Source organism: Chenopodium quinoa, unplaced genomic scaffold (assembly GCF_001683475.1).
Source record: "Chenopodium quinoa cultivar QQ74 unplaced genomic scaffold, ASM168347v1, whole genome shotgun sequence".
In the NCBI taxonomy this organism is placed as follows: domain Eukaryota; kingdom Viridiplantae; phylum Streptophyta; class Magnoliopsida; order Caryophyllales; family Amaranthaceae; genus Chenopodium; species Chenopodium quinoa.
The window spans coordinates 570294-714472 of NW_018744151.1; the positions used below are offsets into that span (position 1 = coordinate 570294).

The following is a 144179-nucleotide window of genomic DNA, read 5'->3' on the forward strand; positions in this document are numbered from 1 at the left end:
GTGGCATGGTACAAACTACATATCTAGTAGGTCAAAACAGACTTAACTAGCTAACCCAAATTACGCGAGCTTAGCACAAGGCACAATAGAGTGCCAACTTAATGTATGACGAATGATCTCTTACTACAAGGTAATATTTAATATCTTAGCTAGGGGTGTGCTAAAAATAGCCCTGACCTGAACCAGATTGGACCTAATAGGACCTGACCGGTGAATTTAGGTCCGGTCTCCGATGAAATAAGGAACTTAGCACGAGTGCAATAATCTTTACAGACCTCCAGATCCACATATATTGAAGCTAATTCTAAGATAACCCATTTGAGCCCAACTGGGCCTAGGCCTAACTTGGACCAGTTGATCCAATATGACTATGAGCATATGAATAAAATACTCAATAAATATTAACGAGTAATATGTGATGGGTAAAAAGTCTATAACTAATTATTAATGTAATCTTCTCTTTACATTCATAAATAAACAACACATTAATACAAATTTTTGACAATCTAATTAACCATCTTTCTAAGTATTCTTACAAGTGCTGGGTGACAAGTCTCACGCAAACTAATTGTAATACATCAAAAAATTTTAAGCAAAGAGAGTAATAATGTTACCTTAATTGTCTCACAAAAAGTTTTGAGAGATTGTCTCAAACAAAGCATTCATAACAACCTCTTGGATTTTGGTGACTACTATAAAATCAATGTGAGATAGTCAAAATTTACCAAAAAGAAAAGATAAAGTCTCAATCTTACAATAAATTATTGTGAGACCGTCTCATACAAGACTTTATCACCTTTCTACTTTGGTAAAGTATGTCATAAACGGATCTATGCTATCTTTCTTGCGTGCTCCAAGTTCAACATAATGTTCTCTCAACATTTAAACTACAATTTTTAACATTCATGTCTTCTGTATAGAGTATACCACTGTAAACTAACCATTACCTAGGGTCCATCTCTGTTGTGCTGGATGTTGCTGTAAACGCTGAGGCAGAGAGATCTATCCCAGAGTAGTCATCAATCTCCGAATAAGCACCTGCTGCGAAGAAATGAGGCGCTGTAGGTCGTGGTAGAATGACAGAATCACCATTAAACGCAGCTACTATTGTAGCCATTCTTGGTCTTCTAGAGGCATCTTCTTGGATGCACAATAACCCAATGTGGATGCATTTTTCTGCTTCTTCCAATGATATATCATCTCCCATTCTCGAGTCTACCAATTTCATTGCAGACCCCTCATCCCAAAGCTTCCATGCCTGTAGTTACAATAATAGTAGCACGTTCAATACATAATACTCCATCCGTCCCAACATAATTCATCGCTTTCAAAATATAGTAAGTTAAAAAACTAGCCAATACTATACTTATTGACGTATTCATAATACAAGCAACATTGGTAAGTTTGAGATAAACTTTAATGATAATGGACAATTATGATTTAGAAACGGAAGGAGTTGTTGTGAAAAGAAGTACTTACACGATCAAGTAGAGACTCTTCATTTCCGTTAAGTCTGAAGAAATTGTTCAACTGACCACTGACTATCTCCAAAACTAAGATCCCGAAACTGTATACATCAGATTTTGCTGAATAATGACCAGCAATTACATATTCTGGTGCCATATATCCGCTGCATCAGATTGTTAACTCTGTCAGATTTTAAGCTAATTGATTGCTTCTTGTGTTAAGAGCTACTGAAATATCAAGGATAATATATGGAAACAAAGTTCCAGAAATTATATGGAAAAAGAGAACAAGCTACTTACAAAGTTCCTGCTATTCTACTAGTGTTTCTCTGGGTTTCATCTGCCTTGAAAAGTCTTGCCATACCAAAGTCTGAAATTTTTGGATTCATATCTTCATCTAATAGTACATTACTAGCTTTAAGGTCCCGGTGTATGATCTTGAGCCGGGAATCTTCATGAAGATAGAGTAACCCTCTTGCAATGCCTGATATAATCTTAAACCTTGTTTTCCAATCCAAAGATGCAGACTTTTTTGGGTCTGACAAGCAATATGTATTAGCAGAATGTAGATGGTGGTAAGAGAGAAAAAGCATATGACATTAACTTTGATAAAATCAGATCATTGGTGAAAATTATACCAGTTAAGAATCGGTCAAGACTTGAATTTGGCAAGTACTCGTACACAAGTAATGTCTCCTCTGTAGCAAGGCTATATCCAAGGAGTTTCACAAGATTTCGGTGTTGGAGCTCTGCAACTAGAAGCAGTTCTGTCTTAAACTCCGAAATGCCTTGTCTGGAGAACTTTGACAGCCGCTTTACTGCCACTTCTTCTCCGTTGTCAAGCATACCCTGGCAGAACATGGATATAAATAAAATTTTTCACATGTAATATGAACTACTGAAAATATCCAGACAGCCTATGATTCCATGAAACCTATAAACTTATGCTAAGAACAAGGGAGCATAATACAAGAACAATATAGGACAAAATTGGCTTATGAACATGCATAACAATCATTACCCTGAACACTTCACCAAATCCACCTTCTCCAAGTTTTCTATCATCTGAAAAACTATTGGTTGCAGTTCTTATTGTGCTCAAGTCGAATTTCAAGGATTCCACTTCAATATCATTGAACCCTGCAAAAAAATTAAAATTACATCAGTTGAATTTTCTATTAATGTTTGCTTCTCAGCAAAGGCATGCCACAATATCTACAACGCAAAATCACAAACATGCTCATAATTCGATAACAATGAGTCTAGGACTCTATGAGATGTTGAATCTGACTTCATGCCAACCAAGCAACCAAAACATAAGCATTCAACTGACTTTAGTAACCAATATGTTAAACCCAAGCTACATATAGTATTAGATGCTTTACATTTCCATATCTCTAACTAGGGTGATTCCTTTATCAGCACCCTTTAGCTCTGCCTACGATGATCAATATAATATATCAACATGACACTTACTTCTAGCAATATATTCAGGCATAGTATCGTATCAACAATAATATGAAGGAATTTGATTAAAGTTTTTTCACTCAGTAATTCTAGCCCGAATAAGGATTTAGGTTGTCTCACCTGCAAGTTCCTTCTTGGACTTCCTCCTGCATACGTAAAACAGAACTCCAAAGAAAATTATCAATGCTAAAACTGCTGCTGTGATAGTGCTTATCAGTATTGCCTTCTGCTTTCTTGTAGCTTTTTGAGGTTTTTCTGTTTCAAACCATATACAGATTGAGTTGATTAATCTAAAGAACAATACACAACAGCAAAACAACAAAAACACATCATTTAACAAATTTTTTGTATAAAAGGTAACATTCAACTGATTGTCTGAGTAATGACAAATATACAGTTACAGCAATCTTTCAAAGCAGTCCAATTCTGCCGTAGAAAAAGGGCAAGTAAAGGTTCAAAAAGGGCGAGAGATTACAAAATCCCCAATAGGTGATGCTCCCCCCCCCCCCCTCTCCTCCTCTACCCAAAACCCTCAAATGCCCCAAAAAAGGCTGACAAGTTAAATTTACTTTACAATCAAGTCTAACCCCTGGGCTCATAGTAACAAAAGTGAACACGATTAAAACATATTTATGGCACTCATTTAATTCAGGTCGAAACAAATAAGCACAAGAAGAAGATTTGGATCTAGGGAGACTAAAACTTTAAATACTTCAATACCAAAATGGAAAGTTGACTTCAAAAAATTGTATCTCAAACCAGCTTAGCCTAAAAACAAGCTGTTGACTCACCAATCATCACATACTTTTCTGTTCATAGAGGTTCAGAGACCAAACCCAACAGAATATATAAGATAAGGTCATAAGGGATTCATATTCAGCACCTATTATACTCAGAACCACTATGATAATACACAATGTTTTTCATCCATATAATAAATAAACAACTTTATTCAAAGTTTCTTACCTTTGATGAGAGCAAATAAAGGCGCTTTAGAATTTGCATCATCTCCATAAAAAGGGTAAATGTCATATCTCATATTACAATTCGGACACATCAAAGTGCAACCAGCCTTAACATTGCAGAGCTCTGAAGTATTCCCAATAACCATTTGAAGACAACGTCGACAATCTTTCAGAGATATATCAGGTGTGCATTCAACAAGTGTGTAAAGAGTGTTCAAATTTGACAGGTTACCAACAAATCTAGCTTCTTTTGTTGCAAACTTTCTGTCTATTCGACCATCTGTTGCATTGATCGTAGCTTTCCACATAGTATCAAGCAAAACTTTCGTAAAAGCATCCATATTATTCGTAACATTCCAAATATCATGAGAATTCTGTCTGTTCCACATAGGTATCATAGGAGCATCACGCATAGTACCAAGAAAAGACTTATCAGAGTAATGAACAACACATTGATCATAATACCATACTGTTGACTCTTTCTTTCCAGGACAACGAACGCCTATTGCATCCCTAGCCAAAGACACACACTTCTTGCAGGCGGCATCCTTAACATCCAGACGACAGAAAAACAGGCCATAGACCTTATCACGTCCACTACCAACACTCGTGTTGTAAAACCGGTTGGCACGGCTAGTGTTTGAAGCAAGATAAGAAAGAACCCTATTAGTGTTGTTATGATATCTGCTATAAGAACCAACTGCGGTCATGTCAGGACAAAGAGCATAAACATATGCTTGGGTTGCATCAGAAGCAGCAGCCGAGCAGCAACATATAACCCACCCATAAAACAAAGTCACAATAATAAACAAGGATGACCAACATAATCTAATGATATGTTTCATGTCTAAGAGATGAAAGATATGCAATACTAATACTATGATCTGAAACTATGAACAACATAGGGTGTGTGAATACAGATGAGATAAGGGGAGTTAAGCATTAAGAAACTCACTTACATACGCCAAAGTGAGCAGATATAGTAGTCCCTTGTGGGGCAAAGCCACATGTGACACTTAAATTGAGACACTTAGCTCCCTCCAACTTTGATTATTTCATCTACTTTAATTTTTAAGAGTAAGTGAAAACTGTATTTTTTTCAATCAACTTGTTTTGCTCACCAAGAACCTTGTATACTTTCTTAGTTTCTTTTCCAACAATAACCTAAGAAGTATTGTTATTGTTAGCTACTTTGTATTATATTAATATTGGCCGGTGTTTAAAACTAACAAGTAATATCGCTTTCATTCATTAAAACAAAAAGTAATAGTACCATATTTTTTCTACTTACAAGTCACTAGCTGACAAATAATATGAATTAAGAAAAGTTAGTGTAGCTTATAGATAGTACTACCTTCATTTCTAAAAAGTTATTAACACATTATGTTTTGTTTTGTTTCACAAAAGTTATTACTTGTACAAATTTACAATTCTCTATCCTATTTCTGGCAAACTCATTAGTCATTACTTACTCCTCTTACCATAATACCTCATAATATTTACACATTTTCATGGTTTCACCCCATTATCCCTCTTTTCAATTGCCTTAATTTGTATGCTCACAGTTAAAGTTAAAAACTTTCAGAAACGAAGGCAATATATTCATAATGAAGAAATTATAAAAATAAAAAATTTGCAAGTATAAACGCCGGAATATTTATTAAAAAAATTAAAAATTATTATATATTAAGAAAATTAATATGGCCAACAAAAGGACACCATGTGGTATGCATCCTGATCCACAAGTAAATTGGATATGCAACAACATAAAGTCAGACTCAATAAATCCTCTCTAGCAGCTTTTAAGGCCTAAAAGGCAGAGAAAAACGAATCTATAAATTTAGAGAGTGGGTGCATTAAATCCTCATATAGTTGGGCATATACCATATAGTAATATTTTTGATACATAACTAACACAAGTTCAATCGGTGGGATAATGTATTAGTTTCAGCGCCTAAATGTGAAGGGTGAATTCTACTGTTATGTGGCAACTTTTTCAATCTACTAATAAAACTATAAAAGACAACTCTTTCTTTCTTTCTTGTGCAGTTGTTTTCAGAATTACTTGTAGTGTACCTTAGGTTTTTTTTTTCATCTAAGACAAAAAACAAGCGAGTGCCGAAAGTCCATACCAACTAAAAGCAAAATCATACCCTATCCATATTTCAAAAGTTAAAATTTGTAAACTTTGACTAATAACAATGTATCAAAAAAGTACATTGATCAAAGCTAGTGATTTCTTACCACGTTTTTTGACTGTTTAACTTAGTTTTAGGGTTATCTAAAACAAGATTGTTTCGATCAATCTTGCGTATGAAGTTTTCTAAGTTTATCAATAATGAAAATGATTTCGACCCATAGATAACATAGATTTTGATATTCCAACAAAAATTAATTATGTCACAAACAAAAGAGGAAATATAGAAATTATTGACATTTGAACCGTCTTATTCATACATCTTATAGACTCACTGGAAACACGGAGTATAAGCTGGCCACATTATAAATTCTACAGGACACGGATTACAATAAAGTAAACGCGTAAGCAATAAAGGTTGAAGAAAATCATACCAGATTCAACTTTCATTAAGACTTGATGAGCATCTCCATCGGCCAGCTTAAAGCTTTAATCATATAGGTTGTATGATTAAGCAATTTAGTTGATTTTTGGAAGCACTTAGCCACTTCCTCTACTCGAAAGCGACATCTAAAAGTTAAATCAGGCAGCCAACTTATTAGGCTTATTCAGGCCTGGCTCCACCATACAACAACATCAAGGGTGGTCACAGCTCATGAATATCAGCATTATATCATACTTTTAACCAACTCCCTTGCCATCCTCTTAATGAGGCTCATCTATTTTGATGAGTACAATGCCACTACAAGATGTTTTCGATCCTATCTTTCCAACTTAGATACTCTTTGACTCTTTTCCCAAGGAAGCCCCATAAAATCTTTTTTAGATGGTAACAATACTTGGGATTTCAACCTTACTAATCTGATCTTGTCCATCTCTTAAAGTACCAACAACTCACTTCATTGGTCTCGAGTTCAAACTTCATACCTTGCCAGTGCAAGTATGCAGCTACATTCTCATCAACAAACACGTAGCTTGATCCAAATTAGTCAGAGTCTAACAGCACAATCGCCAGAAATATACAACTCAAACCCAGATTAATCGGAGTTCATACTTAAGTAGGTACCCTAATAGCAAGAAGCACATATATCAACAAATGACAAAAACCCTTTTTAGATTTCTGCTAAATAACATTGTTCTCCAAGTGGGTATAGCATCATGTATCCCATACGTATGGATTGCTTAGGTTTTGGTTCAGGCATTTCATCGAACACCTGGTGGGCACAGTTGAAGATGGTTATATTTGTCAACACTGAGCAGTATGGATTGTTGTTGATGTTTCGGCAACCTGAAAACAACGTGGGAATTGATCTTTCTCTTTCAAAGAATGAAATCCAACTTTCGGATTGGTGAAAGTTTTGACTTTTATATGGTTTGTACATAATAGACCGTGCACCAAAAGTCAAAATTGACATAGCCTTTGATGTTCACAGTCGACTTGTCGGGGATGTAATCCATTTGGTACATTTGCAATGATAAAAAAAAATAATCATCCATATTACGGAGTACTACACTAACTCATGCGTATTTATCATTAAAAGGGGACTGGAACCTAATCACCCAGAACTGATCTTCGAATCCGGATTAGCCTAAAGGATGAACCGAATGTAACACCAAAAAAAAAAAACAAATTACACTAAGTTAGGACGGAGAGAGTATAATTATTAAGAGTGTATTTATAGCTTATATATAGCCCTTAGCAGTACCCTTAAATTATTCACAAATTTTGGATACTTGTATTATAAACAAGGAAATCTTGGTTAGTTCCAGCCCAATCAATTAGAGTACATTTGCTTCATCTTACCTTAAAAAATAAAATTTTGAGTATTATTAGTAAAATTCAAAATATTACGAAGTAACTACTATTTAAGAGTTGTAAATAATACTTCGTATCAAATGGGAGGTAGTAATTTATACAGGTTATAAAGAATTTTCACAAAGTTTCATATGATGTGGCCAGCCACTATTTAAGGCCCATTTCCGGTTTGGGCTGCCCATTCCGTATAACGAAGTTAAAATATAACGGACTTTGTTATATCTAAAAAAAATAAAACAAATTCAAATATTTTTTTTCCTTTTCTTATTTTTAATTTAACCGCCATTTCGTCTTCCTGTAACTTCTACGCTCTCCACTTTCTCTGCAAACTGTCTATCTTCTTTCATTTCTTTTTCTTCGTTCTCGTTTTTTCTTGAATTTCTCTCTCTTAATTTGTTTTTCTTGCAATTCTTTGTCATAATTCTGCAATGACGCATCTTTCTCTGCAAAGGCGAATCATCCAAAAATGGCGACGATTCAGGTTAATTTTGTTTTTCCAGTTTTTATTCCTTTTTTTTTTTGTTTTTTTTGTATTTCTAGGTTTCTGTATTTTCTATAAACTCCCTCGAAAGAAAGGGTGAACCTACCTCGGAAGAAAGGCAAGCCTACCACCACGCTAGTGGTTTTCTCCGGCCACTATGGCTGACGATCTTGCTGATAAATACTCGAATTTGAATTTAGAAGAGGATGAGAGCGAAATTGTGGACATTGGTGCTGTGCATTCTGAGGAATCGGAGGCTAGGGTTTCACTGATGTTAGTTGGGAAGCTTTTGACAAACAGAGGAGTTAACACGGAGGCGTTTCGGCGAACCATAACCCAATCTTGGGGGATGGTGGGGAAGGTAATAATTCGATCAATTGGAGCGAACACCTTTGTTTTTCAGTTCTTCCATTGGCGAGATAAGGAGAGGGTAATGTACGGCAGACCTTGGTGCTTTGAACAAAGTCTTTTGATTCTTAACGGAATTAATGGAGATGAACAACCCAATGATGTGACTCTTACTCATTCCCCTTTCTGGATTAGACTGGAGGACCTCCTATTCAATTGCCGATCTGATGACCATGTTAGGGTTATTGCTTCGAAAATTGGTGATGTAATTGAAATTGAGAATGATTTGTTGGGGATTGGTAAGAATCGAAGGGTGAAAGTGATGCTGGATGTTAATAAGCCCTTAAGAAGATTTCAGAATGTCAAGAACAGGGATGGTGCGATTGTTAGGATTAAATTGAAATATGAACGACTCCCTTTCTTTTGCTTAATGTGTGGAGTCATGGGACATAGTGAAAAAGACTGTGTGAATGTACCTGAGGAAATTCAAAGCCATGGCTTCGGTTGGGGGACATGGCTTAAAGTCTCTCCTAGGAGAGGGAGGAAGATAGAAGTTGAAGAAGTGAAAGACTGGAATGCCTCAAAGAGGTTAGTGTTTGTTACAAAGTCAGAGGATGCACCTTTGCTGAAACCTCATGAAAACGAGGATATGCAGAACTCGTGATGAAGGGGGCACAGGAGGGGGTGAGTCTGATAAGGCACTCTAATGACCATACTGTACAAGAGGACTCGTCTGGGATGGACTGTGATGAGAACATTCCTGACTATAGCTTCAGCACTACACCTTGGTGTATCACAAAAGAGCTTAGTGCATGACAGGAAAATGAGAAAAAAGTTGAAGCATTCCCCTGCAACTTTGAAAGTTGGGGGAGACAACACTGAAGTTTCTGAAACTTGCGGGCAGAAGAGAAAGAGCAAGTGGGATGGTGAAGGGGACTGTGATGATGAACCTGGAATAGGAGAAGCCTGTAAACGGAGTAAGATTAATCTACAGGTTTCGGAGAATTATAACTTAGCGACGGAGGTTGGCAAGGACCAACCCCGTCAGTCATCATGAGTATTTTATGTTGGAACTGTCGGGGACTGGGCAATCCCGAGACAGTTCGTCGCCTTCGTAAATGGAGTGCATCTATTGCCCCTGACTTAGTTTTTATCTCGGAAACTATGATCAGTAAGGAAGCGGTGGAGAATTTAAAGGATAGAGTTGGTTTCTCTAATGCTTTTGGGGTGGCTAGTTGAGGTAAATCGGGGGGTCTGTGTGTGTTTTGGAATGAGGAGGTCACTAGCTTTTCGTTAGCCTCTTACTCTGGGCATCATATTTGTGGTGATGTTAGGAAAGGGGAGGAGAGTTGGAGATTCGTAGGGATTTATGGTTGGCCGGAGTCAGAGAACAAACACCATACTTGGAGACTTATGGAGCACCTTTGTGAGGAAGCTACTGGGCCGATTATTTTTGGAGGAGACTTCAATGAACTGCTTTCGTATGAAGAGAAAGAAGGGGGGTCAAATAGGGAGAGAGGGGAGATAGCAAAATTCAGATAATCAGTTGACACTTGTGAGTTGAGGGACCTTGGTTTTGAAGGAAAATGGTGGACTTGGGAGCGTGGCAAAAATATTGATACACGGGTCAGGGAGCGGTTAGATCGATTCCTTGCTTCACAGTCCTGGTTGTCTTTGTACCCTCACGTCTATGTGGAGCACCTGATGAGGTTCAGATCGGACCACACTCCTATAGTGGTTAGATCCAGGGAAGAGGAGAGGAAAAAGCACAAACCGAAGAAGAAGTTTAAGTTTGAGACGGCCTGGCTTTTAGATGGTGCGTGTGAAGACATTGTGCGTGAGTCATGGACAAAATCAGCTCACCATGATATTATGGGGAAGTTGAGTATGCTTGGGGGAACTCTAATGAAGTGGAGTAAGACCAAATTTGACGACCTAGGGGAGAAAATTGAGAAGGCAGAGAAGGCGTTGAAGGAGGTGCAGCAACTACCTCTAAACAATGTGAACTGTGAAAGAAGTGTAGAGCTTGAAAAAACTCTTGATGACTTGCATTCGAAACATGAGGCATACTGGTACTTAAGGTCTCGAGTGATTGAGGTGCGTGATGGTGACAAGAATGCCTCGTATTTTCACCACAAAGCGTCTCAAAGGAAGAAGAAGAATAGAATAAAGGGCCTTTTCGATGTGGATGGAAACTGGCAGCAAGATGAGAATAAGCTGGAAGGGGTGGTATGCGAGTATTACTCGACTTTGTTCACATATAATGAGCCGAGTGAAACTTGTATGCATGAGGTTCTTAGGCATGTGAGTCCGAAAATTTCAGAGGTGAATAATGCAGAGCTACTTCGTCCATATACGAAGCAAGAGATTTACACAGCACTTCAACAAATGCACCCCTGCAAAGCCCCGGGGCCGGATGGTATGCATGCTATCTTTTACCAAAAATTTTGGCATATTATTGGAGATGATGTATTCAAATTTGTTAGTACTGTTCTCCATGGTTCTTCTTCCCCGGGTCCTGTAAATTGTACTAACATTGCCCTGATCCCAAAAGTTAATTCCCCGACTTGCATGACTGAATTTCGTCCTATTAGCCTTTGTAATGTGCTATATAAAATCATATCGAAGGCGATAGTCATGAGATTGAAAAATATTCTCCCTGGAGTGGTGACGGAAAATCAGAGTGCTTTTGTTCCAGGGAGACTTATTACAAACAATGCTTTAATAGCCCTGGAACTTTTCCACACTATGAAAAAGCGGAGTCGGAGTAGAAGAGGAACTATTGCTTTAAAGTTAGATATGAGTAAAGCCTATGATCGTGTTGAATGGGGCTTTTTGAGAAAATTGCTTCTTACTATGGGGTTCGATGGCCGATGGGTAAACTTAATAATGGATTGTGTAATGTCTGTCTCATACTCTTTCATTATTAATGGACGAGTTTGTGGCTCGGTGTCCCCAACTAGGGGGCTCCGCCAGGGGGACCCTCTTTCCCCGTACTTATTTATTCTGGTAGCAGATGCTTTTTCTCATATGTTGCAGAATAAAGTTAGAGAAAAGGAGATTCATGGTGCGAAAGCGAGTAGATGTGGCCTTATTATTTCTCACCTTTTGTTTGCAGATGACAGCTTACTTTTTGCGAGAGCTAACCGACGAGAATGCGAAGTTATAGTTGATATTCTCAACCAATATGAAGTAGCATTAGGGCAAAAAATTAATTATGAGAAATATGAAGTTTCTTTCAGCAAAGGTGTGAGCATTAAGCGAAGGGATGAGTTAATGGGCGTTCTGAATATGAGACAAGTTGACAGGCATGAGAAGTACTTGGGAATTCCCACTGTTGTTGGGAGGTCAAGGAAGGTCATATTTGAAGCTCTTACTGATAGGATATGGAAGAAATTGCAGGGTTGGAAAGAGAAGCTCCTTTCAAGAGCCGGTAAAGAAATACTCCTCAAATCTGTAATTCAGGCAATTTCGACGTATTTAATGGGAGTATATAAATTTTCGTGCTCAGTTATTCAGAGTATAAGGTCTGTAATGGCTCGGTTCTTTTGGGGACAAAAGGGAGCTAGAAGGAAGGTGCATTGGAAGTCTTGGGATGCAATGTGCGAACCAAAATGTATGGGAGGAATGGGGTTTAAAGACCTCGAAATTTATAATGATGCATTGCTCGGAAAACAGGCTTGGAGGATGGTGTACAAGGAGGAATCTCTCTTGGGTCGAGTTATGAAAGCCAAATATTATCCGAATACCTCGTTCTTAGATGCTTATTTGGGGTTTGGGGGGAGCTATTCATGGCGAAGTATATGGAGTAGTAAGGCCTTGTTGAAAGAAGGGGTTATATGGAGAGTCGGGAATGGTGGGAGTATCAATATTTGGAGTGACCCGTGGCTTGCAGACTCCGAAGGCAGGTTTGTGACTAGTCCGAATGTAGTAGGGGTCACTTATGTAAGTGATTTAATTGATTCAAAGAACAAGGATTGGAATTTAGATGTTGTCTCCTCGATTTTTAATGAACGAGATCAGAAATGCATCCTATCAATCCCAATTAGTGCAAGAGAGCCCAGGACATTCTTACTTGGGCGTTCTCGAATGATGGATTATATTCAACAAAAACTGCATATATGTTGGGGAAAGGGTGCAACTTTGATGATTTCCACCAAGCTTGGGTGGTAATTTGGGGCATGGAAGTATCGCCGAAGGTGATACATTTTTTGTGGAGACTTTGCACAAACACATTGCCGACTAAAGCTCTTCTTCTTAGTCGACATATGTTGGTAAATCTTGCGTGTCCATGGTGTGTAGGGGAGGCAGAAACCTCCTGTCATGCCTTATTTGACTATGTGAGAGTCTAGGTGTTGTGGGAAGATAGTGGATGCCAAGCCTTTTTGCGGGATAGGGATGGTACCTGGTGCAATATGCTGATAAGATGGAAGGAAATGGATAAGAGGAGAATGTAAAGAGCAGCCTACCTGATGTGGATTATTTGGTCCGAGCGTAACAAAAAGGTTTTTGAGGGCCCTTACACGCCAAACTCGGTTTTGCTTGCACGAATGAGGAGATTGGTCGATGAGTATGGAGTGTACAGCAAAAAGAATTATGGTTCTAAAAATTCAGCTAGCTCGAAAAGCCCATCCCAACGGATTGCTCCTCTGAGGGATGTGGTTAAAATCAATGCAGATGTTAATTTGGCCGAGGATAGGTGGGTTGGGCTGGGGGTTGTTGCGCGTAATTACAAAGGGGAGGTGCTGATGGCTGCAACACGAAGAGTGAGAGCATGGTGGCCCGTGGAGATAGCTGAAGCGAAGGCAATCAGCATGGCAATCAAGCTTGCAAGAAGATTTGGATACGTTGATGCTATAGTTGAGTCGGACTGTCAAGTACTAGTGAATCGCCTTTCGAAGGGTGTTGTCTTCTATGCTGATTTGGATGGAGTGCTAGAGGATATCCTATCTTTAAGTTGTGATTTTAACTCTTTTGTATGGTCTCATGTCAAACGCGAAGGTAACAATGTAGCCCATTATCTTGCTTGAGTTGTACCCTTTGGAGTTGAGCAAGTGTGGGTAAACCATTGCCCTTCGGAGGTTACTCCCTATGTACTCTCGGACGCTCTGTCCCTTGATTAATATATTCGCTCAGTACGTTTTCCCTCAAAAAAAAAAAAGGTTTCTGTATTTTCTTTGTGTTTTTTTTTATATTCAATTTTTATTTAAATTTTTGGTTTTGAAACCCTAGGTTTTGTGTGTTTTTTAAATTTTATATGTTTGTAGGTTTTGCTTTCGTTATTTTAGGGTTTTTTTTTTGTTTACTTTCATGTGTTTTTCGGTTTTTGTTTTGAATTTTAGGTTTTCCAGTTTGATTTTTCTAAATATTGTTGTCTTTGTTGATCATTTTGTTTTATTTTTGGTTTTTGCATGTTATATGATTTCATGAGTTATTTTATTTTTGTTTCATATCTGTTTTTATTTTGTTATTTAGTTTACTTGATTTGTGTTGTATTTTAGATTTGTTGATTTGTTGTACTAAACATACAGGTTACTATGTTTCACTTGTTTTGTTGTGTTGGTTGATTTACTTGTTTTGTTCTGTTCTTCTAATTGTGTTGGTTGATTTACTTGTTTTGTTATTTTCTTCTAATAACCTTAATTGCATATGTTATTTGTATAGTGTTAGTAAGTTTGTCAGGGGTTACATGGTTAGGGGTTACTAGGTCAAAGTTGTTACTAGATTGGTTAGGGGTTACTATGTTAAGGGGTTAATAAGTCTATTATAGGGGTTACTAGGTCAGAGTTGTTACTATGTTGGTTAGAGGTTATTTAGTTAGGGGTTACTTGGTTAGGAATTACTATTTGCATATGTTATTTGTATAGTGTTAGTAAGTTTGTCAGGGGTTACATGGTTAGGGGTTACCAGGTCAAAGTTGTTACTAGATTGGTTAGGGGTTACTATGTTAAGGGGTTAATAAGTCTATTATAGGGGTTACTAGGTCAGATTTGTTACTATGTTGGTTAGAGGTTATTTAGTTAGGGGTTACTTGGTTAGGAATTTCTATTTCTCAGGGGTTACTAAGTTATATAGTGGTTACTATGTCATAAGAGTTAGGGGTTACTTGGTTAGGAATTACTATTTCTCAGGGGTTACTAGGTTATATAGTGGTTACTATGTCATAGGAGTTACCAAGTCAGTATTAATAGGTCTGTTAGGGGTTACTAGTTTGTATGTTATAATATAGTAATCATGGGTTACTTTGTTAGGTGTAATTAGAATTGATAAGGGAACTAGGTTGGATAGTGGTCACTAGATTGGATAGGGGTTACTAGGTTGGATAAGGGTTAGTAAGTTATAGGAGTTATCAGGTTACACACTCTGACAGTGCTCAAAAGTGTTTATAGGTTGGTTAGATTTTTCTAGGTTTTAGGGGTTACTAGATTGTGAAGTATGAGTGTTATTGGTTATTTGTATAGGTGTTACTATGTCAAAGGGGTTACTAGGTTGGATAATGGTTACTTTGTCATGGGGGTTATCAGGTTAGAGGTGTTACTAGGTTGGTCAGGGGTTACTTTATTATTAGTAGGTTTGTTAGGGTTTACTTGGTTAGGGGTTACCAGCTTTAATAGGTGTTACTATATATGTTGTATAGGGGTTACTAGGTCATAGATGTTATTAGGTGTTGGTTATAATCTTTGATAGAGGTTACTATGTTGTATAGGGGTTACTAGGTCATACATGTGTATTATTCAAGGGTTACTAGTTACTGTTATTATTTGTTATGTATGTTTTAAATGTAAATTTTAGTTTTTAACAGGATTTTATGTTTTGAACAGATGATAAAGGTGTACATACAGAAGAAGTTGGTTTTGGTCCTGTTGAATCTGCTTCTGCTGTTGATGAATGTAGAAGTATGATTGTTCATCCTTCCAAGGAGGTTAATCAGGATGAGAATACGAAGGATTTGAAGGAATCCAATCCTACTAAAGAGGGTAATATATCTGAAGAGTCTGATATGGGTGAAGACTTTAAGCTTGTGCGTTTGGTACCTGTTTCAAAGAAAAACTCTTTATTGACTAAAGATGCTTTGGAGTCACAGCCTACTCCTAAGAAGCGGCGTAGGGATGTTGTTGAGGAGGATGATGATGTTAAACCAGAGATTAGAGAGCCAAGAACAAATAAACGTTTGGCATCTCAAAGTATTGAAGAAAGTGATGTGAAGCCTGATGTGAAGCCTGCTGTGAGAAGAGTAAGAGGAAGTAAAGTTAAAGAAGTTGTTGAAGTTTTGAATATTGAAGAAGAGTAAGTTACATATGTGCATATGAAGTTATTTTTCTTTATTCTATGTTAATATATAAGAAAATTTATTATATGGAATATTTAGTTAAATTGTAAAATTAAGTGGTTATTTGAGTGGTAATTGGAGAGGTAACTTAAAAAAGATCAATTTAATTGGTTATTTTATTAGATGTGTTTACATAAGGGATGTTTAGATGGGTTACCATTGTGGTTATATGGGTTACCATTGTGGTTATAAGAGGTTACATAAGGGGTTTCTATAGGGGTTATGAGGGATTGGTGAATGTTTTACATGTGGGATTACTAGAGGGATTATATAAGGGGTTACTAGAAATGTTATTTGATTAGTTAGTTTATGGGTTACAGAGAGGTTACTCAAGTGTTTCCATATGGGTAAGGTGTTAGTAAAGTGGTTACATATGAGGTTAGGAGAGGGGTTACCACAAAGGATACTAGGTGGGTTACACAGGGGTTACTTAAGTAATTATTTTATTTTATTTTGAATCAACTTAAGTGATTATTTTGGGTGTTATTAAAATGATTACTAGTTAGTTAATGGTGTTAATTTTATATATATTATTTGTTTACTTTGTTAGATGTGTAGGGGTTACTTTTTATATATATTATTTGTTTACTTTGTTAGATGTGTAGGGGTTACTTATGGGGTTTTATATTATTAGATGGGTTACTTTTATTTAGTTAATGGTGTTACTTTTATACATATTATTTGTTTTATACGGTTATTAGATGGTTTACTTTTATTTAGTTAATGGTGTTACTTTTATACATATTATTTGTTTTATACGGCTATTAGATGGGTTACTTTTATTTAGTTAATGGTGTTACTTTTATACATATTATTTGTTTAAGAGATTAGTTTGTTAGATGTGTAGGGGTTACTTATGGGGTTTTATATGGTTATTAGATGTGTTACTTTATATGTAGGGGTTACTAGAGGGGTTACTTACGGTTATTATAGGGGTTACTTTTATATTTATGGGTTACTTGTAGTTATTACATGGGATACTTTTATATTTTGAGGTTACTTTGGATTATTAGAGGGCTTACTTATAGGGTCACTTGGATTATTACAGGGGTTACTTATGGGGTCACTTTAGATTATTACAGGGGTTACTATTTTATTTAGAGGTTACTAGGAGTTACTGTTTATTATTTTTAATTGTTTATTTTTATTATTTTTATTTTTATTATTTTTAATATTATTTTTAATTGTTTATTTTTATTATTTTTATTTTTATTATTTTTAAAAGTATGGTTACTTATTTATTTTGTTGTTTTTTTGTTGTAGGGGTGATGATATGACCGTTCGATGTAGACCTACTGGTGTGTTTGATTTGATGAAAGTGTTAACTAAAGAACAGTTGAAAGCTGTTTATGCTGTAGGATTTCAAAGCTTGCGTCATATAAAGTTGAATGAATTTCCAAGGGGGATGTTGCGATGGTTGTGTAAGTGTTTTGATCATTCTTCTAGAATGTTTGTAATGCCAAGTGGGGATCAATTTCAGTTAATTGCAGCTGATGTACATGATGTTTTTGGTATCCCAATGGGCAATTTACCTGTTCCAGAGGCTGTTGTATATTCAGATTTGAAAAAGTCTTGGAATGTCAAATATGGTGGGGCAAGTTAAAAAGTTACTGTGAAGCAATTGTCTGAGTTGTTGATATCTGACCCAGAAATGAAATTAGGAAATGATGATTTCAAAAAATGTTTTGTAATGTATTCAATGTTTACATTACTTACGCCAACTTCCAATAGATTGGCTGATATGAAGCTTGTAGAAGCTTTAGAAGATGTGGATAAAATTAGTCAATACAATTGGTGTCAGTATGTTCTTGATGACTTAGCTGACAAAATGAAGAAATATAATCCCAAGCAGAAGTATGTTGTTGGGTGTATTTTGTTGCTGCAATTGTGCTATTTCTATAGTTAAAATTGAGAGACAGTACTGTTTCTTGTGCCATTTCTCTGCCATTGATTAAGCACTGGACTGTAGAAGACTTCAGAAATAGATTGCTTGCTGAAAATGGTAATCATGGTGATGGTATACTGGATAATTTAACATATCCAATTACTGAAATTGGTTCTGTTCCAGAGCTGGAACCTTTTGTTGATGAGAAAGAAGAGGGAGAAGAGGAAAAAGAAAAGGAGGAAAAGAAGATTGAGAATGTTGAAGGAGTTATTATGGAGGTTGAAGGAGTAAGAGGGGAGGATGGAAAGGAGAAAAAGAAGGTTGAGAAGAATCAACCAAAGAAGAAAGTTGAGAAGAAAGGAGTTGTATTTGAAAACAAAAAAATTGCTGATAGTAGAAAAAAAAAAGGAGTACAAGAAGCTTCTGTTGTTTCTGATGTTTCTGCTAAGAAGAAAGCAGAGAAAAAGTCTAAAAAGAAAAAAGAAAAAGGAAATATTCCTGATGTTTCCGAACAATTTGAATCAAAAGTTCATGAAGTGGCAGCATTGCCTGGTTCTAGAAGGTTTATCACTTTTGAACTACCTGAAGAAATTCAATCAAATGAAGAAATCAATCAACTTGCAAAGAATGTAAGTAGAAATCTGTTTTGTTCTTGATTTATTGTTTTTTGAGGTTACTAGTTCTTTTTTTTTGGGGTTACTTGTTTATTTTTTTGGGGTTACTTTTATTTTGGGGTTACTTGTTTCTTTTTTGGGATTACTTTTAACAGTTTTTAGTTATTTTTATTGTTTTTTGGGGTTACTTTTATTTTGGGGTTACTTCTTTCATTTTTTGGGGTTACTTTTAACAGTTTTCAGTTATTTTTATTGTATATCTTTGAGGTTAGTAGTATTTTAATTTGGGTTACTTGTTTCTTTTTTGGCTTTCAGTTATTTTTATTGTATATCTTTGAGGTTAGTAGTATTTTAATTTGGGTTACTTGTTTCTTTTTTGAGGTTACTTTTAACAGTTTTTAGTTATTTTTATTGTTTTTTTAGGGTTTTATTGTTTTTTTGGGGTTACTTTTATTTTGGGGTTACTTCTTTCTTTTTTGGGGTTACTTTTAACAGTTTTCAGTTATTTTTATTGTATATCTTTGAGGTTAGTAGTATTTTAATTTGGTTTACTTTTTATTGTATATCTTTGAGGTTAATAGTTTTTGTTCAAATAACTTGAGGGATTAATAAGTAGTTACTGATTGGGATTACTGATTGGTTAACAAGGGGGTTACCTAAGGGTTACTTTTTTTTAATACTGTCTGACTGATTAACAAGGGGGTTACCTAAGGGTTACTTTATTAGGGGTTACTTTTTATTATATATTTTTTTTAATGAGTGGGATATATTACTTTTTTTTTTAATGAGTGGTATTTTTGTTTATTTATAGTTTTTTTAATTTATTTATATATTGACTGTTTATTTGTCCTTGTTTATATATTTTTTATATAGGATGTTGAGGAAAACATATATTGATTGTTTATTTGTCTATGTTTTTATATTGTTTTACATAGGATGTTGAGGAAAATTATATGTTGCTCAAGAGAGATATGAGACTACTATGTTATCAATTTGAGCAACGTATTGATTCGATTAAGATCCAGTCGGTAGCTGTGGCAGAAGATTCTAATCTTCCAGAAAAGGAAAGATCACCTGAGCTTTCTTAGTTGGATCCACTATTCAATGATCCATCTTTTTGGGCACAGATTGATATGATTGTTAGTCAAACTGTTGCAATCAAGAAATTTGAGGAGGAGTTGCCTTCATTTCAACTTTTATCAAATAAAACACCTGAGGTTTTAATTGACACTGCTCAAAATGTAAACAAAGACCTTTTTGCTGAAGTGTCTCAGAAAATTCCCCCTCAAATTGATTCTCCAATTTTGGAAGATTTTGATACTGGTTTTGTTGATGATGCTTTAAGGTTGAGTAATGTAGAACAACCTTCTGAAGTAAATGCATCTGCTGGAGCTGTTGTTGAGGGAGATCACTTTCCTCGACCTGTTCTTGAAGGAGAATAACAACCACTTGCTGAAGTTGAAGGAGGGAATATTTCTGAAGGTATTGTTGAGGGAGACCATCCTTCAGAAGCTGGGTTTCATTCTTCAGAAGCTGGGATTGAGGGAGATTAGTTTTCTCGATCTGTTCTTGAAGGAGAACAACCACTTGCTGAAGTTCAAGGAGGGAATATTTCTGAAGGTATTGTTGAGGGAGACCATCCTTCAGAACCTGGGATTCATTCTTCAGAAGCTGGGATTGAGGGAGAACAACCTTCTGTAACTGGTATTGAGTATATTCACTTTAACAATGCTCAAGATTGTGAAATGGAAGAGGGTGTTGTTGTTGAAAAGCAATTGCCTAATACGGTTGAAAAAGGTTTTCCTTCATTTGAGCTTTTTTCATATTCAAATCCTAATCTTTCAACTCCAATTTTAACTCCTTTAAATCAAAATATTAATGTTTCTTCTCAAACTTTAGATGAAATTGCACCACAAATTGATTCACAAAATTTGGAAGATTTTTCGTGTGTTGTTATCAGCGATGTTGTCAAGGATATAAATGAAGAGCACTGCTCTAAAGATATGGATGATGAAACCAATGTTTCTGAAGTTGGAATTGAGAATATTCAGAATGTGAATGCTAATGATTTAATAATGGAAGAAGTTAATACAGAAGGACGGGAACAATTATCAGAGGCATGCATTGGTACTGAAAGTTTGAAAAATTCTCAAATTCAGCTTTCTCAAATTGAGACTGAAAAATATGAAATGAAAGGAGTTTCTGAATTGTGAATATTGAAGATTCACAAAATGAAAATAATAATTCTCAGTTGGTATCAATTCCTGAGGTTTTGAAATCTTTTCAGTCTGAGAAAGAAGTACAAGTAATTGAGAATATTGTTGATTCTCAAATGGTAGAGGGTGAGATGGCAAAAGATAAGATGGGTGATACTCAAACTGAGAATGCAGATGATAGTCAAGTACATGAAGTTTTAAATTTAGATCCTCCTTTGGTTGTTGTTCCTGTTGCTGCATCTCTTCCTGCTGTTGTATATCTTCCTCCTGTTATTCTTGATACTTCTACCTCTGAATCTGTTGAGCGTACTGCTACAACAAGAAAATCAAAGGGTTCATCTGCTCGTGTTGCTATTGGTGCTTCTGCCCCTGTGTCTGCTCAGGGTGTTTCTGCAAAAAAAAATTCAAAGGGTCCATCTGGCAGTGATTCTGATCAGGGTGCTGCTGCAACAAGTAAATCGAAGTGGAAAGTTTCGAAATCTCAAGAGTCTAAACAAAATAAATCCACTTCAGGCAGTTCCAAAAACCGAGAAAGGAAATTATGCACTGTAGTGTTCCTGGTCATACAGAAGAAGAGGCTCTTGAATTTCTAAGAGAAAAGATGAAAGAATTTCCAGATGGTGAGGATGCTCTTCAACCTTGTGATAATAGTGCTGAAAATTCTTATAGTAGTGGGTCTAGCTCAAGTACAAATGGTCTTTTAAGCTGTAATATTGATTGTGGTGAACCTAGTGGTTATATATTACAGTTGACATTAGAATCTTTAAGGGTTAGAAACTACAAGAAGAAAATATATGGAATGAATGAGTTGAGGCTTAAGGTTGCTGATTATTGCTTCGTGGAGAATTATTCTGGAGTTAAAGCAACGTAAGTGTTTTACTTAGTAATATTTTTTTTACTATTGTTATGGGGATTACTTTTTGGTTAATGGAGTTACTATTGTTATTAAGAGGTTATAAAGGGGTTACTAGAGGGGTTACTTCTTAGGTGTTATTAGGGGAGAAGTTACTTATTGGGGGATACTAGAGGAGGGTTACTAGATGAGAGGTTACTTAGTGGGGGTTACTAGAGGAGGGGTTACTTAGTGGGGGTTACTAGAGGAGGGGTTACTTAGTGGGGGTTACTAGAGTAGGGGTTACTAGAGAAGGGGTTACTTAATGAGGAACTGCTACAGGGTTACTTTTATATCAATAGGTTACTTTTGTGGTTTTCTTGTTGGGGTTACTAGAGTAGGGGTTACTAGAGAAGGGGTTACTTAATGAGGAACTGCTACAGGGTTACTTTTATATCAATAGGTTACTTTTGTGGTTATATTTATATCTAGGGATTATTAAAAGGGTTACTTGACTTTATTTTTGTTTGAATTACTTCCCTTTTTTTACATTGTGATTTTTTTTTATGGGGTTACATAGTGGGTTACTTTGTCATACGAGTTAATTATGTGGTTTTTAATGGAAGGGGGTTACATAGAGGGTTACTTTGTCACTTATATTTTTACACTTGATAATTATTTGGTGGGTTACTTAGGTGGTTACTTTGTCCATATACTCTCATAACTTATTATTTATTTTGACAAACATTTAATAGTTTATACAAATACAAATATTATCTAATAAGTAACCTCAATAAGTGTTCTACTTTGTAATATTTTTTACTATTGTTATGCAATGTTTAGTGGGGATTACTTTTTTGGTAAATGGAGTTACTATTGTTATTAAGGGGTTACAAGGGGGTTACTAGAGGGGTTACTTCTGAGGTGTTGGGGTTACTAGAGGGGTTACTTCTGAGGTGTTATTAGAGGAGAGGTTACTTATTGGGGGTTACTTATTGGGGGTTACTAGAGGAGGGGTTACTTAGTGAGGGTTACTAGAGGAGGGGTTTCTTGTTGGGGTTACTAGAGTAGGGGTTACTAGAGGAGGGGTTTCTTGTTGGGGTTACTAGACTAGGGGTTACTAGAGAAGGGGTTACTTAATGAGGAACTACTACAGGATTACTTTTATATCTATAGGTTACTTTTGTGGTTATATTTATATCTAGGTATTATTAAAAGGGTTACTTGACTTTATTTTTGTTTGGATTACTTCCCCTTTTATACATTGTGGTTATTTTTTTTTTTTTTGGGTTACATAGTGGGTTAATTTGTTATACGAGTTAATTATGTGCTTTTTAATGGAAGGGTGTTACATAGAGGGTTACTTTGTCACATATATTTTTACACATGATAATTATTTGGGGGGTTACCTTGGGGGTTACTATGTCCATATACTCTCATAACTTATTATTTATTTTGATAAAGATTTAATACTTTATACAATTATTATTATTATTTAGATAAAAACACATATTTATTACAAATATTATCTTGATATTTATTTAGATAAAACACATATTTATTACAAATATTATCTTGATATTTATTTAGATAAAACACATATTTATTACAAATATTATCTTGATATAAAAACTTATACATTAATATTAGTTTCTGCTTCATTAGGAAGCCTTTCAACACCATCACTATTAAAAACTCTAATATAAAAGTTTGTATCTTTGTCAAAATAAATATCCAGTCTTTCTCCATGAACAATGTTGTTGGAAGTTACAAAGCTTGCCCGTTGTTCATCAATTAAACATCCACCACAACTTCCTGTATCTTGTGGTACACTTACCACTCTTACTTCCCAATATCTGCTATTATTCCCACGGTGAACTTTAGCTGGATAATTAAATTTCAAAAGAAAGTGTCTCCATTCTGCAGGAAGTGGCTGAAATATATAAAAAAAAAAAAAGAAATCATTAAATTTTTATTAAACCACATCAAAAATTTATAAATGTAAAACTTAATGTAAAATGTATTTACCAGACTATTGCGATAAATATATCTGTAACTAACAGTACATTTTTCCATATTTGCATAGAAATCAGCCATTGTCTTCAATATTGATAGAAGAGAAAAATATAAGATGAAGATATAACACTCAACCTTATATAGAAAAAATAAAGGTTGTTAATACAAGTCTTTTAATAGAAAAAACTTGATTTAATCCAGCCTTTAAATAGAATACAGTTGTGTATGAACAACCTTTAAATAGAATTCTGATTTGTATGACTTTTTGATGAAGAATTCAATAGTGTATGAACAGGCTTTAAATAGAAATCTGATTTGTATGAATTTTTTATGATGAATTCAATAGTGTATGAACAACCTTTAAATAGAAATCTGATTTGTATGACTTTTTGATGATGAATTCAGTAGTGTATGAACAGGCTTTAAATAGAAATCTGATTTGTATGACTTTTTGAATGACTTTTTTATGATGAATTCAGTAGTGTATGAACAGGCTTTAAATAGAAATCTGATTTGTATGACTTTTTGATGATGAATTCAGTACTATATGAACAGGCTTTAAATATAATTTTGAATTGTATGACTTTTTGGGGATACATTAATTTTTGGGGGTTTTGATGACTTTTTATGGTGTAATGAGTTACTATTTAGTTTTGAACAGACTTTAAATAAAATTTTGATTTGCATGACTTTTTGGTGTTGCATTAATTTTTCATATTTGTATGACTTTTTTATGATGGATTGATTGTGTTTTTACTTTGATGGGGATACTAGTATGGTTATAATAAAGTAACTACAGGGGTTAGTACTGGGACTATTTTAATCCTGGTTACTACAGGGGTTACTAGCAGGGGGATTATTTAGGGGGGTACTAATGTTGTTATTTAGGGGGTTACTTAGTGTGTTACTAAGGGTTAGTTAGGGTTTTCTTTCTTTGTTATTCAGGTGTTAAAAAATCATAATTAATTTACATGGCATAGGGGTTACTTATTGGGATTAGTACAGGGTTAACTAGAGGGATTATTTGAATGTATTAATATATGTTAGGGGTTACTTATTAGGGTTACTAGAGGAGGGGTTACTAGAGGACTGGTTACTTATTGGTGTCACTAGAGGAGGGGTTACTAGAGGACTGGTTACTTATTGGTGTTACTAGAGGAGGGTTACTAGAGGAGGGGTTACTAGAGAAGGTGTTACTAGAGGAGGGTTACTAGAGGAGGGGTTACTAGAGAAGGGGTTACTGAGGACTGGATACTTATTGGTGTTACTAGAGGAGGGTTACTAGAGGAGGGGTTACTAGAGAAGGGGTTACTAGAGGAGGGGTTATTTATTGGGATTATTTAGAGGACTTAGTTATTGGAAGGTTATTTTAATCCTGGTTACTACAGGGGTTACTAGCAGGGTTACTAGGAGGTTATTGTAATAGGGTTACTACAAGGGTAACGAGTGGGTTTAATTTTATGGGGTTACTAGACAGGTATATTATTACGGTTACAGTGAGGTTACATTAATGGAAGTTACTAGGCAGGGTTACTAGTCTTACTTAATTCTCTATAAATGATGTTTTGTTAGTGTCTTTAATGAATGATTTTTTTTTCTTTGTATTTAATTACAGGGAGATTTTATTCTATTATTCTGAGATATATCAATTGCCCCGGGAAGATTTTCATACATTGATACCAGGACAGTTAATATCTAGTCGTGTGATGGAGTGTTTCTATATTCTTTTGAATTTTGAGGAGATTTTGGCAGGTTTTACTTATAATAGAGTTTACTTTGGAAATGAGCATATGGTAAGTATGAAGTACTTTTTTTTTTTATTTCTAGTATTTTACAAGATAATATATTATGTTAATCAGTGATTTTTTTTTTGTTGTATGTAGTGGCCTGTTTTGCAGTGTCTTGTTGCTGGTGAAGGATGTATTTATGAGAAAGATGTATTTGGTGCATGGGATGAATGGTTTTATAATGTTAGATGTACTAAGTTTTTGACTGCCATGCTGGTAATGTATTGTTTTATAGTCAACATTTTTTCCATTTATAATTAATGAATATAATATAAAAATTCTGTGTAAATTTTTTATATTTTTTATATTTTTGTTGCAGGTTTTTATTCCTATTTGGTATGACAACCACTATTCTGTTGTTGTGGTGAACTTTTTTGACAAAACGATTGATTATCTTGACAACAGAAAATACACAATGTATAATCTAGTGTTAAAGAAAAATACAACAAAATTTGATGGATTGCATTCTGTGTATTACAGTATTACATTTCGTTTGGTAAGGCTTTTAAATTTACTTTTTTATATTATATTGTTTAAAATTGAGTTATGCTGCTATTATTGGAGTTACTTATGGGATTACTTAGTGACATATTGCCATTGTTTTATTTTGATGTGTTTATATTTTATAGTTATATTCTTTGAGGTTATTTAAGGAGTCATTTTTTCTTTTGTTTTTTCATTTCTTTTTTTTTAATAGAGATATCTGATGGCAAGATACATGATCATTAAAGGCCGTGAAGAAGGAATAGATGTCATGGATTTCCCAATTAGAATGGTTAAATTTGATGGTAAAAAAGCTGGTGAAAATGTAGATTGTGGAGTCTTTTGTCTTTATCATTGTGCCTCATATTTTGGCAAACCTTTTAGAAGCTATCGTTTGAATCAGGTATTTATCAAATGCTTTTATTGTTTAAGAATATTTTTTTTGTTGCTCTAATTTTTTATTTTTTATGTTTTTGTAGTTAATTGAACGTCGCCGTTATCGAGCTGAGATTTGTGCTTCATTAATTTTGTCTGATTTGAATAAGGTTAGAGGGAATGTGTTGTCTTCTGTTGAAGATTATTGCAGAAACAACACACAAATTATGGCTGAAGTTTTAATGAATGAGAAGCTTGTTAGAGAGGCTGAAGTTGAAGCTCTTAAGGCAGAGGCACGTGATGATCTTGAAAAGAAAAGACAAGCTAAAGCTGCCAAAGAAGAAGCTGCTCTAGTGAAAGCTACAATAGCAGCAAAAGAGGCTGCTGCAAAAAGAAAATAATCAAGAAATGAAGCAGATGCTTCTACAACAGCAGTTCAAGAAGAAGAAGTTGCTTTGGTGGCTGCTACAATAGCAGCAGAAGAGGAAGCTTTAAGAAAAAATCTATGCGTAATGTATCAGCAGCAAGACCAGTACTTACAGCAGCATCCAAATCCAAACCAGTGCCATTTAGACAGAAGAATTAGAAACCGGTATTCAAAGGAAAGTAAGAAATATATTGTTTTTAAGATTTAAGATTTAAGATTTAAGATTTAAGATTTGGTTTTATTTTAATTGAACTTTATTCATATAGTTTTTGAATTTTAGACGAACTTAATTCATAGAGTTTGTTAAGGTTTTATTTTTATATTTCTTTGTTAAACTTCATATTGATATATAGCTTGTTAATATATGGGTTACTTTTATGAAGGGTTACTTTTTAATTTGGTTGTTGTATTGATGAGGTTACTTGAGTTGTTATTAAGTGTTACTTTTTTATTTTATTATTTGATTGTGTGTTACTTTTATGGTATTAGTAGAGGGGTTAGTGATGTAATTACTTGAGGGGTTACTGAAGGTTACTATAGATTATTCTTGTGAATATTTGAATGGGGGTTACTAATGTGGTATATGAGGGGTTACTGAGGGGGTTAGGTTACTATAGATTATTTTTGTGAATATTTGAATGGGGGTTAATAATGTGGTTTATGAGGGGTTACTGAGGGGGTTACTAAAGAGGTTATTAAAGCAGTAAATAAAGGTATCACTAAAGGGATGGGGGTTACTAATGGGGTTATTGAGGTGTTAATGAGGGGGTTACTACATGGGTTATTAAAGTAGTAAATAAAGGGATGGGGGTTACTAATGGGGTTATTAAGGTGGTAATGAGGGGGTTACTACATGGGTTATTAAAGTAGTAAATAAAGGGATGGGGGTTACTAATGGGGTTATTGAGGTGGTAATGAGGGGGTTACTACATGTGTTATTAAAGTAGTAAATAAAGGTATTGTTAAAGGGGTTACTTTAATTGGGGTTACTAGAGGGATTGTTGGAGAGGTTACTAAAATTTATTTATATATGCATGGCCTTACTTGCTTCTTATATAGGGGTACGTTTCATTTTTTTTTTCCTTGGTTTTATTATTGTTAATTTTAGATGCTTCGAGTGGTTAGTGATGGAGTTATTTAAGCTGTTCACATTGAACAATTTGTATAATGCATGTCATTACTTGCATCTTGTTTAAAGTAGTTACTTATCATGTTGTTTTCCCTTGTTTTATTATGGGTTATTATGGGATTAGTAATGGATTCATTGAAGGTTGTTATAGGTTATTTTGGGTATTATTTTGATAAGGGTAATTGATAGGTTAATACAGGGGTTACTAAAATAGTTACACTGAAGGTTGGTTATTTTGGGTATTATTTTGATAAGGGTAATTGAGAGGTTAATACAGGGGTTACTGTGAGGTTAATACAGGGGTTACTAAAACAGTAACCCCTGTATTAACCTCTAAGTTACCCTAAAACAGTTACACTGAAGGTTGTTATAGGTTATTTTGGGTATTATTTTAATAAGGGTAACTTAGAGGTTAATACAAGGGTTACTAAAATAGTTACTAAATGGATTATCTAAGGAGTTACCTTAGTTGGCGTTACTACAGGGTTAGACTAGAGGGGTTACTTTAGGTGTCTAGAGGTTAATACATGGGTTACTAAAACAGTTTATCTAAGGAGTTACCTTAGTTGGCGTTACTACAGGGTTAGACTAGAGGGGTTACTTTAGGTGTCTAAAATTATAAATGTCAATATAAATAAAAATAAATATTAGTTTTACATTATTTTGAAATCTAAACTGTTTTTAAGATATAATAGTAACATTGAAAAATTGAATCTAAAAGAGCTTCTGATTTACAACAGGTGTGATTGTCCCGAATTCTCTTGTGTCACCTTTGACTTGCATTGCTTTTGTTTTTTTTGCTTTTGGTTGTTTTCCTTTTTCAAAGTGTCCCTTGATTCTTTTGCTTCTTCCTTTTGTGTTTGCTCGATCTGGATCATTCACTATTGGTATTTCATCTTCAATATGTTGTTGTTGTTCTGTGGATTCATCCCCTTCTTGTTCTTGTGCTTGTTGCAATTCCAACTTTCTTTTTATTTGATTTACTTCTATGTCAATTTTTCTTAGTTGTGACTCTATGAAGCTCCTTGTCTCTTTGTGATGCTGATATTTTAGTACAAGATTGTATGACTTTCTTGCCATTGTGTGCCGCCAAGGGATGTATTTCTCTTTGTCTGTTGAATTTTCTGCTTCATGATCATTTTTTTTTCCATATATGTGATTTTGCTATCTTTTTCATCTTACTAAGATATAATGTTCAAGAATTTTTGTAACTGAGTGCTGGTGTAAGATTCGTAAACAATGATAGCAAAGCCATCCTATTTATTCATAATTTTTGCATGAGCATGCAATCCTGTTTTGTGAGCTGGAAAATGTGACCTTTTGTCTGGATGATATTTCATTTTCAATTTGCACCTCATAAAAGTAGTGATCTCCAATTTGATTATGCAGAAATGTTATGCACCCCATTGAATAGCTGAACTCTGCCTCAAAGTATTTGAAAATTGTATGTGTATATATTTCTGAAGCATGTTTTAGGAGTCCATACATAGGTAGATGTGAAGTTGGTTCAGAGTTTGAACACTTGAAATCTGCATCAGCTTCATTTTTTCTCCATCTCTTCACAGTTTGCTTGAATATTCTGAAAAATTCTGTTAAACTTGTGTTCTTATTTGCTTTGAATCCAACTGCATTATTTGTACTCTCACTCCTCTGTGATGATAAAATACCAGCAGAAAAAAAGTCTTTACTCAGAGCTGTGCACCACTTCTCCCTAAGGTTATATAACCTTTTGAACTAGGTATTTTTTTCAAGTTTGTATGTTGATATCATGTTTTCCCAGCAAATTTGAAATTCTTCTGGTGTCACACAACCGCTTAGACATTTATTAAATGCATCTTTGAATGTTGTGTTTCTTTTTAATGCTCCAAATCTTGAAACAACATTTTTTATTAAATGTCAGATACACAACCTATGCCTTGAGCGAGGAAATACCTGTAAGTTTACAAGTAAAACAAACTTTTAAGGATACTGATATAAATGATATAAAATTTTTAAAAACAGAAGTACTTGGGATTATAAAATTGTTAAAAACAGAAGTACTTGGGATTAGTTAGGTGGTTATTCTTATAGTGGTTACTTTTGTGTTACAGGTTACTAGAGGGGTTATTTAGTGGTGTTACTAGAGGAGGGGCTACTAGAGAAGGGGTTACTATAGGAGGGGTTATTTAGTGGGGTTACTAGAGGAGGGGTTACTAGAGAAGGGGTTACTATAGGAGGGGTTACTTATAGGGGTTATTAGAGAAGGGGTTACTAGAGATGTGGTTACTTACTGGGGTTATTAGATAAGTGGTTACTAGAGAGGGGTTTCTATAGGAGGGGTTACTTATTGGTGTTATTAGAGAAGGGGTTACTAGAGGAGGGGTTACTTTTAGTGTTAAAGGGGTTAGTACTGTGACTATTTTAATCCTGGTTTCTAGCAGGGGGATTATTTAAGGGGGTACTGTTGTTATTTATGGGGTTACTTATTGTATTACTGAGGGTTAGTTAGGGTTTTCTTTCTTGGTTTTTCAGGGGTTAAAAAATCATAATTAATTTTCTTGGTTTTTCAGGAGTTAAAAAATCATAATTAATTTACATGGCATAGGGGTTACTTATTGGGAATACTATAGGGTTAACTAGAGGGGTTACTTGAATTTATTAATATATGTTAGGGGTTACTTGTTAGGGTTACTAGAGAAGGGGTTACTAAAGGAGGAGTTACTAGAAAAGGGGTTACTAGAGAAGGGGTTCCTAGTGGAGGGTTTACTAGAGAAGGGGTTACTACAGGAGGGGTTACTTATTGGGGTTACTAGAGGGGTTATTTATAGGGGTTACTAGAGAAGGGGTTACTAATGGTGGGGTTACTAGAGGACTATTTTAATCCTGGTTACTACAGAGGTTACTAGCAAGGGGAATATTTAGGGGGGTACTAATGTTGATATTTAGGGGGTTACTTAATTACTGGGTTACTATAGATGTTGGGTTATTATAGATGTTAGTAGAGAAGGGGTTACTAGATAAGGGATTACTTAGAAGAGTAAGTTACTGGGTTACTTAGAAGGGGTTACTTTTTTGTTATTAAATTGGTAGTAAATTGGTAGTAATACAGTGTTTTGTTATTAAATTGGTAGTAAATTGGTAGTAATACAGTGTTTACCTTCTCAATGGCTTTAGACATTGCAAAGTCTTGATCTCTGAATATTGTTGCAGGCTCTCTTCTTCCCATAGACTTCTTAAAAGTTGATAAAACCCAGTCAAATGTGTCTATCTTCTCATCAGCTATAAATGCACATCCAAACATCACAGTTTGCCAATGATTATTGACTCCTACAATAGGGGAACAAATGAGATTGTATTTGTTTGTTTTGTATGTTGTGTCAAAAATGGTTACATCACCATAGATGTGGTAATCCTCCTTCATTTCTGAGTCTCTCCAGAAGATGCCTGTTAACTTGTTGGTGTTTTCATCACCTCCAAGTTTGAATCTGAAGAAAAAGTCTTCTTCTTTTGCTTGAGTTTGATATAGGCTGTATATTACAGTTTGAGCATCCCCTCCTTCAATTTCTTTGATTTTTCTTCTTGAAATGTAGTTTAAATTGTCCCTTAAAGTATGCCCTAGTAATTCTTCACCTCCAGCTTCTTTGGTCATCAGATTGTATGCTTCTATTGGTTTTAATCCAATCTCTGCCATAAGATCAATCACTTTTGCTTTGTCTTCAGTGATCTTTCTTTCTGACCTATGTAAATGTTGCCACACTTTTCTAGTTAACTCATGATTGTGATTAATGATATGTTCTTCAATTTCAAACTTCCCTTCTTTGTTCTTTTTTGCTCTGATTAATGCTTTGCATCCTGTTCTGGTTATAGGAACTTGTTTTGTTTTCTTCTTATTTTCATTTGCAAGAGGAGGAGTTTTCATAATCTTTGGTTTGCATCTAAAGCCTTCTTGATTACAAACAAAATCTTTTCCCCTTATTTGTTTGTTGTCTCCTTGAGTCCATCTGGTGGGTGATTGTCTTACTCCAAATCCCATAGCAAATGCATGCTTTTTATATATTTCATGTATTTCATCCAAAGTTTCTGCAGTGTATCCTATTAGGCTTCCTGTAAAATCAAAATCTTCTTGTTGACTTTTACTCTGCTGTGTTTGGATGTTGTCATTTCTGCTTTTCCCTGTTAATGTGCTTGAAGTATTCTCTGGTGAGTTGTTACTTGTTTCTGGTGCTGTGTTGTCACCTGTTTCTGCTGTAAAAATATAGGTACATTTATGAGTGGGGTTAGTAAAGGGGTTACTTAAGGAGGTTACTAAAGGGGTTACTAGAGGGGTGTTAGTAAAGGGGTTACTTAAGGAGTTTAGTAAAGATTATTTAAGTGGGTTACTAAGGGTGTTAGTAAAAGTATTACTGGAAGGTATTGAGGGGTTAGTAAAGGGGTTACTTAAGGAGGTTACTAAAGGGGTTACTAGAGGGGTGTTAGTAAAGGGGTTACTTAAGGAGGTTAGTAAAAATTATTTAAGTGGGTTACTAAGGGTGTTAGTAAAAGGATTACTAGAAGGTATTGAGGGGTTACTAAGGGTTTACTAGATAGGTATGTGGAATTGTTTATCACTGGGGTTAGTAAATGTGTTACTAGAAGTGTATACTAATGAATTTTTGAGTGAGGTTACTTAGGGCGTTACTAAGAAGGTTAGGGAAGGGGTTACTAAAAGGGATTAGTAATGGGGTTACTAGAAGGGATTATTTGAGGAGTGTTTGAAGGAGGTTTCTAAGTGGGGTTACTAACGGGGTTTATAAAGGAGTTTTTTGTGGGGTTACTTTAATGGGGTTACTAAATAGGTTACTAGAGGTGTTAATCGATGGGTTACTTTAATGTGTTATTTAGGGTTACTAATTAAAAGTGTATTATAGGAGTTACTTTAATGGGGTTGCTAATTAAAAGTGTATTATAAGAGTTACTTTAATGGGGTTACTAAATAGGTTAGTAAAGGGGTTACTACTACAATTATTTGATGGGGGTTACTAGAGTTGTTGATAATGGAATGATTTTGATGATGGTTGATTTTGATGATGGTTACTATAAGGTTACTGATTTTTGTACTGGGGTTAGTGAGGGGTTTACTTTTATGGGGTTACTAAAAAGGTTAGTAAAGGGTTTACTACTGCTATTATTTAATGGGGGTTACTAGAGTTGTTGATAATGGAATGATTTTGATGATGGATGCTATAAGGTTACTGAATTTTCTACTGGGGTTACTGAGGGGTTTACTTTTATGGGGTTACTAAAAAGGTTAGTAAAGGGGTTACTACTGCTATTATTTAATGGGGGTTACTAGAGTTGTTGATAATGGAATGATTTTGATGATGGATACTATAAGGTTACTGAATTTTCTACTGGGGTTACTGAGGGGTTTACTTTTATGGGGTTACTAAAAAGGTTAGTAAAGGGGTTACTACTGCTATTATTTAATGGGGGTTACTAGAGTTGTTGATAATGGAATGATTTTGATGATGGATACTATAAGGTTACTGAATTTTCTACTGGGGTTACTGAGGGGTTTACTTTTATGGGGTTACTAAAAAGATTAGTAAAGGGGTTACTACTGCTATTATTTAATGGGGGTTACTACAATGGTATTTGAGGGGGTTACTAGAGGGAATTATAAGCAAATGCTGAAAGGGTTACTGAGGGAGTAATATAAGGGGTTACTAAATTTCACTTATTAGGTTACTTATCATAATTTTTAAAATTTACAGGCATTCAGTATGTAATTTCTTGGTCTTTAATACCTCAAATAAAATAAATTTACATACCTTGGTGTTCAATATTTTCTAATAGAAGTTGCTTGATTTCTGTAATTTTGTTTTCGATCTCCAAATTCATGAATGAATCTTCAATCTCTTCGATTTCCATTGATTCTTGTGAATCCAGGAAATTGTATTCTTTGTCTGCCATGGAATTTTGTAAAAATGATGAAAATTGAGGTGAAAAATCAGTGTGTTAAAAGCGGCGGTGTTAAAAGTGAAAGAGTTTTTTTTTAAAAAAAAAAAACTGGAGTAAATGGCAAATGAGTGGCGGCGTGTTTTTTAGGTTTTGGGAAGCGTGCGTGAGACGCTTTTTGGTTGGTTTTTCCAGAAATTTCCAAAACGCGCGTTTTTGGAAAGATTTTTCATTCTCCGTTATTTTGGTGAATCCCGTTATGCCGTACGGTGTGGCCGGGGGTACCAAAAACGCGCTGAAGAATTTTATAACATTAGGCTAGAGTTTTCCATACTCCCTGCAATTTTAAATAAAACTAATATAGTTGTAGGATTGTACAGCGTTGAATTTTACATTTATTTTTGACAACCTCATATTATCTTTTTTTTGAATAACCATAATCTTCTCTCTTGTACTTGTATAATAATCAAATTGTTTTCATGTAATTATTAAACTATTTAAATTTTGTAAAAAAAAAAATGTACATTTATACTTATTGGTGCATGTGGACTTTGTGTTGGACCAATCATCCATGGTTTAAAGTCCAACACATTCAATAGCACAGCCCACATAACTATATCCATAAACTCGATCATTCTTGGATCCAAATTTATACAAAGTACTTTGTATAATCTTTTTAGATTAATATTAGTATTTCATAATATCTATTAAAATGATGTCTAGAACAAACATAATACATGTGACTTCTTTGCCTACAAGCTAGATAAATAATTAAACAAGTATATGTGGCGAATTCACCATAATTTTGGAATATTTTGGCAAAATCACCATAATTTTATAACATTTATAAGTAGAAAAATTTGTACACGGCAAATTAAAAGAAATCACATGCTAAAGGCTGAATTACATTAGAGAAATAGAGATGCTAATGTGTTCCAACGTCAGAGAAATAGGTCATTCAAGATATCAAAATGAATTGGTTATTATATGTAATATAGCATGTGATACATTAAATTCAGCTATAAAGTTAGGGACCGCAATTATTGCTATTTAGATTATGGCCATCCATTTGTATTTATAATGGTGATCATACGTTTATTCATTTAATTCTAGAAGAATTGAACTTAACTAGTTAGGTTTATTTACTTAATACGACATCCCTCAAAATGCTAACTTGTTACACCGTATGCTATTCAATAGAATTATTTTACATTTGCTCTTTGCTCGATTCAGTAAAATACCCCTTTATTGCATTTAAAAAGTAATGAAGATAGTAAACAGGTTAAATGGGCCAGAGATGTCAAGATCGTGGATTATACATATACTTAAAGCTCGACAAAACAAGACTCTTTTTTTTTCCTCTAGTTCTATCCACTGCTAGTTTGACTTTATGTGGCATTGACTGGGGTGGGTCCTACTCTGCCATATCAGTTAGAGGCTAGAGCCTTTAGAGGTAATAATGTAACTGTTACAACAATGAGGGGATGATAAGTTACCCGGCCCAATAAATATAGGTGGTCCGGCCCAAACAGCATTTTTTTTAGCTAGCTCTTTCCAATTTTATTCAATCATTTGAATCATTTCTTCCTCCATCTTACGACTTTATATCATTTCATACGAAAGCCTATGTTCATCAAGTTAACAATTGTAATAATAAAATTATACTATTTTCAAACATGTTCTTGTTAGGAATAACACTATTACATTTGGTCATAAAAATAAATCAGAGAATAGTAAGTACATATTCCTACAAGAATAACATATACCTATCAAAAATATGTTAGTCCATGAAAAATTGGTCACATAATTGCTAAACATGCACTAAAAGTTACCGAGGATCCACAATAGTGATGTTTCTTGAACCAGAAAATGTCGGGCCAGATTGATCTACCCCATAGTCTTCCAATCCGTAAGAACCGGCAGTGAAAAAATGAGGTGGTGTAGGTATAGGCAAAACTATAGCATCACCACTAAGCGCGGCAACCACTGATGCCATTCTTGGCCTTCTCGCGGCTTCTTCTTGGATGCACAACAACGCAATGTGGATGCACTTTGCTGCCTCTTCGGATAAGAAAGCATTTCCAATGGCTTTATCAACCAACTCCATTGCAATCTCTTCATTCCATAGCCTCCAGGCCTGTAACACACATAATATAATACTATTTTAGGATGTCCGTAAATGAACCAGACCAACCAGTATTTTAAAGCATCAGCTTTTTGGTTACAGTGACATTATGTTGTGACGACTAATTCTGGACAAAGGTATCGTGTAGCATATTGAAGATAGGCCAAAGGTACAAAACTTACGCGATGAATTAGTGATTCTTCATGTTCACTATCTAGTCTGCTGAACTTGTTCCTTTGACCACTAATGATCTCCAACACTATAATACCGAAACTGTACACATCTGATTTGACAGAGTAGTGGCCAGTTAATACATACTCCGGAGCCATATATCCACTGCATCATAATGTTAACTACATGAGCTTTTCAACTTACTGAAGCTTAATTTTGGAAAAGCAGAAACTAACTACTCACAATGTTCCAGCAATTTTATTAGTATTTCCCTGAGTTTCATCTGCTCCAAAAAGTCTTGCCATGCCAAAGTCAGAGATTTTTGGATTCATGTCCTTGTCTAACAGCACATTACTTGGCTTAAGATCCCGGTGTATGATCTTAAGCCGAGAATCTTCATGAAGATAGAGTAGTCCTCTTGCAATTCCACATATGATCTTGAATCTCGTCTCCCAATCCAATGCTGCACACTTAGTATGATCTGCAGCAGTAAAAAGTAATAGAATGTTTGTAACAAAAAAAATTTTGTTTCAGAGTTCATATGAAAACAGGTCATTTCTGATGTTCTTACCATGCAGAAACTGGTCAAGACTTAAATTTGGCAAGTACTCATAAACAAGTAACTTCTCCTTTTTTGAGATGCAAAATCCTAAGAGTTTCACCAGATTCCTGTGCTGAAGCCTTGCAACTAAAAGAACTTCAGTCTTAAACTCAGTAACACCTTGTCTCGAGTTCCTTGATAGCCTCTTTACAGCTATCTCTTGTCCACATTCAAGCTTTCCCTGTCAGAATATGCCCAAACAATTCATGAACTCCAACAACACAAACGACGGTTTAATTTATATGCTGAGGAATGTACATGACATGAAATCTTTACCTTGAAAACTTCACCAAATCCACCTTCTCCCAGCTTTTTCTCTTCTGAGAAATTACTAGTCGCGTATTTTATTTTTTTGAAGTTATATTTTAAAGACTCTGTGGTCTCATCAATGTCACTTGAATCTGCAGGAGCAATTTACATCAGTTAACTTAAACCCTTACATTTTGCATAAAATCTCTTATTGTTGGTAGAGTTGGTTCAGGGGACCTAATGCTAAACTTGAGTAGATCATAATCCTCATTATATGCAGTTAAAAGATAGCTGTGATGATAAAATGGAAGCATACTTTTCGGTATCACTCAAAACTTTACTTAGCAGCAAATAAAATTTAGTCTATTGTCAACTGTCAAGTCAGTAATTAGTATGAAGGGGTTAAACAAGAATAGAAAAACTCAGAGCAAAACAGATAATCCTGTATTCTCACCCTCATATTTATGTGCTTTCTTGGACTTTCTCCTGAATACAATTAATATAACCGCGAAAACAAGAGTCACTACCAAAGCTGCACCAGCAACGGCACCTATAAGTATTGCGTCTTTCTTCCTAATAGATTGTGAATGAGTTCCTGCTACAAAGAATACAATACAGATCATTTAATGTACAAATCTTATCCAAGATATTTCTTCAAAGCGCGACTTTAATGTTTATTATAAAAATAGAGAAAGTAGCATGCCACTATGCCAACATGGTAATGATCAACAAGAAGCTAAGTTGACAAAACTAAACAACATGTTAAAATATAGGAAAACATAGCTTATAGTCATTTAGTCAATGGCGGAACTAGCAGGTAACTCTATGGTTCAAGCATATTTGCTTATTCTTTTAGCTTCGTCACTACTCATTATTGTAACTCTTGTAAGATCAATCTTTCAAGCTCATTGAATTCTTCTGTGACAAAGCGCGAGGAAATTAAAGGCTCAAATATATAAATTCTGTCAATTGTTAGAATCCTTTTAATGTCATTAGTCAAATAATGCAGCAGGTTTGGCACATTCTTAAGGCTTGTTATTAAAATAATCTAAATAATCATGATTATACGCTTTAATGTAAGAAAACTAGAGATGCTTGATCTTGAAACAGCCTAATACAAACAAACAAGAGGTTATAATAAACTTAGAAATCCTAAGTTTGAAAATTAATGATTCGATGAAATCATGAAAAGTTGACTTTTAGAAATCCAATCTGGCAGAAAATGAACTTGGCCTAAAACACAAGATGTTGACTCCACAAATTAAAATAGAACTTTAACCAAGCTTGTTACCTGATCGATTCGAAGAATTATCCGTTGCATCTCCATAGAAAGGATAAGTGTCATACCGTATATTACAGTTTGGACACATAAGAGTACAACCAGCCTTAACATTACACAGTTCTGTGATGTTATTAATCGTAACACGAAGACAGCTTTTGCAGTCCTTCAAGGTTATATCAGGTGTACATTCTGCAAGCGTGTAGATGGTGTTTAAGCTCGTCAAGTTATCAGCAAAAGTTATTTCTTGTGTCGCGAATTTCTTGTCAGGAGATCCACCTGAGGCATTATCTGCTGCATCATTCAGACTTTCTATCAGAACATCCATAAAACCTGTCATGTTGCTAGTAACATTCCAAATGTCTAGCGAGTTCTGCCTGTTCCACATCGGTATCATAGGAACATCATGCATAGTGCCAAGAAACGGCTTCTCTGAATACCGAGTCACACACTGATCAAAGTACCAAACAATGGATTCTTTCTTCCCAGGACAACGCGTTTTCAGTGCAGAAATAGCCAAGGAAACGCACTTCTGACAGGCAGCATTAGTAACATCAAGACGACAGAAGAAGAGACCGTATATCTTACTGTCTCCGCTCCCTACAGTCGTGTTGTAGAATCGAGTTTTGCCTGTAGAATTCGATGACAGGTATGACAAAGTAGTGTCTATATTGATCTGGTAAGCACTCGTAGGAGCAACCGTCTTCATATCAGGACAAAGAGCATACACATAACCTTTAGAGTCTTCTGAATCATCAGCTGCAGCATATGAATTATAAGTAATAACAGTAATTAGCAGAACTAGAAACAGAAACAAATTTAGTTGTGAAAGAACAAAGAAAGCCATGTTTTAGAAACAAATACTACTGTAAGATTGTCTAAAATGATAGTGTTTTATTTAGACCAAGTTTATAAGCCTGAAAAAAGGGGTGATAAATGTCAAACTAATATGTAATTAGTCCATTCTAATCTATATTAGTATAATATAATAATGAAGTGGAACAAACTGTAACAATGGTTGGCCTGAACTAATAAAAATAATTAGAATAATTGTTTTTGGTATTTCGTTATGCTAGTATAAAATGACTAAGTCAACCAATCAATCAACTTCTTGCAAAGTGGAGTAGCAAAGTGAATGCTATGTATCATATATCATTATCATATGGTGTAATACTTCAAGGTCAATGTTTATAGCAATAGTGTTATCAGATATTCAACCATAACAAAAAGGGTAATGAGCAAAAATATGGGTTCGATCCTTACCAGTTGCGTATTTTTTGGATAGTAATTATCTTATTTATCAGCCTTCACGGCTTCAACTCCTGGACTCCCTCCCCTCCTGGCTTGGTTTACCTATATCATATGTTAATATAATGTTATGTATGTAGTTTAATTATTTTTCTTAAATTCTACGAAGTATAAATTAATTTAGTCATGAAAGATAACAAATTGAGGTAATTACTCGTTTTGCAATCTCATGTCCATTTACTCTTTTCCCACCCTGTTAGTACTTGGTAAGTTTTTTAGAGTAAGCTTCTTTACTCCCCTTTAGAAAATTAGATCCATTTGGGAAAAAGAGGAAAAAAAAAAAATATTTGTTGCAAATAAAATTACATGCAAATCACTCCTATTATTTTAATTTGTAGTGCAGTTCTTAGCTTGACAATAATCATCTGAAATAATATAATTTCCCAACAAAAACAGATAACTTGCTTCCTTAGTCAACTTTGGTGGCAAAAGTTATACAGTCCCAAATCCCAATTTCTTCTAGAAACTGTCACTTTATGTGACATTTGTCTCCTTTCTTTTAACTTCCGTTTCATTTTGATTGCCATATTTTGATTGCCATATACAAGTACGAAGTATCATTGTTCCACCTTAATTTACGACAATACAAAACGAAAAATGTCTTAATTAATTTGAAGCAATTGAGTAACAAAATTATTCCTCCATATTACAATATTTGTGCTATTTCAATGTAAATTATTTTAATTTGCTACCATTTTTTATTAGATTAACAAACATCCAACTATCTTATTATCTAACTATATATATATACTCCTTCCCTTTATTAAATTGTACGAAGTCACCCAAAAAAAAAATCGTATGAAGAGTGATACTTACAAGTCATCGTGCTGGCCTTATAGAATTATATTTCCTCGTATCATAATCTGGTCTAACTTTAGAGTATAATATGTGATTTATTTGTTGAATGTCAATGCCTTGTCTTGGTAACTCGTAGTTGTAGGTTTATAATATAAATATCAATATATCATATGATTAGTGGGCTTAAATTTTCCAAAATATTGGCATTACAACTTATGAGACTAAGCTAACTAATATTGTAACAAATACAATAGTCAACTTACCTCAAAAAGACTTGCTTTATTCTTCAATACTCCCTTCGTCTCTAAAAATTCATACTATTATCGTGAGAAAGTGTTTCCGAAACAAGTCTTCTAATATTGACAACAAAACTTAGTGGGCTGGTGGCGGAGTAGCATATTGTTGAGTATGGACATGGACCACATGGTCTAAGAGCAACTAATTGGGTGGGATAGTCTTAGCATAATCTTCAACATGGACAAATTTTAAAGATAAGGCTTGGGTAGTGTGCATAGTTCATAGGTGCAACCGGGGACGAATCAGAAAATTACAATTATCCTGCTCAAAACTGATTTGTACAAGACTCGTATATACTTTCTCCGTTTTTTTTTTAGCAAGTGATAGGTACTTCTAGGAGGGCGTCCCCCAGTTGCTCTTCTTGAGAAACAAGAAGTGTTTCTCTAGTTGCAGTTGTGTAATATTTGTGCTTTGGGAATTGTAAAACAAATATTATTATCTGCTGACTGTAATAAACACTGAAGTTGCTGATGTGGGCCTTGGGAAGACGGAGTTAACTCGTAGCAAAAACTTCTGTCAGTTTTGTTTTTCCAACAACACCACGATCGGCAGCCTAACAATACAATTACGCTATTCTTCTTCTTCCTCCTTTTCTCAAATCAAGCTCCTTTAATGGAGCTCGAACTTTCATCTTCACCCATCCCCCACCCACCGCCATTTTCGGCGGCTTTGCCGCCAAATTAAACGAAAACCCTAATAAAAAGGGGAGAAAAAAAGGGCAAGATCAACCCCTAAGGGTAAGGGTGTCATCTTCCTCCATTGAAGTAGCCTTTGAGCTTTTGAAACTCCATTGAAGAGAAGGATGAAAGTTGAGAGAAGGGGTAACTACGGGAACAGTGACATAACGTTTTCAAGAATTTGGGTTTCTTCCGTCAAATTATGGAGTTAACGCCTGTATATTCTAGAGTTTGCAAATAGTCGGTCATACCCTTACCTGCTCATGGGAAATTCCCAATTCACCCTCATGAGAAACACTTCTAGGAGGGTTAGGACTATCCGCAACAAAGAGGACATCCTGCCTATGTGAAGTATGTATCATTAAACTTTTTGGAGAAAATTGTGATTAGTGAAGAAAGTTTGAGATGTTACAGCCTTTTTTTTTTTTTAATGTGTTGTGGTCTTAATTATCATAATTTTGAGTGTTGGTTCTACAAAATCAACAGTTACAGGATTTTTTTAGCTCAGTATATGGCCTAAATGCTCTGATCTGAGATAACAAATTAACAATATACACTTGATTAATCCAGGAAACTCAAACAATAATATATATACCTGATGCATGAGTACATGATTTGAGCTAGCATTGATTCCATAATCTGCACAACTAATCAAGAGATGAGGAGGGGTGGATAGAGGCGGAGTAATTAACTCACCATTAAGCACGGGAACCAATTGATGTCATTCGCGGTCTCTAGCAGCAACTTCTTGGATTCATAAAAGACCAATGTGGATGCACATTGTTGATTTCTCAACAGGAAAATCACTGCAAATAATTAGGAAACCTTCATAAGACAGAGAAGGTGATTCAATTCAACAGCATGAAATCAGTTTGCATAATTCAGCACATTTGAGTTCTTCCACTTATCAATGTAGGATAAGCTGCACAATTACAACATACGCGAGAGAGGGGATCAATTTGAAACCTAAAGACACGAGAAATTACAAGTTCACAACTTCTCAAACATGGTATGTATTACATTCATGCCTCCAAGGAATTGATAATATTTCACCCACAATGTTAAGTACAGTTTCAAGGGCATCCTCGTCATTCTACACAAACCAAGTACATCAGTGAAATTCCTTCCTGACTTGTCTGGTCAAAAAGCTCCATTAAGATGCAAACCATAACACGAGCATATAATACATTCATTTGTAGAAATCACACGTGAACTTAATTAAAACCAATCAAACAATCATATCCTATCACACACATAATCAATATCAATTCAAATGATGATGTTACAGAATTACAGATATAAAAAAAACAATTAGATTCTGCTGCCATGTAAACAATCACTATGAAACAAGCAGCAAAATAACCATACTCAAAACTGGCATAACGCTGCTTAACAAACTAGGGTAAATAGGAATCATGGAAAGCTGGGCAGTGATCAATCACCTCAGAGTTCTTCAGAGCAGCAATCAAATAAAGTTGATAATTTACCTAGCCTCCTTTTACACACTTATGTGGGTTGCTGAGCTCCAATTATGTAGAATATGATCTTACAGCCTTGGGGATGACTTGTTTCATCGTACAAGATTTGTAGTTACAAAGTCTTTTTAATTCAGTCTCCACTTCTAAAACAACTATACAGTAGTTAAATGATTTGGAATTTGTGCCTAAATCAACATTATCGAGGATGCAAGTCGGTGAAGATATCTTTCACTCCCAATGCAGGAGTACATTTGTCTGAGCCACCGTCTTTGATTCCATAATCTACAGAGTCATTCAAGAAACGAGGCGGGGTTGGTAAAGGCAGAGAAATTGACTCTCCATTAAGCGCAGCAACAATTGATGCCATTCGCGGTCTCTTAGCTGCATCTTCTTGGACACATAACAAACCAATGTGGATGCACTTAGCCATTTCTTCAACAGGAAAATCATTGCCAAAAGTTGGATCAGTCAACTTCATAGGAACCCCTTCATTCCACAGCCTCCAAGCCTGCACTATATTTTGGTTAATAGGTTGTATGAATCAAGATAACTTTTTAAATAAAACAGTTCAAAAATTAAAAAAATTACCCTATATAGAAGTGACTCGTCAATTTGCTGTTTATGTGAAAACCTGTTCTTTAGACCACTAACAAGCTCCAAGATTATGATACCAAAACCATACACATCTGATTTAACAGAAAAGTGTCCTGTAATCAAATATTCTGGAGCCATGTACCCGCTGCAAAATCAGGTATACAAGCTCTAAGTTATTGGGCATTTTTCAGCAACATTAACGTAAATTTTCATAAAACAAAGACACATAACTAAGGACATGAAGAAAGTGTAACATATTCACAAAGTACTCACAATGTTCCAACAATTCGGTCAGTGTTATCTTGAGTTTGATCTATCCCAAAAAGCTTTGCCATGCCAAAATCAGCTATCTTAGGATTCATATCTTCATCCAACAGTATATTACTAGGTTTGAGGTCCCGATGCACAATCTTGAGTCGAGAATCTTCATGAAGGTAAAGAAGCCCTTTTGCAATTCCTTCAATGATTGTTAATCTTGTTTTCCAGTTTAAAGATTCCCGTTTTGTTGGATCTGGTTACAAGATGTATAATTAACCAACCTATGCATTAAAATTGAGCAAAAAGATATTTAAGCATCAAACTACAGCAGTAAACTACCTGATAAAAAACGGTCAAGACTCATATTAGGCAAAAACTCATAGACAAGTATCTTTTCCTTTCCTGACAGGCAAAAGCCCAAGAGTTTGACCAAATTCCGGTGTTGAAGCTTTGCAACTAGAACGACTTCAGTCTTAAACTCACCAATGCCTTGTTTAGAGCTACTTGACAACCTCTTTATAGCTATATATCGTCCATCTTCAAGTTGTCCCTGCAAACAATGAAGCATGTCTGATTACGATAACTCATACAACAGAAAGCAGTGTGACCTTGCTTAGGAGTTACTTCCAGCAACTTTACCTTGTAAACCTCACCAAATCCACCCTCTCCTAGCTTTTTATCTGCTGAGAAATTATTGGTTGCCTTCCTTATTGTGGAGAAGTCGAACTTCAAGGACTCTACAGTATAAATTTCATCCATTTCTTCTACAAGCAATGATCCAAAATATTCCACTGTTAATTTTTTTGAATTGATTTAAGGTTGTAGTGCAATCAACTATAATATCCACCACTCCACTATTTAACATGGGAATGAATCTATTCTAATCTAAAAAGTTTCAAAGAATCCTTATGAGTACACTCTAAGATTACAAATTTACATTTTACAATACTAATCTAAGCTGGTTGTTGACAAAGAGCAAGAGACTATTATAAAGGGTTGGAACCAAAGAAAGGGGGTGAAAAGGTCCTGTTGTGCTCTTACCTCCAACTGGTTTCTTGGATTTTCTTTTGAACATCAAAACCCAAGCCCCAAGTAGGATCATCAGTGCCAAAATAGCTGAAATGCTGACACCAACAATAAGTAACATCTTTTTCCGCCTTGACATGGATGAAGTATTTTTAGAGGTATCTGTTTGACATAAATAAACAGCATTATTCACTTTTACTAGATGACATTGAATATGGACATCAGATATAGCCATGGGATGAAAATGGTTCTAGGTCCATGGTGAATATGGAGCAATAAATAAGACTTTAAAAAAAAAAGGTTTCCTAGGCCTTAATTGTAGTGGTTGAATGTAAATGGATAAATTGCGTCAACTAATGCAACCTTATTGAAGTTATCTTACCTCCGGAAACGGGAACAGGCGAAGGTCCTGAAGCAGGTGTGAGAGCATCTCCATAAAAAGCGTATATGTCGTACCTCATATTACAACTGGGATTCATCATAGTACAACCAGCCTTCATGTTGCACATCTCTGTCATATTGCCAATGGTCATCTGGAGACAAGTGTTGCAATCGTTCACAGATAAATCTGGGGTACATTCAGCAAGTGTGTAAAGCAAGTTCATACTTGTCAAATTGGACAAAAATTTCCCTTCTTTTGTTGCAAATTTTTTGCCTGACAGACCTGCTGCTGCTTGGGATGAAACATCTCCCAATGTTTCTAGCACAACTTGGGTAAATTCGGTTTGGTTGCTTGTAATGTTTTGTATGTCAACAGCATTCTGTCTGTTCCACATTGGTATCATAGGAGCATCATTCATGGTACCAAAGAAAGAATCATTAGAGTATCGTATCATACATTGATCATACCATACTACAGACTCTTTCTTTCCAAGGCAATGGGAATTTAACGAGTTATTAGCCAAGGAGAAGCACTCCTGGCAGAAAGAAACTGTTTGATCAATACGGCAGAAAAAGACACCATATACCTTGTTGGCTCCAGTCCCAACAGTTGTGTTATAGAAGCGGTTTTCATTGTTAGAGTTGAATGAGAGGAAAGAGAGAAGCGTATTAACATTAGTCTGATATACGCTACTTGGAGCAGCAGTCTGCTTGTCTGGGCAAAGGGAAAACACGTAGGATGGCTCAGCTACTGCAATACAGTTTAACGAGCAAATAAGCAGAGTGATCAGCAAAGAGGACCAAGAGATTGCAAAGCATGCCATGTCTAAGTAAGATGTTGAGGGAAGCAATGTTACAGTTAGGAAACCTTTAGAAGCCAGAGAAAGTAATTCAATTTAACAACATGAAATCAAGACTGCATAATTCAACACGTATTCCAATATTCAATGCGGGGTAGATGAACTATTCAACAGATAAAATTTAGCCTAAGCAGTTGCAGCAAGAAGATGATTCAACATTAGAAGTTAACAAGTGATAGCAGAGAAAAGTCACCATACATCATAATACAACATTAGGTGATGGGTAGCCTATATGGACCAAACACCAAAGAGACAAATATTATTTTGAAAAGTCTAGCTAGTTGAACATTCAAAACATCAAGTAAAAGTCATATTTTAATCGCCTATTTGCTTTCCCATTACTATTTTTTAATCTCAGGTTACAATAAAATCCCCTTTTTTCAAGTCAATCCTCACATTATTATGGAATAGAAGTTTACTGTACTTCCTTTCTATTTTGTTTTTAAAAAATTAAGAGTTTTAATCATAATCCATACATTATTAGGAGTTGGAATCATAAAATAACTTTCTGTTTATTAATTAGACTAGGTTATGCTACTGTACCTTTTAAGGAAAAAGTAACGTAATGAAGTACAAAGACAGACAGACTGACAGAGTGAGGGATGTTGTGCCTTCCATACCAGTAAGCTCTATATTATACGAAGCACTTCACCGCTTTAATTAAACTTATGTCACAACAGACAGACACAAAGGCAATTAAGATGCAGGAAGTATTTAACATGGTATACAAGGCAAGAAAACAAAATGTAAACACAGTAAGTAGCAGACCTTCACAACCTGCTCATTGCTATAGACACATGAATCAACTTCACAAAAGAAGTGTTTCACGTCTTCATCTCCACTTCCTTGTCGTATTTGTTGATGAGGTTACCAAATTTTTGTTTTGGAACATTTGGTAAGGTTGCTGGTAGGATCCTCGGATTAGTAGGTTTGGCTTGGCTTCAGGCAAATGACAAGGTGAGCACAGTTAAATATCTAACTTCGGAAGCAACTTTAACTTCACAGTTGAATCAGCATTCCAAAAGGGACACAGCTACTCTTTTAGATTTTCAAGAAGCACACCTCTTCTCATCATCACCATATCTTCGATTTCAAATTCAGTAGTCCTATCTTTTGTGACCCACTTCATATAAATATGAAGCTCTGTCTCACTGTCTAAGTACTAGCAAGGATCTTACATCTACACTATTCAATTAAATTCTGGGATTAGTGGTTTCTTTTATCACACATTTCAGATACTTCATAGCAATAGGGGTTTTAATCCGTTAACAAGATCAGTTTCTTGTTATAGATACTAGATCTTCAGTTGTAAGACTGTCATATACCACTGTAAGGGACTAATTAATTAACAGCTAAACCTCAGGGTAACTCCATCCCCTTCAAGGAAACATCACCTTAAGACTTCAAGCTATTCAACAACCAATCCCTTGTCCAGCCATACGTAGAGAAAGGAAGGAAGAGAGGTTGAGAGGAAACATAGAACTATAGCAGTGCATTTATATTGGTGAATCATCAACATTTGTATCAGATGTGAATATGTGTCCAACAAATCATTCAAGTATATGATATTACAATTCATGGGTGTTTCAGCTATGTTGAGAAGCACTTATTTAACATTCACTATTTTTACTTCGCCCATTGATCTATAAGTATTACCACCTCCTAATGACAGGTTGGTTCATGAAACAGGAAAACCCGATTTTAAATTTGCAAAGCTAAGGATTCTCTTCATATACGAATTCATAAGTTTTCCAAGTATCATAGACATATATGGTACTATGCACCTAAAAATAAACATGCCCTTGGCACCAGTAAACAGTTTAGCATTAATAGCAAATTAAACAATTTGTCTATAATAGTAAATAAACCATAAAAAAAATACACTTCATATTATAGTATAAGAAGTATTACAATAAGGTCAATTTAACTAATAATGAAAATATAAAACAGCTTATACTATAAATAAGTAAAGATAGTAATACCTTTTTTTTTTTGGTTAAAAGATAGTAATACCTGATTCACTACTTTAATTCAGCATCTTTCAACAGAGCTAAATAACAAACAACTTTGATCTAATTACCTGAAACATAACACAGGGCAGGGAATCTATATTAAGTATCAAACTTAGGCATTTTAAGGCTGTTATAACAAGAATATCTACTATCCTTTCCAAGTTTCACCAATATCTCTGCTTCACTGATGTTGGACTGCCTCACTAACCCATCAATAACCTTCTGAATCAAGCCTCTCTCATTCAATCGACAACGACGATAATACAATAATCTACACAACCGAGAACCAAAGCGGAAATCTTTGTTACGACAAGCATATCTTAACAATGTAGAAAATGTCAGACGGTCTGGTGGACACTTGTTTTTCATCATTTCATCAAACCATTTTATGGCCTCCTCTAAATACTTCCCATCCTTGCAGAAGCCACTGAACAAAATATTATAAGTGTAAACATCAAGCTTCAAACCCTTGGACAACATTTCCTGAACAAAGTCCACTGCATCCTGCATCTTTTCTTCTAACACCAATCCTCGTAATCTCGAATTATAACTTATGATATCAGGAACTACATTATACTTATCCATCATACTCCACAGTTTCTCACCCTCCAAGAACCTTAATTTCCTGTAGACTGCATCAAGCAAGATATTAAAAGTGATCAAATCAGGCCTTAATCCCTCTTTTTCCATTTCATCGAGCAACAAAAGAGCGGAATCCAAAGAACCCATCTCACAAAAAGCCTTGATCACAGTATTATAAGACACAACATCAGGCTTAATTGACAACTTCCCAGGTAATTCACGGAAAAACCCATCAACCTTATCAAATTTCTTCGAATTAACACAAGCCCCCAAGAGGGCATTGTAGGATAACACAGTTCTTTTACAACTTAGTTCAGGCATTTCGTCGAACAGTTTATGGGCATGATCAAACATGCCTGATTTCCCATATAAAGTAATTAAACGAACAGTAAACCCTTCATCAGTAATATCTTTGTACTGCTTTTGATCTTCAAGTATCTCTTCGATCAAACTGAAGCTCTTGGTATTGGCTAATCGTTGAACAGTGTGTTCATAAAAGTTGGTTTTTTTACGAAAACTGGAATTCTGGGTGTGTTTTTTGAAGGCTTCTGCAACCTTTTTGACATCAGCTTCTTTGTAAACGACCTTAGAAATTTTGGTTACAGAAGATATGGCCGAAGATGAAGAAAATGCTCGGCGAAGGAGGAGAGAGATTGAAGACATTGGAAATGGCGTGATGAAAAAAGTGATAGCATAGCCAAGCAGGAATTTGTTACTGTATACACTAGTCTAATTTAGGCGCCATAATACATTAATAACTTTACCCGGCAAAATTGACCCGAATATTCATTTTTAAAATTATATCCAATCTGAATACGAATCCAAGGAAATGTACTCGTAGTCTGGTAAACAAAATCCCTTGATCCAATATTTTTGACCCCAACTGAAGTTGACTTAACCTAAACTACTCGTACCAATTACTTGGTATTTTAATTTTCACCTATCATTAGAGAGGTGACATTCAAACCATTCAAATCGAATTCATATCGAGTCAACTTGGGTTGAGTCATTTTCAGAAAAGACTTGTTTAAGCTGGTTTCAAATTAGAGTTGGACCAATTTTGATTCTATTATCAATAAGTCTATATCGTATCATGTAATTTTGGGTATAATTTGGATTTGAAGTCGGATATTTTGTGACGGATAATTGAGTATAGGTTAATTTGTCATGTTTAGATATAAGCTAAGCTGTACAATTTATTTATATTGAAATTTTTTTCAAAAAAAAAAATGAAAACTAGTTATCGAAAAATGGGCTTGGGGTCCAAGTCTATTTGGACTAATTATTTCATTATTTGGGTTGGGGTGTAGGGCTTTAGAATCATTGTGGAATGGGCGAGTACACCAAGCCTTACTTGGTAAATACATGACTCGTAATCTCGTATTAGATAAAAAAAAATCGGATCGGGTTAGGCCTTTACACAATTTCTCCTGCGCAAACCGATAAAAAAGTAGCATGCTTTTTGGACTTTTTTCAGGCCGAGATTGGGTTTTTAATTAGAAATGAGCTCAAATCCACCCTATTTTTAGACTGAATTGGGCCAGGCTAGTGGACCAGACGGATGTTGATTATCTCTAGTAGACAGCAACCAAGCTACTGGCTGGCTGACAAAATCTAGTAGACAGCAACCAACACTGCACTAATAACAAATTAACAACTAATTTCGCTACTGGCTGGCTGGTTGCAGGTGTACTAAATAAATGACATCCAATTTGTACAGTGTACTAATTATTGATTCACTGAATATTTCTATGTATGTTTTGTACTAGTGATTGTTGTACTTAAATTATGTATAAAGTGTATACAATAACATTATTTTTCAAAGTTTTTCTTTGACTGCAATTTTGTGTTATTTGCAACGGTTATGATCGATATGGTTAGTGGCATGTGCAAGCTAAGAAACAGAAAATCTTTAACAAAATATCCATCAGTTCATGAACCAAAAAACATCACATATTCTCGATAACTTAAATAGTTGGGAGGATCAAGGAGTGGAGCGATGGTTAGTCTTTATATCTCCCCCTAGTGTGACTGGGCTGGAATTCGATCCTGATCACCCCCACGGCCTCACCCCTCCATATTACAGTTCAATGAGACATTTTGGACGAATATACAAATCTCTAGTAATTAGACTTATAATACCATATTTAGTTCGAATCAAATTCCGTCTATGTAATGGAGCAAATTGTTTATCAAACACTGTTTAGTTTTATTTAAAAGAAACGGCACAATTTATCTTTGTAATGTTACCTACGTATCACACATTACATTGTTTATTGCACCTTAAACATAAGTAATAAAATTAAGGCCAAAAGATCTTAAGCTGTACTATTTACATGTCAAAAAGCTGTTAATTTCTAACTCAGGTGCTTTGATTCTGTTAGGAAAGTACATATGATGAAGTTTTTATCTCTCTTTCTTCTCTCACTCATCATGCCAAATTGCGCCTTTTACCATCCAACAAGTACTTAACAACCTCTAACAATAAAGATTCCCTCCAAATTAATTAACTACCTATATATATACACATACCTATTATTATTGTAACTTAGGTAATTTATTAAACCCTCTTCAAAAATTAAAACCATCTATCCCTTCTATCAAATTTGACATGGAGTTTTCATATGCTTCTTCTGATGTTGATAAGGACAACGATAACGATAACAACAACAATGATGATTCTAAATTCAAATCCAAGAACTTAGACGCTGAGAGAAGACGGCGTGCCAAGCTTAATGACCGCCTTCTTCAACTACGAGCATTAGTCCCTATTATCACTAATGCAAGCATCTACTTCTTATGACTCTCACAAATTATGCCTTTTTTATTTCTAATACTTATTAACTCGTCTTTTCTTAATCAAATAAGATTTAATTTATTTATTACTTTCATTTTTTGGTTAATTTAATTAGATGACCAAAGCATATATCATTAAGGACGCGATTACTTACATTGAAGAGCTTGATAGCCAAGTAAGCGAGCTTAAGGACGAGCTTCTTGAACTCGAAACTCGTTATCCTCCTAGAGAGGAGATTAAATCATCTATCAAAGACGAAAATAAATTTGCAGCAAAAAAAGACATGAAGAATTATGGAATTGAGGTTTGTTTGCATACTTAATTAATTAAGTACGTACAAATGTACATAATAATTAATTAAGTACTTTCTAATTAACTTTTTTTTTTTTTTTTTTTTTGTGACAGCCTGAAGTGAAGGTGAATCCCATTGACGATAACAAAGTATGGATAAAAGTTGTGTACGAGAAGAAAATGGGAGTATTTACGAAATTAGTCGATGCCATAACTCGATTAGGGTTAGAGTTTAATGACACAAATCTTACCACCTCTAATGGAGCCGCGGTTATTAGTTCTTGTTTAGAGGTTAGAAATATTGAATCAGTTCAATTTAATTTAAATCAAGTCATTTTTAAGCATGTTTCTTTGTTAATATAGCTTAATTAACTTTGTTCTACGCTACATTCCTAGGGTATGAACGACGTTGAAGAGACCGAAGAAATGATAATGAGTGTAATTAGCAGCATATGAAGAAATAAAACCATGGATTAATTGATGAATTAAATGATTTTTTATAATATAGTTTCATACTTAATAATCATCAAGAGCTATATATTTTTATTTTCATACATAATGTGGTCAAAAAGGTTTATATTTGTGAGGGTGGGAGAAGAAAATAGTAAAAGCATGCATTATATTGTGTTGTTCAATGATTTTATTTTATTCTGAAAAGAAAATCTATTATTTACATCATAGTAATTAAATGTACTTACTTTTGACAATTCCTTGAATAATTGCAACAATAAATTGTGGTATACGTTCTTACTTGAATATCCGTACGTATAATTTTACATTATAAGTTTATAGTATGCTTATTGTTAAGAATTGTACCAACATGTAATGTGACTTCTATCATATTTAATTTTTAGCTAGAACTATTATTCAATTTGTAGATTATACTATTATACATGAGGGCGGTGCATTATGCTTTTGAGTTTTGAATAATGTTCTTTATGTTCATTATATACATACATGCATCATGTTGGTTTTTTATTTCATTCATCCATGTTCTTTTATTATATGTTGCGAATTTAAAAGTATAATGGTCTTTAATTTAATGAATGAATATGAGATGTTTCATTATTGAATCGTATGTGCATTTATAAGCATCATGTTGCGGTATTGCACACTTATGCAAAATATTTTACCAATTTGTTGCACCAATTGATAAATGATTGATGCATACCTATTACTTTGTCGAACTTCCTTTTTGTCCCAATTGTGTATTTTTATTTATTTATTTATTTTTTTACAGAAATTAAGGAGAGTTGAACAATACAATTTTTTAATTTTTATTTTTTTTTGACAAATGAACATTACAAAATTAATAATGACTTAATTTTAATTAAAGAAAATTTGGTCCCATGATTTTTTTTTTTTAAAGTTTGTTCCTCGTACATAAATTGTGTTCCCCATGTATTAAAACTTCATTATTAGGCATAGTCTTTGGGAGAAAGCTAACAAGGTCACATTTGTCAATAATAATAATAATAATAATAATAATAATAATAATAATAATAATAATAATAATAAGTATGAGAGTGTTTTATGAAGTAAAAGGCAATTTTTTTTTTTAGGAAATCAATTTAGTAAAATTGTTAGCCATGAATATGAGTGATCAATTGAAACACTCTAACGTCTTATTCATACAAATTATGAAAGGGAGTATGTGACGTGTTACTGATTTACTGTATTCGCAACAACTCTCAATTCCTTAACTCATTTTCTATAAATAATAGACACAATATTGATATCATATCGAAAATCCCTCAATTAATATAATATTCCCGACGTAAAATTGACCAGCTGAGATTTTGAAATTTACATACAGTTGTAATTCTTGTAAACAACTACAGAAAACCAAATTGTGCTAGACTGCTAGTTACAACTCTTATAGTAAGTAGCAACAGCTAAGAGCTTACTTATAAATTAAAAGATATTTATAAGAAAAGTACACATTATTTATAAAATCCAGCTTTATATTACTCGTATAAGTATAGTACTTATAGTAGTGGTTAGCAAACTCCAAGAATACAGTTGGCAAAATTTGATGCATTCTTTACCGCGTTACAAATTTAAGAGAATCTTATTTGATGCATCTACCACCATTCATCCAATTTTCTGGCGCAGAAACTTGATTATTTCATTGCATGTTTACGGCAACTACTTTCTTGGGCTCACTAATTTATTGGAGTCTTCTTGAATTTTGACCTCCATTATTGTCTAGTCTTACATTACATTAAGTAAAGAAGAGTAGCTACATGCGAGTCGAGCTAAGTGACAAATAAGTCGTTTGGATTGAATGAATTGTAATCAGATCATATTTGTATAATAAGTTTGTATTCTTACCACGTACTGGTGTGGACTGTGGAATTTAACCTTGACTATTCCTCTATTGACATTGCATGGATTGATTAAGATATACTTAATATTACATGCTCCTCTACTACATATGCACCCTCCTACAATCCTATTATAGTTTGATTATTTAATATAAAATCGTGATTATATGTTTTTATAATAATTGTCAATTAAGTTTATACTTTAAGAGAAAGTAACTACAAGCCAACAAGTTATTTAAGTGACAAATGAGTTGTTCAGATCAAATTACTTTGATACGCGCAAGTTACATTTGTAATTTTGTACACGTGGCGCGTGATGAGTTTAATTTGTATTCTTTCTATTGGTGAGGAACTCAACCTCTCTACATACAATGTCCAACATCAATAATGCTCTACTACATACTCTCCTATACAACAGTGTTATTATTATGTTACATAAACTATTTATTTTATGATATCACTGACATTTGTCAAAAACATTCACTCGTTCAATATTACTTTCATGTCCATATATTTGAAGACCAAAATGTCTGATTCAAATCTAAGTTAAGCAAGTTGACAAATTATTTAGGAAACAGGATCTCATCTCCCCATCTTGCTCTTCCCTTCAACGTTAACTTTTCCATAATTTACATCAAGGTATCTAACGTTGTAATTAACAAGATGCTCTAATAATAATATAGCTAATAATAACAACAATACTTCGTATGATTTCTTTTAACATGGTCCAAATCATTATATATAAACATTATTAATTAAAATAGTACTAATAATAATCAAACAGAGAACTTATAACAAAACCACATGTACCGTCATTCTTTGTTATTACTTGTAATTGTATTGATTTTCGAAAAGAACAATACCACTAATCCAAAATTATTAATTAAGGTGTTTTGATGTCATTTTCTATATAATAATGAATTGTCATGTCTTATTACAGCTTTCAATTATTTTATAACCAACACTTTGGGAACATTAAAGTAACATTATACCAACCTTATTAAATACTTATAAAATCACCACCTCAGACAATATCTAGGGCCATAACTCGTCCTATGGAAATACTCATACAGTCATACATATATATTATATACATACCCTTAGCTTATTAACTTAGTCTCTCTCAATCTAATTACTCCCAAAAAAAACTTTGAACTTTTCATACAATCCAACAACATTATTCATATACCATCCTTACTAATTTTAGCTAGTAAAATGGGAAGATTTATTGTTCTTATATCTTTCATGATCTTGGTTCAAATGTCAAGTTCCATGGCAGTGTCTAGGATGCAACTATTACAAAGAATACCGAACCCGAAACCGGCTTTTCACGTTCAAGTTCCAGCTTCAGCTCCGGCAGTATCAAGTATTGGTGATGTACAACACATAAGGTTGGTTAGTCGACACCACGATATCCCTATGGGTGGCGATGTTATCCTTGGAGGATTCGCTTTCGCTTTTGTTGCTGCCATTGTTTGTTACATTCGTGTTACTAGAAAAGATCATACTAAGAATATTAGTCCTGAGATTTTTGAAGCTAAACTTTGAATCCATTACATATATGATATATGTATCTTCCCTCTCTTTTTGTTCTTTTGATCTTTAATTTTGGTTATATGCTTCAATACTTAGAATCAAAGAATATAGGATCGGAGTAGATTGTGCTAAGTTAGTCTGAAACTAGAAAGTGAACTATCTTATGTCCGGAATAGTTGTTACGCTGATAGTGCTAGTCAAACTAGCTTTAGCGTGGTAACTAAATCTAGATGACATAGGTAACTTATCATGTATTATATTGTTCACTATATTGTTAAAAGTAAGAGAGGTATATAGAAGTATTTGTAAATTGTAATCTTCCTATCATGGGAATTATTGATGATACAAATGTGATTTGCCAAGTGTAATTATGTTTGACTTCTTTGACTTGATTATTGTTTCAACTTCGTTCAAGCTCATTTCAAATTTTAAATTGTATGTTTATAAGTTCAATTTCTCTTCATTGAAATAATAACTGATAAGTAATTAAATTATATTGAGCTAAGTTGTCCTAGAAGAAGAGGATGTTTGACTAACTTATAAACTTATAAATCTAACTTTTTCACCGAAAAAATCCAAAGTATGAGAGTCATGTTAACTTAATACTTTCTCAGTTTTTATTTTATTGCACCATTAGCACTTTTACACTATTCACTTAATCTTCTTTGACCATCATTTGTGATTTATCCATTCGGAAAAATATAGTCATGTGGGATCTAGTTAGATTCGTATCGGAATGTTCTTTTCAAATAACAATTTTTTATAATTTTTACAAAAGTATAATGGAAGAGATATTCATTGCTAAAAAAATGCATTGGCAAGCGTGAAATCCCTCATGGTGCAATAAAAAAAGAACGGAGAAAGTATACATATTTGTTGTCGAATTGATTTAACAGAGAATGGAGCCAAAGAATTTGGACGAAAAAAAAAAAGATTTGGTATATAGAAGGATGTGTTGAATTGAGACTTGAGAGTTGGGACAAATGCACATGCATGAAAATTAAGGAATAATAAGGGGTGCGATTCTTCCCCGGCCCACTTCCAAAATTATAATGGTCACCAAACCTAATCAATGCTAGTAGCTAGTGGCCGATTCATGGGACATTAGACGTGTCAAAAATTGACTCAATTCAAAATCAACCTAAAAAAATAGATTTAGATTTTGACTTGCATGAAAATAATAAATTAACATGACTTAAATTTTTTTAAAAAAAATCGATACCATCTGACCTCACCAAATACAATCCAAGTTGACACAACTATGAGAGATGCAACTCATGCGAGACAATTTCTAATCATGCATGATATTTATCTCATCCATGATCGTTCTATACATAAGTTTACAAATATCGATTCATTTTTGGTTCGAGATTCTCATCACGTCATATGAATATATTGTATACATACTATTTATAATTTGTAACACCTTTGAGGTTTTTACCACATCATAACTTTAACGTAGAGTTTTGTTTAAAATCTAATTGTAAAATGAACTCAAAAAATTACATGTTACCTTTGTGGCTTAATTTCCTCTAAATTCTAATTCCCCCCTTCCCCTTCTCCAACCATACAAGGCCTTAGAATCGCTATATCCCGTAAAATAAAATAAAATAAATTACGCTATAAACATAAAGACTATGTATACTTTCTCATGATTTCTTATTAGCAGTTCAAATACTTACAAGTAATAAAACAACTGAACTCGACAAAAGATACATTAACTATCCCGTGGAAAATCGAGCATATAATCATCGATACACCCAAATACCAATCACATTTATAAAGAAGCAAATTAAGCTGTTATCTAAATTGTAAATGTTAATTGGTTATTGTATTAGTAAGACTACATGGACATACGTTATTTCTCGTACTTCCTCATCTTTGTATTCCACCCTATCTTTTATACTACCTCCGTTACACGTTATGTGCAACGATTTGACATAAAGCAGAGGGGAAAAATGTCTAATCGTTGCACATAACCTGTAACAGAGGTAGTATTAAGAATTTTCTCCGTGAGAAGGGTTCCTAATACAAGTATCTCCCATCCCCTCTTGAGTCTCCTCTCCCTTTTTCTTACCTCTAAAAGAACTAAAATAGAAAGGGAAAAAAAGAAATTGAAAGAAAAGACATGAAAGTGACAAAAAACGATACACTTGAGAGCTGAGGCCCGTTTCTATCAGGCCCCATTGGGCCCTTGACTAGTTGTAATGTACGCAAAAGAATACATGAAAATTGATTGAGGCCCACTTATTGTCATTATCAATGCCACCTATGTCAACATGTCCGAAGTCAAGACTATCCACATTTCACGATTATGTGAAAACTCCTCCTTCCCCTTACCACAAAATTGCTTGTGTCATTGCTATCAAAATTATAAACTTTTTGTGCTATATTGTAACATTAATTTTGTTCCTTTGTTTAATAGACGATATGATATTGTAACATGGCTGATATTACGAATTATTCTATGTTATACAGTAAAAAAACATAAGGTATATGTTAATATTAACTATCGTTTCAAGGAATATTAATATGATATTTTAAACATTATGAATTTATGATCATTATGAACATCATAATTAATTATGGAGCAAAATATAGTAAGGTCAAAACTCATAAATCACAATCTTGATATCTCTGATCATGTATTTATAACCCTAATTTTAACTTTCAAGCAAGCTCAATTTGAGATTTGTTTGTCTCTTTCTATTATACTTAGTTATCTTTATAAAATAACTCAATCTCCGCATCATTACTTTCATAAACAAATATATACCTAAAATATAAACACAAATTCAAGAGTTAAATGTATATATCGTTGCTATTCATTTCTCACATTCTAAAAATGAAGTAATTGAGTAATGCAAAACGTAAATTATAATTATTTTAGTTTCTCCCTTCTAATTCATTTTTTTCCTCTTTCGATCATTTTATTATCTCAACCCCTTCTTTTTCAATATAACCCGTACATCGCATTGGTCGAAATACAAATAGATCTTAATTTACAAGTATACATGTGCTTTACTTCATAAAAAAAAAGGGTCAATATTGAGTCCAACTTCCCTTCCGACAATCGAAATAATAAATCATTTTACTTCCATAAAGTCAACAAAGCTATTGATTGTAATTTAATAGGCTACATATTTGTCAAAATATATTTTGAACTTTGTACGTGTATATTCAATTCATTATTCAGCACAAACATAAATTCATTCAATTCAAAGATTTCATGCGATTAAATAGGCTGGCATTCATATTCGATTGCCAACAATGATAATAAAAGACGAGCAAAACCAATCAAGTCTTGAATAACTAATTTTCAATACATCTCAATATCTCATTAAATAGTTAGGATCATCCAACACACATGGAGTAACTCTAACTCGTTTTGTCAAGTAGGTAGAGTTTCATTATTTCGAAATTTGATTTGATCTATTATTATTATTATTATTATTATTATTATTATTATTACTACCGTATTATTTTTGTTTCTAAATAGTCGACATTTTTTTGCTTATTGAGATATAACTTTGACAATAATACATGTACTATGGATTGTGGAGTATTACAAATGTTGCTATATGAAGAAAAAGTAATAATTAACAACAAAGTTTTTTGAATACCTTAAATTTAGACGAAAAATAACTCTTAAGTGAGATCCATGTGATACGTGAAGCTCTAGTAACAAGATATTTCAATAATAAAAGAAAAAAAAAAGGAGCAAATTTAATAATGGATCCATCTAACATATTAATATATTATACTCCATATATCAATACATTTATAATACTCATTATTTTTCTAACACGTATCATTCTCAATACATTTATAATCCTCTTGCTACAATTCACTATCATTATTCTCAATTTTTTTTTTTTTACACAACTCCAATTGTTTTCTTCTATTTTCCTACTCTCTTTGCTTTTTACTATTATGATTTTCATACCAGCAATTATTTTATCATTAGATTTTCTAATAAGAACTTAAGTGATGAGGATTATAAGACAAGGAAATTGTTAGAATATATGCAAATACATTCGGTTGACTTTGTTTCTTAATTAGTTTGGTCAAGTTATGATTATATTTCAAATTATTGTATATGGGTCCATAAAAAAATTTCATGCATAAAATGAACAAGTACCATAATTAGCGGTATACAATACATTATTTCATGCTCATCCCTCCCTCCCTCCCTCCCTCCCTTTTTTTAGTCTCAAAGTATACTAACTTACATGGACCGAGGGAGTGTTGGCTAGTTGATTTGATACATCAAATAAAATATTTTAAACAAGTAATAACCTAATATAGGTCTAATTAATTAAATTGTATCCAAAAGTATTTTAGTGAGTGATGCTGATTCATTTCAAATAGACCCCGATTGAAAATAATATAATAAAACTAATCGTATCTTAAAAAAACATTACTATTTTTTATTATTACATTATAGACTAATTATACTCGGTTTTATTTGACTTATACTCGATCAACTCAATGACTCATTGTCAAAAAATGACCATACACAAACAAAATTCACCCTAAACAACTTAGATGATCCACTCATTTTCCACCTCAATATACACTACTAATCTATAAATCAACCTATATCACTCTTTTATTATGCAAAATTGCTTTTAAGAATTATAAATATAATTAAAGCTAAGGACGTGTCAAATTATGATTTTGTTGTAGTCAGGTGGAGTTGATGCTTGTACTTGTAATTGAGAATACAATCCTAAAAGGAAGATCTATACTCAAATGCTTTAATTTAATCTTTAAAAGTCATTAATCTAAGCAAAAAAGAAGATTAAGCAAGCATAAAACCTTAAACAAACTTTTCTTTTTGAACTTTTCTATGATTTCTTTACTTGATAGAACAAACATTTTTGCGACAAAAACACCAACATTTGATTCTTTCCAACCCTTTGTCCTATCAATATATAAATCAATGAATTCCCACCTTTTTTTTTTATCAAAATTTGTATTCTTTATTATTATTATTATGGAGAAAATTAGCTATTTGTTATCTCTGATATTGATGGTTATGATCACTCCCCTTCCTTCCAAGTGGCATTTGTATATAAGAACCTGCATTTTTGTATCATAATTAAATAACTATTGTTAGAAATCATAATTTTGGAATTCTCAAATGAGCAAAAGAAAATATAGCACGTCATATATACAAACATAACTAGTCATTCAATATATCACAAGCATAATCTAAACCAAGTAAAAGTCACCTCTTAACAAAATGTCATAATAAGCAAGAAACAATATAGTAGGCTTATTATCTCAACGAAACATTACATGTAACTAATGACTATATTATCGAATTATTAGATCATAACATGGAAACACTACGATACACAGGTTAAGGCAGTACAAATCAATCTCAATAATTGTTGATCGATTACCATATAGAGTTCTAATAATTGAAATACTTTGATCAACAATTTTATAATGTGTACGTTAATAAAAAGCTCAGCTCAAATTTAAAATTTTTAAAGTATATTTAATTTCTTCATAAGAAATAAATTTAATGCATTATGAGTAGATTGAATCATGCAAATTAATTATGGATACGGAAATTCAAAATTACAAACTCAACATTCAATTAATTGTTTTATATGGAGTATAAATTCATCTTTATATAACAATATTAGTACTCGTACTACTTTAAAACCAACAAGCATATTTTTTATTAAAACTTAATTTTATCATATTAATTACTTCTTTGTTAAGGACAAATTTAAAGCCTACTGCTAGTTTACAAGTAGTAATATTAGCCCATTGTATATTCCCATAGGAAGTTATTTGGGCCCCACATAATAAAACTGAAAAAAGGGCCCAATGTAAGTGAAGTAATTCACGAGTATAACAACGCAAAATAACATAAACTTGATTATTATTCCAACATTATAATTTATAAACGTTTAATGGTCCCACATAATAGAAAATGGACCAATAGGAAAACAATTATGCACATTATTTTTCACTTGTTAATAAGGCTGCTAGCTATGAGTTTAAAAAAGTTTATAACCATAAAAATGCACATGAATTATTCGTAAATTTTGTGTAACCGATGTTGACCAACCCACATTTTTTGTTTGTGACTAGGAATTATAATTACTTTTAGCTGTCACCCAAATTATTTAAATGTGTTACATTTAGTGGTGGTCAAAAGATTTTTTTTTCATAAATGTTATATTGTCATATGTGTATATTAAAAAGTATTTTGTAACAGGATAGTTTGATCAACTAGTTTAGTTGATTAAAATTTAAAAAAGTGATACAATATTTTAAACATGATATTATATATTTAAGTGCGTTTTATATACTTGATTTTCAATAATTTGAAAATATTTTAACTTTTAAAAGTCATTTTGGTTAGCCAACTTATTTTTCTGCACTTGTTTCATCTAAATTTGTTTGGTTTAGATTAAATATATAAGGATCTTGCTAACGAACGCCCCTGGGGCGCTGTTGGATAAGAATTAAAAATACTATCAAAAGTGGTATAAATTTAAATAAGCATGACAAAATCACGAGTTGATCAGTGTAATTAATGTTCATTTTAATTTAATTTTTCTACTTTTAGCTAGCTTATCTAACGCCCCCGGGGCGTTCGTTAGTTTTTGCCTAAGTGTAAATACATTAAATAGCCCTATGATAATATCTAAAGCCACTATTGGGTTTGTAATTAATATAAAAATAAATGAATTTTATTAACCAAACTATTATTTTTAGCACAATATTTTATAGATTAAGTATTGAATAACCAAAATTATAATCTTTAATAAGGTCATCCTAATTTATACTCTCAACTATCATTTTCATTAAGAGGGAAAGCCTTGTTTTAGTGTCTTAATCATACATTTACTTTTGCAACAACACTTAATCAATAAATTAAACTAGGCAAAAATCAGGTGCTATATTAACTCAGTCTTACACCTTTGACTTTAAATAATAAAAACCTTCAAAAAAAAACAAATTAAATACTCGTATACAACATGTTCAATGTTGTAAGTCGAATAATAATTCACCGTTGTTTTTTTTAATGAATTAATTCCCATGTTCTTCATTAACTTATCTCTTCAACCAAAATGAACTAATAATTGAAATGTATATAATTACACGTAGTACATTTAATATTTTTAAATGTATATTCTTTAGTAAAATATATTTCACTTAATGACTTAAACCCATATTTTTTAAAGGTATATATCACACATTTTTTCAATGTTGTCATTTTTTAACCACGTTAAAAAAAACACATACAAATTTTTTTTTATTTTTTGAGGAAACATATATATTCATTAGAATAAATTAAATCTCAAAATAATGTAATAAATTAATCTTATAATTAATTAAATAAAAAAACATTAAAAATTAAATAAAGAAAAGAGAAAAAAAAGGAGAAGAATTATTACTATCAGGATTGCAAAATTGAGGATCTTCAAAGATAGAGAAAGCAAGCTGTTTTTGCGCAACGCCAATATCAAACAATATGACACCCGAAGAAGGATCTTGGACGATTATACCCTTAACCGGTAACCATAAAAATAGCTCTTCTTGGCTAAGTCCTTCAACACCATTTAGACCACCAAATGACAGGTTAGCCCTTACCACGGTATCGAATCGAACCAACGTCTCAAACTTAGCCTCACATGGCTCGTCAAAGAACACCTCTAACAAGTCATTTTGGCTAAGTGTGTAGGACTTTACGTTCATTGGAAAGAGCCCTCCAGGGAGGCCACGACTCTTTAGAAGATCGTGTATAGATAGTGAATAATACGATGCGATGACGATGTTTGTCGAGAGAGTAAGGAGGAGGAGGACGATTAGGGGTAAAATGGTCATTGTTTTCATGGTGGTGGAGGAGTAGAATTGAGTAGAAACCATTGCTTCTTTAATTTGGAGATTTTTGGTTGAGTGAATAGAGTGATGAGAAATGACTAATGTGTGGGGGAGAGAATAGGGAGATGATGGGTCGTATATAAAGGGAGGTGGGCTCCCAAATATTATTTGTGAGCCCACCGACCTTCATACACGACCCTATCTAGGAGCCCACTGTAATCGACCCCACGTGTTGAATGACACTGAGCTGTGCCTAGAACGAGCTAAGAAAAAAAAGTCATGTTGTATCAGGCTTGTATTGATATTTTCATAATCAAACAAAGCCCATTCACAACTCACATGTCTTGTCGATATCCAATACTTTTTATTTTAATGGGAAATGAAATACGAAGCCCTATAGGCAACACATATATATGAAGGAAGATTAAAATGAATATGAAGATTTATTAAGCATCGATAACACTAATTAACACGTAATTTGATCGCAAATTTTCAAAAATATATCATTTATAAGAATTTATTTAATAGTTATGTGCTACCATAATGTTGTCAGCAGTAGGCTTGCAAATAAGCACTAAATACATTTTCTAATTTGATAAAATTTTGAGAATTTACAAAAAAAAAAATCATACATCCTATAGTGCTGATAATGCTTAATAATTATCAATATTTCATTTTTAAGCTTCTTGTATGGGCTATGCGCCCTAATGCTAAGGGCTTTATTTATCATTTTCTTTTATTGAATTAATTGTTTTGGAAAAGACTCATTATCATTTATGATCGCATCGTATTATTCATTATCAATCCATGATCTTCTCAAATTATCAATTATATAATCTTTGTCGTTGCACATTGTAGCAACATAACTTAAGAAGAACATGGATTGATAATGAGTACGATGTGGTGACGGTGAATTGTTGGTTGAGAACTAGGAGGAGGAGGAGGTCAATTAGGGGTAGAATGGTCGATATGTTCATGGTGATGAAAGATTAGAAGTGAGAAGGAACCATGGCTTATTTGATTTTATTTATAGATCTTTGGCTTAGGGAATAGAGTGACGAGTAATGAGTAGGGGACAAATGGAATAGGAAGATGAGTCGTATATAATGTTTGGAGCCTTGGAGGGCTCACAGATATATGTGAGCCCACAATCCTTTAAACATGATCTCATGTGTTTTACTATTGGTATATGTTTAGAACAGGAAAATTTATACTTTTTTCGTTTTAAATTAGTTGACACGTTTCTCTTTATCACATTTGTGATTTGTTAATGTAAAAGTTCAATTAAAAACATTTGGAAAATTCTCAATGGTACTCATCAATTTTTTATTATATTCTCGATGGTAAACATCAAAAAATCCAATTATCTTTGGTAATCATAAATTTTTAATATATATTAACTATAACATTAATGATGTATTTTGGTAAAAATCTTTAACTAGGGTTAGTTTTATTATTTTTTTAATAAATAAATTATTTAAAAAAAAAAAAAACACCACCCATCCCCCACCCGCCCAGCCAGGTAGCCACCCCACGCGCCATCCCTTCACTGCTCCACGCACGCTCAAACAGCCCCCGGCACCGGTGCGCCCAAATCCCTCCACCACGACGCCAGCGCCGCACTGAACCCTCTCCCCTGTCGCGTAATCTTTCCCCCGATCGACCCAATTCCTTCCCCGAAACCCTCTTTCTCCCCGACACATCCCCTAAAACCTAAAACCCCCTCCCCTATCGCGTAATCTTTCCCCCGATTGACCCAATTCGAGGGTTGGAGATGGTTTTAGGAGTGTTTCGTGGGGATAGGAGGTTGCGCTGGTGGGCTTCAAGGGAAAGGAGACGCCGCATCAGGGGAGGGGGATCGCCGGATCGATGATGGGCATAGGTGGAGGCAGCGGGTTGGAGCGATTGGGGTAAGGATTTTAATGGGATTTCGGTGAGAGAGGGAGGAGGTTTCGGGCATGGGTGGTGGTTTAGGGGGGGACGACGGCTGGGAATGTCGGCACGCCAGCGAGGGTGGGGTCTTGTCTGGGCCCGAAGGATGTGGCAGTAGTGGTGGGCTGGTGGCAGAGAAAAGGGTGGTAGGGATGAAGGTTGGCTGTTGGTGGTGGCTGACTTCATTTAATTGTTAAAAAATTAAAATTAACCTAACCATAGTTAACTTTTAATGAAAAGTTATCATTAATGTTATAAATAACTTTTATAATAATTCATGATTACAAAAGATAATTTGTTTTTATGTCGTTTACCATTGAGAATAAAAAAAAAATCTCAAGAGTACCATTGAGAATTACCCAAAACATTTTTAATTTTATTATATACAAAAAATTGATTTCACATTGAAACGAATCTAACAAGATCACAAATTACTATACATAATTCTATCTAGGAATCACAAGTGTTAATCAAAACAAAGTTTATAAATAGTGTCAAAATTCAAAATGCGTTATCTAATTTGGAACGAAAGAAGTATGGAAATCAAAATGATTATTGCATTCCCAGTTTTTGTACTCCCTTCATTTCAAAATAAAAGCTTAATTTTGACTTTTTGCACTATTCACATAAGCCAAATGTTAATGATCTATAAATTAGAATAATACATAGTCATCTGGGTACTTGTTAGAATCGTTTCAATGTATATTTTTCAAATATCGACTTTTTATAACATATACTTATTGATAACTAAAGACAGTATTAGTCAATCGTTTAAATCGACACACATGTCTAGTTTGATAAGAGATTTATTTTAAAACATTGGAAATGTATTATTGGGATATAATTGAAAGTTTGTGGTTTTGAAAACAAAATAAATCCCTCTTGGATTAGATTTTTGGGAGGGATGGTGGTTGGTTTTTTGGGTATATTGTGGGATTACTTGGATATGGGCTTGGGTTGCTTTGATCTAGTTTGGCGGTGGGTAAGCTAAGTTAGAGATTTCTTTTCTCTAAAATACCATGACTAAGGCCTATGGTCTATTTACTTGATTTTCAGTTGACTAACTTATTTTTACTAAACTTAATTTTTAATAAATTTAATTGATATTGCGAAACATAAAATATTTTTACTAAAATTATATTATTTTAAGAAATTATCTTTGGTAAGACTCGAGTTCTTATTTTTCTTTTTGGTGAATTAAAAAAAAATTATTATCATTGATAATATTATATTATTAACTATCAAAGATAATAATTATATAATTAAAACCCTTAATTTATTATTAATTTTTTAACAATAAAATTATTTTAGTTTTTTATTAGAAGGACCACCTCCTCCCCCACCCACCCACCCACCCCTTCCCTTGCCCAGCTGTCCATTACCCCCTAGCCTAGTCACCCATGCTGCCATGCTGGTGAACCCCTCCCTCTTCCCCCACCCCACCACGTACGACACCCTCCCTCTCCCTTACTCAAAATGACCCTTCCTCTATCCCCAATCCCAATTCAACCCACCATCCCCTTCCTCACCCCGAAACGCCCCCAATTCAAACTCTTTCCATGAAACCACCCTAAATTGGCTTATGATTTTGTTTATTACGATTCTTAGTTTTGGGGTAGGGTTTTAGGGTTTGGGGTGCCTTTTCGGGGTGGGGGCATGTCGTTTTAGGGTCGGGCAAAGGAGGAGAGGTGGTGTTGCCGACAAGGAGTAATTGAGGGGATTTTATTTTATTATTTTTATAACCATGAATTTATTTTTCAAAGATTGGATATTTTGAATATCCTAGACTTTTACATGGCAATTCAAATCCAATCCAAAATTTTTTGAATATTCAATATAATATACTTGTACAAAAAAAAGGTTATATTGGATCGATCAAATTTTTTAAATTTTTACTTGAATTGAATGGGCCATATGAGTTTAGTAACAAGATCATATTTTTCCCCATCCCTATTTAGACTAATCTCAAACCTAGATCTAAGACGAATTGATGAATAAATTACTATGGTGGACAATTTGTCAAGCTGATAAATTAAAGATACATATTCTTTTGAAATTTGAAACACGAAGCCAATATTTAAAAGAGTATACATATATATATATTTACAAAAACTTAAAACATAAAAAAAGAAACAAATTATATCTCATATATAATCTATAATTACTAAAATCAACAACTACATAGTTTGAAATGCGCGAAGATGTAATTATGACCAAGAAAAAACCTTACCAAATAAACTGGAGATCCAATGAGGCGCTAGCACAGTACGAATCGACAAGGGAATTGATGAATCTAATAAAGAGTTCATTCAACTGGGAATTAGAAACCACTTGGCCTTCAGCCGGGATAAGGGATCGGATCACCAACAAAATCGACGGGATCAAAATAATCAAGACCGATGCTATAAATCAAAGATCTTTTGTGAAAGACAGCACAGACAACCCAGAGTGAAATCCAATAATTGGGCAAAAACACCAAATTTATTTTGATGGAAAATCAATGAAATGAAAGATTATTAAGGCTAAAATGTAAAATAGATAAAAAAAAAATCATAATTTAAACCATCGAATTTTTCATCCTTCAAACCTAATTCTGTAAAAAGGCTTAGTTGCTGATTGAAATTTTTGGCTAACAAAAGGCTAGAGGAAGCTTGAGGTTAGTGGTAGAGAGAAATTGACACAACTTTAGATCAGTTAGGAGCATTTTAGAGAAAACTAGAGTTTGCGGCTGGTGATTTATTTTTTATTCTTAGGGTTATCCAATTTATAGTTGTAAGCTCCACTAAAAAGGAAATTTTTTGCGGCGCTAGCCAATACCCTAATTAATTTGGCTCATACACCATTCGATTTATAATTCACTTTTAACAATCTAACGGTTTAAATTAAAGCTAGCTAGTTTTAATTACTTAATGTTTAGCCATTTGAAATATTGATTTTATTGGTAGATCTTTCCAATTTTGAGATATAAAATGTGAGACAAAATAAAATATTAAATTATAAAAATGAATTGAATAATTATCATATGTGAAAATAATATGAATCTATAAGTATATAAGATATTATCAAGTAAATTTTAAATGGTGTACGTAAAACAAGATTCAAATCAAGATTATAGTTTAATTAATTGTCTAATTCTAATTTTTGATGCATGCTATTTATCAAAGTAGCATGTTGTTTTCAATTTATATGCAGAAAATTAGTATTGGGGTTTTCTAAGCTATGTCCCTAAAATTCTTCGATTTTTAAACTGTGCTCACGCTTTTTCAAACGTAATCTTTGTTCTTTTCACTCTATTCTTATTTTTTTTTTTGTTACAAATGAGAGTAGAACTAAAAATATATGACTAGTCTAGAATGATTCAAATCAAACCAGATTAAATTATAAATGTATGTACTCGTAACAATTTAAAGCATAAAAAGCGACTAGGTCAAATTAGATAGGAAGATTTTATGCAAACTTGGATTTTCATATGGAACTTGGTATTGTTATTCAGTTGCCATCAAAGACCTAGTTTAGAGTAGATAGACTTGCAACCCAGACTCTAATGAGTCTAGCAACCAAATAAGGTGAAGAATTTAGTCCGCTAACAAGGGTCATGAGGTCACAGGAAAATTTATGTCAAAGTTCAAATTATTGTATCAACATGATATAACAGGTTACCTAAGACACATAACGGTGGCACACATGATTGATCCAAAAGTAAAATAAATAGAAAAAAGAAAAAGAAAACCTACGACAACTACTCTTCCATGCTCCACCACTATCGGCACCCCCTCCCCAAGTCGTACCCTTCGTAATTAATTATCGCCCTCCTTAGCCTACCACCCCGAAACAGTCAGCCTATCCTCTACCACCTCTGACATGTGGCATCTCTCCAACCTTTGACATCTTTCCAACCTTTGGCATCATATCCTTAACCCCCAAAAACGGGCACTCCTCCTTACCCTAACCCCAAAACCACGCCCTCCGATCCTTAGCCCACCACCCGAAAACTGCCACCTCCCCTAATCCACCACCAAAAATCCCTAACTCTTCCCTTCCCAAGCTCGGAAACCCACCCCATTCCCTTCAACAATCTTGAAAACCTACCCTCGAAAAGAGGCGAGGGGTGGGGAAAAGAGGAAAGTGGTGGTTTTCGTGGTCGTGTTTTTTGATGTTTCGTCGATGGGGGAACGGATGGGGATGGTTTTAGGGATAAGGGGAGGGTATTAGGTGGTTTCAAGGGTAAGGTGTAGTGGGTCAGCCGACCGTTTCGGAGAATGGGAGGGGTCAGTGACAGTTTTCAGGAGTTAGGGGGCGCGCCGACAGGTTGCCAATGGGGTTTGGTCTAGGGTGTACGTTAGAGCTGGAGTAGGGGTGATGGATGGTGGTTGATTTTATTTTATTATTTTAGATCAACCACGTGTTGACATGTGTTTAGGTGACGTGTTATTATAAGTGTGACTGATTGGGAGATGGGAAGAAAAACCGTATCAAAGTTTAGATTATTACAAAAGAAAAAATAGTAGGGATTACTAAGAGTTAATCAAGGAAAGTTCGAATTATTAAAATAAATTTTCCCTACGTTTCATTATACTTTTGTAAAAATTATTAAATGTTGATATTTGAAAAGTTATAAAATGTTAAATTGTTAACTATACACACTATTTTTATAATTTGTAATATTTTTAACAATTTAACATTTATTATAATTGTTAATTATGCACACTATTTTATAAATTTTAAAAATACTTTAATAAATTGTTAAATATGCACAATATTTTTAATTACACACATTTTTTTAATAATACTTTAATTAAACTGGGATTATTATTCCTCATAATATATGATTACATGCAAATGTATGGTGATCCAAAGGGGTTTTTTTCTTGCTCATTTATTTGACGATCAAAGTATCAATTATAAATCATCAAAATAAGCAAATAATATCCTTAGGTTGGTGCACCGTCCACCCGTATAAGAATCTTTCTATTCATTGGGTACAATACATAATTTCAAAATGCTTTTTATCATTGAATTTTTTAAATACTCATATTGTGTAAGATGTAGTTTTAATATACTCATTTATCTAATCCTCTCTTTCTTTATATTTTTTTTTCCTTTTTGTTTTATAATATATATTTTATTATAATTGTATTTTGTCCATGTTATTTTATAATAAAAAAGTTCTTTTTTTTATTAAATATATTAAAATTACTGTGTAAGACCCGCGATCTAATCTAGTAAGACATAATTTGAAGACCGTAAAGCCATCCTTAAGTAACAAAGGGAGGTACATATATATTTCGTGTTTGCAACAACACGAGGATCGTCAAGTGCCAAGTCTATAACTAGTTTACAACCGAAACATGTGAATGTATGTAACTTGTGCACAAGAAGAGAGAAAAACGTGTAGTCTCTAATTGGCTATGTTAAAGAAGGTCAGAAGCTAAACGTTTTCTCTGTTTTGCAAAAGAGCCAGTGATGGAAAAGAATCATATTGGATATAGAAACAAATCACATTGGATGATTCTAGGCTAACTTTTTCAATTTTCTATAAGCCAATTATATTTCCTCTATAATGTGAAAGAAATCACAGTGATTATAAGTTAATTAATGCATTTTTGAAATAATGTTAAGGATCCTAGTCATTCTATTACGTCACCACAATGAGGAAACTCATGCTATTATATGATTATGTAACGGTAGCTTCACAAGGATCATACATAATATGACTAGGCAAGAAAGTTTTCATTGAATATTGGTAGTAATTGCTTGGTTTAAAAGGCTATTTTTCATTAAATGTTTTTCTTTAGTCATTAAAATTTGGCTTTTGCAATTGCTTGTCACACTTTTTGTAAGTTAGAATGTTATATAATACAGTGAATATCGAGCTGTATCGATTGATAACTTAATATCTTCTTAAAGACTGTAACATTTGTCACACTTTCAGTAAGTTTTAAGTTAGTACAATGAATATTGAGTTGTATTGATTGGAAACGAATCATCTCTGTAAGGATTGTAACATTTGTCACATTTTTCTTAAGTTATAGGTTTATACAATAAATATCAAGTTGAACCAATTAATGATTTAAATTTAACATCTTTCTAAGGATTGTACTTCATTACATTTGTCACATTAGCTCTCAGTAAGCTATAAGTTAGTATAATGAAAAATATTTAAGTATATAAATTGATAAAGACACATCATTGGATTATATTATAACATTTGTCACACATTCAGTAATTTGTACTTAAGTTAGTACAATGAATATCGAGTTGTACTATTGATAACGTGACATCTTCTTAAGGATTGTAACATTTGTAACATTTGTCACACACTCAATAAGATGTAAGTTAGTACAGTGAATATTAAGTTGTACCGATTAATAAGTGTAACATTTTTGAAGGATATATAGTAACATCCATACAGTGGTTGCTTATCAATATTGATAGCGAAGGCAAATTTTCTTCAATTTAATTTCCATGCGTGATTTATAAAGAAATGAACTTATAATAACATATCTTTAAAATTTTAAATCTCATTGATATATATTAAACCCTATGTGATAAGCTTAATGAATCAAGGACATCCATGAGTGGACCGGATTGGGAAGTAGATTTGCACACAAATTGATAACTTGGGGAAGGTGCAAAGTTGCCCTAGTTGAATGATCAATAATGAAATCCATGGAAAATAATATGATATATATATATAGGAAGAGGATCGTGTAAAAACAAGATTAAATCTAAAAACTGAAAACGGACAATCTCCATCGTCCATAAAAATCAACGGCTGAGATTAGAGGAAAAAAAGTTATGCTGACATTCTATCTCCTTCTTAGGTCCTTTTTCTCTCTCCTCTCTTTAAGTTCTTCTCATTCTCTTTCTAAAGAATTCACAATTTCTGGCTGATTTCCAATAGGTTCGAGCTCCGATCTTCGATCTTCCTCTGGTTTGATGTCATCTTCATCTTCTTACTCTATCAATTTTAAAATCAAAATTTTGTTGTTTCAATTCTAATATTGATTAGAATATAAATTTGGAAATTCTTGATCGAGTGAGCAGACGAGTCGAAATTCGAAGAATGCGAATGTTTATCGAGGCTTACTGAGCAATAATTCTCACATATTTCTCTCGCACTCGTTCTCGAAACGATCGTTGATGAGAGAAAATGCTGCTAAAGCCTTTGTTCGAGGTCAGTCTATCAATTGCCTGCTAAGTGTTTGTTAAAATGTCAATGATAATTTCTTGCGATTTTAGTTCAAGAAAAATTGGATTTCGTTGAATTTTTCTGCAATTATGAACATCTAAGTGTTAATTGTACTGTTAATTGGGGATTTCGGTTGATATGATTACGTTATAGTTTTCTGTAGATTCTAGGGTTTGTGCTGTGGAAATTTGGTAGAATTTTCAATTTCTGTTTTGAGTTATTGGTGATGGCGGATAATGAATTAGGGTTTGTAAAGCCGAGTGCACCAAACTTAAAGGAACAACTTGCTAGGAAAACCTTAAAGAATGTTAGATTGCAGAGGCATACATTATTGATCTTAGAGAAGATGGGAAGCGATTTATATTTTTCTGTACCTTGTGTTTGGCGCCGTGTTATAGCGATACATTATTGTCCACCTTTTATCGTTTGTCAATCTGTTTTATATATAAAACAAAATGAATTTCGTTACTGATTTTATATTATACTTGGTGTTCTTTTATCTATAGTGTCAATATGCTGCAGTTGCATACTAACTTTTGGAGATAGAGTTGGGGTATTTTTTTCTTGCGCGACTAATATCTTACAACTTTGAAAACACATTTCTGAGAGATTTTTATGGCAGATCCTTCATCCATATTGACTGGGATAATTTGTTTGCTATTGGAATTGAGCATTTATTATTGAATTGTCTCTATTGCGAAGATTGTGTAACAATGTGAGATGGTTGTTGTTTCAGACAATTGAGAAATAGAGATGCCGCGATGAGATCAAGGGAAAGGAAGAAGATGTATGTCAAGGATTTGGAGATAAAGAGTCGGTATATGGAAGCGAAGTGTAGGAGATTGGGGAGTGACCTTTGTGTAAATGTGGTCAAAATTGATAGTTATCTTATTTTTGTAAATAGTGACTTCTTTATAAATGTAGTCAATGTTGTCAAAATTGATATAATTACCTTATTTTTATATATAGTGACCTTCGTCATTTTATTATATAATGGCCTCTATATAAATGTGGTCAAAATTGATATAGTTACCTTATTTTTGTATATAGTGACCTTTATGTAAATGTGGTCAAAATTGATATAATTACCCTATTTTTGTATATAGTGACCTCTAAGTAAATATTGTAAAAATTGATATAGTTACCATATGTCTATATATAGTGACCTCGGTGCAAATGTCATCAAAATGAGTATAACTTGATATAATTACCTTATTTTTGTATATAGTGACCCCTGGTTGTTTTACACCATCAGATTATCTAGTGAACATCCAATGGCTAAGATTGCTTGTTTTTAATTTTCACCATAAGCTCTGTTTTTAGCGGAACCTCCCCGTATATATATATATATATATATATATATATATATATATATATAATATATAATATATATATATATATATATATACCGAACCGACGTCCTCTAGGCGTACAAACTATACTCTCGCTCGATGGGCATACTACAGAAAAGAGGCAAGCGTTCTAACTGATGTTATTTCCCCGTCAAGGACTTTATGGCATGCTTCCAACGACTCAATTACCTGAAGACCTTCAAGGCAATGGGGAATACGATCGCTTTCTCTGGCACTGTCTATTGGTGCTGGAACGTTAACTAGCTAGAGAAAAACTCTCTTTACAGGGCCCTACTTTCTATCTCACACTCGGGAAAGAAAGACTCTTTGGCACTTGCTTACGAAGTAGCTTATCTAAGAAAACTGTTGGAGCTACCTGAACTCTCAAAGGACTGAGAAAACAAGGCTTGACTATAGCTATAGGCATCTGGAAGAAAGGCGAGAAGTAGAGCAAGCATTCAACATCCTGACTTGTAAGCATCCCTTATCTATATTTTCGGGGTCTCAAAGGGGCGTGGAAACACATAAGAACTCTATATATATAGGTCGGGATCCAGTGAGACCATCCCCCTATATGAGACCATCTCTTATATGAGACCAAATCTGGGCCCTTGAACTAAATAGATCTGACGGATGAAAAAGCGCATAGTAATGGAAAAATCAGTAAATACACCACCTAACTGTCATCTCTCTCCACCTAGCTAACTAACTTCTCTCTCCACCACGAAGCTTCATCAATGGCGGCTAATCAGTAACGCTGTTTCTCATTGCTTCAAATTTCTTCATCAATTGCTTCATCAAATTAATCATAAGCAAGTTCACACCGACCTTGCTCGCCTTGCGCTACAAATCATCAATTACTAATCGCATTTCCATCGCTGCTACAAATCAAATTCGCCAGGTGAATTGCATGTTAATTGGATGATAATTTTTGATTTTTTAGTTTGTTCTGTTCTTATTAATTTGCATATTTAATTGCATCATCACCAGGTTATTGAATTGCATGTTAATTGCATGAGAATTTTCGATTTTTGAGGTTTGTTCTGTTCTCATTGAATTGCTTGTTTAATTGCATCAATTATGGATTTGATTGAATTTACTTCTTTGAAATATTTTGAATTAAATAAAAAATTTAGGTTTGATTAATTTGATAGAAATTGAAAATTTGCAATCAAATTTAAAATGAGCAAATGAATTGAAAATGAGCAAACCTAAATATTTGTAATAATATAAAAAACATATAATGAGCAAACATAATTAAATTGAGCAAATATAAAAAGGAGCAAATGAGCAAAATAAGTTGGTAATTATGGTGGTGGTAGGGTGCAGGGGACAGGGGTGGCGGCGAGGGAGTGAAAGTGCGACAGGTTGTGGTGGTGATATTGGTGGTGGTAAGGTACAGGGACAGGGGCAGAGGAAGGAGAGAGAGTTTGGTGGTGGTGGTAATTGTACAGTGTAAGAAAGAGGGTGAGAAATGGGATTCAGCTCATTAACATGAGTTGCAGAAGCAGTGAAAGTGAAAGAGGTAGTTGTAGCTAATGAGCAAATATTTAGTTGCTCATTTATCAAATGAGCAAGTGGTTGTGCTTCTTAGATTGAGCACTTCTGTGTGCTGTGATAATCTGAAATTACTGTGTGTATGTGTGTGTGTGTGTGTTTGTGTGTGTAAGTGAATGTAAGAGTGCATGTGTAAGAATGCATGTGTTAGAAAAAACTTCAATCAAAAGGAAGAGACTCGTTACTCGTGTTGGGTGCAAGGCACATATTATCATAAAGCATTGTGATGATAACAAATTCATAGTGTCACAATTTCATGAGGGACATACTCATCCACTTTATACACCTAGTTGCAATCTCTTCCAAAAAGAAGGAAGAAAAACGAACATATTGCACAAAAAAATAATTGTGAATAATTCTAAGGTACGACTTTCAAAGCCTCTTATGTTTCATGATATTATACAATGAGTTCAATAAAGAGAACATACCCTAATCTTCAAAATCATAGAGGCTAAATTAACTAGATATTTGCTGATATTTGTATAATGATACTTTTATACAAACATAAAAGTTAATATTTTTATATAAATATAAGATTTAGCATTATTTATTTGGTCATTTGGAAAATGAGCAAATAGTTAATACTCATTTGTCAAATGAGTAAACATTCCTTTTAATAATACGTTAAATCAACAACCATTTCTTTGCTCATTTGTGAAATGAGTAAGCATTAGTTTCCTCATTTTTTAAATGAGCAAATAATTAGTTACTTATTTAAAAAATAAGAAAACATTTCTTTGCTCATTTAGCAAATGAGCAAATAGTCAGTTGCTCAAATAGTTAATCAGGAATTTAACAAATGACAAACAACTTAGTCAATAAGATAGAAAATCATATCCATTACATTGACAAAGCAAAATTTATACTTAGAAAATCCTAACAACATCATAAAAACATTAGATCAACTAAGAACATTTATCACATTTGTCCTATTAAGAACATCATAAAACTAACACTTCTATTGTTCTGTACAAAAACTATACAAATCCTAAGAACAATTGATCAACTTCAGTCTTCAATTCTCTCCGTTAATTGCTCTTGGATTGCTGCCCCTAGCTTTCTTCAGCATCACTTGCTTCCTCAGCCTTTTTTTTCTTTTGGACAACTTGTTTAACAGGTTTAACAGTATTTACTTCACTTGAAATAATTGAGAGGGTATACTTCAAACGAAGTTTGTCAATGATTATGTTATGCAAAGAGAAAAAATGAAGCAATAATTCAGAGTAAGTATAGGGTAAGTAATGGCTTCATGAATGTATATCAACAAGCTGCTCACAAATTTTAATCTAAAAAGTGCAGATTTCTCATTCCAAAAGAATCAAATCATAAAAATTGCAATTAGACTTTTTCTGGTTAGACTTACATTATTTTTCTTTAAACCTGAATTCCACTTTTGCAAACCCATATATGTTTCCATATGCCTCATCATTGCAACACCGCAATGCAAATGATAATCATCTGAAGACTTCCAAGGTAAATCAACCACAACAGACTCCATAGACTTGATTTGTTTTGACAAAACAACACTTTGTATACTTCCTTCACCATTCATGAAATATGAAAATGCACTTTTCTGAAAATGAACAAATAAGTTAAAATAAGAACAAAAACAGGTGGAACAAATATAGTTAGAACAAGCAGAACAAGATCAAGATAAACAACTAAACTCAAATCATTTTTCTAAAATAATCTAACAAAATCTTGAGCCATTACTGCCACCTACCCACACAAACCTACCCACACATTACACAATTCTGTTTCCAAAAACTAATTTCAGAATCTGATTTCAGATTCTATTACAGGTTGTATGTGTGCTTGTGTGTGTGTGTGTGTATGTGTGCGTGTGTGTATGTGTGTGTGTATGCGTGTGTGTGTATTTGTGTGTGTGTGTGTTTGTGTGCGCCTGTGTATGTGTGTGTGTGCCTGTATACAATCAGAAACTCTCAAACACATTGTTCAAATGCAGAGATGCACATTATGTAGAAAAATAAATCACAGAGTTTTGTAAGTATCCTCTAGAAAAGTTTTACATGTCATATATCCCGAAAGAATCAAGCTGACCATGAATAGATTCAAAGTGAGGTCAGAGACAGAGACTAACAGGAAGCTATTTAAGACTTTGCTTGTGTGTGTGTGTGTGTGTATGTGTGCGTGTGTGTATGTGTGTGTATGCGTGTGTGTGTGTGTGTGTCTGTGTATGTGTGTGTGTGTGCCTGTGTATGTGTGTGTGTGTGTCTCTGGCGTGAGTGTGTGTGTGTGTATTTTCTTGTTATGGGAGAAAGAAGAAATTCAGAGGAGAATCCTCTGAAAGGGTTAGGGTACCAGTGATATAATGAGAGGAGACATGAATAAAGAATCTGGTAACAACATGGCAGGCATCAATGAGGATATTAATGATGAAGAAGAAGTGGCAGAAGACATACCAAATTTTTAAGCAATTTCTTATTTTCTATAGGACCTTCACTGTAATCAATAACCTCAATTGTACCACAGTCTGTGGTGGTGTTAAAACATACCAGATAATAATGATCCTTTTCAAATACCGGGAAAAAGAAAAACTCAATATCTTTCTTTGGGATGATTGTTTTGCTGAATTCCAACTCCACAACCTCTCAAAACATTTTATTCCTTTCTTGAGCACGATCACTTTCTTATTGAAAAAGGCAATCCTAAAAAAATAAATAAAGAAAAATACATAAATAAGATGAACATAAATGAAAAGAGTAAATAAGAAATGAGTAAAGTGAATTTGAAATGAGAAAAGTCATAAAATGAGTAAATTGAAATTTTTTTTACAAATGAGCAAGTGAATGTTTTGCTCATTTGACAAATGAGCAAAAAATTAACTGCTCATTTGGCAAATGAGCAAAGAATTAATTGCAGCTATCATTCAATTATTTATGTAATTACATAACATACAGAATGTTAGTTGTCAGGTAGCATCATAAACATAAAGAATTAAGTCCTTTGGTTTAAGACCATATAGAATTATAGATGCAGCATGTCTGTGAATTCTCACTCGTCACTGATTCAGACCATAATACAGGTCATAAATAAGAGTTCGAATTGTGCAGGACCAAAATTAGACCATAATACAACTCATAAACACTGATTATACATTGATTCAGACCAAGGAAGTCAGAATTTATATTATTATTAGTTCTGTATTTCAAATATTTTATCAAAAGATTTTATGTTATTTAGTATCCAGTAAGAGACTTGAATTAGTTCAGTATTTAATTTTTGCTCATTTGACAAATGAGCAAGAATATTTGACAAATGAGCATTGAATAGTTTGCTCATTTGACAAATGAGCAAAGAACTAATAATAGTTTTTGCAAATACAAAACAACATCTACATTCAAATATAAAAAAATTATATGAAATGAGCAAAGTGAACATGAACAAAATAAAATAAAATAAATTGAACGATTTGAACTTACAACAGCATTAAGACCAAAAAAGAAACGTCCACAAGAATTGACATCTTTATATTGCTCATTAAAATTCAGAACAGTAGACCATGCATTAATGATATCGCCATGAATTTTGCTCTGAGTTTTTAGCATTTCAAGTTGAAATAGCATTACTTCATTATCAGGCTCACCCTTGCATAAAAAACCCTGCATCACTACATATAAGACAAGAGCTGCACAAAACCTGCCACACTGACAGACACTAACAGCCTCGCAGACAGACACAACAGCCTTAACAGAATCATGACTAATCTTTGTTAATTATAATAGTCTGCAGTGCTACATTCTCAACCAAAATCGACGGTAGGAACACTGGCCTATATTGCCCCAGAAATCCTTTCCCGAAAGGAATATGATGGAAAGGTAGTGTAACAACTAGTGAATAGTGATAGAGCGCTCTAGAAAAGCTCAGTAAGGTCAGGAGATTAAACAAAATTGAGCAAGTTAGGTAGACTACATGACATAAAGGTGCAATTACACATCATGGAGGACCTTACAAAAGACTCGAAACCATCGACTTTACTGGTTAGATAATATAACACATTCAACACTCCCAAATGAGCAAAAACAATTAAAAAAAAAGTAAATAATTAGTTGGTAATTTTATACAAATGAGCAAAATCATAGATACTCATTTGTCAAATGAGCAAAAACATAGATGCTCATTTGTCAAATGAGCAATCAAACATAGATTCTCTTTAAGTGACAAGCAAAATTTTTGAGCAATCATCTACGGGGCTGACTTAGCTGCCTTCCTCCAGACCTTTTCAAATATCATCCAAAACCCAGACAGTTTAACAATGTAGATCACAAAAAGAATATCGAAAGATAACATTACCTAATTTCCAGCCTTGAGTTAATGTTGGACAAGAAGCAGAGGAGCTATTACTTTTATATAATACTAGAGAATTATCAAAACAATATGGGCTACATCAGAATGCAGTTACACCTTCAGGATTAGCGCTTTACTGTTATGTTTCTATTAGAAATAAATAGATTTTTTTTGGTTTTGATAGCATCTTACTGTACTATCACCATTTATTTATCAATTTTACAAATTGTTGTTTCCGATACTAGACAAACAACATTTTACAAATTTTTGAGAAATTACATAAAACGAAAATCAATCAAAAAAATCGCAACAAAATCAATCAAAAATCAGAACAAAGTAAACTTTAACCTAAAATCAGAGATGAGAAACGAAAAGCAAAATGAAAATCAATCAAAAATCGCAACAAAATCAAACAAAAATCGCAACAAAACAACATAATATCGCAAATACAAAACCAAAACAAGAACACTTAGTAAAACCAAAATTCAAGCAAAATAAAACTAAAATTTACTGGATAATCACTCAAGAAAACGAAAATAAAGCTAAAATCAACAAAAAATAACAAAATAAAACATAATCGACACATTGCATGTTAAATTAATGAGCTGAAATCAGAAAAAATTAAACGAACATCAAAACGAAAATAAAACAATCAATGTAACCTAAAATTAATCGAAAAACAGCAAATGTATAAACAATAGACTTACATTAACGAAAATTGATGAAGATTGAAGAAGTTTTGATGAAAAATCAGAGAGCAGTAGAGTATGAACACCGTAGAATTGAAGGAGGAGAGAGAAAAATGAGCGAAAAAGAAGAAGGAGGAGAGAGAAAAAAACGTAGGAAATAAATTTTGAAATAAATTTGTTTAGTTTTGTTTGTTTTACCGGGTTGTATTATGACCCTTGGATGTAGTTGATCCAACGGTTGTAATATGTCCTCACATAAAATAGGGTTCTCACATAAGGAGGGTGGTCTCATATGATCCTATTTCTATATATATATATATATATATATATATATATATGTATGTATAAAATACTCCAAAACTCAAACTAACATTAGCTCCATTCGATTAAGGGCTTTTTGAACCAACAATTTAACCTTAATTGGCTAATAAATCCAAACCTAAATGAATTAGTTTAGCAAGTATTACCTCAATTTTCAACACATTTCACAGTCACATACAATCATACATTATTTATTTAATTAATTAATTATTTACTTTATTTATTTTGACAGTTAAGGAAAACTAACTTCCTCTTGGTTATAAAAATCCTACTCTAGCTAATCTAATTGAGATTAGTGAACAAGACACCTTGATGAGAGTGAAGCTAATAGAAATAAAAGGGATTTCCTAATTCCCCACCCCATATAGAGCTACTTAGAGGATTTGATCTAACATTTCATCCACATTATTAGGGTTACATTGATAATAATTTAAATGCAAGCATTTCCACTCAATCAATCCTAATTTGATTAATCGATCACTTACATACATAATAATCACATAATACTTGATACTAGACAAATGTAAAACCATTGTAGATATTCAAGCTTTGGTGACATCGACAATTTATATTTCATCACAAATTAAGGATAAGGAAAGTTGATCCATAATTTCTTTAGTTAATTAAAGCTTCAATGACAATATTTTTTGTTTATTACTAATTATGAATATTTACACTACACATTTGGAATATGATCGATCAATTTGCATTATTGCTTGGTATTTAATTTGGTCATACACATAATAATTTGATTTAGCCACACATTAGACCAAAACAAGGCCAAATCCATTCTTGCACATGTAAAAATAGTTTAGGGTTGGTCCACTAAGTACAAAGTTCTATCATTTGCCAGCTTCATCAATGTTCCACACTTAGCTTAATGACAAAATAAGACAGATAAATTGAATTAAAATACAAGAAAATTGAAGAATTATGTTTTTAAATGGTCCAAAAAAAATCTCTTTCAAATCTATTTTTTGCACATGGCTTGTGTTGAATATGACGTTATTGGAATATACTTGCTTGTTTTAATTTGTATTATTATTGTTTATATAATGAAACCTTAATTAATCTAGATTAAGCTCAACTAATTAATATGGTCCCTTAATCCATTTTCTTGTTTTAATTTGTATAATTGAATTATATAATGAACCTTAAATAATCTAGATTAAGCTCAACCAATTAATATGGACCCTATCCATATGCTATATTATGCGTGTGATTGCTATTATTAATTAGTACATAAACCTTTAATTTGTCTTAATTTGTCATTAGCTTGCAAGTTGCATTCCTACAATTAGCAAATTCTTCCTATATTTATTGGTAATTTACTTGTGATTAGTCAACCAATATTAATTGTAGCCGTCAAATTATGACCTAGTCATCAATTGTGGCCAAACATTGGATCTATCAACAAATCATGATGCAAAATGTTGTGTTTTTGTGTTGAAAAGACTATCGTTTGCTTGAACAAATTAAATTGTCATGCAAATTAAAAATTGACCCTACATGAGCTTGGCTTAGCAAGATAAATCATATGAATCTACTTGAAATCGATCAAAATCAACGCATATGAAATTTGGACAAAAGAGTTTAAATTTTCTATTTTTTTCACTTAAGTATTTTGGCTGATTGTTTGTCATGAAAATAGTATAGTGCACCCGGGTGCACCATGTGCACCCCGAAAGAACATTAGACATATTTTAAAGAACATGGGTAAAAAAAAAAGAACATGCTAGTCTTTGAAAAAGAACATACATGTGTTTGACAAAAGAACATGTTTGTGTTTGACAAGAACATGACATTACAAAGAACATAAAGTCTTTACAAAAAGAACATGTTATTTTTCATGGTTATTTGGGTGGTTAAACGTGTTTGAAAAAGAACATTATATTTGACAAAAAAGAACATGTTCGTGTTTGACAAAGATATAGGTGATCATTGGGCGGACCGGGCCAAGGTTAAAAAATCAGCTCACTTCTCGAGTCGGGCCAAGTTTTGGGATGAAGTTTTTGTGCCCAAACCTGTCCAAAATGGTCCGCCGTGCAGGCTTTTCGTGTTGAGTATAAAAAATCAACTAAAATGCATAATAACGCAATCCCAAACCCGCCCAAAAATTCAAATTTACGGGCCGGGTCCGACCGAATTTGGGGTGAATTTTTTTTTGCCCAAAACCCGTCCAAAATCAAGTCGGACGGTCTAACTTTGTTCACCTCTAACCAAATAACATAAAGTCTTTACAAACAGAACATGATATTACAGTAAAGTGTTCTTTTTTCTAGTTACTCGGGTGATTTTTTTTTTTTTTTTTTAAATGTACATACATTAAAGAACATATAGTTCAAACTCAAAGAACATATTAATCAAATTTAAAGAACAAATTATGCTCACGTTCTTTATAAATATCTATAATGTTCTTTTTTTCGCCCATGTTCTTTTAAATATACCTAATGTTCTTTCCGGGTGCACCATGCGCATGGTGCACCCGGGTGTTCCAACCATACATTATGTTTGTCATGGACACATGCATCCTTTCATTGTAAACAAATGAAATTCATACTATCAAATAGAATGAAAATATATGTTGCGAAAAATTTAGCAAATATCTATCCAAGTTGGTGACTATGGACTCTAAAATTTTTTAATAGTACTAAAAAATAGATGGAGTATTAGGGTTCCATTTATTTTAGTTTTTTTAAAGGACTCTAACTAGAACTCAACCGTTGATGTTATGTTTATCCAGTATTTGGGAGTAGAGGGTCGGGGAGGGTAAAGGAATTCTTATGACCATATCTTTAAGAATTCTCACCTGGTATGATTTGAACCTCATACCTCTAGGATATGAATTTGAGATAAGAGTCTTACCAAATGAGCCAACATTCAGTCGGTACATAGGTAGGGAGTACCTCTAAGGCTCCAGTTGCGAAAAATGCTTATGATGCATTGATGATTTGATGCTACAAGTTATGCCCATGCCACATTTTGCCAATAAAAATCATCTAAACAATACAAATTTGCATTTGGAGCAAAAACTTATTGTTGATGTTCGGTGGATAGAGTAGTAATTTGAGATATTGAATTATGACTCAAACAAGCATGAAAGACGTGTTGGGCTGTGCCCAACTCTACATATTCAAGCCCAACTAAACTAGACGGCTGATCCAATAATTTGGAAGCTGATTATAATTGTACTGGCCTCATTTATGTCATACACCAATATGTTTTAATAATTGATTCGTGTGTTTGTAGACCACAACTTGTGCTTATTTGCCTCAAGCTCTACCGATTTCTGTCGGTTAGTCTTGGCTTAGCCAATAAGGCGAGATTAATCACCCTTTAAGGCCATTTAGAAACTGGTAATTTATGATTTACTGAGGAAATAAGAATGAATTTGTAAGAATAAAACAATTTTAACTTGGAGGGTAGTAATGGATGTTAGTAGACATTTATGAAGAAAAACATCTAGTAATAAGTTTGAAGATGAATATTGCATGTATACAAATGGACATTTGCATATTACTTTGTTAAATTATGCTTTAATATATCTTAGTTCTACTATTGATCTTGGCTATATGTCTATATCGCGATAGAATCATTAATTACTTCCACGTACTCTATAAGAACAATTTTAGTAGTTGATCGTTATGGTTACGAGATAGTTATAGATCATTCTTGACTATGGTCTGCTACTCTGCTGAATAGAACTAATGCAACTATAATGAGGAACAACTAAAGGGCTCAATCATATGTTAAGAAGAAGCAAATAATTCAAAGATAGTACTGCTAAATTGTTAACTAATTGTTTTATTAACAGCTAAATTACTGATTAAACAAATTTAATGCATCTTTCTTGCTCAGATTCGGCAAAAATATTGCATTCAGCAGATGATACTAGGGCATTGTGCACAAGAATTGCAAATTTAAGCCTTAAATTTAAATTTACTATAACAATTATGCATAATTTGAATCTGAAAGTTCACACAGACATAAACTAGGCAACAGAAAATTTGTTTATTACTACTATACTAAGCATCAAGCTCCTCATTTCATACATTTGACGATTAAGTATAGTTTTCATCAAAAGGGTTGTCTGTTACACCCCTTATTTCACATTATCACATATGCCTACTATGATGATTAGCATACGAAAATAACTAGCATAACGATCAAGATAAACAATACGGAGTAGTTAATCACTGAGATATGTGAATAATGCAAACGCGCACCCCAAATATCCCCCATATTTCATTCTGATCCAATAGAAATTGCACAATGTAACACTAACACACAACATTATTCACAAATCTCAGTGATTAACTTATCATCCCTCGTATTAGAACATTTGTTCGATTTTTACTAGTACTAACCGTAATAATACCTTGAATTATGCACTCAAGAAGAATTTCCTCCATGATATTGAACTTGTTCAGTAAGAGGTTGCTGAGGGAAATGCCTGTGATAGCTATAGACAGGATCACCATAACTTCCTTTCTCCGGCATGGTTCCGCCGTAAGGATTCGGATTCCCAAACAGATACTCAGCAGTTTCTTTCCAACAATAATCATAATCATTCATATTATCATTACCATCTCTTTGATGATTATAAATCCTCTGATTTCTCTTCCACAAACAGGGGAAATAACCACCAAATACTCCTTCACATAGGTCTATTGCTTCCATACCATAACCCGGTGGAATCTGACGCCTTATTTGATCACCATACTCCTCTTTACTTCCCTCATCACCTACAACACCGCCCTCGATTTCTTCTTCTACCTCCTCCTCGAAACCCTCCTCGAAATCTAAGGCCTTTTCTTCTTGGATTGCCTCACTAACAATGCTTCCATCTTTTGGCTTTGCATCACTTTCAACATCTTGAGCTTCTTTTGCATGACTTGCATCAATTAAAGGTACAATTGGACCAATTTCAGATGGTTCTTTACTCACTTCATCTTTCTTTTCTCCTCCTTTTCCTTTCTCTTCTTCGAAAACCGGGGTTTTTTCTTCTTGGATCACCTTGCTAGGAATGATCACATCACTCTGTTTTGGCTCTGCTTCATTGACACCTTCCTTAGCAACCAAACCATCTTGCTTTTCTCCTAATCCTTCTTCCTCCTCCTCCTCATCTTCTTCATCAAATTCATCTTCATCTTCATCGTCGAATTCTTCATCTTCATCCTCAAAATCCGAGGGATTTTCCTCTTGGATCACCTTATTATCAACAACCCCATTACTTTTCTTTGCCTCACCTTCACCCCCAACATCATTTTTAACCCCATTAACATAAGGAGAAGGAACGGCCCCATAAGAAAAATCACCCAAAGTTTGAGCATTATTTGAATCCGGTTTACTAGATGGATAACAAATTTCTTCTGAAGGAGGTAAAGGCTTCCCATACTTCTCATTAATATCATAACCTCCATGAAATGGTTTCGGGTTCCAATCTTTTTCGTCGAAACTTACAGCATCAGTACCTTCTTCAGCTTCAGCAGCAGTGTTATTATTATTATAGAAAACAGCATAATGAGTTGTAACATGATCATAATATTCACCACTTTCACTCAAACTTGCATCTTTAGTTAAAACAGATTCAGGCTGATTGTAATTAGAGTAATAATAACCTACTAAAGATGGAGTTAAAGCTTGCTGATATGCATTTCCATAATATTCAGAATCAGAATATTGATGATGAACATACTTTGCTCTTGATTTTGTAATCAAGATTGTAATTATTGTAGTAATATGATAATTACAAATTATAGGTAATTTGAAGTAGTTGAAGTATGCATCGATAGTTTAGATGAATCTTAGTGTTTAGATAAAACTCTAGAAAAGAAGTTTTTTCACCAACTTAGACATTATGTTTTTAGTAGTGTTTCACTAAGTTACATTAATTCTTATTACTTGTTTTTATACTATAAGTATTTTTGCATTTTTTTGAAGTAGAGATTTTTTTACTTTAGATTGAATTTGAGAAACTCGAATTTTTACACTATTGTAAAATTTACATCTCACAACCATAAAAACTCAAAAATTCACCGATTAGTCCTTGAGATCCTTGAATCTAGCCCCATAAAGTTTCGAAGAGTTTCAAGAATATCCTTATTATTTATGATATTATAATTGTAATTATTATAAAAAGCCCCCCTTTTCAATTAGCTTCTAGTTTATAAATAATAAAAGTGGAATCATTTGATAGGAATTAAAGGATTTTTCTGATAAAGTTTATTATTTTATACTTGTATTAATTTTGGCATCATTTATTAGGGAAAGCAAATTTTATGGGCATTGAAAAAGATAATGTAATGCATCTATAATGATCATGGTTGAGAAGTCAATATCAATATAATGAGCTTTGGTCCTACACTCCTTGCAAAGAATATGGGGTGTTTTGGTTTCTTTTGCTTTTATATCACAAATTATGGTTTGCAATTCATTCTAGAATCATCCGGACCTCATCTTTACTTTTTTTTTTTTCGTCCTTAAATAAAAGTCTAATTTCACTTCCTTAGAGCTCTAATTTCTAAATAAAAATCTCATTTTTTTTCCATGTACTTATTTATTCACTTGTAATCAATTAAACCCCATTATTATTCACTATTAACCAATCAAAACCCATTATTTAATTTTGATTTTCCCTTGCAATCAACCAAACTCCACAATCTTTTTATAATTCGCCTTCTTATAAAATCTCATGCAAAAGACAAATGATATTTTTATTTGAAATCAAGTAGTTTAAATTGTGATAATTCAAGTTATTCCTTTATTGTTAAGGTGTACTAATTTGATTTGTTATCAGTGTAAACTCACAATTTTCATTAGACCAAAAACAAGTTTTCAAATATTTTCTCCACCTTTTATTTATTTTATTAGACAAAACATGTTTTTCACACTTCTCAATCCATAATTATTGAGGTTTGTGCAGTATAAGTATTTTGAAAATTGAAAAAAAAAAACTTGATTTTTTATAGTCAAATCTAAAAATGGCTTAATGTGTAGCTAATATTTTGAGTATGGGCTATAATTTAGCCCAACCCAATACTACCAAAGGTGGAATGAATTTTTACCCAGCCCAGTCTATGATCAGCTATACTACCTGCCTAGCATGAGACTAAAACAACAAGATCAGAGCTAAGTATACAGAGCGAGGACAGATATTGCATACATCCTCCCTCGTGTTTGTCAAAGGCTCAATGCCATAAGACTGCGTGGGAGACGGTAACTAAAGTGGTCATATGCCTGATGTACAACCACAAATGACTAATGATGAAAACATGCTTTAGTCTATAACAAAATGTACAGTCTATTTGACAGCAAACAAGTGCAAAGAGCTATCACAAAATTCTTGTAGCACCGTCAAAGAGACTCCTACATGTCATACTCTTACATCAATGGCTCTGATTCTATAAATGGACTACTTTGCAAGCTTTATGGCCTTACAATAAAAGGCTGTTCATGTTGCAATACACCCTCACCATATAAGCAGTGTAAAGCTATACTTGACCATGCACGCATGACTGCTCATCGACATTCAGCAAGATGCAACCAATCTCTCCATAAGCTATGTCATTTCACATTATAGCCAACCTAGATCAAAGATTATATTTGAATCATTAAACAACAGTTGTCAATCATACTAGAAGTAGTTCATAAACAGGAGGTAGGATTAAGACTATAATTGTCAATCAAACACATATTCAAGTGATTCTTTTCCACATGCATAAAAACTTCTTCAAAATTCAGACAGATAGGATCATAGACAATTCCACTTCCTAACCTTATCAGGAGGCTGATTCAGAGGGTGCACTTTCTTGTTTTGATTTTCTAGGAGCAGTTCCAGGGGGACCATCTCGCCGTCTCTCATACCTTCTACTCTCATATTTAGAAGTATTGCGTTGCTTAGGTTGATATGTGGGATACTTGCAAGGAATAATCTCACCATTGATATACTTGTCCCCTGAGACAAACATTTCAAGGAAGTGAGAAAACTTGTCACTGTATAGGCACAAACAAAAAATTCCTCATAAATCAGAATAGGGTGTGTACCTCCATAATCCTTGTTTTTAACATCTATGTAAGAATCAGGCAACACCCACAGAACTCCTGGCAATCCTGCAGATCATGAAGGGTTGAATACTTAGCTAATTAAAAACAGCTTCAAAGTTTCTCATGCACTACAAGGGAACATAAAATTTCAATATTGCACCATTTACCCTTGAATTTTTCAGATGTTTCTTCATCTACTGTACATTGGAAACCAGTGTAGGTTGTGGTACTAAAAGCATACATGTTCTTCTTTGCCTCTTCCATGCTGGAACGTCATAGAGGAAACAGTCAATCAACAGTCTTATCAGACTAGTAAAATCAAATACGTAGTATATATATATAGGTAAAGCAAAAGCTTCAGAAATCGGTTCCCTGAAACACTCAAGCTCATTATTGTCCTTTAAATCTACTAAACAGAGTAATTGAATATTTAAACTGAATATACAATTATACATGCAACATTTGCCTTAGACCAATGTACAGGAACCCATGAATGCGCGTTTAGCACATCCCCCCCCCCCCCCACCCTCCCTCCCTGACTCCCTGACTCCCTCTTTCGCCTTCCCCTCTTTGATTAACTAATTAAGTCAATTAATTCTTGCCATACTCAATTACCCCATCTACTGCATGAACAAATATAAAACCAGGACGAGAATGTACTATAACCAACCACGGTAAACTATCCTTTTACTTAAATTTGTAAATTTTGTTCCATTTGAATCACATCCACAGAAAAAGTTGGCAAACATTCAATTTGAAATGACGCAACACAGCAAGGCCTCTCCTTCTTAATTGTTGCATTTGAAAACCCCACTACCAAATTCGCCATAGGAAGGGGCCTAGTTAGACTTATTCTTGTATTTTGGCTAGTTGTTGCATTTGAAACCCCCCACTAGCATGCCAATCCTTCTTAAATGTATTCAACATTTCGGCTAAAACGGTGCAGGCATTAGTTTCATAATTCTTTTAACAATAAGAAAGCCTTATTCTCACAACATCAATTCACTACAAAGGACATCACCACTTGTCCACAGTTTGGCAACATACAAGGATAACACCCCTCATGCTCTCACATACTTTTTCCATCCACCATTCGAAACAAAGAGAGCAAGCAAACTACATTATACTCACCAGCAGCAACTTCTTCACCAAACTGAATTTAAAAACACTTGATTATTTAACTATCAATTGTCTACTCTACAAAGTCTTTGGTTAGTTAACCAATGATAACCTCCTTCCACTCTTCCATATTACACATCATTCCCCATCACAAGTCTCACAACCATAAAATGGCAACCAATTCATTCTTATAATGCATGATTATTACATACTACTCTTGTCTTATATTATTTGCCTCATTTTCCTTTTTTGGGTGTCCTAATTTACTTGCTTAATTTCATTTATAGGAATTTTCTCCTCAACTTTTTCACTTGCATAAGTAATTTTTTCTCTTTATGAGCAGAAAGCAACTACAATTCAATTGAATTTCACTTAAATTGAACCTGACATCCAAAGGCACATAGTTTCTCCACAAAATAAACATATAGGCCTAAAATGAGCAGAACATTCATGGTCTTGCGACTCCAACTCTATTGAATTCCATAAGCATATCAACCAAATCCGAACTGAAAAAAGGCACATGATTTTTCCAAACAATCAACATAAAGGTCTAATTTCAGCTAAAAGAACAAAGCTTACACAAGATATTTACCATTATATTTTCTCAAAACCATTAGAACAATCATGGTCTAGCAACTCCATATTTATTGAATACCATAAACATTCAATCAAACCTAAAACCCAAAAAGTCACATAATTTCTGCTAATAATCAACATAAATGAGATATTGAACTTATCCCAAACAACAATTATACTGTATTACCCACTACAAATTTCCCCGAACAACAATTAGATTACCAACTAAAATTTCAATTACAACCCAGAAATTCAATCAAATTAAACAATAAATCAAAGAAACAAACCTTCCCAAAACAGTAGCAAGAGTATTGAGATAAGTATCAATCATTTGTTCCCTAGTAGGAGCAGGGTCTTTAGGAAACTCCATAACAATCAACCAATGGTTATAGTCACAGCCAGGTAACATTATCGTTTCCCTCTGCTCGCCATTGTTGCTTTTGCTTCTCTTAGAAGAGTAATCCCCATCAACAGCAGCCCTAATTGCGAAGCTTCTGGAATGTGAGGTGGTTTGATTTGGGCTCCATGATTGTGGGCGAAGAGAGAGGAGAGAGATTGAGGGGTGATAAGGAGAAGTAATAGAGGGTTTAAGGGGTTGTGGTGAAGGGATAATTGGAAGGGTTTTGGGGAGGAGAGAGAATGAGAGTGTTGCCATTGTTGAAGGTTGTAGGAAGTATGAAGTGATAAGGTGAAACTTGCAATGAAACTATCAAAGGGGGTTTTGTGGGATTTTTGTAAGTGTGGGGGTAAAGTTGTCCAAATGGGAAAGTTTTTAACCATAATTTTGTTTTCGGGTCTAAATAAGACATTGGACGGACAAGACCATTACAAATTACAAATGCGGGAAGAAATGATATTACGAAGTATAAGAGTATAAGATTAAGGGCCTATTCATCTTAGCTTAATTTCAATTCAGTTGTTTCTCTCATAAAATATTCATTTTAATTTAGTTCAATTCAGTTCAATTCAGCACGATCAGTAAATTAGAATAAACCCTAAGATCCTATGCTTTGTCTAGAGTTCAAACTCATTACGTTTATGGATTATTGTGTTATTTTTTTCTATGACATAAATTGGTTGTTTTTACTAAATGTTTTTTTTTTATTTTTAAAACTCGAATACAATAATAGTTTATTTGTTGTTTATGGAAGCTCACTTAGGAAAAATAAATGTTACAGAGTACTTAAATTTACATCTAAATAATGTTATATAAAATTATTAAATAACTCACTGTGTATAACCGTAATGAACATTTTGGGCTTGTGTTTGATAAATGGCTTTTCATTGGCTTTTTTATTGGCTTTTGGCTTTTTTATTTGGTCAAACATCTAAAATTTGTGTTTGGTAAATGGCTTTTCCAGGCAGCTGAAAAGTTGACTTTTTAGCCAAAATGAAAAAGCTACTTTGAGTAGCTTTTGGCTTTTGACTTTTGGCTAAGTTACTAATAATATCCTATAGCCAATTTTACCAAACATGTATTTAGACTAATAAAAAGTCAAACTGTCAACAAAAAAACCAATACAAACAGCTAGTCAAACCAACCAATCAAACCAGCCGACAGCCAACCGTCAGCAGCGCCAAACAAGGCCTTTGTCATACACAAATTATTAGATGTGGCTGGCCACATCGCGTGGCCAACAATTATATGGATTACTTCGTTAGTTTATTAGGAGTTACTTAATCAGTTAAAGGAGTTGCTATGTCAATGTTATAGGGTTACTCAATTCGATTTTAGGGTTATTCGATCATTATTGCAAGGATTTTTTTTATCAGTGCTATAAAGTTATTTTGTTCTTTTATAAGTGACTACACGATATGGTCACGGCTGACCCAACAACAACATTACCCGCCCCGTGACCTAAAGTCCCGACTCGTCTGGCTAAACTGGCTGAACCAAATTGCAAAACACTCAGAAATTAATTTTCCAGTTTTCTGGGTCAGAATAACAGTTTCACCCTTCTACACTAGAGAGTAGACTGAAGATACATTACTCGAAAAAGGGTGCTGGGAAAACATCAAATTACTCCTTCATCACCCATAATTATTTTCTACGGTATGTTTCTCTTCTAGTACTACCCAGTAAAATCTGTTATGCTTTAATTAGTTTGATCTTTGATGTGTGTAAAATTTATAGACTTTGTTCATGGATTATCTTCAATTGGGTTAATTTTTTGAAATTTGATTAAATTGTGCATATTTTTGGTGTGATTCTCCTTCAATTTGATATTGTAGAAATCTAAATTTGCTTAAATTCGAAACTTTGAATTGGGGTGGAATTCATTGACTTGGGTAATTTCATGCTGATTTGGGGACGAATTTCATGAATATTCAGTTTCTTTGAAGTTTATAGTTATTGAACTAATGCCAATAGACAGGCATTAAAGTTTATTTAAATTTACAAACATTTAAATAGAATATTTGTGTTTTTGAATTGAAGATTTTATAAATGATTAGTTGAATCCCAAGATGAAGTTATGTGCTATACTGTCGTTTTTCAAAGTTTCAATCTTTTCATAGTCCAATGATTTGAAGATTTTGAGCCACTACCTAGTACCTGGTTGATATTCCAATCCATAGATATGACAGATAATGTAAAAGAAATCATTTTTCAATGTTGTATGGAAGAGATGATCAGGATGAGAGTGACTATTTGAAAACAACTATATACATTCCGTTTCTAAATAATAGGCTACATTTGATTTGAGGACATCGTTTAGAGTCATAGCTAAAACGCCATTACGAGTACTATCTTTCGCCGTTTATCATCATTACGATGTTCTTTGCCATTTATCATCATTACGATGTGAGTTTAGTCTTTATTACAATTCTTAGTCACAGTTATCAATGGTAGTGTACTAGTGTGTGAAAGTGCAAATTGTAACATACTAAATTTATAGGCTGCCTGTAATTTGGGATAGACTAAAATAGAAACATTGTATATTATCTACGAACAAAGGAAGTAACAATGTGCACTAAAGGTGTTGCTGATTTATTTTGGTGAAAGATCAGTATTTTGTTTGCAAACATGCTTAGATGATAGATCTTACTCTTGAGAGTAATTTAAAAAGCTGAAAAGAGGCGAATAAAAGGTGCCGCAGTGCTCCTCTGAACTGTCTGAAGCCACTGTCAAATTTTATTTTGGGATGTTATTAGTCATTGCCAACTTTTGAGTGCCAATTGTGTCAATTTTTTTTAGGTTAGTTTTTTGAAATAGTGTTTTCAGGTTTTAATTACTTAAGCTCCACATTTTCTGTAAGATGCTTGTTTTTCATATGTATGCTCTGGACTTCATCAGCTTGAATTTCAAATCAAGATCCTTATGCGATGAGAGGGATGGAAGTTGCTAAATGAAGCACACTCAGTCCCTGCCTCTTTCAGGCTCTCAGCTAATGATTCTCCCTTCTGGTTCTGAAGATTATGCAGGTTAATGCCTTCTCAGCATAGCTCTTTGCTTAGTTTTCAAATAAAACATTTCTTCCTTTGTAGGTTTTTTAAATGTGCATCGTTTTGGTTGATTTAAATGCAATTTATAAAAGTATATTTATAGAAATTTAGAACCTTCCTCAAGTAATAGTTATTATTGTCATGTTGTTTTCAGAGGCTGCACCTTGATGGGTTGCTGATATATCATTATGGTCGTGATGGTTTCTGTTTTCCGCCATAGGGTTCTTACTATCACTAATATCTTTCTTTCAATTGGCAAACCCACCAAGCGCCTATTCAGCCATCAGTTAGTGGTCGATGACCCGAATCGTAAAGTGGCAAGTTCTTTCTGTGATTCTCTCCGTGAAGGCTTGAATTGGGATTCCTTGAGCAGAAAATATGATTCAGCGAGTTTGGATGATCCTATTATTGAGAAAGTACTTCTTGAATTCAAGGAACCCATTGAGGCAAAACGAGCTCTGAACTTTTTTCATTGGGTTGCACATAACAACAAGATTGGCCATAGACTTAAGCATTACTGCATCACCATTCATATTTTAGCTCGTGCACGTTTAGTAAATGACGCCCGCAGTTTGTTAGAATCCATTTTGCTGAGATATGATGAGATTGAGGTAAATAGTTCTTTGAGATTTCATATAGTTGATATGCTACTGGATACTTACAAGATAACCAACTCATGCCCATTTGTGTTTGACTTGTTGGTGCAATCTTATAGCAAGTTAAGGATGTATAATGCTGCCTTTGATGTTTGTTGTTACTTGGACGAGTGCGGATTCTCTTTGAGTCTCGTCACCTTCAACACTTTGCTTCATGTCATACAAAAATCACCAGATGGCAGCAATCTGATATGGGAGGTTTATGGCCATATGATTCAGAAAAGAACAAACCCAAATGATGCAACATTAAGAATAATGATCAATGCTTTGTGTAAGGCAGGAGAGCTGCAGAAATATATGGACATAGTATTTAGAATTCATGGCAAAGGGTGCTCTCCTATGGTGGCTGTGAACACTAGTTTGGTTTTCAGGATGTTAGGGGAGGGGAGAATTGAGAAAGGACTTGTTTTACTGAAAAGGCTGTTACAGAATAAGCTGCTGCTTGATGATGTTTCTTACTCATTGGTTGTTTATGCTAGACTAAGAAGCGGAGAACTAGACTTGGCACGAGAAGTGTATGAACAAATGCTGAGTAGCGGTTTTCTTCCCAATTCATTTATTTATACTCTTTTTATTGGAGGCTATTGTGAGGAGGGAATGGTTGAAGAGGCGCTGAAATTGATGGATGAAATGGTAAACTTGGGGCTAAAGCCATATGATGATACTTATAATTCTCTTATAATGGCTTGTGCTAATGTAGGGGCCTTAGGGGACAGTTATCGACTTTGTGTAGAAATGTCCGAAAAAGGTTTTCTCCCTAGTACTACAGCTTTTAATGAGATGGTAGGAAAGCTATGTCAATCAGGAAATATGAAGCAGGCCAATGATATACTAACTGTTTTGATGGAGAAAGGGTATTTGCCCGATGAAACAACATTCCTTCATCTGATTGATGGCTATGGAAGAGAGAGCAACTTTCAGGAGGTTCTGAAATTATACTATGAAATGGAATTTAGGTCATTGTCTCCTGGATTACCAGTCTTCACATCACTGATCAAGACTTTGTGTAAATGCAGAAAGCTGGAAAAAGCAGATAAGTATTTGACCATCATGAAAAAACAGTCGCTTAACCCAACCATATGCATATATGAATCACTGATATCTGCTCACCTTGAAAATGGCAATACAGAAAGGGCTCATCATCTTTACCACGAGATGATTCAGATTGAGGCTTAATCAACTATCGGCCTTCAGTTTGCTGAATTATTTTTCAGTTTTTCATGTCTTGCCCACTTGGAGGTTGCTAAAAACTTACAAACCCATCAACATCTTTTGTTTTCCTCTGCTTATTTATGCATTACTGGAAGCAAAAAATATTGACAGGAGAGGCTTTTTCCATGTGCAAATGTCAAATGATATGACTGAGACCTGAGTTTTCAGCTGGGTCGGCTGGCCCTTAGTGCTTGTCAAGGACGTTAACAGATGGTATCTGTGTTTTTTCCCCTCATCTTTTCACGAGTCGAATTGTATGTCATATACTAGTATGAACAGTAAAGATTGCGGTTAGTGTTTGTGATCACAGAATTGCTCATTGGGCCCGGATAGTGAAGTTTATTAGAGCCTTAGAGGTATTTCACTTGCATAATTTGAGATAATCTCAATATTTGTCATTGTCATAGCATTAACTATTTTCTTTTGCATGTTGCTAGTCAACATGGTTGATTCATGCCTATTACGTCATTTGGCAAATCATAGTTTATGTTACAATACATTCGTGGCAATAATCTTTGGTGTAGGTGCTTTTTTATTGGATATGACGGTTTTACTTAGATGATCAAAGGAAAGGATATGATAGTGAAAGTGACACCAAACTGGCAATCACATCAGTTTGACACCGAGGAACTATATGTTGAGGTGATATCCTGGACTCCAGGTCTGGCATTTTGTTCTAACTGGTTTCAAACAACTGTACAAATATACTAATATTTGAAAAGAATTGTTTTCATTTACAGATGTGCTTGGATGACACTCAATGTGAGCTTTGTACATGTTTGTCATTGTGCTTTCCTTCAACGTTGCTGTAATCGTGGTTTGAATAATGAAACTTGTTCTGCCCTTCTGCTCTTAAGTCTTAAGTGCCCTTCAGATTTTCTCTTTTCCTTTTCCCCCTCTTTTACACCAAATGATGATGCGTTTTAAACTTTTGTGCCTTTTGCTATGTGAAAAGGTAGAATTCGCCGAAATACATCTCTGTGAGTTTACATTTGTTTTCGGTCATTCCAAGCATTTTCTCCGTACCTTAAAACTTATGTTGCAAAGGATGGAAAAATTCATGATAATCAGTATCTATGATAGGTAATTGTTACCATCATTCCTTTGTTTTTGTCAGTGATATCCATTTCTATCTCCTTTTATATTTAGCTCGTGGACTTAATCTTAACTAACGTAGAGAAATGTGTTGTTTTGCATGTGTATTACACCATTCGAAGCATAACCTCATATTATATATCCTGAAATACTATGCTGTAGTGAAAGTCAAGATTCATGATGAATAGTATCCAAGTTATGTTGTTTGCTTGCTTGTTCAGTTACCTAATATACTTTTGCAATCACACTTCACTAGCAATAATCCAATTCTAATTTTTGTTGTGCAGCAGGGGAGGTCGGAATTAAAATAATACCCTGTAAAGTATTGTTGCTGCGCCAACCCGGAGCAAAAGACATTATACTGGTCAGCATTAGTGGGCTTTCAGGTTCCAGGTAAAATTTTTAAATCTTGGTTTTCATCCTTATTTTCCATTTATGTGTGCTCCTGTTGTTTATATTTGACCTTAAGCATGATTTGCTTTTTGGCTATGCATCTGTGTTTTTGAGCTGAAACTATTTTTACCCTTTTATTGATTTAAACAATTTAATTAATAACTTTGTTAAGTCTCATAATTTTTATTTTCTATTCCACCGTCCAGCTTGACTTACGATCTTAATGACTACATGCATCAAATCTGAGGCACCGATTTTATCTCTGTTCTGCTTTTGAAGTGTGATTTGATGCATGTAGTCATTAATATATCAGACAAGTAATCATTCTCTTTGAAGCTTTTTTTAAAACATTTCAGTAAATTTAGAATATACAGAGAATTTAGCTGTGGGACAAAATCTAATAATATGTTGTATTTTTGTTGAATATCCTCTTAAAGTAATTAAGATCACATGTACATGCTCCAACAGTTGACCACTTCAATTCGAGTAGCCATCGAGTAGTAAACAATGTTGCATGCAACTACGAAATTAGATCCCGTTGTAAAGTCCGAAGATGTAGACCGGGGAAAATAGTACACTTTTGAGTTAGTTTATATCAATAAGAAAAGAGAAGCATGTTTTCATTTTTTTTTTCTTTTTTTTTTTTACAACTTTTTTATAAATACAATTTCATTTTACTGGCGTTTTATTTCCTTGATTTATTTTAGCATTAGTTCTCAACTTCTCAACATTGACTTTATCATTGCAAAAATCTTTCATATTTGGATTTGATGTATCATAAAATATGAGATCTACTCACATAATTTGAATGGATTGAGAGTGAGGAATAGTTGGTTAGAGCTTTCCTCCTGAACTTAGGAGTTCCGTCATTGAACACCCTACCTAAGTCTTTACAAACGGAGTATAATCTTATAAGTCTGTTTCACAAGAGTCTAAATATTTCCATTGTAAGATGGAGATTTTGCTAGTAGATATCTATAAGAAGCTGGTTCATAATCTTGATAAATGCAAATTAATTTCATGTCAAATAGAAAGAATTTTCGATTGATATTAACGTTTCTTTGAGGTTTTCTCCTTCCATTATATTATGATGAATGTTTAGCACTAACCAACTTGCTTAATTCTCTTACTGTATAAGTTCATTATTGGATGCCAGATTAACCTTGTATTCTTCTTGCTTCCATCCGAATGTTACGCCTTGTTAGCAGGATTTAGAACTGATGTTAACTGTTATCGGTGTTGCAGTCAATAAAGAGTCAAGACGAAAGAGAAGTACTAGTTAAGGGGTTCAACTGCTGCCCTTACAATATTCATTTTGCTAGTGGCAACGTTAAACAAAACTTGCAAAGTACAATTCTTCAGCCATCATAATCGACTGAGTCCTTTGTGCATCATGTGGTCATGTTGTGTGTTTTTTTGCGAAGGGGACCATTTGAATAATTGAATATGATATACTCGTAGAAGTTTGCGAGGAGGTAATTGATCTTTCGCTAGTTAAGGTTTCTTATAGTATGAAGCTGTTTGACTTCTACATAATCAATACCGGAGTACTGTGCCTTTTAGCGAAATAAAAGAGCCACTATAGACATAAATGTAGACGGGATTCAATCTCATGTTTTTGGCTCCAACTTCTTGATACATCAAACTATCTAATGCTCTATCAAGAATGCCAACTACATTGAGTAAGTTGAAACTCCTATCAACTATACCAAATATTACTCGCTATCGAGTCCCGCTCTTTATGTATATTCACATATTGTATTCTTTTAATGCTGGTTGTCATTGAGCGGTTAGAATACCAGTTTACAGGTAATAATTTATAATTGACCAAATTGAATACGTTACACGGTTATAGTGCTCTACTTCTCTTGCAGCTAAGCCATTAATGTAATACTAAATTAAAGGTCAATTGTCAACTTTTCTCACTTAATGCATACGTGTGGACGCATAAATTTGATCACCTCTAGGCATCCACCCTGCCATAGGCAATTGTACACCGGCAAAAACCCGAAAATTTTAGGGTCTTGAACACAACCTCTCAACCCAAAAACTAACATAAATAAAAAACTAACTTGAACTAAAACTCGACCCTATTTGAAACCGATCGATTTAGCATGTCCCAACACGAGCAATAGGCCCATATAGAAATATTGAGAAATTGTTAAAATACTAGTTCTAATTCATCAAATTTTGTCTCCTAAATCCAAACAAGCTTAGATTGATTGTGATTTAATTATATAAAATGACTACATAGGATATAATAATATACTTACAAATACTACATAGGATACGAAATTCTCAAATTCCAATTGCTAATTTGCGTCACCAAATCTTACGTTACAAAGTAGCCAGTTGAACAAAATTTCATCATAGGATTAGATTTTTAAAATTAGTTTGGGGTGTTTTAGTTTGCCAACCTGGAAAATAAGACTAAAAGTTAGTCAATTGTAACGGCTTATTTAATTTTCATATCATATTCTAGATGTACCTGTTTAACAACACTTGGTTTTCATTCTTTATGTCCTGTTTTAGGTCTTATGTATGTTTTTGACCACAATTTTAATTTCTTGTCCTAAAATTAATTGGCTAGGGTCCAAGCCATCCTCAATTATCCAATTTTTGCTGGATTTTAGCTGTGATTTATTTATAATAATCTATCATGGATTAGTCAATATCATTCAATAGTCCACCTATTTTAGTTTCAGGAAAAAGATGGTTACAAGTTTTAAACCGATGGTCATATGTGTTAGTGAACCATTACTCCATCTAAGACGTATCAAGCAATTTCGTGTGTTATAGTTTATGTTAAAGCTCCGTAATCAAATTATGTTACCTGTTGTTTTAGTTGGACATTATTTCAATTTTCAATATATAACACGTATGTAATTAAGGAGTCAAGTATTGATCTTTGGGTATGCAATATATAACACGTATGTAATTAAGTATTAATGAATTGATCTTTGGGTATGCAATATATAACACGTATGTAATTAAGTATTAATGAATTGATATTTGGGAATAACGTGACATGCTTAATATTGTTTAGGAATCTAATTGCTAGAATTACAAAAAATGAAGAAATTAATATGAAATCAAGCACAAAAAGTTCATTTTTGTGAATTTTTTTATTGACAAAGAATGGTATATCTATATAGTATTATCTTCCAATTGTGTATTTTGTACATTGGCATTTGCAAATGTATGCTAAAAATCACTAATTAATCTGCTGTACAGCAAAATTAAAGAGACTAAACACCCTACTAATTAATTAACTGCAAAAAGAATGTGGTATGAACTATATATATGATCATCTTAAAATGGCCTTTTAAGATCCTTAAAATCCATGGATTCAATGCACTCTAACTTGTCTCTAAAAAGATTTAGGAGCTTCAATAATTTAGTAACCTTCTCCTTAACCCTCTCATTGATATTCCAACCAACTTGTAAAATCAGCAAAAGCTTTTGAAATGCACCAACTTGTAGAGCTTCAACAATAACACCACCATCTTCCCTATCCTCATTCTCACACAACCTATAAAGGATGGAGACCGAGAACTCGGTCGCTAACTCGGAGATCCTTAGTATCTTCTTTACCACCACCGGAATAGCTAGTGCTTGAGTGTAGGCCGCCTCACGGCCTTTGTCACTTCGACAAAGGCCGTCGAGGACCCCGAGTGCCTTCTCACAAACGCTCTTCTCAGCATCTACTAGAGTGTCTAGGACTAATGAGACTAAACCCATGTCAATGAACCTTTCTATGATCACATTTTTGCTTGAAAAATCATGACTTGATATGATCATATGGTATATTACAACTAGTGAAGCTTTGGTAGAAGCTGGACAAATTGGCTCTTTGATTAGCTTGACCAACCCTTCCATAGCTCCTTCCATTGTAACCAATGACTCAATCACCTTCTCGTGATCTTTCGAGCTCGAAACGAGTTCTTTAAGGATCATAACCGCGTTTCTTATCCCGGATAAACCTCCGCGTCTTAAAAACCACACCAAACGCCCTAGGGAGTTTGGTGTCTTAAGACTCACTAGAGCTTGTGACTCTAAGGGGGTTATAGATGTTAGAATACTCATAATTTCTTCCAAGAGTGAAATGACGGTTTCGCCCTCGCTATCGGCGAAAGCTTGGAATGCAAGGGACAAGGCCTTACTAGCCCCATTCCCTACAATGCACCTCTTATTCCTCTCACTCTCCTTCAAAGCCTTGCTTACTTTCCCCACTAGATCTTTACACTCTTGTGGGGTCCGCGACATTGAGATCCTCTCCGAGATGGTCCCCACCTCATCCGAGCTAATCGGAATTCGAGGCGTGGGGATCCGTTCTATTCCTTGGGATCGATTCTCAACACACCAGTCTTGGATCATCCTTCGAATAGTATGGTTTGGGATAGGCTCAAGTGTCCTTAAGACTTGATTAGTCATAGGACATGTTACATTACCCGCCTCAATCCATTTCTCTATATTTTCGCGGTCATACGATATTCCCGTCGATAAAGTCACCGGATCCTTCATCAAATCTAGAGATATCGGACACCGGAAATGATTCGGAACGATCAACTCCGTCGGCTTCCTCTTCCCCCCACCTTGATCACCCCCGGCCGCCCCTCGGCTCGCTCTCTTCCTTCTCCATGAAGAAATCATGTTTGTACTAGTAAATATGTTTTAAGAATATGATCAAATTAAAGTTATGTAAGTAAGTGTTTAATATTATTGGTATGTTTTTGGTGAATATAAGATGAGAAAATATGTTTTGAATGAATGAATGAAGTTTGTTGCAAAGACAAAGTATATATATATATATATATATATGGGGTAGGTTTAATATAAAGTTTATGTTATACAAATTATACGCGGTACAAAAGGTCAAAAACCATATTATAAAAATAATAATAACGACCGAAGACCCAACAAAATAGGTTGTACAGTATAATAAAAACGTTGTAATAAGTTCAAACAAAGGAGGAGGGGAAGAAGAGAAGTATTGAAGTTTGACCGTTGAAAGTTTGAAAAGGTAAGAAAGAGAGAAAAGGTCAAAGAAGCCGTTGATTTGGTTTAAAATTAAAAGTAGGGACATATATATATTTTGATTAATATTAAATAATTATGAATAGATTTTGTAGAATTAGAATAAATCAACGTCAATAGCTGCAGCGTAGGGGGTCGGTGCATGGAATGGATTTTTATGTCAAAAGTCTCGTCTAAACATCATACGGTTTGTATCACATTATCATATATATATCCTTCTTTTGTACCCGATTTAACCGTCTTAATTGAAAACCTTGACCTTAAAATTAAATTGATTAATGTTGACAAACTTGTATACAAAGTTATTAAAATTGGGATTCTACTTTGAATCGGAAGGGGCTATTAGAATCGAATCGTAGAATCGTAAGATTCTACTGTCATGAATAATCAAGACGTCAAATATAAATTAAATTAAATATATTGAAATTATGAGTTTGAAAACTAATTATTGATTGATAATAGTTATGTAACCATTAAGCAATCAATACTTGACAATTTATATTTATAAAAACCTATATAAACATGTTTTATTACTTGTAAGGATTTCGCTAGTTCAAAAAAAATATGTAAAATCGAACAGAATCGTAAATCGAATCGTATGATATACATGAATCGTAAAATCGTAAGATTCTAAGAGTTAAATCGAGATTTTAATAACAATGCTTGTATATTCGTTCGTTGTTTACTCATTAACTATAGATACATGGATTAGTAAAACTTTGAGACAGTTAGGGTGTGTTCACTTCTGCTTAATTTCAGTTCAGTTCAGCTCATTATTGTCAAAATCGCGATCCAGATCGTGGATCGTGCGATCCTACGATCTCATTTTAGCTAAACGATTCGGATCGGATGCAGAATCACACAGCAAGCAGGATCATTGTAGGATCGGTCAGGAACACACAGCATCGAGTAGGATCGATGGGATCGAACGATCCTGTTTTACACTTAAATTATTATTGGATTTTACACTTAAAGCAATTAAACTTTTCTCTAAGCTAAGAAAATTGCTATCCAACTACTAAAAGTATAAATTTTATAATTTTTATGGCTTATGGGCTGTAATCCAGTTATGTAGCAACCTTTTTATTACGCCTTTTATTAATTTTGTAGGATCTTACGATTCTACTATATGATTTTATCGATTCGATCCTACTCCTCTCACCGATCCAAAGTAGAATCCCGATCTTGACAACCTTGGTTCAGCTCCAATCAATTCAGTTCAATTCATCTCCTAATTCTCTTCTCTCATAAAATATTCATTTTAGCTCAATTCAGTTCAGATCCAATCAGTTTAGTTCAATAAATGTGAATAAGCACTTAATGATTGTACAAGTAAAATTTGAATTAAGTAGGTGTAAGTGAACAAAAATAAGATGATTAATATAGAAAATAGAGTTTGCAAAATATGGAATAAAGTAGGAATAAAAGAGTAAACAAAAAGTGTGTTAAACAAAAATATGGTAGGAAGATTGTTTCAAATTATGCCTAACATGCTTAGTTGTGAACCTCTAAAACTTGAGTTGAAAAATCATTATTGATGGTGGATAAATTTTTGTGGTTACAACTTTGACTAAATTGACTCGTGTTTGAATTGGTATGTAATACTTGTATAATACGAAGGACGTCATATATGAATTAGCTTAATTAGGTCCATTGGCCTTTATTGTATACGAGTATTAAATTAAGGACTTATCTTAGTTGTAAATGGCTTTTTTTTTTTCTTTTTTTTTTTTTTTTTTTTTTTAACAAAGTTGCTAAATGAACTTGATAGTTCTTACATGATCTTTATATTTAGTTGTTGATTCATGTAAATTAAAATAAATATTCATGGTAGTCAAAGGCTGAGTAATTACTAAGGGCTTGTTCACATTTACTGAAATGAGTTGAGCTGAATTGAACTGAAGTGAACTGAACTGAACTGATTGGAGCTGAACTGAACTGATTGGAGTTGAAATGAACTGAACTGAGCTGAAATAAATATTTTATGAGAGAGGGAAATTAGGAGCTGAACTGAACTGAACTGAAATTAAGTAAATCTGAACAGGCCCTAAGTGAGCCAAATTCTGCACGGTGATAACATATTTTTATAATAATGAATCTACATAAAATTTTTGTTTCGTTCTTATTTTCAAATTATCTTTCTCACACTAAAAACTTATGTGTGGTAAAATGCATTAAGACTAGTATTAGTAGATTTAGTACGCAATTATACATCATCAAGAGTAATAGTCCAAAAGCTAATTATGGAAAATCTTTAAAATGTAGAATGCAAGCAAGCTAAAGTATGCAACGAGAAATCGCATCAAAAAAAAAAAGTATGCAACGAGAAAGAGTGTATACATTTCATTTCTTTGATTTGAGTTCATTATACGTAGTACTAAAAATATAATTCACTAGTAATAGAAAATTCAAATTAGACATCAAAACCAAATCATCATCGAATAAAACAAAAGAATAAAGCACTACTAAATTAAATGCTATGTATGTGCATGGCAGGTGTAATAACTTATAAGTGGGGGTATTACATGCAATTCTCGCCTCATTACTTTATATTTCATTTGATTTTTGTAATACCCATTCTATCACGCTAGAAATACATTTAACATAAATCAATACCTTTTCGTATTGTATTAGTTTTATAAAAATATAAAATATAAAATACAAAAAATGAAACACGCCACTTTGGGCTTGTTTGGCATCATTTTTTATTTTCTATTTTTTTTTAACAAAAAACAGGAAATACGAATAGAATATTTTCACTTTTCTATTATCAGTGTTCACAATTATCATAATTATTGATTCAAAAAAAAATATATATCATAATTACAATCAGTTTGCCTAATTTTTTATTCATTAAATGACGTATATATTATTATGAGACTGAAAATCAAAACACCTAAAAATAGAAAACCATAGCTATACCAAATAAACCCTAATTTAGAGTTTAGGTTCGTGCTTTTACAAACTTTATGTTATTTTATTAATTTATGTATTTGTTTTTTCTGCCATTGTTATTACGATTGTCACTTTCTCTTATGAAACAACTATGTAAAGGACCCTAAAATTGAGAATTTATAGGATTAATGAACAATTTGATTAATAATCACTACACAGTGTATCCTCATTTTTCTTTTCTTCATATACAGAGTATGAATCTTACCCTCTTAAATTACAAATATACTTTTAACAATGTCATTTGATGATACTCTCATTGAGGAAGAGGGTATAGTTTGAAAGAGATGATCCTAATCTTTGCCCAATTGTCGTACAATATTAGACAAAAACCACATGCCAAGCAAAGAATTTAATAAATGTCAAAAGGTTATTCAATAATATAGACTTGTGTGACATTCATGTTAATATTATCAAATCTATATGTAATGATATGACAATTTTATGCGTCTATTATTGTTTCTTTTTAAATTGTTTTATTATATACTACAAAATATATACTTTCTCCGTTCTTTTATTATTGCACCACTTTTTAGAAAGTCTCACAAATATTGCACCATTTTCTTATTAGGAAAAAAAATTATTTGTGTTCACACTACAAATACCCAACATACTCTTGTTTTTTCACACTTTTTAGTTTATCAATATGTCACATGAGCAATTTTGTATTTTTACTTTTTTCTTTCTTACTTTTTTCCACTACCAAAATATTTACACCCAACTTCTATAGTGCAATAATAAAAAAACGGAGAAAGTATGTTTTCACCGTTTTTTTAGTAGCAATATATCTTAAAATTGTCCACTTATAAGTTAAATTGAATAAGCATAAAGTAAACAAATAACTTTATTAAAAAAACAAAAAAGAAAAAAAAAGGAAGGGTAGATATAAACGAACTATATTATATAATCTTGATTAATCTATCTATTTACATTGTCTAATTACTTTATTTCTCAAAGTTCGTTCCATAATAAGACTTTATTTCAAAGGAAGAACTCGTAAAAACTATGTGCAATGGGAAAGAACATTACAAGCCAAGTACACATTAAATCTTAAGATTGTACGTAAATTTCTAAAATAAAATGATGATGATGTTGACAAATAAAATTCTAAAGCTACAAAACTTGAGTTAGCACTCTTAGCAGTAGAAGAATATTATATTAGTCCGATAATATTTGTCGTTTCTTTCGGCGTGACGCGCATGGAACACGCAAGCAAGCAATCTTACACGAACACTTTGCTTTTGTTGCTCATCTCTTACTAATTCTTTGTATTTTTAATTTGTACCATAATAAAGACAATTTATTCATTCAATTAATTATTTAAATTAACACGTTATCAGTCAATTTAATCAGATTAATTCAAATTACTATTCCGTGTGGAGAAGGGGGTTTAGAATTTGTTGATTTCATTCACACAATTTGCTTTGATTTTTTTTTTTTTTTATTTGGAAATGAAATTCAACCAATTCATATGGGAAGTACAAATGACATTTTGTCATGAACAAAAGCCTTGTATCTGTTCAACTTATTGTGAATTAATTAATATGCATGGAAATTTTCACCATAATTCTCATATTAAACACTCATGATAAGAAAGTACTAAAATATAAGGGCTTGTTCACTTCACCTAATTTTTGCTGTACTGAAATTAATTATAGTGAATTGAAATTATTTTTACTGAATTTAAATTATTTTAACTAAACTGAAATTAATTTTACGGAATTAAAATTATTTTTGCTGAACTGAAATTATTTTTACTGATTCTCTGTTATATTTTTTCTTTGAAGTTACTACTTTTCACTGAAATGAAATGATTTTTGCTGAATTGAGCTTATTTTTACTGAACTGAGATTATTTTTGCTTAACTGAATTATTTTTAATGAATAATTTTTTTTAAAGTGAAGTGAATAGGGCCTAAGTGGATGTGAGGTACTTGTATAAACAATAATAAGGTCTTTTTAAAATAAATAATATTCAAATTTAATTCGAGAATGATATGAAAAAAGAAAGTGTTTAAATTATTCTAAGATACAAGAAATAACATTTCATTTTAATAAAAAAAAAAAGGCTCTATGTTTAATTTGAATAACAATAGTAGTGCAATGCGCTCAACGTGCATACTTTGCTCTTCGCTTTTTAGTACTACCGATTTTATGTGCACCTTAATTTTTGAAATCTTTATAGATAACTACTCTTAGATCTGTCAATTCGGATAAACGGATCGGGTTTGGGTCAGTAAGAGTGGGTCGGGTCAATTCAGATTAATTCCATAACCTATGCGGGTCGAGTTTGGGTTGGATCATGCTTGAGTCAGGTCACGTCGGGTCATACTTTTTATCAGGTTTGGGTCGGGTTAATAACAGGTACGGTTACATTCCGGTCGGGTGAACAATAGGTCGGGTTTAATTCGGTTTTAACGGGTTAAAACGGGTTAGGATAATTCTCGGGTTCGAGTCGGGTTCGATTCAAGTCAATAATTTGCGAGTTAGAATCAGGTTGGATCATTCTCGGGTTTGAGTCGGGTTCGGTTCAAGTCAATAATTTGCGAATTATAATCAGGTCGGGTCATTTTCAAGTCGGGTCATTCTTGGGTTCAAGTTGGGTTCGGTTCAAGTTAATAATTGCGAATTATAATCAAGTTGGTCATTTCATGTTCATTCTCAGATTCAAGTCAGGTTATGTTCAAGTCAATAATTTGCAAGTTACGATCAGGTCAGGTCATTTCCAAGTCAGGTCATATTCGGGTTTAACTAACTATAAATAGATTATTATCATTTTTATCAAACTAATTATTTCCTTTGACTATAATATATAAGACAATATACTAGAGAACTATAGTATATAATTTAGGAAGATAATTATCTCCTTTGACCATACAACAAAAATATACTATATTTAACACTTAAATTTGAGGATGATGCTCCTTTCTTTTGCTGGCCTGAACCGACTTGGTATCCCAAGACAAAATGCTTTAAACAACAATAATAAGGTGGTATAAATTACATTTAAGGTGATTTGAAATCGGGTCAGGAACAATTTGGGTTGAATTTAGGTCGGGTCAATAATAAGTCGTGTTAATTTTGAGTAAAGTAAGTAACAGATCGGGTTGAATTTTTTGGTTGGGTAAGTAATATGTATGGTAGAATTCGGGTCGAGTCAATAACAAGTCGGGTTAAATTTGGGTCAGGTCAATAACAAGTCGGCCGGGTTGATTTCGGGTCGGGTTTGTAATAGGTTGAGTTAAATTCGGGTCGGGTAAGGAACGAGTCTTGTTGAATTCAGGGTCAGGTTAGTAACAAGTCGGGTTAAATTCGGGTTTTGACGGGTTAAAACGGGTTTAGGAAAATTTCGGTTAAGTCGGGTTCGATGCAAGTTAATTAAATTGGCCGTTGTAAACCGGTAAATTAGTGCAAGTAGTAAACCGATAAATTGACCGTTTAAAAGCAAACTGAATGGTTCCACACACCCAATTGGACTCCCAAAGGGTATTAGGGATCATGGTAAACATTTCGGCAATTTTTATTTTCGGGCGAAAAAAGTCAAAAAATTCTAAAATTGAAGGCTAATATCCATGTTTTTTGAGAAATTTTGGAGGTTTTGGAGCCTGGTGTCGAAAAGTCTTGAAATTCTATGGGATACATCTTGGGGTCATATAATAATGACGTTTAAAACCATATATGATCATTATTTGTTGTCATAAATGTTCGTGGTTGGCTTGAATAAATGAATTGGTGCAAATTGTAAACCGATAAATGATGGTTCCACCGACCCAATTGGACTCCCGGAGGGTATTAGGGACCATGATAAATATTTTGGCATTTTTGGGCGGAAAAAAATTAAAAAATTTCAAAATTGAAGGCTAATAACCACTCTTTTTTAGAAATTTTGGAGGTTTCAGGGCTGGTGTAGAAAAGTATAAATATTTTAGGGGATAAATCTTGGGGGTCATATAATGCCGTATGGAACCATATATGATCATTATATGTTGTCATAAATGTTCGTAGTAGGTATGAGTTAATGAAATCCATGCAAGTTGTAAACCGGTTTTAAAATTGGTCGTTTAAAGGCAAATTGGATGGTTCCACAAACCCAATTGGACTCCTGGAGGGTATTAGGGACCATTGTAAACATTTCGGCAATTTTTATTTCCGGACGAAAAAAAGTCAAAAAATTCCAAAATTGAAGACTTATCCATGCTTTTTGAGAAATTTTGGAGGTTTCGAGGCATGGTGTCGAAAAGTCTTTTTTTTTTTTAGGGAATACCATTGAGGGTCATATAATGCTATTTGGAACCATATATGATCATAATTTGTTGTCATAAATGTTCGTGGTAGGCTTGAGTTAATGAAATCGTTGCAAGTTATAAGCCGGTAAATTGGACGTTTAAAGGCAAATTTGATGGTTCCACCCACCCAATGGGACTTTCGGACGTTATTAGGGACCATGACATTTCGTCAAATTTTTTTTTTTTGGGCGGAAAAAAATAAAAAAAATTTCAAAATTGAAGGCTAATATCCACGCTTTTTTGAGAAATTTTGGAGAATTCGGGGCCAGGTGTCGAAAAGCCTTGTAATTCTAGGCGATACATCTTGGGGTCGTTTAATGTCGTTTGGAACCATATATGATCATTATTTGTTGTCATAAATGTTTGTGGTAGGCTTGAGTTAATGAAATCGGTGCAAGTTATAAACCGTTAAATAGGCCGTTTAAAATCAAATTGGATGGTTCCACGCTTTTTGAGGTATTAGGGACTATGGTAAACATTTCGGCAATTATTACTTTCGGGCGAAAAAAGTCTAAAAATTCAAAAATTAAAGGCTAATATCCACGCTTTTTGAGAAATTTTAGAGGTTTCGGGGCCCGATATCGAAAAGTCTTGAGATTTTAGGAAATATATCTCGGGGTCATATAATGTCGTTTGGAACCATATGTTATCACTATTTGTTGTCATAAATGTTCGTGGTAGATAGGCTTGAGTTAATGAAATTGGTGCAACTTGTAAACCGGTAAATTAAGCGTTTAAAGGCAAAATGGATGGTTCCACCCACCCAATTGGACTACCGGAAGGTATTAGGGACCATGGTAAACATTTTCGGCAATTTTTTGTTTTCTAGTAAAAAAAGTCCAAAATTTTCCAAAATTAAAGGCTAATGTCCACGCTTTTTGAGAAATTTTGGAGGTTTCGGGTCTCGATGTCGCAATGTCTTGAGGATTTAGAGAATACATCTGGGGGGTCATATAATGCCGCTTGGAACCATATATGATCATTATATGTTGTCATATATGTGTCATGGTAGGCTTGAGTTAATGAAATGGTGATACGACTGTCGCGTGTCTACCAAAAATAAACCTAACTCCAACCTCCTAAAATGTAGTAGGGTAAGCTAGGGTCGATCCCACAGAGAATTGGTTTATTAAATTATAACTTGTGTAAGTTAGAAACCCCTGTTCTGAAGAAATAGTACTACGATCTAATAAATAAACTACTATGAACTATGGGACAAATAAAGTACGAAAGAAAGACTACTAAAAATTGAAATGTGATAAAAATCAATAATAATAAAACAGGGATCGGGAGACATATTATAACATTGGAGTATTTGTTGATCATCGAATTATAAAAATTATGTTCTTATCTCAATGTTAGCCGATGAACACAAATAAACATTCAACACTTCCCTTAATTGCAAATAAACCAAACATGCTCTTGGAGTATTGTCTAACTAACTAACAATCTAGAACAAGCTCTCTAGACTCGATTAATTAGCAGCATTAATAACTAGGAAGTAGCTAACTTAAGCCACAAATCTCACAAGCTCGGATTCGTGCAACTTAAAGAGCTGATAATCATAGGCATCAGACAAGTTTCAGTCACCTATTAAACACCTAAGTGCTACTAAGGAGTACTAACCGGACAATTACATATCATAGATTAATATTCTAGCATTTAAACTAGCAAATTATACTAAAGATGGCCGGTCTAAAATATAATCTGGTAATTCATACTAATAAAACAGATTATCAACCCAATCAAGAAATAAACATAATACCCAAGAATTATAACATCTCTATTCTCACAACAAAATAATCCAATGCATAATATATATATCCCTACCCTAAGAAGAATTAGCCTAACATATTAAGAGTTGAAATTACAATAACAAGTACAAAAAGAAACTTCATAATATGATATAAATAGTTAAACATCGAAATTGATAATGCTAGCAGTAGCTAAACGAAGCACAAAGTACCAACATTTAACAAATGCCATAAACTACCAATGATTAGCTTAATAATAAAATTCAATCCTATATCTTAATAAGAAATCAAACTCTGACTATTATTACCAAAATGAAATCCAATACAAAGAGTAAAAGGAGATATTAAACTAATGTAGTATCAAAACCAATTTGATGATTACCGAAGACTATGACACGAGTTGCAGTGCTCCAAGGAATTTCTTTAATTTTTATTCCTGAAACCTAGCCCAGAAAAATCCCATAGCAAATGACAAATTCCAGAACACAGCTAAGTCCTCTCGACTGATGCTGTTTCTCTTCACCGCTACTACACTGCTCTGAGTTCGTTTTCTGATTTTTTCCTCAATTCGCTGCCTAGAAGATCGCCTCCTCTCGCATGCAATTCGGCTTTACTCCAAAAACAGTCCAAAAAAATCTCCCCCCTTCCAATCTCAAAAACAACCCCCTTTCTTCCCATTCGGCATCCCAATCTTATCACCCGGATTCTTTGATCCCGAACGCTCTCATCCTTATCTGATTTCATCTCTATCTTTTCTAGCTTGACAGTTTGGTACCCACAAAAATCGCTCAAGAAATTTACCTCACTGCTCATCGAAATAAAGAGAAAAAGATTCTGATGAGTATTGTAGGTTTGTAGCTCTCTTTCCTCTAGTATGCCCATTCACAATAATATCTTATTGGGCTTGAGACAAATGTGACTTAATCTGGTCACGTGGTCTTGGTTTCTTTTAATCCGAGCGTTGGTAAAAATGTAATTTAGTGCCGTAATCTTCCTTCCTACAGCTAAATAAATAAAATAGTAGTAACTCAAGTCTACGAAAGAAAATTACTTATAATACTCTTAAATTATCAAATGTCAATATAAAATCAAGAGTTTAATATATATAAAAATTATATTTTACGACCCTATCAAATGGTGCAAGTTGTAAACCGATAAATTCGTCATTTAAAGGCAAATTGGATGGTTTCACCTACCTAATTGGACTCCCGAATTGTATTAGGGACAATGGTAAACATTTCGATAATTTTTAATTACAGGCGAAAAAAAGCCAAAAAGTTCCAAAATTTAAGATATCCACGCTTTTTGAGAAATTTTGGAGGTTTCGAAACCCAATATCGAAAATCCCTGAGAATTTGGAGGATATATCTCGGGGTCATATAATGCCAGTTGAAATCATATATGATCATTATATGTAGTCATAAATGTTCGTGGTAAGCTTGAGTTAATGAAATCGGTTCAAGTTGTAAACCGGTAAATTGGTCGTTGAAAAGCAAATTGAATGGTTCCACCCAGCCAATTGGACTCCCGGAGGGTATTAGGGACCATGGTAAAAATTTCGGCAATTTTTAGTTACGAGCGAAAAAAAAGTCAAAAAATTCCAAAATTGAAGGCTAATATCCACTTTTTTTGAGAAAATTTTGGAAGTTTTGGGACCCGGTGTCGAAAAAACTTGAGATTTTAGGGAATATATCTCAGGGGCCATATAATGTCGTTTGGAACCATTTATGATCATTATATGTTGTCATAAATGTTCATGGTAGACTTGAGTTAATGAATCGGTGCAAGTTGTAAACCGGTAAATTGGTCGTTTAAAGGCAAATTGAATGGTTCCACCCATCCAATTGGACTCCCGGAGGGTATTAGGGACCATGGTAAGCATTTTGGCAATTTATATTTCCGAGCGAAAAAAGTCAAAAAATTCCAAAATTGAAGGCTAATATCTACGCATTTTACGAAATTTTGAAGGTTTCGGGACTCGGTGTCGAAAAGTCTTTAAATTCCAGGGAATACATCTTGGTATCATATAATGTCGTTTTGGACCATATATGATTATTATATGTTGTCATAAATGTTCGTGGTAGGCTGGAGTTGATGAAATCGGCGCAAGTTGTAAATCGATAAATTTGTCATTTAAAGGAAAATTGGATGGTTCCACCCACCCAATGGGACCCCCAGAGGGTATTAGGGACCATGATAAATATTTCGTCAATTTTTATTTCCGGCGAAAAAAGTAAAAAATTTCCAAAATTGAAGGCTAATATCCATGCATTTTAGATATTTCGAAGTTTTCAGGGTTCGATGTCGAAAACAAATGAGATTTTAGGGGATACATTTGGGTCGGGTGAACAATAGGTCGGGTTTAATTCGGGTTTTCACGAGTTAAAACGGGTTAGGGTAGTTCTCGGGTTCGAATCGGGTTCAGTTTAAGTCAATAATTTACGGGTTAGAATCAAGTCGGGTCATTTTTGGGTTTGAGTCGGGTTCGGTTCAAGTCAATAATTTGCGGATGATAATCAGGTCAGGTCATTTTCAAGTCGGGTCATTCTCGGGTTCAAGTCGGGTTCGGTTCAAGTCAACAATTTGTGGGTTATAATCAGGTTGGGTCATTTTCAAGTCCGGTCATTCTCGGAGTCAAGATGGGTTATGTTTAAGTCTATGATTTGCAGGTTACAATCAGGTCGAGTCATTTCCAAGTCAGGTCATATTCGGGTTCAACTAACTATAAATAGATAATTGTCATTTTTATCAAACTAATTATTTCCTTTGAATATAATATATATGGCAATATACTAGGAAATTATAGTTTATAATTTAGGAAGATAATTATCTCCTTTGACCATACAACAAATATATACTATATTTAACTCTAAAATCTTAGGATGATCTTGCTTTCTTTTGTTGGCCTGGACCGACTTAGTCTTCCTAGACAAAATGCTTTGATCAACAATAATAAGGTGGTCTATATTACATTTAAGGTGATTTGAAATCGGGTAAGGAACAATTTGGGTTGAATTTAGGTCGGGTCAATAACAAGTTGTATTGATTTCGAGTTAGGTTACTAACAGATCGGGTTGAACTTTTGGGTCGGGTTAGTAATAGGTCTGGTAAAATTCGGATCAGGTCAATAACAAGTCGGGTTGAATTTGGGTCAGGTCAATAACAAGTTGGGTTGATTTCAGATCGGGTTTGTAATAGGTTGTGTTAAATTCAGGTCGGGTTAGGAACAGGTCGGTCAGGTCAGGATAGTAACAAGTCAGGTTAAATTCGGGTTTTGACGGGTTAAAATGTGTTTAGGTCAATTTCAATTCAAGTCGGGTTCGGTTCAGGTCAATAATTTACGGGTTACATTCGGGTCGGGTAATCTCCAAGTCATTTCATGTTCGGGTTTGGGTCTCACATACTCGGGTCAACTCGGATCTAGAGTTAATTTCAGGTCGGGTTTGGGTCACCATTTTTTCGGGTTTAGATGGGTCGGTTAATAATCGGGTTTGGGTCAACTTTTGATAGCTCTAACTGACCTTAAAGTTTGTATTTAACATTTATCAGAGGTTTTTCAGTGCGGCAGGCCACATGGTGCGGCAGGGGTTACTTGTAGGGTGTTACTTGTATTTTCGGGTTACTTGTATGAGTTACTTGTATTTTGGGGTTACTTGTATGTGTCACTTGTAAGGTGTTACTTGTATTATGAGGTTACTTGTATGAATTACTTGTATCATCAGGTTACTTGTATCTCCTACAAGTAACACTCTAGACCAAAACCCTATACCAAACCACTAAACCAGTAACACCCTACAAGCAATTAGCCCATGACCAAAACCAGTAACACCCATACAAGTAACCCCAAAATACAAGTAACACCTACAAGTAACCCATGACAAAACCAGTAACACCCTACAAGCAAGTAGCCCATGACCAAAACCAGTAAGACCCATACAAGTAACCCCAGAATGCAAGTAACACCTACAAGTAACTCCTGACAAAACCAGTAACACCCTATAAATAACTCCTGACAAAACCAGTAACACCTTACAAATAACACTGTCGCACCATGTCGCCAGCCACATACAAAAGTTTGTAAATATTTATAGCCTAGTGCAGCTGTGAATTGGGGATATGTAATCACGATATGATTGTAAAAATTATGAAATAAAGGCCATGTTTGGTAATTGGCTTTTTAATGGCTTTTTGGTTAGCTTTTGACTTTTGGATTTTTTAGATGGTCAAACAGCCAAAAAATGTGTTTGGTAATTGGCTTTTTAGTCAGCGAAAAAGCTGGCTTTTAAGCCAAAATGAAAAAGCTGCTTTGAGTAGCTTTTTTGTTGGCTTTTGGCTTGTTGACCCACAAATTATCTAATAAACAGCCAACAACCAACAATTAATTTACCAAACACTTTTATAAACAGCCAGCTTAAACAGCTAATTTCAAAAGCCATTATAAACAGCCAAACATTCCAGCTGGTCAAACAAGCCAAGTGAACCACCCAACAGTCAACCGCCAACAGCCATTTGCCAAACAAGGCCAAAATCTCCAAATATTATAGTATATGTGAGATTTCTGTAATCACGTTATGATTGTTATAATTATGAAATAAAATCTCCAGATATTATAGTATATGTGAGATTTCTGTAATCACGTTATAATTGTTAAAATTATGAAATAAAATCATCCAGATATTATAGTATATGTAAGATTTCTGTAATCACGTTATAATTGGTATAATTATGAAATAAAATCATCCAAATATTATAGTATATGTGAGATTTTTGTAATCATGATATAATAGTTAAAATTTTAATATAAAATCATCCAGATATTATAGACTTATAGTACATGTAAAGAGAACCATGTAAAAGAAAACCGATCAAAAATTGCAAACTGAGAGTGAGGGATAGCTCAAGTGGTTAGAGCTCCCTTCCCGATTTCAAGAGATCTTGGGATCGATTCTCATTCCCCGCCCTTGTGGCTCTCTAAAAACCAAAAAAAAGAAAAAATCAAAAATTGAAAACCAATCAAAAATTATAAGAGACAGCAAACATACTGTGAATATCATACACGTACATACATGATGTGGTGCTTCCATGTAAAAAGATATAATTTGTGGTTAACATTCTTTTTTAACTAATTAACATTCATCACCACAATTTTCCAAGACTGGTCTATTACATAAATTGGACATTCAAGATCAACTGATCCTTTGTACGGAATCTAAAGTCTAAAGGCATGTACCACCTTGAATCAAAGACATGCATTACTAAATAAGCATCATAATTTCTAGGCCACCTATTTTTAAATCCATTTTAGTCTCTGGCGTCCCTCTCATAAGTGTCTCATATTGAAGACAGGGGAGAGATGGTTCCATTTTTGAAGAAGAGGAATAGCTCCTACTATCATCAATTAGTTTTAGTATGCAACCTCGTTGGACCTTGTATCTGACTCGAATAATTCTCCTCCTCCTTATTTAGATTGACCAATTTAATACGGTAAACCAGCCATGGAACCTTTTTAGGTACACTATTGTTTATGGATCAATAAATACTCCTTCATTAGGTGCGTGGATTAAATACCCTACCCTCCTTTTTTTTTCCAAAAATAAATAAATTAAGTACAATTAATAAGACTGCTAATTATCCTTACTGCTCTCCTTATTCAGACCGGTAAATGGTAGAGTTGTTATAAACAGTTTAGTCCTATCCATTGCTAATTCAGTTTACTCAAAAGCCCATTACTACAAAAAAAAAAAAATAAAAAAAATCAATATAGCATCAACCAAAATTTGTTGCTATTCACCAAAAATCCGTTGCCAACTCTATTTAGCAACGGGTTGGAAACAAAAATTTGTTGTTGCTAAAAGGCTTGTTGCCATGGGATTTTGGATACAAGTTGCAAAGCAATTTGTTGCAATATTGCATCAATTTAAATATAGTTTCCATGATTGTTGCTGTTTTTGGTGCATTCGTTGCCAACTTTGGCAACAGATTACCATTGGTCGTTGCTAAAATTAGCAACAAATGATTAATGTTAGTTCCTAAAATAGCAACAAATTATTAATATTGGTTCCTAAAAATAGCTACAAATTATTAAAATTGGTTCATAAAAATAGCAACAAATCATAAATATTGGTTGCTATCAACACTACGAGACAAAAACCCAATCCCTATTACTCTATTAGCAATTCGGTTCAACCCGATCTTGGCCTTTACCAATTTGAAATCTCACTTAGGTTAGGTCAACTCGGCTCGACTTTGCATGTAAGGCTATTTGAATCCTCAATCTCAAGAATCGCATTTGGTAGGAGTCGAACTTGTGACCTCAAAGTCACATGGTGAATCTCTTACCAACTATACCAAGTACTATTTGTTTACTTCTATGCATATAATTTATAATAAGTGAACGAAATATTAGAGACGAAATTGAAAATTTTGTCTCTAAATTAGGGACAAAATCAAAAATTTGTCTCTAAATTAGAGAGAAATTGAAATCCGTCTCTATTTGATGTCATTATAGCAAAAAATTATTTTATACATTATATCAAAAAGTGGCCTACATATAAATTAACAACAATATGTATCACAACTCGTTTCCAATGGCAACAAATAAAATAATACGTTATCAATTAGCAACAATAATTTAGAATACTTGTTTCTAATGGAAACAACTCAAAAATTCATTGCCTTTGTTTGTTTCTAAATAAATACAAATAAAATATTTGTTGTCATAGTTTGTTACTATTTGGCAATAAGAGAAAAATATGATGTCATCTAGTAACAACTAGAGAGACAATTTGTTTTAAAAAGCAACAAATCAAAAACATGTAGCCATTGTTTATTAAAAAACTAAAGCATAAAATGTCGCTTTTAATTAGGCAATGAAAAAATTTAGATTTGTTGCTATTTAGCAACGTTCTAAAAATCTGTTGCCAAACTTAGTTGCTAAAAAGCTTTTATTTTTGTAGTGCACTGAACTACTTCTTCTTCATCTTCTTCGGCTGTGAAATCATTCTTAATGTTGAAATCAGCAACACACTGACAAGTTAAATCCAACAAACTCTTGATATCCATGTAATTTGCATCCTGCATTCACACACATATATAATTAATATAGTTGTACGTGATAAATCAATCATGAATATGCATTTAAAAAATAAAAAATAGGAACACATTCACTAAAATGTACATATATAGCAGTCTACACAGCTCCACTGCGCCCTCTTTGTTAAGCCTAACATCGTGTATAGCATACGGGCTTATGTTTAAGACTTTAATCCCTAATCTCTACTCTTAGATTGTACAACACAAAGAAAATCATTCACTCAAATGAAGAAGCAATTTAAAGAAATGAAGTAATTTTCAGGTAATATACTGATTTGATGCATAATCGATACTAAGAGCATCAGATACAAGGTTTTTCCTTCTTTCTCTTCTTCATCCATTGCTCTCACCTCACTTTACTCAAACATTTGGTAGCAAAAACCCTTAAAATAAATATTGTATAGAAAAAACAAAAAACCTTGTATTTATTATGTATTTATAGCTAAGTAAACTTGTGAGGTGGATGTAATCACGATATTCTTAATTGTTACATTTGTGATATGGAATCATCATGATATTGTAGTATGTGTGAACCAAATCATAAATTTGTGTAAAAATTATTTCCTTCCACATAATTTCAAGATTTTGATTTGCTCACATATGTCCTAGTCATATCACATCTTGTGATGACTTCTCAACAAATTCTTAGTTTTTTTTTTTTGTTTGTTTGTTTTTGAAACATCATATTCTTATATTTAGAGGTGGCAAATTTGTGTAAAAATTTGGGCTTGGATCGGGCTGGATCCATTATCCGAGTTGGATCTAATTAAGGTTAGGGTTATTTCGTTTGTGTAACTTTGATTTGTAGCTACGATAGATCTATAGGTCAATTTGGTAAAGGATTAAGAGTTTCATGGTCCTTTGCCTTTGGATTAGTCAGTTCGATTTTTTGTTGTGTATTATAAACTATTTCTACATAAGGCGGCAGGATGATGTATGTCTAAAACTTTTACAGGTATATATTTCCACTTTCATTATATTTAAAATGTAACTCAAAATGTAACTACCATGACTGTAATATAATTATCACTATCCTTGACCAATTTGAAAGATCATTTGATGTAGTTGAAATAACAGAATTTTTGGTTAGGCGAAAGCCTAACAGAGCAATGTCGTGTGGAGGAATACGAAAATAAAGAGAGAAACAAAGACAGAATATTACTACTATGGAATTTTGTTTACTCACTTTTAATTTAGTTGTTTTCTCCCTCCGTCCCTAAATTTTCCTACTTCTCTCTATTATGTGAGAAATAAATGCTATAAGTAGAAATGTGGTCTTCGCCAATATCAATTTTTCGGTTACAGATTTTTTGGGATTTAGCCCAAGATCTTGTAATCATTTAGAAATTTGAGTTTTCGATCATAAATTTAAAATAAAAACGAACTACCTCTTTTGAATCTAGCTTGTATGTCAAATTCTTTATTATGAACTGCTGTATTACTTTCTATATATATTCTCCATTATCTCTCGCTCTTTAAGTAGTTGCAACAAGTATGTTTGTCAACCCAGAAGTTTGGTCATTGGTGATACTTTAATACTCTTATCATGTTACATAATAATATACTTTCTCCGTATACCTCATTTTAAAGTGTATTATATAATGTGAACCCTACACTTCTTAAATACCGTAAAGAAGTGTGTGTTGCAACTATTAAAAAACGAAGATTAACCACAACACAATAGTCAATACGAATCTGCAATTTCGCAAGAAAAGAGGAAATGCATAGCAATTAGCAAGCAATTCAACTAAATAAACAACTACTAGTATCAAAACTATGAAAAGTTGATATTTTGAATTTATATACTATGACGAATCTAACAAAATCCTACATGTTAATATTTTTCATTATGTATAGAGCACAAAACACGATAAAGGGGAGTGTATGAATAGTGCTAAAGTCAAAACGTGTCAACTAAAAAAAACGAAGGTAGTGAGTATTTCCCGAAGAATTCACAAAAACAAAAAGTAGGTGTTCAACACACACAATACTTTCACAATTTCACACTTCCTATGTCATTGAGGGAAAAAAAAAAAACCAGAATAGGTGATATATATGTTCTTGCCTTCTTGGTGTGCAGAGGGCACCATGAAGAAATTTGTTAAAGCATAAAAAAATTCTTCCAAGAATTGCATAAAAGAGTTTGCAATGAAAACATAGAGTAAGAAATTTATGTGGATGAACTTATTGGTTATGTAACTTAGCTAAAGCATAAGAAAAGTTCCTGCTTAGACTACTTGCTTAATTAAAGGAATTTTACAAGGAACAATTAATAAGAAATGTTTTCATGATCAAATTTCTACACAAACGAGACTTGGGTGAATAAATTAAGCCTCAACTGAATGTTTCATTACTATTACCTTATTAATAAGGAGGAAAAAAACCATGCCCCTAAGGACTTGAAGACTATAGGACTGTCCATCTAACAAAACATGGTTTCAAAAGATCACCTACCTCAAGCTTGAAATTTTATTCGTTTTATTGAAATGAAACATCTTGATACTACTAATATTACATGCCAATAGGATAGAATTAAAGACATTTAATGGCACCTTGATAGAAAACTAACACATATATTGGAATAACCTACAACTAACATATATTCAACAGAAGAGAATATATGTGCCCACACCGGGCCTCATACACACACATTCAATAGAAACAGGATTCTAAACAACATACATGCAAGCAAAAGAAAAAGGAGAGTAATATCTATACCGCTTTTTCATGTGTGTCTTACGACTACCAAGTACAAGGCTTTCAACCAACATTGTTGCTCCTGGATGTGATGGCATACCAGGGATTTTCACATCTGCAGCACTTTGCCTTTCCACATCATACCAAATAAACTTTTGTAGGTCTTGTTCAAGGAGCACTTTAAAACTGTCCTTTGAGTAAGCAATAGGCCTCACATATTCAAAAGGTCCAATACTATCTGGCTGTGAAACTGTGAACAACTTAGACCAAGATTCCACTACACCATACTCTTTCAAGACCCACACTTCACTCCGAATGGAAGGATAATTGACTAGGAGACATAAGCACTGACCCAAGACTTCGACAGTCAAATGAACTTCACCAGCTGAAATCTTAGGAAGTAACACATCCTTACAAACTTCCGAACTTAGATCAAATGCAACAATCAATTTGGACCCATTTGAGTCAGGCTTCAAGGTTACCATCCAATGTAAACAGCCACTGACATAAACCCCCCATCCCCTTTTGTAAGAAAGGTAATATTCCCGAGGAAAGTCCTGAATCCTTCTCCAAGAGTTTGCCTTCAAACTAAAAACCTTGACTTCACTATCATAAAAGTCAGGATGCTCCGTAGAATACTGAATAACCCTAACCACCTTATAATCATCATTAACAAGGTCATAACCAAAGCCATATATCACGTACTCATATCCATAGGGGATTTTAAGTTTCGAAGCAGGCACTTCCCGGGACTTTCTGGTTACTGGATTATAGATAATTGTACCATTTTTACCATGTCTTTCCCCATTTGACAAACACAGTAGCCCATTGCAAGAACCCAAAACCTCAGTTCCAATATCTCCACATTTCAAAGGATGGTCTATCACAATAGCCTCATTGAGTCCAGGGAAGTGTGCCGAGTAAAGATAACCGGCTCTTATGATCAAGGCAAGATTAGTGGTATTTTCCAAGGAGTACTGCAGATGGAGCTTGATGAAATAAGGGTCGTCGATTAAATACTTCCATGATTTAGATACACAACGATAGCATAAAAGAGACTTGACTGGAAGTCTAGACAGTATATCCATGATCAATATCAATGGAAGATCCATAATTTTCAGTTAACTTCACCCACCAAAGCAAGAGCTTAACTGAAAAATAAGCAAATACAGCCTAAGATAATATAATGTTAAATTTCTAAACAATCAGATGGCAATTAAAACCCGAAAATGCAGAGCTTCACCCAGCAAAGCAAAAGCTTAACTGGAAGAATAAGCATATACATCAAATTGTAAAATTTCCAATCAATCTGATAACATCATACATAACCAAAAACTCAAAAACCCGAAAATGCGGAAATCCAAAAACTCGAGGTTGACGGTGCAAATGTGGGCGATTCTAGCTAGGGTAAATGTGCAAATGTGACTTGACTGAGCCTTCATTTCTCATTTTAACTTCTCATGAATGGTTTGGAATGGTTGGGTTAAAGTTTGGTTTAATTTTGGTTCTATTTTTGTGAGTCAAGCTCGACTGCTCAAGTTTAATATTATATGGAGTATTACGTAGGGCCTGTTCTCATTTACTGAACTGAGCTGAACTGAATATTTTATAAGAGAAAAAAATTAGGAGCTGAACTGAACTGAATTTCAACGTATGAGAACAAACCCGTAGTAGTTCAAATAATATTATACTCACATAATTTTTAAATTGTAAATTTTAGAAAATTATACGGAGTACTCTTTACATATTTCCTAAATGCCTAAAATTATCAATTGAATGACGAATATAAGAGTTCCGAAGTATTCATCATCAAGTCGAGAGCTTGATTTGGGGTTATATGAAGAACTTACGAATCTAATCTTAGAATTGTAATATTTAAGTTCAAGAATGAGATTTGTGAACATCTAACCAATAAGAGCAATGTTAGAATTGAGTTCAATGCAAATGTTGGACAAAGTTTACAACTCGGTTTTAACTTTTAAGTCATTCTAGAGTTACGTTATACTATCATTTAATTAGTACAAAGTATTAGTCATTATAATTTTTATTTTGAAGTTGGTGGAGAACTCACCTTGTGACTTTGAGGTCACACCAAGACACCAACTACAAAATGCTTGAGAGTAGGGGAATCCCCTTACCTAGTTACCTCTCACCTCTATTCTCAAGCGATGACTTGCGGAGCTTGGCTGGCTAAATCATTTCATCTTAATTGTGCGATAATAGAACAAAACAAAAAAAAAAAAAAAAGACTATTTTAAGAAAACTGTCCTTGTCTAAAGTAAATCATGATCCAATTAAACCCATATATAGTTAGTCATCCAAAAAGGATCTATAAAATTATCCAATCATAACATCATATGATTTGAGACAAGAGTATTTGAGATACTTTGTTTAGAATAAAACCCAATCTAACATGCAATTGACTCAACTCATTTACAGTAATTACAAAACCAAAATTCAACTAATGAGGTAATTGAGTTGACCTAAATCAACCAAATTCATTATGGACTTGATACTAATAAACGAATTTCATATTTACACAGTGTTACGACTTATAATCAATTAGAAGATGTAGTCAATATGACATAAATCAAATTTTGATCCACTCTTAAGTCTTAACTCTTAACTCAACCTAAACCTAGAACGGCTCAATCTGAACTTGTCTACAATTCATCAGATACCATACAGAACTTCACCCGACTAACTCATCACAATATTTTTTATTATTTTTTTTAATTTTTTAATTTTTAATTTTTTACATACATACAAACCAACTCATCCAATCCCAATACCCTTTTAACTTTTATAAGCTTCTTTTTATTTATGGAAAATGTTATACATGGCCCTTAGGGTTACATATAAGCATTAAATTTACACTTGAAAATCGTAAAAAGTTAAGAAATCATCAAAATATAAACACTAATAACACTGATTTACGCGTGTTTTTGTCATGAATTTCTAATTTTATACAATTTTTAAGAGTATATTTAATGCTTATATATAGCCCTTAGGGCTACATATAGACATTTGTGCCTTTCATTCAAACAAACAGGTGCAGCAATTTAGCAAGGCAGCAAGACACGATGCAAATTTGTTTTTTTAAAATCAGAAAATTAATCAACCAAAGAACGAGAAATCACATGAGCATAAGACATAATAACCTAAATTACTCTTAAGAATCAATAAAAAGCAAGTGTTTAACAAGCCATCAAGCAAAACAAAAGATGACATAGCACATACACATCACAGATGAAAAGTTCAATGCAACCTAGTTTGGAAGTCTACTTATTTAACAAAGTTCTTGTTCAAAACCTAAAAAGTAAAAAGATTGGATTAGTTTTATTTTTCAGAGAACATATTGTTCATTCCTTCCAATTCTTCAGAAAACTTTTTGAATTGAGCACAAGGCGCGATTAACTGGACATCAAGGAATGTAATATCAAAGACATAACAGAAGCAAGATTGGATAACAGTAATTTGAGACGATGAAGAGCAAAGTAAAACTTATTTTCTTTAATAGAGGACCGAAATAAAACTCTAACCTTAGTATCCCCTTTTTTCAAAGCTTCAACTTGAATCCCTTGGATAAAAATCCATCCACATTTTTCCTGAAAAAAACCAACATAATCATATTTCAATGAAAAGGGATACAGGAGGATTTACATTTGATTATAAGATGGACGCATAAGTTCAGAGTTTCTAAAGCAGGGAGATGATTGAATTGTACCTCACTTTATCCTTGCCATTCTGAGATTTGCTCAGTGCTTGCTCATGCTTCTCATGGAAAATTCTAGGAGGGTTGCCAATCTGAACAAGACTTCCAGAGCACATCACTGTCTCAAAAGACTTTGGTAGACCTCGGACATTGAGGTATCTGACTTTCTTTTTCACCAAGTTGAACCAGAGAAGCTTTTCATTATCTTGTTCCAACAGAACTTCAGCCCCGTTGTTTGAATATCCCAACGGCTTCAGGTACTTAAAGTGTTTGATTATTTTTGGCTGTGAGATGGTGAAAAGTTTTGTCCATGACTCTGTTCCATATTCAGTCATTACCCAGATGTCTACACTTTGTCGAGGGTAATGACATAGCAAGCTAAGACACCCACCCTTTTAATGATCCCAAACTCATGTGAAAATCTGTATCAACATAACTTGGCTGTGTCACCACCCTGCATTTCTCAGACCCAATATCAAAAGCTATAAGCAATTTTGAGCTGCTGAACAATTCAGGATTTTCATGTGCCACCCAGTGCAACGCGCCACTAGCAAGAACACCTGAGCATGGATGACAAATGATGTATGGAAACTGTTTAATCTTTCCCCAACACTTGGTTCTCAGGCTATAAGCTTGAATTTCAGAGTGAACACTACCACCACTCAAACTATTGTGCAGCTGCAAAATACAGACTACTTTGTAGTCATCGCTACTGGGATCATAGCCAAATCCATGAATCAACCAACACTGTGAGGTGCTAGAAGCATGGAACTGAAAGTTAGAAGAAGGTAAGCTCTCATATTTTCCAGTCCATGGATTCACTAAACCAATATCTCCATCCTTATATAAGCAGATCAATCCATTCGAAGAGCCAACAACATCAGTTGATTTCCCAACACTTGGGTGATTAATCTCAACAGCTTTATCAAACAGTTGATAATCTAAAGAAAGAAGCTTTTCCCCACTAAGAATGAGCAACGAGCTACTGTTGGAATTGCTAGACACTTCAAGCTGCATCTTAATAAACTCTGGGTCATTAATGATCTTGTACCATGTTTTGCTGACATATTGAGCCTGCAGAAGGGTCTTAACAGGGAGGTAGCAAAGGATATGAGAAACCAACTTCTTAGAAAAGGTTGCAAAGGAACAGCTGGATTGACCTAATTGTTTTGATTGCCTTGGAATCAGGTTGTTAGGATCAATAAGACTTGTAATAAAAACCTCTGAATCAAATGACTCCGGCAGGCCACTGATATTGACATGCCTGATTGTCTTTTTTTTCATGTTATACCAAACAAGCTTTTTATAGTCAAGATCTAGTAGAACTTCAGTACAATTCTTTGAATACGCCAATGGCTTGATATACTCAAAGGACTTTATAGGTTTTGGCTGAGTAATGGAAATAAGCTTGCTCCAGGTATTCATCTCATAATCCTTCATCACCCATATATCAACACCACGTCTAGGGTATTGGCAGATGATGCAAAGAGAGCCTTCTAATACCCATAAAGTCCTTTTGAAATATATGTCATCATAATTAGGTTGTGGCACTACTCTGCATTCTTCTAAACCAAGATCAAAGGACAGAATACTTTCATAAACACTATCCGTATCCTGATTTTTATTTGCAACCCAATGTAATGCTCCATTTGCAAGGACCCCTGAACAAGGATAACATAGGCTCAAAGGGAAAGATTTGATACTTTTCCAGCATTTGGCTTTCAAACTGTAAACTTGGACTTCAGAGGCAGGACAAGTATCAGCTTCAGAATCAGAAATATAATCGTCAAAATAGTCATGAAACTCATGATGCCGATTATTGTATGAGTAAAACTCCAAGATCCTAACAACCTTGTAATCATCATTAATAGAATCATAGCCAAATCCGTGGATGAAAGTGGTGAAGACATTGGAACCCTTTGTAGACTGGTGCTTCGTAATGGGTATTTTGTGACACCTTCCAGTTAATGGATTCCAGATAGCAAGCTCTTCATCTTCATTATATAAACAGAGCAAACCATTACATGACCCTAAGACATCAGTCCATCCTTTAGCGCACACTACAGGATGATTTATCTGTACTGCTCTATTTAGCAGGTGAAAATTAATCAGATATAGCTTCTCCCTTCTAAGAATGAAGTACAAGTTGTCATTTCTTTTTCCAGAATCTTTAAGATGCATTTTAGCAAACTCGGGGTCATTAATAAGATTATTCCATTCCTTGCAAACATATGTAAGCTGCAAAAGAGTCTCTGCAGGAAGACGAGAGAATATATCAAGTAGCAAAGTTAATGGTAGTGATGATAACTGACTATTGGCCTGCCCCGATTGCTCATTTCTGCAACACATCAACATAGTAATAGACATAGGTCACAAATCAATTAAATAATTGATAAAACCAAAGCTTCAGCATCATTACTGAGGTATATATAGCTAAGAAAATAAACTGAAATAAGAAAAAGAAGAAAAAAAAAAAAAGACGATGTTGAATTTTTTTTTTTTAACACAAGTCGATTAATCACTTTTATTTCTCCAATAAACTAGAAACAGGATTGTTCATTTGACATTAAAATGAACATGTGGTCAGGATGAGCTTCCAAAGAATAGCACTACCAAACAGAAAATAGTAGTTTTCCAAAACAAAAAACAAAACAAAACAAAAACTAAAAAAAAAACGGAAAGAAGACACTTTTCTTTTGTCTACTGAATCTATAAATGCTTAAGGAATTTAATTAACTTCCCGTCAAACATCAAGAAAACAACTTGTATAGCAAGCATGGCCTCTAATATATCAACAATGGATATGTCTACACCAATTAGCTAAGAATGATAGAAAGTATGTCCCTTGACTCATATTTCCTGTTTATTATTGTGTCCCTTAACTAATATTTCCTGTTTTTTTTATTAATATCCTTAACCGATAATACACTACCATAGTGCAGCCTGATGTATCTGAAAACATTCATTCATGAAAAACAAAAACCTTTTATCAGCAATGTGTTGGCAAACTTTAAATGACGCCTAAAATAAAATAGAAAGCTGGATATAGCCCAGAGTAGACAGCTGTGAAGGGCTAACTTCAAGAAGATGAACACTTAATATACAAAGCCACATATAATTCCCTACTTCCAACTATCCTACTATACCAACCTTTGTATCAGAGTCAGCATAAATTTTATGGGTCTGCTGTAGATTAATCAATAATAACATAATAACTTTTCAATATAAACTCCTACGACCTAAGTTATTACACAAATAGAAAGAATTCGGAACAATTGAAATTGTGGAAATTCATCTAATCTCTTACTTAATATTGCTAAATTTGAAACCAATCTCAATGACAATTAGTTATCAACAATACACCACCATGACTAAGTCAGTTAGTCAGCTGACAATTAAACATTTAAACATAAATATAAAATTATAAAAGTGCATTAAACATAAAAAGCAATTAATAAATCTCAAGCAACATATATTATTCAAACTAAACATAAAAGGCTACACAAAACATCAATGTGGCTACATATACCTCTTCAGAGAAACAAGACTTTCCACTATCAATTGCGCCTCGATTGACTCTGGCATATCAATAACATTCACTCTCTTGGCTCTTTTAGTCCTCAAATTATACCAAAACAAGCTAGTCATGTCTTTATCAAGCAACACACTCAAACCATCCTTCGAGCAAGCTATAGGCCTCACATACTCAAACGAACCCAAAACACTCCCCTGCTGATCAATCGAAAACAACTTTGTCCAAGAACTCTGCACTCCATACTGCTCCATAATCCAAAAATCACTCCTAATAGAAAAATGATTGCACAACAAACCCAAGCACCCGCGGAAAACTTCCACATTAATATGACACTCTAACTCACCACACAATGCCTTAGGCTTCGGCACAAACCTAACCTTCTCCGAACCCAAATCGAACGCCACGATGAATTTAGAGCCATTCGATTCGGGGTTCTTGGTCACCACCCAATGTAAACACCCATTAACATAAACCCCCCAAACCCTTTTGTATGAAAGATAATATTCCTTAGGAAAATCCTTAATCCTTCTCCAAGAATTATCCTTTAAGCTATAAACCTTCATTTCACTATCAAAAAAATCTGGGTTTTCACAATAGAATTGAATAACCCTAACCAATTTATAATCATCATGAACATGATCATACCCTAATCCATATACTAAACGATCAACAAAAGGAAGGATATCATCGGGGAATTCGATAGGCGAAACGGGCAATTGCCGGTGTTCCTTTGTTGCCGGGTTGTATATAATTGTACCATCTAAACCATCTTCTTCACCATTCGACAAACAAAGCAATCCATTACAAGAACCCACAATTTCAGTACCATAATTATCACATTTCAATGGGTGGTTGATGACAATGGCTCGATTAAGCGCAGGAAATTCAACAGAATAGAGATAACAACGTAATATGATTGAATGATTGGTGGTGTTTTTCTGGGAATTTTGGAGATGGATTTTGATGGAATATGGACTGTCGATTAGGGTTTTCCATGATTTTGATACGCAACGGAAGCGTAGAAGGGATTTGACTGGTAATCTTGAGAGAATTTTGGATATCAATGGCGTCGGAAAATCCGACATTTTTGCAATTTTGTGGATAAACCCTAAGCTCTGATTTTTTTTCATTTAAAAAGTTGAACTCACTCTATGGAACTAATGGAAGTTTGGTCAAATGATCCTTTTCCCGGTTTATATAATTAGGCCGTGACAAAATCAGAAATGATAAGTCCCAATTTTTTTTTTCTTTTCTTTTTTTTTTCTTTTTTTTTAATAAGTACATCTTTCAATATAGCTAGATGTTACAAATGGTATATTCTTCCTACCTTCTTTCATATCAATATTACAAATCGTATATTCTTTCTACCTTCTTTCAGTATAATTTACCGCCGTTTTCGACAAGGAGTCCATCGAATGATTAATCTTTTTTTTCGATCCCGCACAAATATTAACCCATAAAACAAATAATTGTACTATAATACACTTAAAAAAAAAAACTAAAACTAAAAAAATGGTCGAAAATAATAGATTTTAAGAAATTGGGGGTAGGATTTATACGCTGGCATAGACACCTAGAAATATGTTTTATACTATATCACCTTTCACATAGATTTCACAAAAAAAAAAAAAAAAAAAAAAAAAACATAGATAAATTTCTATAGAATCAGACTTCTAAGGGATGGTCTATTGCAAGTTTGCAACAGCCTCATCAAGTGCAAGAAACTAAAGAACCCATATCATAAAATTAATTTATTGAGAGTGAGGGATAGCTCAAGTGGTTATAGCTTCTCTCCCGATTTTAAGAGATTTTGGGATTGATTCTCACCTCTGCCCTTGTGGCTCTCTAAACACCAAAAAATTTTAATAAATAAAATTAATTTATTAACACACTCATTGACTATGATATTTATTTTTTTCCTAAAAAAAAAAAATGATATACTCCAGCAACTTTCTCATGATGTGTTACATGAATATTACATATGTTGGAGTAAGCTAAGTTATGTGCATAATAGTGCAATCACCAATTATTTCTCATGATGTGTTACATGAATATTACATATGTTGGTGGTTACACTTACACAGATGGAAATAATGTAGTGCTAGCTATATTTCAATGCTTTGGAGCGTCTTCAAGGTTGAAATGTGTGCAAATCTAACTTTTATGTCGAAGAATATAGTATACTGATAATAATACGTAGTGGTTTTTGTTGGAAGTTCTTGAAGTAAAACCAAGAAAATTACGGTGTTTATTCTTTTGACTATTGGGATTTAATGACTATTGGAATCCCTTAATTTTAGCTTCCTCTTATTGCTAATTTAATGGGCATTATTGCTGATTAAAGTTGTTACTTAAAAACTAAACGTTACCCTTTTAATGTTGATTAAAGCTAGCTCTTATTGGGGATTAATGGGTGGATGTTACACCACTTGATTGATGACCATTTTCCCCTTAATTGCTGGTTGCTCTTATTCCCTCCATTGCCTTATAAATCAACATTATTCACCTCCGAAAGATATGACAACAAAAACCATCCATCTTTAACTTCTTACCTTCTCTTAAAATATATCCTTTCGGTTTTTGGGCAAGTATTCTGAATACCAGTCGGGTTTGTGAGTGCACACAAATTCCGGCGCCGTGCTTATCCTGGAGGGCGACCGCTTGATGTCTACTGCACCGGGGTAGCGTGGAATCGTCTTTTAGGTCAGTGGTTTACCACGACGCGGCAATTGTCAATTAGTCTACACAACATTGAGATAAGTACTTTCGTTTAATTTGCTTATTTTCTAACAATCTAAAAGACGAGACTTACTGATTCTAAATGTCTAATTATTAAAATGTGGAATTCAGAATGTTTTCTTATATTTGGAGCAAATTTTATGTTGTGTATATATGTCAGTTTGATTAGCTCAAGAAGGCTTTTCTTACCATTTATTTCTATTTTTGGGGTTCTGCCGAAAGTTGATTCATAAGCCTTTGTCAAATGTGTCTGTTTTTTTTTCCCCCTCTTTATATCATGCAATTTATTGAGTGGTCTTTTAATTTATTGCTGATTGGATGTGATATAAAAGATGATTATTTGACTTCTAGTTTTTTTAACTTTGATATGTCAAATTTAGATAATGTATGGAGTATGTCATTCTTGTAATTATCATGATTTACTATGTATTAAGCAAATTACGGATTGTGAGCTTGTGATAGTATTGCTTATACTCATGAGTTATTTTCATGCTACATATGATTATTTATATAAATGCAATTATGTTGATTATTATACATGTCTGCATGTAATAATATAGATATGCTACAATACTAAGCTTCTTTGGCTACTTGTGAGTATATTAAGTTACGTTATCTAGCTAATACTTCACTGGACAATTATTTCTTAATACTCTGGTTGATTGCTTTTAAGAAATTATTTTTGCTAGAGTTTTGAGGATTGTGAGAATTAATCTAAGGAATTAATTCTTCATATATTGTGTACTTAATTGACTACTTGATGATAAATACAAGTATTAGTTTTGGTCAATCACTATCTAAATTATAGCCTTTATTGTTGTGACTAAGTAAATGTTGTATGGGGAGTTTTAATTTAGAGAGTTAGCTTGAATCATGGGAGCACTATAATAACCTTTTAATTGACTTTTAAGCTTGTTTGTTATTCGCGGATTTTCGGGAGCAGTCCCAAAGATGACCCCCGACAAAGGTCATTCTTGGTCGGTTTGGGCTGAAATTTTAGGAGTATGTTTGGGACACATGAGGCTTATTTTTCAACGGTTGGATTCTCATTTGCTGCTCAAATTAGTGAGTTATGATGACATCTTGAGGCCCTTATTTACAACGAGGACAATTGGGCGTCTCATAGAGCTCTCTCTCACGTTACTTGATTTAATTCAAGGGAGGTTCATTCTAAACCAAGTCTTTTGTTAATTTTGGTTAGCATGTGGTTTAATCCTAATAATCTTAACAAATATATGTTTTTGTGGTTATTGACAAAGTATGTTGAATGTTCAATTTGTCAACTAAATATTTGTTGAATGATTAATAGAACGAAAGTAAAAGTTATAATGTCGATATTTTATGAGTATGACATTATATTGCATATAAGTAGTTACCTTTAATTTGTTGGTTCTACATTTTGTGGATTAACTTGTTCAGTAAGATGCTTTGAGCAATGTATTTTAACATGTTATTAAGGTGCATGTATGTACTCCAAGTACTACTTTTATCATGATTCATGTATGTGTTGAGCATGGAGTTGAGATGTATTATGTCAATTTCTTGAATCCATGTATGCAATATTCGTATTGAGAAGCTTTATTCATAACTCAATTGATTTCATTACTTTATTCTCGGTTTAACATGCATGTGTGAATTTTATAAATTCTCAAACTTGTTGAGTTTTGTGAAGGGAAATTATGTGATTATTTTACTTAAGGAGATTGTATGGCTTTCTCTTTGGAGAATTTTCGAGTAAAGTATTTTGGGAATTGACTACGATTTTCTAATATTTTATGATGGTTTATTGTTACCGCCTATGACTCTTTATTGTGTTATAATTCTTTATGAATAAAGCATGAGTAATTTGTAAATGCCTTGAATTTTATATTGTGGCTTGGGAGTTAATATTTTGAGGTATTGTTGAATTATTATCCTTGATTAATTCAATGTTTCAAAGATCTCTGCTCTTGTCCACCTTATATGTTATTACACCCAGTGCTATGACATAGTTGTGAATTTTTCCCAACCATATATTTGTTTATGCTCTATTTTGGTATTTGAACCTTGTCCTTTCATGTGGGGGTTTTTATATCCAAATATTTCATTCATTGAGAATGTGGGTGCATTGGTAAGGGTTTTGAATCAGACTTTGTTGTCCAATGTGGGGGAAGTAATGAAGAATCAGTGTTGGACTCAAAGTCTTGCTTAGTTTTTGCTTGATAAATTACATATCCCAATTGATTCTTTATTGAATAAATTGTCTTTGAGCATATATGTGTATTATTACTATGGTTCAAGTGGTTGGATATCCAAGCTGGATTACTTGACTCTAGTAGAAATGAGAGGCATTAATGTTAAATTTTTCTATCGTTTAATGCAAAGCCTAAAAGTGGTTAATTGAGCTAAAGATGGTTTATGATTGAGTTTTCCTTACAAGTAGTTTGTTTTGGTATCTCTATGTCTTTAGAGTAATTTCTTTAAATCAGTGGAATATCATGAGTGATTGTTTCCGTGGAAGAAGTCATTGAATATTAGTTAGATTATGTCTAACTATGTATAGATTTTTACAAATCTTTTTCCTAGGATTGTGATGCTTAATATCTCTTCTATGGATTGTGTTGCTAATTCACCGAGCTATCGTTGGAAGTCTTTAAGGCTAAACTTGTGATGGATGAGTCATTGCTATAATATAAAGTTTTTATGATCTTATTGATCATATGGGAGCAATTCGTGTCCATTTGGTAGTCTTATGTTTCTTGGAAACTATGCTTAATCTGACATTGCTTTTTATGTAAGTAGATTAAGCAAATATACTCTTAACTCGAGCAATGACCATCGGATAGTTTTGAGGAGGTTGCATAGGTACTTGAAAGTACAAAAGATAAGAGTTTGCACTATTGCAAGTTTCCATGAGGTCTTGAAGTTCGATAATGAGTTCAAACTCAAGCGGTTATGTTTGCACCACTAAGTGGTGAAGCTATGTTTTGGAAATTGTGCAAAGCAATCTTGTTTTGCTATGTTTGTTTTGGAATAATCTGATTTATTTCTCTTGAATTGACAGGTTATGAGGCAAGATGGTCAAGAGTGCATGACTCTTATGAGCAAATGTGCTTGCAAATATCCCATTGTAAGGGAATTTGTTATGATTTGTAAGTTGTGGTTACCTTTGATTGAACCATGCCTATAATAGTTGATGTCAAAGATAATTTTGTCGAATGGGGTAATATCACTAGACTACATAAAGTCTAAAAGAAATGTTACGGATCCGTTAACTAAAGGCCTTGTACAAAACTAGTTTTGGTAACATCGGAGGGGATGGGATTAAAAGCCCAAATTATGAATTATAAGTAATCAACTCCTGCTCATTATGAGTTCAAAGGGGAACGTTATGAAATAATTCGGAAGCACCAAATTTTATTTTTGTCCATCCCTAGATGTTTGATGTGTGCTTGCTACAAATGGAAATAGGATGAGCAAATGGCTCTTAATGAACCCATATCCATATTTTTGGTGGTGTGATGTAGCTCACACTTGATGGGATTCACCTACTTAGGTGTGGAAGTGTGGTCGCTTCCTATGAGTATTGGGTGGGCTAATACTCTAAAGCACCTATGAGCATCCAGGCTGGACGTATGGCCAGTATAATGCGTCACCTTTATTCGCGGAATTTCAGAATATTATACATGCTCAATTGTGTGGCTCAAAGTGACGGGTCCCTAACTCCCTATTAAGTTCAAGACGAAAGTCACTTGGTAGGTGAGGGATCATAGCTTGATGTCCACTATGTGTTAATTCAAGTCGCGAGACATTGACACTTATGCAATTGTTTTGTTTTGCTCAAAACCAATTATCTCTCTTTCTTTCTTTTCACTTCTTCGAACCTGTGGGGGATTGTTGGAAGTTCTTGAAGTAAAACCAAGAAAGTTACGGTGTTTATTCTTTTGACTATTGGGATTTAATGACTATTGGAATCCCTTAATTTTAGCTTCCTCTTATTGCTAATTTAATGCGCATTATTGCTGATTAAAGTTGTTACTTAAAAACTAGCTGTTACCCTTTTAATGTTGATTAAAGCTAGCTCTTATTGGGGATTAATGGATGGATGTTACACCACTTGATTGATGACCATTTTCCCCTTAATTGCTGGTTGCTCTTACTCCCTCCATTGCCTTATAAATCAACATTATTCACCTCCGAAAGATATGACAACAAAAACCATCCATCTTTAACTTCTTACCTTCTCTTAAAATATATCCTTTCGGTTTTTGGGCAAGTATTCTGAATTCCAGTCGGGTTTGTGAGTGCACACAAATTCCGGCGCCGTGCTTATCCTGGAGGGCGACCGCTTGATGTCTACTGCACCGGGGTAGCGTGGAATCGTCTTTTAGGTCAGTGGTTTACCACGACGCGGCAATTGTCAATTGGTCTACACAACATTGAGATAAGTACTTTCGTTTAATTTGCTTATTTTCTAACAGTTTTTACATCAAAAGAAGTCATTTAATTAAATGACCAAATTAAAAGGCCTAATTTGACCCCAAAGCTTCAAGTATGTATTGTAGCATAAGTAGTCATTACTTAGGTTATAATGTGATATGCCATAGTGCAACAAACACAATTTACTTAGGTTTAGGCAGAGTCATAATCGCCTCGAATACGGGTTTTGAAGTGTTGCCAATGGAGCCACTTATGTATCCCCCTTGTTCGCAGGCCTTATTCACCAATCTCCCATTACTCAGCTTGTTGTCAAGAGCTTGCCATATTCCTACCCTCTCTGCCTGATCATAGTGCCCTGCTTCGCGTATTTCAGTATACACCTATAACAAAATCTTCAACGTTACAAGAGGATTTTAGTTCCATCGTAAAATCACTACCCAAATTAGTCATCAATTGGTGTAAACTATACATAATCCGTTATGCAAGCCAAAAAGCAAGAAAAATAAGGCTAAAGATTTTAAGATTATGCTCTGAGTAACCGTACTTATATTTTATAAATTAGCTTGTATTTCGTACGTTTTAGCTGAGCATGTGAATTGTTATTCTTTAATATTACACTTAGGCCTTTTTCACTCCACCTTATAAAAATAATACTTGTATTATTTTAGTAAAAATAATTTCAGTCTAGTAAAAATAATTTCAGGTTAGTAAACTTAAAGAAAAATATAATAGAAAATCAAAAAATAATTTAAGTTGAGCAAAAATAATTTAAGGTGTAGTAAACAGGCCTTAGACAAATTATGTCAATAATATGAAGTAAATACTACTACTACTTCCGGTCCAAATTACTCGCAACTTTAAAATATTTTATATCTCACAAATAATACCCAAAGTTGCGAGTAATTTGGACCGGAGGTAATATATATGATTGTAAAAAATATATACCTGATTGGTGGGGCCTGAAAAAGTGTTAGAAAATCCCATGAACCAGTGTTTCTCCTTGCCTTGATTGTTGTAGGCAGAGTATACAATGCCTAGGGGTGAAAGTTCGGTGTTCGGTTTGGATTATGGCCCAAACCGAAGCCAAACCGAAATAATTCGGTTTTACATTTTTCAATCCAAATCCACACCGAATTTTAATTCGGTCCAAACCAAACCGAACCGAATTTCTGATTAGCAAACCGAAACCGATCCATAAACCGAATTTTTTACCAGATGCAAATTGAAGTATAAGAAAACTAAGCAATCTTTATAATTATAAACATAAAATTACACAAACTAAACTGAGAATTAATTACATACAATCAACCATTATAAATTTGTCCACCGATTAAAAAAGAAATTAAATAAATAAATCAGATCTTCTGCTTCATGCATTCCTTCAATAATTTGGCTCAAAACCTCAGATCTATTCATTTCCTAATATAATTTCCTTTGAGTTATAAAAAAAATTAAATAGAAAAATAAAATCTTCTGCTTCTGCACCTCTTTACTAATATCATTTCCTTTGAGTGACTGACCAGAGAGGTGGTGGTGAGGAGACGTGGTGGTGGTCGGCGGTGAAGTGGTGGTGATATGAGGGAAAACGAACAATGAAACACGAGCGGCCATCGAACAACTTTGAGATACGTTGAGAGCACAAACACCGAAACAAGAACTGGTGGTGAGATACCTTAAGTGGACTTCTAGAGTGGTGGTGGACGGACAGATTGAGGTGGTGAGGGAGAAAAGTGGGGAAATCTAGGGATTTGGTGAGGAAGGTGCCGAGAGAAAGTGAAAGGGAAATGGGAAAAGAGGGGAACAGTTTAGGGTTTTGGATTTACATATGTAGGAAAATGGGCTGGGATTAGTGGGCTTAATAAACTTCGGTTTGGTTTTCGGTTTTCGGTTTTTCGAATCCCAAAACCGAATCCAAACCGATATATTTCGATTTCCATTTTTTCAAACCGATCCAAACCGAAAACCGAAAAAAACCGAACCGAATTGCTTATTCGGTTTGGTTTGGTTCGATTTTCGGTTTTTATCCAATTTACTTTCACCCCTAACAATGCCGGCTCTTGAACTCTTTTCCTGGTTATAGTATTGACCGTGCAAGAACGCACCCCATTGCCCGTCGCAATGATCACCGGGTACGCAGACTCGCAAACACGTCCCTTCCAGTCACGAGCAACCACGAATATAATAGTGTCACTAGTCGCATTGTAAATTTTGGCCTGTTCATATTTACTTATTTTCAGTTCAGTTCAGTTCAGCTCCAATCAGTTCAGTTCAGTTCAGTTCATTTCAGTTCAGCTCCAATCAGTTCAGTTCAATTCAGTTCAACTCTTAATTTCCCTCTCTCATAAAATATTCATTTCAGCTTAGTTTAGTTCAGTTCAGTTCAGTTCCAATCAATTCAGTTAAGTTCAGTTCAGCTCCAATCAGTTCATTTCAGTTCAGCTCAATTCAGTAAATATGAACAGGCCCTTAAACACATTGTGCTCACAACATCGTCCCCAAATCGACACTGTAGCTTCTCCACGTAGTTTCGAGCATCCACGGCCTTGCTCTCGGCGTTCGCCTTCTCTAGTGCAACCTTGGCTCGGTCTTGCTGTGTGATCGAGTTCTTGCCTTGATATTCAGGCATCGCTCTTAGGGTTGCCACGGTAACTGGAGTTCCAAACACGTTTGAACCCATCTTGGTTAATTTTCTACCTACAAGATGTGTTGCATGTTACAACAATAAATAATAATCCTTTTTTAATGGCTCAATAGCTATAAACGTAAATTGTGATATGATATTATTCTATCAATATTAGATATTATTAAAAATACTAGTATTAAGAGATAGTATAAAACAAAAAGATATTATTTTGATATTATAGTGATAAAATTCTAGAGACTATCTTGTGACAGATATACGAAGTATGTGATAGTTTAAGGATATTAAGATATTTAGGAATATTAGGACTTGACATTCTTATTCTCTATAACATAAACATTTGAAAATAGCGTAAAGAAAAATGTAATTTTTACACTTGACCAGCTAAATCGATCATTACGTAATCAACCAACTAGAATTCTATATTAGTCAAAGACTCAAAGTGTAACGCTTAAAAGAAATATTGGGAAGGGAAGACTATAGTTTTCTCATCGGATTGAGTGGTATATGACACTTACAAAACTATATTGGGGAGGAAAGGTATATGACAAATGTTTTCTCATCAGATCTAGTGGGATGTGCTTTTATTAGAAAGGAACACATGGAAATTAAAAAATACTTAATACTTATAAGAGTGTCATATTGCTATGTGTAACTTTTCATTATGTTATTTGGACACGTCAAATTTCAAACTTAGCTAGGCACATAATCAAATTGTAATATTGTTTAGCCTTCTTGAAAAATTCTTTGTTAGTCTAAATTATTCCATGTATTAATGTTTAGTTATATTGAAAGACTCTTCATCATATGTATACCCACATTATTATATAAATTTTTCTTAATCTTTAGTAATTGCACAATAATAGTATAATTTGTTCAAAAATAATCATGACTCCATTTTTTTTGTGCATCGATTTATAGGTTGTAGCTGAGAGTAATATTTAGTAGTATATATTGAGAAGAAATAAAATTACATATATTTGATTTATCATTTATCTTATATACAGAGTATATATACTAATGCAAAAATTATTCTTATAGTCAAACTAGTTCACACAAACAACTAACTAGTTAAGTTCTCATTTTTAAACAAAAATAAATAAAAGTTAGCTTCTCTCCCGATTCTAGGAGATCTTAAGATCAATTCTCACCTCTGCCCTTGTGCCTCTCTAAACACAAAAAAAATGACCTTCTTTAATATTAAATTTGATCAACCCGACCCAAATTCAGTCAAACCAAAATCACACTGAATCAAACTTAATCTAACAAATAAAATTATCCAAATCAGAATCAACTCAGCCCAAAGTCATCCAAACCAAAATTAACTAGATCAAACTCGTTTTTAAACCCAATAAAAAATATCCGGAACCGAATATAACCCGATTTCAAGTTGACCCGACCTTGACTTAAGAGATCTTGATCCAAAATTGGCTTGACCTAAACTCAAGTATGTTAAATGGGTAACCTAGCCTTGACCCAAAAAGACCTAATCTAAACTCAAATATCGTGTAGGTCAATCCAAACAGACCCAACCCGTCGTGGTTAATCCAAACTTCATCTGATTACCTAAATTAACAACCTTATATAGTTATATTTAAATTTATTTACATGCAAATTGCACTACTACATTTTGGGGCCTATTGTAACAAATTTTTTCTTTTTTTTTTTCATGGAAGCAAATTTCTAAATTCTAACTACTTAATTAACAGAAAATAAACTTTTAATTTTATTGATACTGAATAGAAAACAATTTTGCAGTACATAATTGGGAGTTCACCGGTTGAAGTGTTGAACAAACATAAATAAATAAAATCCCAAGCAGTTTAACCGAGAGCTTACAAAGAAATTGGGCACAAAGCTTATCACATCACACACTCAACTCTTGCAAATCCAGAGTCAAATTAGTAGGCCTTGAATGCTCAATCAAGGATTCAGGCAGTGTTAAAATGGCTTCGAATACGGGTTTTGCAGTATTACCAATGGAGCTACTAATGAATCCTCCTTGCTCATTGGCCTTGTGCACCAATTTCCCATCACTCAAAAAGTTGTTGACAGCATACCAAACTCCACTGTTCTTCAAATCATAGTGCCCTGCCTCTCGAATTTCTGCATACACCTGCAATGGAAAACAATCAAAGATATCAATGGTCTTCTTTACTGTATAGTCCATACTCCCTCCGTCCCATAATTACTAACACGTTTAAATTTTTTTCAGTATTCATGCGAAAGTTTCAAATAATGTGTAACGGAGGTAGTATATGTTCACTATTTTGTTTGGAAGGAGCTCATATATTTAAAGCGGTCAAAAGACCTTGTAAGTTTATTTTGTTGTTTAGGGGGACCTTGAGATCGGAATCCGGTAATAACTGACTTTTTTATCTGACGTTGACCTCTCATATTGTTTTTTTTTTTTTTAAGGTAAGGGAAATTCCCTTACAAGTTGGGGGGAAATAAGGGATCCAACTTACTTGGGGTGAGAATCGAACCCCTCTCACAGGGATGGAAGGAGGGCCTCTAACCACTTGGTCAACCTTAATTCTCACATTGACCTCTCATATGACCTTAAGAAATGACCCTTTTTCATATAGTTTTAATATTTTACAAAAAAAATTGGCAATAGATGTACGATATAGTGATATGGAATGGAGGATACATAACTTGTTATAGGAACCCAAGGTACTATCAAAACCCAGGAACCAATGTCGTTCTTCCCCTTGATTGTTGAGAGCAGAGTAAACAATTCCAGCTCTAGATTCTCTATCATCGTTACCATAGTATTGTCCATGGAGGAATGCACCCCATTGGCCATTCGCGATGATCACTGGGTAAGCAGATTCGCAAAGACGTCCATGCCAGTCATGAGTGACAACGTAAGTCATATTATCACCGGTTGCGTTGTACATCAGACACATTGTGCTCACGTAATCGGCCCGAAATCGAGACTGCAGCTTCTCCACAAAGTTACGAGCAGCCTCGGCCTTGCCTTCCGCGTTCACCTTCTCGAGTGCAACCTTTGCCAAGTCTTTCTGGCCGATTGAGTTAATGCTTTTGTATTCAGGCATCTCCCTCAACATTGCCATTGTCACTGCACTTCCAAATACGGCAGACCCCATTTTATTCGTTACTTTTCGAACCTGCATGTATTATTACATGTGAAAGTTAAATTTGCGTAAATATTGTTGTAAATTAGAGGGTTTGGTAAAACAATTAATACTCGTATTAATGAATGTTGGGAAAAAAAAACAAATGGGACTATCATTTTGGGACTAAAATTTAGTCAAAAAAGAAAATCAATAAGAGATTGATGGGGTAAAAGTTAGATATTAATAATGTAATCACCGAAACGAATCAAATTAGATTCTACATGACTATATTTGTTCTTACAGATTGAGAAATTTTTTAAAAGATTCTTATTTTTTAAAAGTCAAAAATTCCACACAGGAACATCATTGTAGAACGGAGAGAGTAACTAATTGAGATAACAGTACACCCAATACTTTGAGAGATTAGATGATAAAAATTAAAAAGTGAAAAGTACTTTGAGACAATATATACATGTAGGAAGGGCCACAAAGGATAAATAATGTAGACGATAATCTTACTAAATATCTAAGGGAGGCGTATCTAAGGTGGGATTCTTACTTGAAGAGTGACTAGCTAAGAAAATATGAGAAAGAAAGAATGATTTGATTAAGCTAATTGAGAACGAGCTTATATGATGAGTGCATTGAGGGTGTGGCTTTCAGTCCCTATTTATAGATGAATTTGGAACTCAACCTCTCTTTCTTGTGAACATTATATTAATGTCAAATTGTCAACTGACTTTCCTTAAATGGAAAGTTGTTAAGAAAGTAGAAAGAAATGGAAACTTAAATATTCTAATAGCGTAATTAATCATCCAAGTTAGGTGGTTACTAACTACTAAACTACGAAAGAAGTTGCAAATAAGCTACTCACCTTTCACAAGTTGCCAAAAGAGTACTCAACTATGGCAGAGTACCAGTCGGAGGGAATATTCCGATTTGTTTACTTGTAATAACCGGTTTTGCTTGGAAAAAAAAAAAAAAAGAAGAAGATATTTTCGAATATCGTAGCAATGATGGCATTGCCCTTGGTTAAAGAACGCCTCTTACAAGATTGCCAAAAAAACTGTGAAAATCCATCAAAAGAATCTCTACTACTGAATTTGCAGCTTCTCCCATTATTTGATAAGCACTATTATTTTGGAAATTACAAGAAGATAATGGACAAGGCACCAAGCTGATATGGTGCATCTGTGCATACTTGTTGAAACCCATTGTAGCCCACTTATGAGTGTCCCATATTGGAGAAAGAGGAGAAGTGGTTCCACTTTATTAGGTAAAGGAGTTCCTCCTACTATTGCCAATTGGTTTTAGTATGGAAGCTCAAAAGCCTTACTTGTGGACCAAACTCTCCTCCTCCTTATTTGAGTTGCCCAGGCGCTCTCTATTACCGGCTATAACAAGTTAAAAAGTTAGTGTACAAAGTTTAGTACTCTTATGAGCAATAATTGAAAGGTGAGTACCTTATTTGCATCTTCTTTGATAGTTTATTTACTAGTGTTGTATTTCACCCCAAGTTAGGTTCTTTCCCTTTCTCTATTACGCCTTCCGTCCTTTATTGATAGTCCATTATGGCCAATTTTAAGTTCCAAAATGATAGTCTCAATTGCTTTTTTCAAATATCATTAATATCTTCTCTTTTTTTTTTACCAAAATACCCTCCAATTTACAACAGTATTTGTGCAAATTTAACTTTCCCTCAATCCGGTAAACTTGGTTCTCACACCTTTGATACAGATGTATGTTGCTCTAAAGCAAATTTAGTTGGTAAATCTCAAACTTAATGGTAACTTCAAAGTTATAAGATGAATTCTCCACCAATCATACTTGGTTAAAGATACATATATATTTTACTGAACATTTCATATAAGAACGGAGGAAGTGTTAACGTCAACAAATATAATACAAAGTGTTTCAGATGAAAACAATAGGACCTTGCCGAAGGTCCAACGAAGTGGGCGAAGACTTGTCCGGTCCAAACGATGATGGGCCGAAGGTTACCTGCACAGCAAACACACGTAAACTGGCCTCGGTGGTGGATCCAAGGAAGACCCCTCCGATGCCGAAGTCAGATAGTGTTTAGAGATAGAAAGCTATGCAAGAGATTTAATGCTTGAGGTTTTAATGTGTCTATCATAAATGAGTTGATTGAAGGCTTTTATACCTTTGCATATGAAGAGATGAGAGTAATTGGGCCCTAAATAACCATGGGCTGACCATAGCAATTTGGGCCAAATGACTCATGGCTGACTTGGCTTAATTGGAGGCTTGGGCCTTGACCTTGGAATATTGGATCGTTTAATGACTAGGCCCAATTAGATAAATTGGACCCAAACAACTTGCCCCCCAGACCCGATTTGGAAGGATGACGAGTCGGGTTTGAATCCAATAAAAATGTGAGGGAAGTAAATGATTTAATTAAATCAAAAGATTTAAATTTGAAACAGTCATTAATTAAATAACTGTAATTGGGGTAGTTAATAGGAAGTGGAGAAGATAATGGGCGGTTAATCAAGTGAAAAAGTGCTTAACGGTTAATTAAGGAGGCATTTAAGAGGGATTTAAACTGTTCGACCTTTGGAATTCTCTTTTCTGGAATTATAAGGTTTGATTCACATTTTCGCCCCTATTTCTTCACCGATTTGCATTCGAATTCTCGCAAAACTCCCATTTTTGCTTTAAATCTTTAGCGCAATATCTCCGAATCCAAGTTTGACACTCAAATCCGCCACTCCCAGTGATTTGAACGGCGCATTTCGGCCTATTTGAAGGTAAATTTCTTCGAGTTTCTTTTGATTTTCTTGCCCTTTCTGAGAAAATTCTTCTTTTTCCTACTTTTCTTCTTCGAATTTGATTATGGCTCGAGGAAGAGGGCGTCAACCAGGTCGACGGGGTTAGGCTGGGGATCCCGTGACCGCGCCGACATTTGGAACTGGGAACGAGTCGGGGAAGACCCGGAGAGGGGAATTCCGGCCGTTCCTTTGAATGTCGCGCCGCCCCAGCAGGACGCCGGGGCCGGCGAGGCGGGGCAGCCTGAGTAGAGAGAGCGGGCTGGGCAGGCCAAAGATTTGCCCCCTGTGCTCTAGGACCTGCTCCCTGGGCATGCTGAATGGCAAGACGCCGAGGCTCAGGACGCCATGGTGAGAA

The 144179-nt window shown here is 33.8% G+C and overlaps 13 protein-coding genes and 2 pseudogenes across 21 annotated transcripts; 2 read left to right on the forward strand and 13 right to left on the reverse strand.

The window, feature by feature from the left end:
• Window positions 1-661: 661 nt before the first annotated feature.
• LOC110693466 (putative receptor-like protein kinase At4g00960) lies at window positions 662-5061 on the reverse strand. 2 transcript variants are annotated; one of them, XM_021870579.1, is made up of 8 exons: window positions 4858-5061; window positions 3900-4531; window positions 3054-3188; window positions 2488-2606; window positions 2105-2315; window positions 1767-2004; window positions 1480-1630; window positions 662-1258 (listed from the first exon to the last, which is right to left on the reverse strand). In XM_021870579.1, exons 1-8 carry the CDS (start codon window positions 4905-4907, stop codon window positions 944-946), a joined length of 1851 nt encoding a protein of 616 aa, XP_021726271.1. In that variant the 5' UTR covers window positions 4908-5061; the 3' UTR covers window positions 662-943. The 2 variants fall into 2 exon arrangements, with proteins under 2 accessions (XP_021726271.1, XP_021726270.1); XM_021870578.1 differs by having other exon boundaries at window positions 3900-4942.
• Window positions 5062-29034: 23973 nt separating this feature from the next.
• Window positions 29035-33705, reverse strand: LOC110693361 (protein FAR1-RELATED SEQUENCE 5-like). The gene is made up of 3 exons (XM_021870495.1): window positions 33564-33705; window positions 30911-31998; window positions 29035-29424 (listed from the first exon to the last, which is right to left on the reverse strand). The coding sequence occupies exons 1-3, from the start codon at window positions 33703-33705 to the stop codon at window positions 29035-29037; spliced, it is 1620 nt and encodes a 539-aa protein (XP_021726187.1).
• A 1419-nt stretch (window positions 33706-35124) lies between these two features.
• On the reverse strand, window positions 35125-39048 carry LOC110693465 (putative receptor-like protein kinase At4g00960). Of its 2 annotated transcripts, none has more exons than XM_021870576.1 (7): window positions 38128-39048; window positions 37291-37434; window positions 36864-36988; window positions 36558-36768; window positions 36230-36467; window positions 35998-36151; window positions 35125-35827 (listed from the first exon to the last, which is right to left on the reverse strand). In XM_021870576.1, the coding sequence occupies exons 1-7, from the start codon at window positions 38960-38962 to the stop codon at window positions 35519-35521; spliced, it is 2016 nt and encodes a 671-aa protein (XP_021726268.1). In that variant the 5' UTR covers window positions 38963-39048; the 3' UTR covers window positions 35125-35518. The 2 variants fall into 2 exon arrangements, with proteins under 2 accessions (XP_021726268.1, XP_021726269.1); XM_021870577.1 differs by having other exon boundaries at window positions 35128-35827; window positions 37291-37431.
• A 3360-nt stretch (window positions 39049-42408) lies between these two features.
• On the reverse strand, window positions 42409-46010 carry LOC110693467 (putative receptor-like protein kinase At4g00960). Its single transcript, XM_021870580.1, has 7 exons — window positions 44934-46010; window positions 44567-44713; window positions 44165-44289; window positions 43865-44075; window positions 43541-43778; window positions 43262-43412; window positions 42409-43181 (listed from the first exon to the last, which is right to left on the reverse strand). The coding sequence occupies exons 1-7, from the start codon at window positions 45754-45756 to the stop codon at window positions 42870-42872; spliced, it is 2007 nt and encodes a 668-aa protein (XP_021726272.1). The 5' UTR covers window positions 45757-46010; the 3' UTR covers window positions 42409-42869.
• A 1435-nt stretch (window positions 46011-47445) lies between these two features.
• LOC110693469 (pentatricopeptide repeat-containing protein At3g13160, mitochondrial-like) lies at window positions 47446-49137 on the reverse strand. Its single transcript, XM_021870581.1, has one exon. The coding sequence runs from the start codon at window positions 49047-49049 to the stop codon at window positions 47904-47906; it is 1146 nt and encodes a 381-aa protein (XP_021726273.1). The 5' UTR covers window positions 49050-49137; the 3' UTR covers window positions 47446-47903.
• A 1860-nt stretch (window positions 49138-50997) lies between these two features.
• LOC110693362 (transcription factor DYT1-like) lies at window positions 50998-51930 on the forward strand. The gene is made up of 4 exons (XM_021870496.1): window positions 50998-51150; window positions 51299-51487; window positions 51589-51765; window positions 51871-51930. The coding sequence occupies exons 1-4, from the start codon at window positions 50998-51000 to the stop codon at window positions 51928-51930; spliced, it is 579 nt and encodes a 192-aa protein (XP_021726188.1).
• Window positions 51931-60290: 8360 nt separating this feature from the next.
• LOC110693742 lies at window positions 60291-63348 on the reverse strand. Its single transcript, XM_021870915.1, has 2 exons — window positions 62765-63348; window positions 60291-60422 (listed from the first exon to the last, which is right to left on the reverse strand). The coding sequence occupies exons 1-2, from the start codon at window positions 63234-63236 to the stop codon at window positions 60358-60360; spliced, it is 537 nt and encodes a 178-aa protein (XP_021726607.1). The 5' UTR covers window positions 63237-63348; the 3' UTR covers window positions 60291-60357.
• A 21586-nt stretch (window positions 63349-84934) lies between these two features.
• LOC110693364 (uncharacterized protein At5g39570-like) lies at window positions 84935-86401 on the reverse strand. The gene is made up of 3 exons (XM_021870497.1): window positions 86390-86401; window positions 85792-86188; window positions 84935-85668 (listed from the first exon to the last, which is right to left on the reverse strand). The coding sequence occupies exons 1-3, from the start codon at window positions 86399-86401 to the stop codon at window positions 84935-84937; spliced, it is 1143 nt and encodes a 380-aa protein (XP_021726189.1).
• Window positions 86402-87761: 1360 nt separating this feature from the next.
• LOC110693470 (DAG protein, chloroplastic-like) lies at window positions 87762-91006 on the reverse strand. Its single transcript, XM_021870582.1, has 5 exons — window positions 90571-91006; window positions 88756-88853; window positions 88589-88654; window positions 88320-88499; window positions 87762-88129 (listed from the first exon to the last, which is right to left on the reverse strand). Exons 1-4 carry the CDS (start codon window positions 90936-90938, stop codon window positions 88324-88326), a joined length of 708 nt encoding a protein of 235 aa, XP_021726274.1. The 5' UTR covers window positions 90939-91006; the 3' UTR covers window positions 87762-88129; window positions 88320-88323.
• A 1193-nt stretch (window positions 91007-92199) lies between these two features.
• On the forward strand, window positions 92200-98853 carry LOC110693471 (pentatricopeptide repeat-containing protein At1g66345, mitochondrial-like). 7 transcript variants are annotated; one of them, XM_021870588.1, is made up of 9 exons: window positions 92200-92336; window positions 93579-93706; window positions 93882-95622; window positions 95707-95808; window positions 95906-95951; window positions 96120-96237; window positions 96336-96678; window positions 96978-97083; window positions 98329-98853. In XM_021870588.1, the coding sequence occupies exon 3, from the start codon at window positions 93916-93918 to the stop codon at window positions 95557-95559; it is 1644 nt and encodes a 547-aa protein (XP_021726280.1). In that variant the 5' UTR covers window positions 92200-92336; window positions 93579-93706; window positions 93882-93915; the 3' UTR covers window positions 95560-95622; window positions 95707-95808; window positions 95906-95951; window positions 96120-96237; window positions 96336-96678; window positions 96978-97083; window positions 98329-98853. The 7 variants fall into 7 exon arrangements, with proteins under 7 accessions (XP_021726280.1, XP_021726278.1, XP_021726277.1 ...); XM_021870586.1 differs by having other exon boundaries at window positions 93882-95808; XM_021870585.1 differs by having other exon boundaries at window positions 95707-95951.
• Window positions 98854-100198: 1345 nt separating this feature from the next.
• On the reverse strand, window positions 100199-101860 carry LOC110693472 (U-box domain-containing protein 20-like). Its single transcript, XM_021870590.1, has one exon. The coding sequence runs from the start codon at window positions 101734-101736 to the stop codon at window positions 100396-100398; it is 1341 nt and encodes a 446-aa protein (XP_021726282.1). The 5' UTR covers window positions 101737-101860; the 3' UTR covers window positions 100199-100395.
• Window positions 101861-119981: 18121 nt separating this feature from the next.
• LOC110693365 (F-box protein CPR30-like) lies at window positions 119982-122021 on the reverse strand (the record flags this gene model as incomplete). Its single annotated transcript, XM_021870498.1, has 1 exon — window positions 119982-122021. A coding segment is annotated over one exon (1149 nt), but the record flags the coding sequence as incomplete, so codon positions are not given.
• LOC110693473 lies at window positions 121927-129977 on the reverse strand (annotated as a pseudogene).
• A 5513-nt stretch (window positions 129978-135490) lies between these two features.
• On the reverse strand, window positions 135491-137985 carry LOC110693743 (annotated as a pseudogene).
• A 1593-nt stretch (window positions 137986-139578) lies between these two features.
• Window positions 139579-141673, reverse strand: LOC110693744 (23 kDa jasmonate-induced protein-like). The gene is made up of 3 exons (XM_021870916.1): window positions 141592-141673; window positions 140610-141083; window positions 139579-140068 (listed from the first exon to the last, which is right to left on the reverse strand). The coding sequence occupies exons 2-3, from the start codon at window positions 141060-141062 to the stop codon at window positions 139817-139819; spliced, it is 705 nt and encodes a 234-aa protein (XP_021726608.1). The 5' UTR covers window positions 141063-141083; window positions 141592-141673; the 3' UTR covers window positions 139579-139816.
• Between the last annotated feature and the right edge of the window lie 2506 nt (window positions 141674-144179).

Bases quoted from the DNA above. Each gene is read 5' to 3' on its own strand.
- LOC110693361 (XM_021870495.1), bottom strand. From the start codon at position 33,705: ATGGCAGACAAAGAATACAATTTCCTGGATTCACAAGAATCAATGGAA. The intron at 31,999-33,563 runs GTATGTAAATTT...ATATTTTTACAG, and splicing joins AGAAAATATTGAACACCAAG to CAGAAACAGGTGACAACACA. The intron at 29,425-30,910 runs GTAAACACTGTA...TTATCATCACAG, and splicing joins TGTCTAAAGCCATTGAGAAG to AGGAGTGAGAGTACAAATAA.
- LOC110693364 (XM_021870497.1), bottom strand. The intron at 85,669-85,791 runs GTGAGGCAAAGA...TTGATGAAGAAG, and splicing joins AAATGATGTTGGGGGTGAAG to ATGAGGAGGAGGAGGAAGAA.
- LOC110693362 (XM_021870496.1), top strand. From the start codon at position 50,998: ATGGAGTTTTCATATGCTTCTTCTGATGTTGATAAGGACAACGATAAC. The intron at 51,151-51,298 runs GTCCCTATTATC...TAATTTAATTAG, and splicing joins TTCTTCAACTACGAGCATTA to ATGACCAAAGCATATATCAT. The intron at 51,766-51,870 runs GTTAGAAATATT...CTACATTCCTAG, and splicing joins TTATTAGTTCTTGTTTAGAG to GGTATGAACGACGTTGAAGA.
- LOC110693467 (XM_021870580.1), bottom strand. From the start codon at position 45,756: ATGGCATGCTTTGCAATCTCTTGGTCCTCTTTGCTGATCACTCTGCTT. The intron at 44,076-44,164 runs GTAAAGTTGCTG...CATTGTTTGCAG, and splicing joins GATTTGGTGAGGTTTACAAG to GGACAACTTGAAGATGGACG. The intron at 43,779-43,864 runs GTAGTTTACTGC...TCTTGTAACCAG, and splicing joins TCTTGACCGTTTTTTATCAG to ATCCAACAAAACGGGAATCT.
- LOC110693465 (XM_021870576.1), bottom strand. From the start codon at position 38,962: ATGGCTTTCTTTGTTCTTTCACAACTAAATTTGTTTCTGTTTCTAGTT. The intron at 36,989-37,290 runs GTGAGAATACAG...TTGCTCCTGCAG, and splicing joins GAAAGCACATAAATATGAGG to ATTCAAGTGACATTGATGAG. The intron at 36,152-36,229 runs GTGAGTAGTTAG...ATTATGATGCAG, and splicing joins AATAAAATTGCTGGAACATT to TGGATATATGGCTCCGGAGT.
- LOC110693470 (XM_021870582.1), bottom strand. From the start codon at position 90,938: ATGGCAACACTCTCATTCTCTCTCCTCCCCAAAACCCTTCCAATTATC. The intron at 88,854-90,570 runs GTTTGTTTCTTT...ATGACGTTCCAG, and splicing joins CTTGCTACTGTTTTGGGAAG to CATGGAAGAGGCAAAGAAGA. The intron at 88,655-88,755 runs GTAAATGGTGCA...CATGATCTGCAG, and splicing joins AACATCTGAAAAATTCAAGG to GATTGCCAGGAGTTCTGTGG.
- LOC110693742 (XM_021870915.1), bottom strand. From the start codon at position 63,236: ATGGTTTCTACTCAATTCTACTCCTCCACCACCATGAAAACAATGACC. The intron at 60,423-62,764 runs GTAATAATTCTT...ACAAAAATGCAG, and splicing joins TCAATTTTGCAATCCTGATA to GTTCTTATATACAAATGCCA.
- LOC110693466 (XM_021870578.1), bottom strand. From the start codon at position 4,743: ATGAAACATATCATTAGATTATGTTGGTCATCCTTGTTTATTATTGTG. The intron at 3,189-3,899 runs GTAAGAAACTTT...GGTTTGAAACAG, and splicing joins TTTATTTGCTCTCATCAAAG to AAAAACCTCAAAAAGCTACA. The intron at 2,005-2,104 runs GTATAATTTTCA...ATTGCTTGTCAG, and splicing joins TCTTGACCGATTCTTAACTG to ACCCAAAAAAGTCTGCATCT.
- LOC110693471 (XM_021870583.1), top strand. From the start codon at position 93,916: ATGGTCGTGATGGTTTCTGTTTTCCGCCATAGGGTTCTTACTATCACT.
- LOC110693472 (XM_021870590.1), bottom strand. From the start codon at position 101,736: ATGATTTCTTCATGGAGAAGGAAGAGAGCGAGCCGAGGGGCGGCCGGG.
- LOC110693744 (XM_021870916.1), bottom strand. From the start codon at position 141,062: ATGGGGTCTGCCGTATTTGGAAGTGCAGTGACAATGGCAATGTTGAGG. The intron at 140,069-140,609 runs AAGTTATGTATC...TGTTTTCCATTG, and splicing joins GTACCTTGGGTTCCTATAAC to CAGGTGTATGCAGAAATTCG.
- LOC110693469 (XM_021870581.1), bottom strand. From the start codon at position 49,049: ATGTCTTCAATCTCTCTCCTCCTTCGCCGAGCATTTTCTTCATCTTCG.